The sequence below is a fragment of the Paroedura picta genome, chromosome 1 (genome assembly GCF_049243985.1).
Source record: "Paroedura picta isolate Pp20150507F chromosome 1, Ppicta_v3.0, whole genome shotgun sequence".
Classification (NCBI taxonomy): domain Eukaryota; kingdom Metazoa; phylum Chordata; class Lepidosauria; order Squamata; family Gekkonidae; genus Paroedura; species Paroedura picta.
The window spans coordinates 17,672,623-17,793,213 of record NC_135369.1 but is presented as its reverse complement, the minus strand read 5'-3'; the positions used below and the strand labels follow the sequence as shown (position 1 = coordinate 17,793,213).

The 120,591-nt window shown below is 50.3% G+C and overlaps 2 protein-coding genes across 5 annotated transcripts; one reads left to right on the top strand and one right to left on the bottom strand.

Annotated features, from left to right (window-relative positions):
• Positions 1 to 12,630: 12,630 nt before the first annotated feature.
• Positions 12,631 to 88,437, bottom strand: PLCB3 (phospholipase C beta 3). 4 transcript variants are annotated; one of them, XM_077324202.1, is made up of 35 exons: positions 88,225 to 88,437; positions 74,650 to 74,727; positions 67,194 to 67,208; positions 63,683 to 63,751; positions 61,018 to 61,161; positions 57,970 to 58,049; positions 57,280 to 57,333; positions 56,725 to 56,800; positions 55,166 to 55,266; positions 54,074 to 54,240; positions 52,994 to 53,140; positions 50,868 to 51,025; positions 45,566 to 45,648; positions 44,771 to 44,855; positions 39,546 to 39,729; positions 38,085 to 38,192; positions 37,155 to 37,219; positions 35,309 to 35,350; positions 32,416 to 32,512; positions 31,491 to 31,575; positions 31,000 to 31,124; positions 29,336 to 29,490; positions 28,612 to 28,773; positions 27,432 to 27,531; positions 24,083 to 24,187; positions 23,553 to 23,644; positions 23,266 to 23,401; positions 22,431 to 22,466; positions 20,487 to 20,670; positions 19,071 to 19,239; positions 18,392 to 18,468; positions 18,178 to 18,267; positions 17,830 to 17,887; positions 16,986 to 17,072; positions 12,631 to 13,879 (listed from the first exon to the last, which is right to left on the bottom strand). In XM_077324202.1, the coding sequence occupies exons 1-35, from the start codon at positions 88,321 to 88,323 to the stop codon at positions 13,715 to 13,717; spliced, it is 3,678 nt and encodes a 1,225-aa protein (XP_077180317.1). In that variant the 5' UTR covers positions 88,324 to 88,437; the 3' UTR covers positions 12,631 to 13,714. The 4 variants fall into 4 exon arrangements, with proteins under 4 accessions (XP_077180317.1, XP_077180318.1, XP_077180319.1 ...); XM_077324203.1 differs by lacking the exon at positions 67,194 to 67,208; XM_077324204.1 differs by lacking the exon at positions 35,309 to 35,350 and having other exon boundaries at positions 88,225 to 88,436.
• A 22,813-nt stretch (positions 88,438 to 111,250) lies between these two features.
• On the top strand, positions 111,251 to 119,987 carry PPP1R14B (protein phosphatase 1 regulatory inhibitor subunit 14B). The gene is made up of 4 exons (XM_077323962.1): positions 111,251 to 112,196; positions 117,384 to 117,467; positions 117,639 to 117,671; positions 119,521 to 119,987. The coding sequence occupies exons 1-4, from the start codon at positions 111,969 to 111,971 to the stop codon at positions 119,587 to 119,589; spliced, it is 414 nt and encodes a 137-aa protein (XP_077180077.1). The 5' UTR covers positions 111,251 to 111,968; the 3' UTR covers positions 119,590 to 119,987.
• The last annotated feature ends 604 nt before the right edge of the window (positions 119,988 to 120,591 follow it).

The window sequence follows — 120,591 nt, the reverse complement described above, 5'->3', positions numbered from 1 at the left end:
TCTCAATAGAGTGGGTTTTCCAAATGGGTTTTCCAATTTATCCAGAAGATGAAGAAGAGTTGGTTTTTATACCCTGCTTTTCTCTCCCAGAAGGAGTCTCAAAGTGGCTTACAATCGCCTTCCCTTCCTCTCCCCACAACAGGCACCCTGTGAGGTAGGTGGGGATGAGAGAGTTCTGGAAGAACTGCTCCGTCACAACAGCACTACAGCATTATTATCTGTTGAGGTCTCTCTGTTCCCTAAACTCTGTGTCCCTAAAGGTCAACCTCCAAATCTCCCAGAATTTTCCAGTCCAGTGTGGTTAGCCCTCCCACGTTCTGCAGGGGGCTGGACTATACGGCCCTGGAGGTGTGAACTATGATTCATCTATGTTTCCACAACAGACCAAGCCGCAATGCCCTGGAGACATTGCAGGTCTGGAAAATGGCACGTAGGGGAGGCTTATGTACCCTCTCCCAAAGTGGGGCCCCCGTTCACCCACAAATTAAGTCCTGAGCACAGAATTCCCAGAGGTTCTCTGGTCAGCAGGGCCTAACAGAGGCAGGAGCGACACAAGGCCTCCATGAGGTACGAAGCCTTCTGCGGAAAGGCTGAGGGAATTGGGCATGTTCAGCCTGGAGAAGAGGAGGTTGAGAGGGGACAGGATGGCTTTTTTGTAATATCTGAAAGGCTGTCCCTTGGAGGAGGGCACGGAACAGTTCCTGTTGGCAGCAGAAGAGTGGACCAGCAATACCGGCTTTAAACTATGGGTAGAACAGTACCATCTAGGCATCAGGAAACTTTTTTCCCCACAGAATAGTTCAGCAGTGAAACCATCTAGGCATCAGGAAACTTTTTTCCCCACAGAATAGTTCAAGCAGTGAAACTGGATGCTTTAGGTCAGGGGTAGTCAAACTGCGGTCCTCCAGATGTCCATGGACTACAATTCCCATGAGCCCCTGCCAGCAACTGCTGGCAGGGGCTCATGGGAATTGTAGTCCATGGACATCTGGAGGGCCGCAGTTTGACTACCCCTGCTTTAGGTTGATCCGGCCTTGAGCAGGGGGTTGGCCTGGATGGCCTGCCTGGCCCCTCCGGATTCTATTCTGTTCTCTCAGCACAAGGGGGTAGGAGGGTCCCACTTGCAAGACACGAAGTAAAAGGCAACACTTGAAGGTTCACAAAACGGTGGGGCAGGCTGGGTAAATTTTCCAGGTTGTACTAGGGCAGGACCCTCATGCCTGTTTTAACCAATGAAACGCAGACTTTATCAAGGTGCCTGAAGTAGATTTGCAAGGAGCTCATCTTTCCAGCCTTCTTCTACCCCCCCCATGAATACCAACACATTCTTGCTATCCCTTTTTCCAGACACAAGAGATCTGTAAGCTTTGAGCCAGTCTTCGCCTCAAAGCCTTCTCAACTAAGAGCTCCAGTCCTCCTCTAGCCACCTCCTCTAGCCACTGGGTAACACTGGCTAGGTTGATTCATTGAGGTATTGGTGAGAAGCACCCATAAATCACTTTCAACTTATGGTTACCCAATAGGGTCACGAGAAGAATGGCATTGTCTGCTCTGCATTGCAACCCCAAATTTCTTTAGTGGTCCCCCATTTATGTACTGATGGAGCAGAGGTCTACGATGGTTATTAGCCCCAAGGTATAGAGGGAATGCTCTGTATTCCTGGTGCTTGGAGGGCAACCCTGGGAGTGGACCTGCTGGTGGACCTCCTGGTGGCCCCTGGGTTTGGACCACTGTGTTACAAAGGGTGTTGGATTGGATGGGCCGTTCTTACTAACCACGGCCAACCCATCCCGCTTACCTCCTGAGATCTGATGAGATCAGGCAGGTCCAGGACCCACCCTCGTTACACTACAGTTGTTGCTAGTTGTGAAATCATGTCCGACCCCTCGCAACCCCATGGACAATGATCCTCCAGGCCTTCCTATCCTCTACCATTCCCTGGAGTCCATTTAAGCTCACACCGACTGCTTCAGGGATTACAATTGAAATGATTTGAGCATATAGGGTAATTGTGAGTAATCACTGTGTTGTGAGTAATCACTGTGAAGCAGAAAGTCCCCCCCCAAAAAAGAAAAACCACAAAAGTACTAACGTTCAGCTTTGTGAAGATGCTGCCTCTTCTCCCATTTTCCAGCAATGTTCCTTGCTGATGTTACCAGACCTTTGTGGGTTGGGTTGGGTAACGTCAAAGCAATTCTATAAGCCATTCTACTCCTTAAGGAAGACAAGGGCTAGGCCAGGGGTAGTCAAACTGCATCCCTCCAGATGTCCATGGACTACAATTCCCAGAAGCCCCTGCCAGCATTCGCTGGCAGGGGCTCCTGGGAATTGTAGTCCATGGACATCTGGAGGGACGCAGTTTGACTACCCCTGGGCTAGGCCTTCTGCTCCCCCTGAAATCTTATGGCACTCTAAGCAACAATAAAAAAAGGAAACCTTCCCCTCTAGAACTGAAAGGAAGTTCTTTCTCCCTCTATCTTGAGGGTCCTTCCTCACTAGGTCTATCAATCAGCTGTTCTCCAAGCCAGACGGCTAAATGATAACAAAACGAAACCTGATTTAGGTCCACTTTGCTGATTTTCGGGGGCAAGTCTAACACAGCCAAGGGCAAATTTTTCTCCAACAAGACAGCTTTTAGGGGATAAGATCCTTTCACCTGCACAGGTCCTGCACAATTTCAGGACAACCCACAGCCGATAACACCAGACTCATCTATTTTGGCTGTGTGGCTGGAGAAGAAGAAAGGATTTTTAAGATTGTCCTCTGATTCTGAAAACAGGGCGGCAGGTTACAAGTGAAGAAATACAAAATGCATGAGGTTTTGTACAAGAAAAATCTGATGAAGTGGGAGAGGAATGAAGTCCCTGATTGTTCATGGGGGAGGGGGCAGTGGAAGCTCTTCCACAAGTAGCCACAAGAGGGCACCCTCAGCTACCCACACACACAATTGTAAAGAGCATTAACCTGTTTTCCTGTACCAAAGGGGTGGCCAAACTGGGACTCTCCAGATGTATATGGACTACAATTACCATGAGCCCCTGCTGGCACTGTAGTCCATAGACATCTGGAGAGCCACAGTTTGGCCACCCCTGCCCTGCTGCCTGCCTCCTAACTACTGAGAGCCAGCTTGGTGCAGTGGTTAAAAACGGCAGCCTCCACTCCGGAGAACTGGGTTTGATGAATCGCTTCTCTACCACGTGCAACCAGTTCTCTCAGAGCTCTCTCAGCTTCAACCTCACAGGGTGCCCTGTGGTGGGGAGAGGAAGGGAAGCCGAGTGTAAGGCGCTTTTGAGACTCCCTTCAGGTATTAAAAAGCAGGGAACGGAAAAACACAGCTCTTTTTCTCCTTCTCCATGGAGAACTGGTGGAGGCAAAGCTTACCTCCGCGACACGGCTTCCACGGTGGCGAAAAGGAAAGCACATGCTAAATGGCTGCCTGTTATTGCAAGGCAACGGAGCCAGCTTAGCACAGAGACCCAAGGGCACACTGCCGCTGCCAAGCTGCTATCGGTTTTAGACCAGCGTGACCATCCTCATCTCTCCCAAAAGGATGCTCTGCACTGCAGGCTGGAGATTGTTGTTAATTTGCAATCTCTAGCTTGCCCCCCGCCTCCCTATTTGAATTTGCTTGCAGGAAGCAAATTATTCCCTCGGTAAGGCAAATGACACCAGAGCGGCTAGCAGCCCCCAAGTCCCAAACGCATGGTGGGATCTTCTAAGGAGGTGCCTGCCAGCGTTGAAGGAGGCAAGAACTATTGACCCTCTTGTATTCGGAGTCTGCATGCCAGGGGGCCAGGAAGGCAGGGCACAGCGTTCAAGAGCAGGCTAGCTCAGTGACAGAGCCTCTGGGCTTTGCACGCAGAAGGTCCCAAGTCCCCATCACCTCCATCTTAGTGGGTCTGACTGAGGAGGCAGCTTCATGCTCCAAGAAAGAGGGCATAAGTCATTTTTATGCAGTTGTTCAAACACAAATGTGTGTAGATTCTCCATAAGAGAAACAAGCCAGAATATTCCCCATAAGAGAAACAAACTGATTCTGTAAAGGATCAAGGGGGTGGAAGGTGACAGTGGATGAGCAACAGGATTGCGGGTGTCCTGCATAGTGCAGGGGGTTGGACTAGATGACCCAGGAGGTCCCTTCCAAGTCTATGATTCTATAAGTCTATGATTCTATAACAGAACTGTGTTCTAGGAAAGCCTCATTCTACAGAAAAGACACGCCATTTGGGGAAAGGTTGGAGGCTTCGCACTCTAACAGGTTCAGGAGGAGGTGTGCCGGTTTTTACCCACTACCTTCTAACTCGGAAAAGTTGATATAGGACAGGTCAGAAGTGGTAGCCCAAATCAGTGGAAGCTGCCTAGGGGAAGAACCACGAGGTCTCTTCGGAGAGGAGCCTGTTGCTAGAGAGCCAGTGGGCCGTAGTGGTTAGGAGTGGCGGATTCCAATGTGGAGAACTGGGTCTGATTCCCCCAACCCCCTGCCCCATGAAGCTTGCTGGAACAGATGCTTCTGGCCTACAGAATATTTGGGGGTGCTCAAGCGGCATTTTAATTCTGTGCTTCCAAACTGTGCTTTCCCTCGGTCTTTGGAGACGAGCGGTCTAAATGTCTGAGCCTGAAGGGATATGAATAACCCAAAAAGCGCTGAAGTGGGACAGCGGCCAAGAGCCTCAGCCGTGAAGCGAGGCGGCACTCCTTGGTCTCTCCTCTCCAGGCCCCTTCAAGGAAGCTGTTCTTCTCGATCCGTGGCCTTCCTCAGCAATGTGGGCAAAATGCTTCCTGCTGAGCTCGGGCCCCTCCCCAAGACTGGGGGAAACACAGTTCCGAGGTTTGCTTGTAGAATGGCCCGGGCTCAGTCCTTTACTTCAGGGGTAGTCGACCTGTGGTCCTCCAGATGTTAATGAACTACAATTCCCATGAGCCCCTGCCAGCAAAACCTGGCAGGGGGTCATGGGAATTGTAGTCCATGGACATCTGGAGGACCACAGGTTGACTACCCCTGCTTTACTTAATGAGTGCTGACTTATGCTCAGTGTCTGTTCTACTAAGACCGCAAGATCTTTTACACCAGGGGTAGTACACCTGTGGTCCTCCAGATGTCCAGATGGACTACAATTCCCATGAGCCCCTGCCAGCGAACCCAAGCAGGGGCTCATAGGAATTGTAGTCCATGGACATCTGGAGGACCACAGGTTGACTACCCCTGCTTTACTTAATGAGTGCTGACTTATGCTCAGTGTCTGTTCTACTAAGACCGCAAGATCCTTTACACCAGGGCTAGTACACATGTGGTCCTCCAGATGGCCATGGACTACAATCCCCATGAGCCCCTGCCAGCGAATGCTGGCTGGGGCTCATGGGAATTGTAGTCCATGGACATCTGGAGGACCACAGGCTGACTACCCCTGGTGTATGGTATTGCAGAATACAGTGCTTTAGTGTGGATCAACAGCTCCCAAGTCCACAAACTTGACATCCAATTTAATGCAACGAGAACTATCAGCAGATCTATCAAACTCTGGCCCATTGGCTGCCTGGGTTGCATTACATTGCTCCCATGCATCTCTGAAGACAAGATGTTCTTCATCACAACAGATCATTGAAAGCAGAGAGCGGCCCATGCACAACGAAGGCCGACGTGAACCTGCCCAAACAAAAGTCCCAAGATCCAGCAAGAAGATCTTCACAAATCCTGCAATCGGAACATTTCAATCTGAGGAATAGATGGCAGCAAACATGGATGAACCCATTTTCACTCAATAGCCATAACTTAATAAACATAGTGCAGGGGGTTGGACTAGATCACCCATGAGTTCCCTTCCAACTCTATTATTCTATGATTCTACCAAGAGGCCTGCAGGATCTGACATGCCACGTAAAGCGTGGACAACGGCTAACAGAATACAAACAGGCTTTGGCAGATGTGCAGACCTGTTGTTTCAATGGGGCAAAACTATGAATGCAAGTGTGGTGCAGCCTGTCAGGATTGTAGAATCTCTGTCATAAATTAGCCTGAGTTCCTCCATGTCAGTTATATTGCTTGATGGGCCCTGGCGCCTGCTTGTCCTGGCCTTGTAGTTTTGTAAGCCATAAAGTAGAATAGCGATGTTATGTTAACCTTATCTTGTTGTGGGCTCACAGGGTTGTTGTCACCTCTCTCAAGGCTGAGAGATGGAATCCTGTTGTTTTAACACACATGTCTTTTCTCTCCTACCCCCCCCCCCTTGGGAACTGTCAAGTTTTGGGCGGGAGAAATGTATTGATAAGCTGAGGCAAATCTGGCCTCTGGTCAGATTTGACTTTCAGTCCAATGCGTATAGTGCTAATCAATAAAACTCTTTTCTTTTGGATAAGTTTTGTTGTGAGTTTCCTGTACGTCTGACATCAAGTCAAATCTCACAACTCCTTTCACCTGCAACAATGCAGGGCGAGGGACATACTTTTTCCGAGCAGGGAGAGGGCCTGGATTGGGACCTTTCCCAGGGCGACGGCGCCAGTGCGGGGCCGTACAGCTCGGGCATGCTGAGGGCAATCTCGGGAGCAACCCCGGGGCCCGAGGAATTTTTGGATCGACACGTCACCCAACGTAGGCGATTATCGAGGTACGACCACCCTACTGGGGACGAAGTGTGGCCGGAGCACCTGGCACTGCCTAGCTACGGACTGGAGCCTGTGGGTGAGACGCAGGACTTGCAGTTTAAGCTAGACAGAGTGACCAACTGGCTGCAGGACCTTTCGGGTCGATTGGATCCGGAGGAGAAACGCCGGACACAGCGCCTGTTGAAGGAAGTGCTCGGTGGTGGTGCACCCGATACCAGCGGGCGCAGAGTGAGCGGTGGGCTTGCCCTGCGGGAGCACGGCATGACGGACACACAAGCCGCAGCGGATGCTGAAGCGGTGGCCAGAGCCAGAGCGCAGCTGGAGATCGAGGCGGAGGCTGCGGCGCGAGCGAGAGCGCAGAGGGAGAGGGGAAACGAAGACGAGGAGCGAGAAGACGCGGGTGGCGCTGGCGGCGACGGAGCCGGAGGCGACGGAGCCGGTGGCGACGGCGCGGAGGGAGACGCCGAAGCAGCGGCGGCGGCAGCAGCAGCGGCGGCGGCGGCGGACGTTGCGGGAGCCGAGGCGGCGGCAGCTGCAGCGGCGCGAGAGGCAGCGGCGGCGGCCGCGCGGGCTGCCGAGGCGGCCAGGGTGGCTGAGCGAGCGAGAGTGGCGGCGGGACGAGGACGGGGCATTGGCCGTGGTGCAAGACCCCTGGTCCCAGCTCCGGCGCCGGCGGAATGGGGCCCAGGGCGCCTACCCCCCCACCTCCGTGGAGTAGAGATGCGGAGCACCTATAAATTCAAGGCTAAGTTTTCGGGGAACCCCGCAGAATTTCCTACGTTCCTAGTGCATCTCCAGGCCTATATGATGGACATGGGCTTTACGTTCCATGACGACGCCGAGCGGGTGCGCTTCGTGGGGCAAGCCCTGGAAGGCAAGGCGTCCAAATGGTTCCTGGACTTGTACCGTTACCATCCCCAAGCCGTCCGTAATTACAACCACTTCCTGCGGGCCATGCGCCAGATGTATGTGGAGCCGTTCGAACGGGAGACGGCAGAGAAGAAACTCAGGGCTCACCGCCAAGGAAAGTTGTCAGTGGTGGAGTATGCCAGGGAATTTAAAGAGCTGGCGTCCTCGGTGCCAGACTGGACCGAACCCCAACGCGTGCTGGCGTTTGTGGGGGGCCTCGATCCCACTCTGGCGGATAAATGCCTCCTGCTGGAAGACCCGCTTACCGTCGACGGGTGGGTCCAATTGGCGGGGGAGATGGAGAACCGCTTGGAGCGAGCCTCGATGATCCAAGTTCTGGCGGGGAAAACCGTGGCGAAGACATCCACCCCGGCGAAAGTCAAGCCCCGCGCAAAACTGGAACCGACGGAGCGCACCCGGCGCATGGAGAAAGGTCTGTGTTTGGGTTGCGGCCAAGCGGGGCATTTTCTCGCACAATGCCCGTCCAAGGGGGGATCGACATCGAGAGCAGTGAGCAGCCTCCCACCGAAAGCCCAGCCTTCCAAGAAAGCCGCTCCAAAGAAAAGTGCCAAGTCTCTGCTGGTGCCGGTGGCCGCTGCACCGGCAGTGGAAGACTCGGAGGAAGGTAGCGAACCGGAGGATGAGGACCAAGCCGAGGCGCAGTCGGGAAACGAGGACGGTCTGCTGTAAAGGCGCCCCGCCAGCAGGCCGCCGAAAGGGGCAAACGCGTGGTGAGTGATTCCCCCTTGCTGCTCCTACCTGCCAATCTCTCCAACCCCAAGTCGGGGAAGACGGTGGGTGTCCGGTGTATCGTGGACTCAGGGTGTACCCAGTCATTAGTGAGCCCAGCGCTGGCCGAGACTCTGGGGGTGGGAAGAGTGCCACTGAAAGAACCCTTGCCAATCACCCAATTAGATGGGAAATGTGCCCCGGGAGGGGAAGCCACGGCGAAAACGCGCCCAATGGACTTGGACGTAAAAAAACATTGGGAGCAGATCCAGCCTTTGGTGGCCCCCCACTCTGCCTTCCCTTGTGTGTTGGGGCTGGATTGGCTAAAGGAACACGATCCCCTAGTGAAATGGAAAGAAGGGACGGTAGAGTTCACCTCGCCCGCTTGCGAGCAGCACGCGCGGGCGCGGAGTCCCCCGAGGGCAGGGGTTGTGGCCGCGCTAGGATCCGGGGGGGCAGCACTTCCCGCCGAGTACCGGGACTTTGCTGATGTGTTCGCGGAAGTGGAGTGCAACCAACTTCCCCCCCACCGTAAGACTGACTGTGCAATTGAATTGAAAAAAGGGGAGCCCCTCCCGAAAGCCAAGCTCTACTCAATGAGCCCGCGGGAAATGGCGGAGCTTAGGGAATTTTTGGACAAAAACTTGGCGAGGGGCTTCATTAGGCCGGCCACCTCGTCCTTGGCGGCCCCGGTTCTCTTTGTAAAGAAAAAGGACGGTTCTCTGCGTTTGTGCACCGACTACCGGGGGTTGAACGCAGTCTCCACTTGCAACGCCTACCCACTTCCCCTGATAAAGGACTTATTAGGCCACTTGGGGAAGGCGCGAATCTTCACGAAACTGGATTTAAGGGAAGCCTATTACCGGGTTCGAATAAAGAAGGGACACGAATATTTAACAGCATTTAACACGCCCCTGGGGCAGTTTGAGTATACCGTAATGCCGTTCGGCCTCGCCGGCGCTCCGGGCGTGTTCATGAATATGATTAATGAAATTATGCATGATTTATTGTACCAAGGGGTGTTGGTTTATATTGATGATATTCTTGTGTATTCAGAAAATGTTGAGAGTCATGCTAACCTGGTCCGTGAGGTGCTCCGCCGCTTGAGGGAGCACCAGTTGTTTGCTAAACTGTCAAAATGCGAGTTCCACCAAAATGCGGTAGAATTTCTGGGCTTCCGTGTCTCCCAGGCTGGGATTGAAATGGACCCGGGCAAAGTGCGGGACTTACTGGCGTGGGAACCTCCCCGTACTAGGAGGCAATTGCAAAGTTTCTTAGGGTTCGCTAATTTCTACAGAACCTTTATCCCCAATTTTGCCAAAGTGGCGTTGCCTCTCACTGATTTGTTAAAGACCAAACAAGGGGGTAAGACAGCTACCCGTCCAGGAGCGCCTCTCCAGTGGACACCCCCATGCCAGGGCGCGTTTGACAGACTTAAAGTGTTGTTCACGTCTGAACCGGTGTTGGCCCATGCTGACCCAACTAAGCAATTCACGGTGCAAGTAGATTCCTCGGACGTGGCAATGGGGGCCGTGATTCTCCAAGAGGGGGAGGATGGGAAATTGCACCCGCTGGCCTATCTTTCTAAGAAATTTTCTGGGGCTGAACGAAACTGGGCCATTTGGGAGAAGGAAGCGGCGGCAGTCAAATTGGCCCTTTCCACTTGGCGGCATTGGTTAGAGGGCTCCGCGGTGCCGTTTGTGGTCTGGACGGATCATAAAAACCTCCAGGCGCTCAAGCAGCCCCGCTCGCTTTCGGCAAAACAGATGAGGTGGGCGGAGTTTTTTGCTCGCTTCAACTTCTCCCTTAAACATCTGCCCGGCAAAATGAACTTTCTGGCAGACGCCCTGTCGCGCCTGCCCCAGTACAACAGCAAACGAGACCCATTGGTGGATACAGTGTTTACCCCCGCCCAACTGGGGATGGCCGCGGTGACGCGTAGTCACACGAAACCGGTATCACCCATCCCAGGGGGTTGGGTCCAGAAGGAGTTATCACAGGACTTGGAATTTTGCTCCCTCCGCCCCGATCTGACTGAGAAAGGGGGGCTCTTTTTCAAAGGCGAGCGGCTTTTTGTCCCTGCTGCGGCCAGGGGTGAGGTTTTGAAACTTTGCCACGATGCAAAAACAGCTGGACATTTTGGGTTTGTGAAAACCCTACATCTGGTCAGGAGACAGTATTGGTGGCCCTCTCTGCGCAGGGATGTGGAGAAGTATGTACAGGGGTGCCCCACTTGTATCACCTCAAAACCTGCTGGGGGTAAAAGGAAGGGACTATTGCAACCCCAGCCCACTCCCTCTCGGCCCTGGTCCGATGTCACTATGGATTTTATTACGGACTTACCCCCCAGTCACGGAAAGACTGTCATTTGGGTGGTAGTGGACGCTTTTTCAAAACAGGCTCATTTTATCCCGTGCTCGGCTTTACCTACTGCAGCGAAATTGGCCTCAATGTTTATAAACCACGTGGTACGTCTGCACGGGATCCCGACACGTGTCCTGACGGATCGGGGCCCCCAGTTCGTTGCCAAGTTCTGGCGGGAGCTCCTGAGGCTGTTGGGCATAGAGCAAGCCCTCACCTCAGGCTATCACCCCGAGTCGAATGGCCAGACCGAGAGGGTCAACCAGATTTTGGAACAGTACTTGCGCTGCTTCATCAATCATCAGCAAGATGACTGGGTGTCCTTATTGCCACTCGCTGAGTTTGCCTACAACAATGGGGCCCACGCCTCAACGGGAGTATCCCCCTTCAAGGTGGTGTATGGGACCGATCTAGTGGCAGCGCCCACTTGGGACCTTTGCTCCACCGAAGCTCCTGACATTACTAAGTGGGCTGCCTCCATCAGTGCTGGATGGCCAGAAATAGTTGCCAGCCTCAAAGGGGCAAAGCTAGCCTATAAAACCCAGGCAGATAAAAAACGGGTGCCTGCACCAGACTGGAAAGTGGGAGACTTGGCCTATTTGTCTACTAAGAATTTGCGTTGTCAACAGAAATCCAAGAAGCTGGGCCCAAAATACGTGGGTCCATTTAAAGTGATTAAATTAATCAATGCTGTAACAGTGGAACTTGCTTTGCCCAAGACTTATAGGAATGTGCATCCGGTTTTTCATTCCAGCCTGCTGCGGAGAGCTCCTGTCCCGGACGAATGGCACCCTCCTCCAGCTACACCGGTACCGATATACATCGACAAAGACACCCACTACGAAGTGAACCAAATCTTAGACTCTCGTCTGCATAAGGGTCGCCTCCAGTATTTGGTTGATTGGAAAGATTTTCCCTCTGGAGACAAAGAGTGGGTTGAGGCCGGGAATGTGAAGGCGCCCCGCCTCCTCCGAGCTTTCCATCGAGCATTCCCTGATTGTCCTCGTCCGGTAGATGCCGGCTGAATGGGGGAGTGAGTTAGTTTTAATGCGGAGGGATGTCAGGATTGTAGAATCTCTGTCATAAATTAGCCTGAGTTCCTCCATGTCAGTTATATTGCTTGATGGGCCCTGGCGCCTGCTTGTCCTGGCCTTGTAGTTTTGTAAGCCATAAAGTAGAATAGCGATGTTATGTTAACCTTATCTTGTTGTGGGCTCACAGGGTTGTTGTCACCTCTCTCAAGGCTGAGAGATGGAATCCTGTTGTTTTAACACACATGTCTTTTCTCTCCTACCCCCCCCCCTTGGGAACTGTCAAGTTTTGGGCGGGAGAAATGTATTGATAAGCTGAGGCAAATCTGGCCTCTGGTCAGATTTGACTTTCAGTCCAATGCGTATAGTGCTAATCAATAAAACTCTTTTCTTTTGGATAAGTTTTGTTGTGAGTTTCCTGTACGTCTGACACAGCCCACCAAACTCTGTTTCTGCTGGCACAGGAATGTGAGCATTGTGCTTTCCAGGGAAATGTGATGGAGCGCTTTAGAGAATCCCACTTAATCGCAGCTGGGAAAAGTTCAATATGGCTGAATACCCATTGCTTCAACTTGGTTATGTATTTTATGTTCTTGTATGCTTCCGGAGTATAATTCTACCATATGATAAATAATAATCAGTATTGAAGAGTTGGTTCTTATATGCCGCTTTTCTCTACCCGAAGGAGGCTCAAAGCGGCTTACAGTCACCTTCCCTTTCCTCTCCCCACAACAGACAACCTGTGAGGGAGTGGAGGCTGAGAGAGCCCTGATATCTCTGCTTTGTCAGAGCAGTTTTATCAGTGCCGTGGCAAGCCCAAGGTCACCCAGCTGGCTGCATGTGGAGGAGTGCAGAATCGAACCTGACATACCAGATTAGAAGTCCACACTCCTAACCACTACACCAAATTGGCTTTAAAGGGGTGTGTGTGTGATTTCTTGAGCAGTAATTTGACACACTTCTCCTGAAGCACCATCAGCAAGGAAGGAAGCAAGCAGAAGACAACTGAATTACAAGTTTATTACTTATATTTTTAAAAAAAGTTAAGACAGGAAAAACAACAACAGAAAGAGGCCAGCAGTCCCCCTGCCACAAGCCATCACAGGCAGGGCATCCCCCTGCCCCTTTGCCCACCCTTTGGAACGATGAGGGACTCACCTCCCACAAGATGATAACAAGGCTGTTTCTTGCTGGGTTGGCCCCCAACCATGCCCTGTCCTGTCTCCCAAAGCAGTGAACCACCACAACACTCATGGGGAGTGATGGCGCTCCCCAAATTTCTCTGTATGGGATTTCCCAACTCATTGTCCTCACTTGTATGCTCCTACTGCCTCAGGGTTGGTTGGTTTTGTCCTGTCCCACAGGTGTTTGGCTCCCTCTAGGGGTGTCTTCGATATTACACTGCTTTATGTCCAGCATAAAAACCTGGGGTGTAATATCGGATCGGCCACTAGAGGAAGTAAAGCATACGCTGAACAGGAGGAAAACCCGGAAGCAACAGAAGACACAAGCTAGGAAAATGAGCATGAGGAAAAGCCCTATGACACGTAACGTAAAACAATTGTTTTTTTTTAAGTGGATATTCAAAATAGCCCTTTTTGTTCCCCTCCTCTTGGTGGGAGGAAGAGAGGGGGTGAGAGGAGACTTTCCACCCACCCCCAATAGTGCATTAAAAGGTTACCAAAGCTACAGGCAACAGGAATCGTGTCCCATCCCTGCAGCAAGTGGGTGGGTGTGCATGCATTGGGGTGGGGCAGGGCGGGACAGGCCGGCCGGGGTCTAATAGTCTATTCCCCCCTCCATGCACAACCACCTCCCTTCACTAGCCTCAACATAAACCAAGAAGTGAGAGGACATAATGACATATTAGTTGGCTTTAAAAAAAAATTAGCTTAAAAAAATAAAACATTTGCTCTTAAAAAAACAAAAACAAAAAAACAAAAAGAAGAGAAGTGCCTTTTAGTGTGTTTTGCCCCCTACTGGCTCTGCCCCCCTTCACACTTCTATCAAGCCCCCAGGCTAACGGTGGGTGGCCTGCGATGCTGCTGCACCCAGCCTCTCAGACTTCACCCCCGCCCCCGTTTTCACAGCACCGTCAGCTCTTCTTCGGCAGGGCTGGCGCAGACACTAGATCCGGGTGGGTGTCCGTTGCTGACGCTGCCGTCTAGCTCTTCCTGCAGGTAGCGGCGGATTTCCTGGGGGAGAGAGAGGCTCTCCAGTTCACACTCGCGTTCTAGCTGGGCTGCCAACTGCAAAAGAGGGCGAGGGGAAGAGAAGGCAGAAAGGAAATGAGCATCCCTCATTGCAGCCAGAGGTGCAAGAGGCAGACTGCTGGCCCATCTAACCCAGTTTGAGGAGGAGGGCTAGGGAAGGGGCTTGGAATTGGATCTACTTGGCATGCAGAGGGTTCCAGGTTCAATCTCTGCCATCCCCAGGCTAGGGGATAGGAAAGACTCCTGGAGAACTGCTGCCAGTCTGTGTGGACCATAGTGGCTTCGACGGGGACCAGTGGCTGGGCTCAGTAGAAGCGTCCTTTGCTTTATCACAGAGGTGCTAAAAGGCACCTGATTGGCATAAGCAGGCACAATCTGGCAAGAGTAGCCAAGTGAAATAACTGAAGCTGTCTTCACCCATTTAGGGCCAGTGTTTAGGGCTCTGGCTGATCAGAGGATGATCAGGATCTCACCCACAAGGCCTGGAGATGCCAAGGAGGGAGAACAGGGGCACTAACCGCTAAGCCACAAGCGGCTCCGAGAGATGACCTGAATTCACATCTCCTCAGCCAAAACCTTCAGGCACTTCCACAGGTGCCGAAAGATGCACTTCCGATGCACTTCAAGGGATTGTTTGCAAGCGGATGGTGTCGTTTCACACAGCGGAGTCCAGCGCCAAAGGGCATTATCGAGCACGACGGAAAGTGTTAACTCGGCTGCCGACAAACCTCGGAAACTGCCCTAAATGGAGTCAAACAGTTCTGTCCCTGAGCTCAGTTCCGCCTCCTCCGAGTGGCAGAGCTCCCCTGGGTCCCAACCAGAAGCTCTTTGCTCCAGAGGGGCTCCCCAAGTGGACCTAATTCCGCACTGTGCTTGGGGGTGCGTCAAGCTCTTTTTCAACACAAGCCAGGTGGCTTTGGCTCACGGTAGTGCAGATCCAAGAAGTAACTCATGTCGCCTTCTGTATTGCCAACAGCTGGATGCTTCTAACAGCTGGATGCCAGCAGAGTGGCAGTGGCCACCCCCACCCACCTACTGTGCTGTCCCCAGTTGAGTGGGCTGGGGGGAGCGCTGTCCCTGGGTAGTGTTTGCCCCTAAGTGCTTCTGTCCCACTAAGAAGAACAGAGACTTTCTGCTCTGTACATTTAAAAAGGTAGAGGTAAAGGTATCCCCTGTGCAAGCACCGACTCATGTCTGACCCTTGGGGTGACACCCTCTAGCGTTTTCATGGCAGACTCAATAAGGGGTGGTTTGCCAGTGCCTTCCCCAGTCATTACCGTTTACCCCCCAGCAAGCTGGGTACTCATTTTACCGACCTCGGAAGGATGGAAGGCTGAGTCGACCTTGAGCCGGCTGTTGGGATTGAATTCCCAGCCTCATGGACAGATAGCTTCAGACAGCATTTCTGCTGTCTAACCACCCTGCACCACAAGAGGCTCTTCCATACATTTAGGGGGCTATATTTTCAGTGGTACGATTTATTTATTTAGATTTCTATATGGCCTATTTCTTTGCAGCTCTGGGCGGTTTACACTGAACATAATATAACTTACATGGAACAATATATAGACTGTAACATCAACAAACTTTCAAACAAGGCATCAAAAGATTACTAAACCACATTTATAATATATAAATAACAATTAACAGTAACATTGGGAGGTTAATTCTTTCAGTCTGTGGGCCCAGCAGGTGTTCAATGTGGCTATTAGCAACTTTATAGATTTAGGCAGCCCCCCAAAATGGCAAGCTGTGACTCTTTTAAAGGCCAACAAAAATTTAAAGAATTCGGACGTCTCGCGCACCACGCGGAAGCTGCTAAGATGACGTTCGCCTCTCTAACAAGAAAGGGTGGGGATGAAAGTTTCTCAGCGCACGGAGGGCCACAAGGGCACGGGGAAACATGTGTTTGTTTGTTTTAAGAGAACTCAAGCACAGCAAGCCTACAGGACACAGGCAACGCCTACCTGCTCTTGAGGCAGTAATGCAAAAATCAACAATTGGCCAGCCGGCTGTGTACACAAGCTCAGTGGCAGAACCCCCTTAATGCGTCCCCAAATACATGTGCTTAACATGGAGCCCAAACCCATGGCTGGAGGGAATGGCAAGTTCTTGGCAGCCGCTGGTATAAAGCTGCAATCTGGGTTGTAAGCATGGTGGCGTTGGCGTGGAGAACAGCCCGCTTTCTGCCATCCTTCGCATGCAGGGTGGGGGCACGATGCTCAGGCCAAAGGAAGGAAAGCCTGAGGGCCCCACTGGGAACGCCCAAATCCCTCCAGGGTGAACAGCTGCCACTAGAGGGCAGCAAAGAGCCTCAGCCCCTTTGCAATCTGCGAGTTGAGCAGTATTTCCTTGGCTTTCCACAAGCTCCAGGCCTCAAAAGAGGGCTCAGTTCCTCCTAGGGTTGGCCAGCCTCTCCATGGGGCTTGGAGGGGAATCTCCTGGATTCATAACCGATTCCCAGGTTAGGGAGATCAGCTCCACTAAGGCCTGCCAACCTCCAGGGGGTGCAATCGTGACTCTGAAACCAACCTGTTGAACTGTTGCCTGGATCATTTTTCATATTGTTGTATTATTGCACACAAATTCACAGCATTGTTTGGTTATTACAAATGATTGTCTTGAGGATACTTCATGGCTATTTTTGCACTTTTGGAAACATGGTTTACTAGAGTTTTAGAGTCACGATTAGACAGCTGCCTCTTTTCTCCATTTATTGCCTCTACCCCAGTGTTTGTTTGCTGCCCTCTCCCATGGGGGGAGGGGGGGCTGCATATCTGAGATTTGAACTGGTCTCCAGGTGACAGACCAGTTTGAAAACGGCCACTGTGCAAGATGGACTCTGTAGCGTTCTACCCTATTGAAGTCTCTCCCCAAACCCCACCTGCCTCAGGCTCCTTCTCCCCCCAAATCTCTGGGAATTTCCCACCCCAAAGTTGATACTGTGACCTTGCTGGGCAGAGGGAGGTCCAGGGCTTTTCCTAACCTCCTGGGACTTGAGGGCCCAGGGCTTGCGGGGCTTGGGAGCTGCCCAGCCCGGAGTCGGCAGCCCTCATTCCTCCTGGGCAAGGCCACAAGTAGAATCTCAGGGGCAGGATGGGACCGGGATATTTCCCACCAGGCCGTGCGGTGCGGTGCTCACCCGCGGCTCTTCTTCCTCGATGAGCTGCAGCATCCCCTGGTGGCCCTCCAGTAGCTTCTCCTGGCGCCGCTTCTGGGCTTCCTCCAGCTTTGGGACAGAAAGATGGTGCTCAGCTTATGGGGCACAAGAATCATAGGATCACAGAGTTGGAAGGGACCTCCTAGGTCATCTAGTCCAACCCCCTGCACCATGCAGGACACTCACATCCCAATTGCTCATCTACTGTCACCTGCCACCCCCTTGAACCTTCACAGAATCAGCCTCAGGGGACCGCAAGGGTATAGTCTCCCAGCAGCTGAAGAGCCGAGGGAACCAGGACATTCTCCTGGACTCTGGACCGCTCACAGCCCCCTCCCTCAATGCTGTGCCAAGCCCCCTGTGCTCCGTTTCTCTTATATACCCTCCTGAAACGCCACTTTTGTTTGGACGAGAGGAGCCGGTCAGCAGGGGATGAACGTTACAGCTGATACGGCACCCACAAAGAGATTGGGGCATGGGGTAGAAAGTGCTGTCGAGTCACTGTTGACCTATGTCACAAGTCACTGTTGACCTCTGCCCAGCAACCCGGGACTTCTGTGGTGGTCTCCCACCCACCCACTTACCCGCCCACCAGGGTCAGCCCGGCTTAGCTTCTGAGATCTGCCAAATTCACACGCAGGTCCTTCCCTTACCCTGACAACAATCCTACCCTGAGTTCAATCCTGGGGATTTGAACTCAGGCCTCCCTAGCCTGACACTCTGACTATGACACTCACTCATTACCCACACCAATTTGAAACCCATGCAGCAGAACACCTGGGGGGAGACGGAGAGGGAAGGAGTACCTTGAACACAAGACACTCACCCGGCGAATGGAGTTCACGGATTCCGTGATGTGCCTTCTGTTGATCTCCGCCAGCTCCCTACGGGAAAAGAGGGGGGGATACAGCTCGTCAAAGACAGCCTCCCTCCTCCTGAGTAAACCCACACAGGCGTAGATCCTCCAAAAGGTTTACCTGAGAACCAAATGGGATCAGAATTGACACCACCAAGGCCCTTCAGCTCCCCCAGACGAGAGCATGTGGCATCTTGCAGCTCTAACAAAATGGCCACAAAACCTCGGCTTACCATTCCCGCCCAGGCCACCACCCTCCCTCATCAAAACCCCCCAAAATGTGAAGAGTTGTCCCCCCCCCCCTTCACTTTGACTCACGCGTCTTTTTTATTCTTCTCGCGGGATTTGGCCTCCGTGATGCTGTTGTGCCGCTTCCGGTCCAGGATTTTCTGAAGCTCTTTCTTTTCTCTAAAATGGGGGAGAGCGACATGCGGAGAGGCCCAACGCTTGCCCGTGTGTGTGTGTGTGTGTGTGTGTGTGTGTGTGTGCGTGCTGCACCCGCCTCTTCCCTCCCAGCCCAAGCAGCGCTCACTTCTCACTGGTCTCCTTCAGCTTCTTCAGCTGGGCAGCTTGACAGTCGCGGGCAATTTCTCTCAGGCGCTGCTGGGCCTGGAGAAAACCGAGAGCGCTGGGTTAGCTATATCTTCTCATTCATGTGCCACATCCCCAGCATCAGTCACATGTGGTAAGTCTGCACATGCGGGGCTCGCCTGATGTATGCTGAACACTGGCCGATAACCTTAGGCCCAGTGACACCCCATGGGCAATCAAGGTCAGAATTGGCTACTTTGACAGGCAGCAGCTCTCTGGATTCTCGGGGCAAAGGTGTTTTCCATCACCTGTTACCTGAGGAGGGGCTGAGGCTCAGAGGCAGAGCATCCGCTGATGTGCAGAAAGCCCCAGGCCAGATCCCTGGCATTTCCAGTTCTGTCCCAGAGTTTGGGAATTGCTAACCACACTCCCCCAGGAGAGAGGGACACTCTGGGCAGAACCCCTCACAGACAGCTCTATTCTGTAATTCCTTGAGGACTAGCAACCTGAATCTCCATTTTATTTACAACCCACAGTGCAGTGGATTTTAAAAGGAATCACTGGAGCTCCTCTCCTTGAATCTATGTTTATGGCTTTACTTTCCTACTGGCTCTAAGGAGGTGTGGTTTAGAGCCAAGCATTCTAAGGGTCCTCCCCAAACCCACCCCCTCTTGGGACACCTGGTGCAGATGTTCTCGCTTGCAGTCCCTCTCCAGCTGGTGCTGGGCCTCCCGCAGTTGGAGCAGCCCCTGCATCTGCCACTCCTGCAGCTCCAGCATCCGGCGAGTCATTTCCTGCCCCTGGCCTTGCCGCGTGGCATCCAGAGAGCCCAGAGAGCCCCGGGGGGACCTGGTGGAGGGGAAAGAAAAGTCACCCATCAACAAGAAGGAGGGTTGTTTTTTATACCCCACTTTTCACTGCCCAAAGGAGTCTCAAAGCAGCTGACAATCACCTTCCCTTCATCTCCCCACAACAATGAAATAGGTGAGGCCGAGAGAGAACTGCTTTGTGAGAACAGCACTATCAGGGCTGTGAGGAGCCCAAGGCCACCCAGCTGGCTGCCTCTGGTGGAGAAGCAACGAATCAAACCCGTCTCTTCAAATTAGAAGCCGCTGCTCTTAGCCACCACACCATGCTGACAAACGTAAGCAGAGGGAATGACTTTAGAGCCAGCACAGGAGGGGTGGGAGGGGGATGCCAGCTGCAAACCAGGTCAAAGGGAAAGGTTGGTAGGAGCTGTGGAGCTAGGCTCCCGGGACTCTTAATCAGCGCCTCCAGCTACGTTTGCCTCGGGGGTCAAGCTCTGGCCTTCCAACTACATGACCATTTTCTCTGTTTTAATCTTGCTGCATCCCAACCCACACTGGCTTGGGACTCAGTGGGCCACAGGGCAGACCGGCAGCAGGGCCACAGGGCAGACCGGCAGCAGGGCAGATCAAGTTTCTTATCTATTCCCTCCTAGCTTCCCTCCACCAATAACATTCCCTTTGCCCTCCCCGTGGGATTCTACAGGCCACACCCCCAACCTGGCACATTCTACAAGATCACAGAAAACCCCTGCCTTCCCTGTGAGGGAACAGCATGTGGAAGCATGCACTTTGACGCAGTGCTCTCATAGAATCATAGAGTTGGAAGGGGCCACACAGGCCATCTAGTCCAACCCCCTGCTCAATGCAGGATCAGCCCTAAGCATCCTAAAGCATCCAAGAAAAGTGTGTATCCAACCTTTGCTTGAAGACTGCCACTGAGGGGGAGCTCACCACCTCCTTAGGCAGCCTATTCCACTGCTGAACTACTCTGACTGTGAACATTTTTTTCCTGATATCTAGCCTATAGTGTTGTACTTGAAGTTTAAACCCATTACTGCGTGTCCTCTCCTCTGCAGCCAACAGAAACAGCATCCTGCCCTCCTCCAAGTGACAACCTTTCAAATCCTTAAAGAGGGCTATCATGTCCCCTCTCAACCTCCTTTTCTCCAGGCTGAACATTCCCAAGTCCCTCAACCTATCTTCATAGGGCTTGGTCCCTCCCTCTCAATGGAGGCTGGGAGGCACCGCACGCTTCTGCTGTGCCTACACCGCAAGAGAGCCCCTCACCCTTCCCGGCTACGCTGCCGGCTCCTTTCCACCTGGGACAGCTGGGTATTCTGCTTCTTATTCAGGCTGCAGATCTTCTTCATGTGCTTCCGCCGCAGCTCCTTCAGCTCCCGGTACTGCTTCTTCAGCAGTTTGACGAAAGCTTTGTGCTGCCTCAGCTCTTCCACAGACTGTGGGGAGACCTCTGGGAAAGGAGAGTCTTTATTGAGCCCTCTCTGTGTTGGGTACGGAAAGCGCATCAAGTCTCAGCTGACACACAGAGAAAGATCAGGGCGTTTCCGAGGCAAGAGATGAACGGAGGTGCCCGCTTCTGCTCAGCAACCTTGGATTTCCTTGCAGGTCCCCCATCCAAGCACTAATCAGGGCTGACCCTGCTGAATTTCTGAGATATGACAAGCGTGAGCTAGCCTTGGCCATTCAGGTCAGTGTAGTTCACCTCTATCGGTGTGCAGATGGCGCTTTGAGGAGTAACCCACATGCATCTATACAAGCACACATATTTTCTATTAAAATCTGATGCTGATCTGTTTTGCATCAAATTTGTGAGTTTTGCCATTGACCCATCAGATTATTTAACCACTCTGTAATATCTGGTAAGGATTCTGTTTTCCACCTTGATGCATATAAGATCCTGGTGGCTGTTACAATATATTTAACAAGTTCACTCTACGTTTTACTAATGCTTGGGTTTCTATTTAATAACATACATTTTGGATCCAGTGCAAATCTAATTCTCAATATCTTCTGTATTTTGTCAGGCATCCAATATTCCCTTGCCTTCTGACAAGTCCACCACGTATGATAGAATGAGTCATTTAGCTCATAGCATTTCCCACTGTAGCTCTTATTGGCCTTTTCTATATCAGATTTTAACAGAAAATGGAGTCCAATATTAGATTGTAATTGAGTGACAAAATGAGATGGAAAGAAACAACTGATCATAGAATCATAGAATGATAGAGTTGGAAGGGGCCATACAGGCCATCTAGTCCAACCCCCTGCTCAACGCAGGATTAGTATGAGCTGTATGTAAACAATGGAAATAGGAACTTGGAAGGAAAAAATAACAGGTATTCTGGAAATATCTAGGCGATAAGACAACTTAATATTCATAGTTCTATAAACAAAACTTGTAGTGTCTTTCTTTTCTATGTTCTGTTACATGTAATCTTTCTTCCTTTTCTGAATATTCATATTCAAAAATACACAGAAGAATGAGACAAACTGACTAAGAACTTGCCATGCCCTGAATGAATACCTTTGAGTTTCTCTCCTCAGCCATTAATTATCACAGACTTGATTTATTACTTATGTATTCGATGTATTCCCCCCCAGAAAAGTATAAAAACGTCCCACAATAGTTTAAAAAATTCTTACCCTAAAAGCCCTCAAGTGCCCTGGCTCTGACCTCTTAAAGGTAAAGGTAAAGGTATCCCCTGTGCAAGCACTGAGTCATGTCTGACCCTTGGGGTGACGCCCTCTAGCGTTTTCATGGCAGACTCAATACGGGGTGGTTTGCCAGTGCCTTCCCCAGTCATGACCGTTTACCCCCCAGCAGCAAGCTGGGTACTCATTTTACCGACCTCGGAAGGATGGAAGGCTGAGTCAACCCTGAGCCGGCTGCTGGGATCGAACTCCCAACCTCATGGGCAAAGCTTTCAGGCGGCTGCCTTACCACTCTGCGCCACAAGAGGCTCTTCTCTGACCTCTTAGGTCACAGTAATTCTGATGCTGATTTTGTAGCCTACTTCAGGATGGGCGGGGAAGTGGAGGAAAGCTGGACTCTGCAGCGGGCATTGCACTGCTATGCTGCCACATGGAACAGTCTTGGCTGTGACCCCACAGAGGGGGCTCATCTAGAGGACCTTCAGGGCACCCTTTTGGTCCTACGATTCTAAGGTGCATGCACCATGCTCTCAGGACAGGCACAAGCCTTCTCCTTACCTGCCAGGACTTTGGCGATGAGATCGTCTCTCTGCACTGCAGGATTGGAAGAGAAGGGTAAAGAGAAAGAGAAACAAACAAACAGAAGTAGTTCAATTGGGGAGCGGGATATGAAAGTCCTTAAGAGACAGGGTCCGGGGACAGAGGGGAGAAGCACCTGCTCAAACGATCTGCCTGCTTGGGGATGAATTTGCGGCAGACGTGCCACCCGCAAGCACAGGACAGTGGCGGACAACGGATTGCTACAGCCAGGAAAAGGGATAGGGAGGGGCTGCAGCGCTGTGTGGCAGGGATCCTGCTCACCACCACCCCAGCTAAACGGATCGGGTAGTGTGAAAAGACCCCTGGCTGAGACCCTGGAGAGCTGCTGCCAGTCAGAGCAGACAATACTGACTTTGACAGACTCGGTGTTAAGCAGCTCTGAGTGATCCTTACAGCACAAGCCCAGCTCCATGTGTTCGGAAGGTTCCAAAATTAGACACGGAAGAGAAGGGAAGAATCAAGGGCTGAGATTGAGTGTGGAGCTGTGATTAGCATATCAGACGAAGGCCCAGGAGACCTGGGTCCAAGTCTTTACCCTGCCAAGAAACTCAGCTTAATCTTGGCCTACTCGTGCTCTCTCCCAGCCTAGCCTTCTTTGTAGGGTTGTTGTGACAATAGAACAGGGCAGCGGAGATTCACATACGCTGGCCTGATATCCTTCAGAAGAAAAGTGCACCGAAAGAGGGAACAGGATGGGCAATAAACCCTCGTTTTGCCTGGGAACCCAGCAACGGGATCTAGCTCCCTACCACCCTTTACAAGAACTAGGTTCATGCAGGTTTTTGGCTCTTACCTTGGCTGGGGACCACACTGGGGCTCCGCGAGGGGGTCAACAGAGCTGGCGGGGGCTTGCTCACTTCTTCCGGGGCACAGGAGCTTGCATTGGAGCAGCTTCTGCCCAAGGACTCCTGGACCTTCTCCGCGCACTCCTGAGAGGAAGGCCGAGGAAAGGGTTTGGTTGGAACAGGACCGAGATCCCCAGACGCCACCGCCCTCCGGATTGTCTCGCGTTGCAGACCAGTGGCATCTCAGGAAATTTCATTCCATTATCCTCTGGCCTTGTGCCATGGCCGCCCTCACCTCACTCTCCCCCATCAGGGCAGCCAGCTGCTTTGCCCGCTGGTCCATTAAGCTGACGTGCTTGATGGGGTTAATCAGAGCCTCCGCGTAATCTGAGGAAGAAAGGTAATTAAAATGTGGCGTTTGCTGCCAAAGGATGCTGCGATGGCCACAGGCACAGACAGCTTTAAAAGGGGACTGGGTGGATTTCAAGGAGGACGGATTGATCGGAAACCTCCACATCCAGAGGCAGTCAACCTCTGAATCCCAGAGCCAGGAGGGCCCACGAGGGGAAGGCCTCAGCCTCTATGCCTTGTTGTTGGCTGTCCAGAGGAACTGGGAAAGGTTGAATGCTGGGCAAGATGGATCCCTGGTGGATCTTGGGGCCAACTCTGCAGAGATGGGATGCAATTATGGATTTCCAGTCTGCGCCAGCAGGGTTCCTGCTATGTTCTTATTTATATACGGATCTCTGGGAGGGGACCAATCGGAAAGAAGCTTGACTCTACACTGAAGCCCAAAGCTCCGCCCCCAGCCCTGCATTCCATTACTTTGGTGATCGTCTGGAATGTAGTCGTAGGCCTCTGTGTAGACCAGCAAGGCTGGGAGACAGAGCGGTTGGTTGCTTTCGCTGCGCAGGCAAATGTAGTGATATCCTGCAAGGAAGAGAGAGGATGAAACTCAGAGGAGGCAGATTGGGTGGACTGGGAATTCAGGAGAGGGTGGCACGTATCTCAGCCTTGGGCAGGGAATTCAAGGGTGACGGCAACACAAATGGGGATTCAAAGGTATCAGTCGGCCTTCCAAGTCACTTTCTTTTTAAAATAAAGAAGTTGAATATGTGAGAATACTCTAGAAAAGGGGTAGTCAAACTGCGGCCCTCCAGATGTCCATGGACTACAATTCCCAGGAGCCCTTGCCAGCATTCGCTGGCGAATGCTGGCAAGGGCTCCTGGGAATTGTAGTCCATGGACATCTGGAGGGCCGCAGTTTGACTACCCCTGCTCTAGAACAGGGGTAGTCAACCTGTGGTCCTCCAGATGTTCATGGACTACAATTCCCATGAGCCCCTGCCAGCAAACGCTGGCAGGGGCTCATGGGAATTGTAGTCCATGAACATCTGGAGGACCACAGGTTGACTACCCCTGTTCTCGAAGGAATATGCTCGTTGCAGAAAGCAAAGTGGGATATTTTTTTAAGCACTTGAGTATGACAAGCATACAACGACTGAGAGGGGATCGGATAACCATCTCCAAGTATTTAAAAGGCTGCCATATGGAGCAGAGTTGTTCTCTCTTGGCCCGGAGGGACGGACCAGAACGAATGGGATGAAATTAATTCAGAAGAAACTGAAGAACAAGAAGTTCCTGACAGAGCGGTTTCTCAGGCTTCCTCGGGAGGAGGTGGGTTCTCCATCTTTGGGGAGTCTTAAACAGAGGCTGGATAGCCATCTGAGGGAGAGGCTGATTCTGTGAAGGTTCAAGGGGGTGGCAGGTTACAGTGGGTGAGCGATTGGGATGTGAGTGTCCTGCATAGTGCAAGGGGGTTGGACTAGATGACCCAGGAGGTCCCTTCCAACTCTATGATTCTGTGATTCTAACCTGGCTCAGGAAGAAGCTTAAGACAGACAATGAGCACAGTGAAGACAAAGGGCTGGATCTGAAGTCATCACATACACAGCAGTTCCTGGGGCAGAATTCCCCTGTTGCCGCCACGGCTGGCTACGCTCCCTTGAATACAGCTCTGGGCATCCTGGACCCTTGGCCTCTCTTGGCCTAAGGCCCGCCTTGCAGGAGCTGCGTTGAGGATAAGAACGGGGTTAACTCCCCCATCCCCGACTGCCACCCTGACCTTCTTTGCGCAGGAAGCTCGGGAGATGAACATGCAGAATGGGCGAGCGAACGAAAAACCGCCTGAGAGATTCCATTTGAACCTTCCGCATGAACGCGCACACAGAGGGATGCGGGCCGCTGCCACAGTCCACGGCCGGCAGTGCTGCCCAACTTTCATTAGCATTCAAGAGGTTTCCCTCCAGGCAGACAGAAGGGCGAGTCCTTAGAAAGAGTCTTATGACACACTGCTCCCTGTGCGTGCATGTGACGAACACTGATCACGACCCAAGCCTTTGGGGACTGAAGCCCAATTCAGAACCGAGGAGCGTGCCCGTAGCTGGCGAATTAACGACAATCACACTTGTGGGGAAACGGACGGAGGGCAGAAAAAATGTGCCAAGAACGGGGCCAGCAAGCCATGAAATGCAAAGAGCATGAAGCAGGTCGGGGCTATTTCTACGCAGAGGCCAAGTGTATACAAGATAAGAAACTGCTGCCTTGAGAATAAATTAGCGTCACGCCGCGAGGAAAAACAATATTATCGCAATATTATCGCTCTAATCTGGGACACGTTTGGGCTCTGCACAGCCGTGGTCCAGCCTGGCCACTTATTCTTTGCATTTCATGCCCTTTTGGCTCTGCCTGTTGACATTCATGCCTGATTGATTCCTCTCTAAGAGCCCTCATGGTATAGCGGCAAAGAGCGGTGTGCCGGGAGCGAGGGGAGCACGTGATCTGATCCAGTCTTCATGGGTGACCTTGGGCCAATCAGGCGCTCTTCGGCCACCTGAGCCTGCCTCGGAGGGCTGTTGTTGTGAGGATCAGGTGGAGGAAGAGAGCATGCTGTGAGCTGCCTCGAGTCTCCAGGAAGGAAAGCAAAGGGCAAGGAGATAAATAGGTGAGCGCAAACCGTTTGGAGAAAGGTTTCAGTTCAGGATGATAGGCTAGTCATGCTGACCATGAAGGTCAGGGGTGGCCGAATGGTGGCTCTCCATGGACTACATTTCCCATGAGCCCCTAGGGAATGGACATCTGGAGAGCTACCATTCAGCCAGCTTCGCATAGGTTTTTCAAGGCAAGAGATGTTCAGAGGTGGTTTGCCATTACCTGCCTCTGCATCATGACCCTGGTCTTCCTTGGTCTCCCATCCATGTACTAACCAGGGCTCACCCTGCTTGGCTTCAGAGATCTGATGAAATTGGGTTGATCTGGGCTTTCCAGGCCAGGTTCGTGCATCTGACAAATTGGGCCCTTGTCCATGAGAACTTGTGCTGTGACAAGCTCGTATGACAGCCAGTGTGGTGCAGTGGTTAGAGGGTTGGACTGGAAGCTGGGAGACCTGGGTTCAAACCCCGACTCTATGACCACGGCATTTCCTTGGTGCTCTCACTGGGATTTTCCTGCTCAAGAGAAGCAGTTTTTAATACGATGATTCCACAGAGTATGTCTGGTGTGGTAGGGTTAGAGTGCTGGGCTGGCGGCGGGGAGAGCCAGGTTCGGATCCCCTGCTCTGCCAAGGAGGCTTGCTGGGTAGCACTGGGCCAGTCACATGCTCCCAGCCTCGCAGGGTTGTTGTGGGTATCAAATGGAGGGAAGAAGAACAAGGCGAGCAGCTTTCAATTTCCATTTGGGAGAAAGGTAGAGTACAAAAAAAGGAATAGAACAGCACCACCTGTGAGCTTTACTGAAAATAAGCCGACATGTTCCCGACTCCAGAGTTTTGGAATCAAAAATTTAATGTAAGGGAGACCGAGGGAGCAGTGAACCAGGGGAAGGATTGGCATTCATTCCAATCACTTGGACTTTAATTTCAGATTGGGACTGTGAGTCTTTCAAGTGCCTCGAGGATTCTTGGACAGAAGACTTCCAAAGCTTGAGAGTGATTTTGTGATGTGGCACAAATATTCTGGGGTCAGCTGTGCTGACCAATGCCCGGGGCTGGCCAGGCCTCAGCACACCCGACGGTGCAAATAACAGACCTGTTGCGATGTATTGTGGGACACAGCAAAAGATGAGAGATGACAAGTGTGTGTGTGTGTGTGTGGAGGGGAGAAGTAGAATGCCTCACCTGAGCGGATGGCTGAGACTGGTAGTATCCTGTGCCCCACAAACTTGCCCCCTTCTTCAAAGACTGCTATGCGGAGTGAGGCCAAAGTAGGAAGCACCACCTGAGGGTAAAGAGAAGGAATGTGTTGCTCTTTTGGGGTTTTTTTTGGGGGGGGGAATGATCTGGCAATGCTACAGCTTTTCTACGCAGGTCGCCTCATGAAGTTTGCCACGTCAAAAAGAATTGGAACAGGGCGTAAACAGCACTTTCCAGATAAGGAAGAGTTCTTGGGATGGGAGTGTTTGACCTAGATAACAGTAAATTTTAAGAATGTATATATACTACTGTTTGTGGCCACAAAGAATCCTGAAAATTGCAGTCTGGTGAGGTGATGACAACCCAATTAGAAACCCTAACTCTCCTCACAGGACTAAGGTCCCCAGAGTGTCTTGGAGAAAGAGGACAACTATTAACACACATCGTGGTGTAAATATGCCTCATTCTGAAGGAAATTTACCTCAGCATCTGCTCAGACGGAACCCTTGGTGTACTGGTTAAGAGCAGTAGCCTCTAATCTGGAGAGCCGGGTTTGATTCCTTGCTCCTCCACAGGCAGCCAGCTGGGTGACCTTGGGCTTGTTGCAGTTCTGTCAGAGCTGTTCACACAGAGCAATTCTGTCAGAGCTGTTCACACAGAGCAGTTCTGTCAGAACTCTCTCAGTCCCACCTACCTCACAAGGTGTCTGTTGTGGGGAGGAGAAGGGAAGGTGGTTGTAAGCCACTTTGAGACTCCTTCGGGTAGTGAAAAGTCAGGTATAAGAAGCCAACTCTTCTTCCTCTTCTTCTATTAAGTCAGCTCATGTTTGGGAGCCAAGCTCTGTAAACCAAGTGTTTCCCTGCTGCAGTCTCAGAAGAAGAAGAAGAGTTGGTTCTTATATGCCGCTTTTCTCTACCCGAAGGAGGCTCAAAGCGGCTTACAGTCGCCTTCCCATTCCTCTCCCCACAACAGACACCCTGTGGGGTGGGTGAGGCTGAGAGAGCCCTGATATCACTGCCTGGTCAGAACAGTTTTATCAGTGCTGTGGTGAGCCCAAGGTCACCCAGCTGGTTGCATGTGGGGGAGCGCAGAATCGAACCTGGCACACCAGATTAGAAGTCCGCACTCCTAACCACTACACCAAACTGGCCCCTGACTTGCTCACCTTGTGGAAAACAAACGGTTCTTCATCCCACACCGGATTGAAGGAATTCCCCTGCGACGTCCGTGTGCGGAATTTGCGCTTGGTGTCCACTGGCAGCCCAAACATGTCCACTTCAACGTAGATTCCCACTCGCTTGTCAGACAAGAATTGCCCCGAGATTATCTAAGGATACAAAATGCCAGGAGGAAAGTGTGTGTGTGTGTGGGTGAGCGGGGGGGGGGGGGGAGGCCAATGTTAAAATTTGTATCAAGTGCTATTTGGTAACCTTTATCAATATGAATTTGGGTTGCATTATTTAAAATTATTGCTGTAACCCATTTTATTGAGAATGGAAAAAGTGGTGTATAAATTGTTTAAAAGAACATGGTACATGACTTGCCCCCCCCCCCCAGTTCAGCTTTAGGCCCCACACTCCAAACTGATAAAAGGACGATGAAAGATTGTGTGGATCCATGGCATTCTGCACATGTTCAGATACAGTCTCCCCCCAACCAGCCTGCCACCAAACAACAAAACCAATCCAGGCAGATAGTAATTCATTTGTCTCAACCCAATCTTCAGTTTCCCAGGTGTCTAAATTTAACCTGCAGACCACCTGGATACAGAAATGGTCTTGTTTATATCATTTCTAAAGAGCCTTGTACAGTGATGAAATATGTGGGATTACCCACAGTCCCCTGCACCCGAGCAGCCTCCACCTGCAGCATCCCCTCCCCTCCCAAACCTTCACTTTGACGGTGTTGGCGACGATGCCATCGACGATGTCTTCCGTGAAGGGGTCGAAGAGCTTGTCCTGGCGCCGCATGAACTCTGGCTTCAGCAAGTACCCGCTTCGTCGATTGTATTCGAAGATGCCCAGATTCAGCTGCATTGGCAAGTCTGGGCAAGCAGAGACAGCAGCACAGAGCATGAGAGAACGCAAGCCGGGGGGGGGGGGGGGGGAGATGCACAAGCAGCTGGGAAGACTGGACTGATAGGAGAAGGCTGTTTTCAAACACCAGGCTACCACCTTCTGCCCCCCGCCTACCCCAGTGTGTGCATGTGTAAAAAGCTGACAGGTTGCTTCCACCTTATGGCGACCCTCTGAATCATTCTATCATTGCTTGGGTCTTGAAAACTTCCTCCACTGAGTCCATGCACTTCACATTAGGTCTTCCTCTTTTCCTTTTGCCTTCAACTTTTCGGAGCATTTCCAACAACCCCGCTTTTTGCATTCGTTCAGAAATCATATCCTGCACCATTAGCCTGAAATGATGGCAGAGCCCTCCCCATTCCGCACCATGTGTAATAACAAGCGCGTTCCGTCAAGTCACAGCCAACTTGTGGTGGTTCTAGGACTCTGGGGTTTCAAGGCAGGGGATGAGCAGAGGTGGTTTGCTTTTCTCTGCACAGCAACCCTTGGTGATCTCACATCCGGGAACTAACTGTGGCTGACTCTGCTCCTCCGCCAAGCTCTGGCATGGTCAGGCTGCATGGGCAGATTGCGCCAAACGTGCTCCACTCCCAACCCAGGACCGCAGCCGCCATTCCTGCAGGGTAGAGAGACCTTCACCAACATTAGTTAGAGAAACCCAAAAGCCTCAAGCAGGAATTCACACTATTGGAATCAGAATCACAGAGAGCTGGAGGAGACCACAAAGGGCCATCCAGTCCAACCCCCTCCCACCTTCTCGGAGACACACTCCTCACAGGTGGATGAGCGATACGGTTGTGAGTGTCCTGCATATTGCAGGGGGTTGGACTAGATGACCCAGGAGGTCCCTTCCAACTCTGTTATTCTATGATTCTAGGGACTTGTTCAAGAACCTCCAATGAAGGAGACACCACCACATTCCATCTACAAACAGCCCTCGCCATCAGAAAATGCTTCCTAATATTTAAGTAGAACCTTTTTTCCTGCAATTTGAACCCATTGCTCCAAGTTCTCTTCTAAAGCTGCAGGAAACAAGCTGGCCCCCTCTTCAACCTTTTACATAGTTCAACACAACTGTCCTACCACCCCGTTGCCCTCCTCTTCTCCAAGCGACACACCCAACTCTCTCAGTCTCTCCTCGTAAGGCCTGGATTCCAATCCCTCAACCATCCTAAGTCACCCTTTTCTGACCACACTCCAACTTGTCAATATCCTTCTTGAACTGCGGTGCCCAGAACTAGACACAAGATTCCAAATGAGGTCTATCCAATGTGGAATGATGTGGTATTTCTTGGGTTCCCCACAGCAAACACAATTCAGAAGCCAGGTATGGTGCCTTGCCAGCAACTCAGTACATCTGTTTTTGTTTCCTACCTAGAACCACATAAAAATAATCAGGGGGTGGAGAACAAGCCACTTCTCTATCATAAGAAGCAAAAAGGGGCTAGAACTCATGAACAAAGAGTGACACTCACCTAGAGACTGGAAATTGAGCGCCACCAACTGGCAGCCGGCGTTCCAGAAGACCTGAGGCATGTAGTTGGACGAATCCACCCGGGTCCCTTTAGGGTATATCCGGCTGAGTTGCTTCTTGTTGTATCTGGGATAGGGGGGTTAGGTTGTCAAGGCAACAACCACAATGAGAGACTTTTGCAGATGCATACGGAGGGGTGGGCAATACGGTGGGGACTAAGCAGACCCTGGTAGCATATTGGATTACATGGGCCTACCCTTGACTCATATTCCAGAAATCTTGATCTCTGAAGGGGCAGTGCATGCCTGAGAGCCAGCCACCCAGAACGCTTGGCTGACACCTGGGTCAATCAGGCCTCCAACACACACCAAGTGCCACTCTTTGGTTGTTGATCCACTCGCTGACCGGAAGGAAAGTAAAGGGGCCCAGAGGACTGGAAGTCCACCACATGAAACGGTTCCCCTTCCCATGACCCCACACCAGGCAGGATACTCAACGAACTCCATGGGGCTGTTGGTTAGCTGCTCCAGGCCTTTGGTCTCCACAAACGAAGACATCTCGAAGGATTTGTTGCGTTCTTGGTGGAGAGGGAAGGAAAATTGCAGGATGTGAGCATTCTATTAGATGCGTTCCTCTGTCCTTTGCCTATTATCCCTCCCTCCCTCTTTCTTCCTTTGGCTCTTCAAGACATATCTACTTGTAGTACCACAGGGGAGGGGCTCATGGGAATTGTAGTCCATGGACATCTGGAGAGCCACAGCTTGGCCTCCCCTCCAGTAGTATTAAAACCGATAAAGGTTTGAAGCGGCAAAGCTTTCCTCCCAGAGAATCATGGGAATTGTAGTTCAGTGAGTGCACAGAGAATGCACCTTTTGACCCTGCAAAAACGTCCTCCCTAGAACCGCAGCCTCTAGGGCACAGGAAGTGACTTTAAATCTGTTTTGAGGCTGGATCAGCTTAAACCACCAACCCCTACCATAGTGGTCCCCAACCTTTTCGAGGCTGGGGACCGGCAGGGCAACTGCCCGCCTGCGCATGATGTGCATGCACGGCCATGCCCATGCATGCCGTGCATGCCCGCACATGAGCACATGTGCCATGTGTGGCCGAAATCGCGAGTGCGCGGCACTTTTGGCCGCGCATGGCACATGTGCGCATGCGCGGCCCTGATTCCCTCTTCCTCCTCTCCCGCAGTAAGAAGCTTCCCGGGCCGCAAGCTTGCCGCCTGGGAAGTTTCTTACTGCGGGGGGGGGGGGCGGGGAGAGGGAGCCGCGGCCCGGTGCCATGGCCTTCGCGGCCCGGCACAGGGCCACGGACCGCGGGTTGGGGACCACTGCCCTACCAGACATCCGGCTCTGTCTACATTCACTCAAGACATCCCCCTTCCCAGCCACCCCTGCTTTCTTCCCCCACTCACTGCTGGCCACCTCAAAGGATTTGAACTTGACGGGTTCGATGTAGTTCACCAACGTGGACATCTCTTCCGTGGCAACAGCCTCACTACTGGCAGTGCCCTGCCACGCATCGGGGGGTGGGGAGGAAAAGAGAGGGAGAGATCAGGGAGGCTGACAAGGCAAAAGAACATCTGAAGAACCAATGAGCAGCCACAGAGAGGGCAATTTGAAAAATCATCACAAATATCAGTAGCAGAAACATGAACAAAGTATTAAGAAGGCTTTGACCAGCCACCACCCCAACAATACATTTCAAAAGGCTAGGCCCCTCCCTGACCTGTATGGGTAGACGAGGAAAGGTGAATGGAGTCACGTTGAAATAATCTCCTGTGTATTTCCTGAGGCAGTAGAGCCAGGGCCATCAAGGGAGGGGGGAAATGCCAGCCCCCCCCTCCCAGACACCCTGGGTAAGACCCATTTACAAGCAGTAGATCACCCTCTGCTTGTTGATTCTGGCTCAGATACACAGACACTATTGCAGCCCAGAAGGCTAACATTTCAGACAACCATAAAGTCCATTGGGGTGTCTAAAGACACAGGAGATGTCAAAGAATGTCAGATGCAAGGCTGATAATCTTCTGAGGAGATTAGAGCAGAGCATAAATAATACGGAAACCTAAAAGATGTCCATAAAATTGGAAATTGGGTAGCTGTTAAGACATAGCTCAAAAGTATGAAAGAAATCAATAAGAGGAAATGGAGAAATGGAATTCAAATAAGAGGACTCCCTGACAAAGTTGAAAGAAATAATTTTAAATAGTTAGTTTAGCATCCCCTAGACTAGTACTGAGGCCCAGGTCTGGTGATTTATTTGGTCATATAGTGTACTGTGTCAATTCTGCAGTCACAAAACTGAGACCCTTAGATGACTTAACGTGTTTCAAAAAGAGATTATTATCCATGTTAGACAGCTTTCAATCGATGAATGAGAAGGACCACCTGAATTCTTGTCTTAGGAGACCTGCCACTAGGGATGGGCATGAACCAGCTCATGAGCCAAAATTTGGGCCAAACTTGGGTTCAGTGTTTGACGACTGATGGTTGGGAGAGATGCATTAGCCACTTGGCTGTTAGGTTTAAATGTCAGAATTAATACAACGGGATAACCCAGACAGAGTACACTACAAGACATAAAGGTTCTTTAGAAGTCCAAGGTTATCTGAAGAAGACTCATGGTCAGTCAGTTTTCACAAACTAGTTTTCACAGAACAGGTATCCGACATTTGTCAGTTTCATTAAAAAAAACTTCATCAGCTGTCATTACAATACAAATATTCATCCCCAGCTCTCACACCCAAAACAAGCTCTCAAATTGGTTATTCTGCGACTTAACTGGGATAGGAAAAGCAAAACATCATCAATCATCCCAAGTCCAAGCTGACCTTGGACTTCTAAAGAACCTTTATTTCTCGTAATGCACACGGATTAGGTTATGCCCATGGATTAATTCTGTTTTGTTTAACCTGTGTTGAACTCGTTGTGCAAAGTTTAAATGGTAGCCAGCCATGTAATCCTTGGGTCTTGCTCCTTGCCACTTCGAAGGAGGAGCAAACCTGAAGGGTTAAATAAGGCCCCTTCCCCTTTTCTTTTAGGAAGGGGGAACGGAACTTGCCAGACCAGTTCAGTTCCTGTGGTGCCCCCATTTAGCCCAGTCTGGGGTTCAGTTCATGGGCCACCCTCAAACTGCCTTTTTTTAGGTTCATGCCCATTCCTACTTACGACTCACAGCATTAAAGAAAGTATTTTGCTGAGTTGAAGTAGAAAAGTCTTATATAAAAGTGTCCTCTTCAGACTGACATTTTAAGATAACTGGAAAGAGAGTGGGCATTCAAACCAAGCCAGCTTTCAAACAAACAGGCCTCTTGAGGGAGCACTGGTATTCACCGTGTTTCAAATAAATTACTAGCTGTACAGAGACGGAAGTGGAGAGAAGTAACAGCACAGATAACACCGAAGACAGTACTGCAAAGAACTCCAGCATTCATTATAAAAGAAGTTTCAAGTGTGCTAATCTTATTTCTACTAGAATTGAGTACAAGTTACGAATCGGCCAGTATGGATAATTATGAAGTTAAACAGTTTAAAATTTAACATCTCAATGGACTGAATCATTCCATTTTTTAAAAGCTCTTCAAATGTCTCAGCTTCTTGCAGGAAACTCATATTAAAGATTAGCAGAACTATTTCAATTATAAGATCTAATCCATTATTGACACTTTGGAGGGATGGGTAAATGTAAGAGACCATTAAGTCCCTTGGAGTCTTCTCAAACCTTTTTTTTGGATAGAATGATGGGTTTCCTTTAGAAGAAGAGAAAAAGTTTCTCGTATGTCGGTAAATAGAGAAGTTTGCATTGTATAAATTAAGAAGTAAATTAAAGTGGTAACATACTGCGTGGGTTTCAACATCTGCAGCTTAGACACTATGTATTTTTGTAAGCGATATAAAATTGCACATAAAGCCAATTAATTTTCACATTGTTATTGGAAACAAGATAGAACTCAAGGAATTATTGTCACGAATTTATGAACGGCTTTTATTCAGGGGAGTCCATTTAGGAAAGAATTTCCAGAATTAGGTAAGAAAAGATGTTGCATTGATGACTATAAGAGGATATCGGTCCAACATGGTCAATTTGCAAAAATTTAAAAAGTTAATCACTGTAAATTAAGTACTCATGGCATCCCTCTCCAAATACAGGATTAATAAGATATATCTGGGTTAACTAAAACAGGAATTACATTCCCAGACTCAAAGTCATTTTTTCCCCACTGTTGGATGAAGTTGTCCTAGTACACAACTTTTTGGAGAAAGCAATTGTATATTTGATTAGGGATAGGATACGTTATAGTTTACCAAGTCATCCCTTATACAGTTGGCTTGGCTATTTAGACAGCTCTGTGGAGGGGAAAAAGCATTAGGAAGAATTTGTTAACAACATCATTCTAATAGCTGAGAACTAGTCAACAAAGCCATCTTTGTTAATAAGTTAGTTTTTAAGCATCGAAAAGAACAGAACGGGGCTCAAAAGTACAGGACCTTTTACCAGCTTGGCCACCAGTTTCACGGAATGATAATATAATTTAAATAGGATTTTCTAAGGAGCTTGTTTACTTCTCTGAATTAGTGTTTAATGATGGCTGTCTAAAATCTTTTGTCCTGACGGAGATAGCCCAATCTCGGAAGACAAGTAGGGTCACGCCTTGGTTTCTGTTGGGATGGGAGACCACCAGAAAGGTCAAGGGTTGCTACACAGGGGCAGGCCATGGCAAACCTTGCTTTCAAGCTGCATCATGAGTCAGCTGTCACTTGATGACTCAAAAAAAACAACAACAACCTGATGTCTTTAGGGAAAATACTGACTGTAACTTATGTATTTATTATGCTTGTAAATTAATGGACTTCAAATGTAACAGATGCACAAATGTAGCAAAAATGTTGGGAATTTTCTACCTTCCCCCCCTCCCAATTTCCTTGCCTCCTTTCTTAGCTCCAGTTCCCATTGCTTACGGAGACACATGACAGGTTGAAGCCCAAATCCCAGCTGCTGTTTCTCTGCTCCAGTTTAGCTTAGAAAGGAGCTGAAGTTTGGGTGATTTCTTTAAAGCCATCACAAACAAGCTATTTGCAGACACTGAGCAGCTTTCGGTTCCTGGCAAGATCATTCCAAGAAAGAGAAACAGGCAAAATACCTTCAGGTATTCCTTAGGGGGGGGGGGATTATCAAAAGCAGGAGAGCTACCACCTCTGAACATATATAATTCCAGTTAATAAGTAGGTGTAACTCACCTACGATGATAACTCAACCTCCGATGACCAAGAGGCTTTGTTCCAGGTAATCAAGCAAATAAGGTTTTCTAAATACCTGCTTCCCCCCACCCCCACCCTCAAGCTGCCAAGGACAGAATGGATCAACAGGAATCCTATCACAGTTTTATTTAGGACTGCATTTGTTTAAGCCCTCCTGAATAGTGATTCTAATTCTGGCTTCATGTTTTTAAATTAATTTTATCTGCAGTGTTCTACGTGTGTTTGCACACCACCTTGAGCTCCACCAAGAAGGCAGCTAATAAATGTTTTTAAATAAACAAAATAAATAGTTGATAACCTCTCTCTGCCTAACCATAAGGCTATAACGGTTGCATAGATTGTCATGAAATGCAGAAAGCCAGCACACGCTAAATATATCTCAGCATTCAACTCAGAAACTGCTACTGTACACATCCTTGAAAACTCCCCAGAATGTCAGCTTTCGAAATTTAACTTCTTGTCTTCTGGCAGGAACTTCAGAGTTGCTTGTATGGGGGGGGGGAGGGGGGAGGCTCACACACTGTGAAGACGCCAGTAACAAAACTATATGCAATAATGCAGCACAGAAATGCCGCTGAAAATGGCAGCCCTGTGTGGCTTTTTCCTTCTTCTCTTGTAACAGAAATGCATGCTGAGATGACATCGCATCACATTCCCTTCCACAAAGACATAGGCAACCAGCCAGGGGAAAGGGGTGAGAACGCATGGCCAGATAAACATGCCACTGTTTCAGGGGAAGTGCCGGGAAAACTCAACACGGAGCTGCCATTTTCTGTGGCAGCTCTACATTTGTCCTGATATCTGGGCCTGGCCCCAAGGGCTGATCAAAGTAACACTGTGTGTTCCGTGAGGCTTTTGATACAAGTCAAAATGAGTCACCTTACATAGATACCTCATCTGTGGTGGGCTTCTTCAGTTCTTGCTGTTCCTCCTCTTCTTCACTCTCAGCTTCACGGTCTGGAGACAATGAGGAGGGGAGACATCAGAAACTCAGGGAAGGTTGCAATTTGAAAGAGAAGCATCATTCCTAAAGGGCAACCATTGAGGGCTTAAAGGCTTCCTCCCTCCCTGGTCCTTTTAACAGGATAGAAGAGAGAATTCCAGGGGCTAGGCTGCAGCTTGGCACCCTGGGAGGATTTTGGGGGTAGGGACATGAAACGAGCATGCAGAATCACTTCCAGAGATTTCCAGTGAGTGAACTATAGTTTTTAGCGTACCACTGTCATTTTTATGGTTCAGCTCCACCTTTCGAGTCTCTGCAAGTTACATCTCCCAGAAGGAAGTTGACACATCTTGTCTCCGGAGCACATCCATGTTAACGCACGTGCATGAACCCTGAGGCGCATGGCCTAACGCTTCCCATGCACTGCAGCTACTTGGGCATTTCGTAATATGCGAGTAAAGGGCTGTAAAGATACTGTCTTTTAGCCACTCTTGAGGCTCAGTGGAGGTTAGGGCTATTGCTGGCTACCACAACTCTGCAGAGGGCATACAACAGGTGTAGTCAAACTACAGCCTTCCAGGTGTCCATGGACGACAATTCCCATGAGCTCCTGCCAGCAAATGCTGGCAGGGGCTCATGGGAATTGTCGTCCATGGACATCCGGAGGGCCACAGTTTGACTACCCCTGGCAGTTGTAACCTTCAGTAACAGGCCATGGAGACAGACAAGCCTTTGACCTATGATCCTTGGTGTGAGCATAAGCATGTTTCTAAGTGCACCCTTGTTTTCATCTGCAACACCTTGGAGGGTATCAGAGAGTATTCATGGCCACGGCAACAGCTCCTTCACAGCTGTCTCTCTCCACCCAAGTAAACCCACCAATTGACTTGCGGGATTCCACCAGCTTGGGTATCCGCTCTGATGATTTCTCCTCGCCCTGGGTCGTAACTGGTGGAAGGGATTCTTGCTGTTCTGCAAGAGGAGAACCTGGAAATGGATGTCAAAAAAGACGAAACACAGTCCATGGTAAATGAGGTGCACATGTGGGGGGGGGGGAGAGCTAGATTAAAGTACAATAACACTTTAGAGATCAAGACAATCTTTGGGGAATAATCTTTCCAAGAGATCAAGGCTCTCTTCAATCTTTAAGAGTGTGAAAAAAACAGTTCCCTTCCACTTATGCAGGTGCTCTTCCTTGCGTACGTGTGTGTGAGACTCAGCCTCCTGATAATTATCAGTCTTTGCTTGTTTTCATAACCAAGTTTCCAGCCCTTGTGACTATCTAATGCTGCTAGCAAACAGCCGTACCAAAGGACATCTGTGGACACAGAGAAGCCTGGGATTTTCTTTCTGTGGTCTGTGGGGGAGGGCCTTCATTGAACCATGCAGTCCTTGTCCCTTTCTCAATGTTTCACAGAAACAGAGGCACACACCATACAAACCTGGGCCTGTTTCAGAGGGCACCTGAGCTAATCTACAGCAGAAGAACCACAGGCCAGGCCAGGCCAGCAGCATCTTGTAGGGCAGCAAGATATTTGGGGAATATAAGCTTTCACAAGCCAAAGCTCCCTTTGTCTGATATACTGGCATGATCTAGTCCAACCTCCTGCTCAACGCAAGATTAACCCAAAGCATCCAGGATATCTGTCCAGCCACTGCTTGAAATTCACCAGCGAGGGAGAGCTCACCACCGTCCTTAGGCAGCCAATTCCTCTCCGATTATGAATTCCCCTCCACCAATATATAGCTGATATTATCCTAGACGTAGTTTAACCCCATTACTTCGGGTCCTCTCCTCTGCTGCCAACAGGAACCTTTCCCTGCCCTTCTCTAACTCAGTGGTCCCCAACCTTTTTATCACCGGCGGCCGCCGGAGAACACCAAAGGTGAGCCATCAGCAGAGTGGCAGGGCAGCCCCTGAGGCAGCAGCTGGGGAGGAGGACGAGGAGGAGCCACGGACCAGTCCCGGAACCAGGGGTTGGGGACCAGAGCTCTAAGTGACAACCTTTCAAATAGAGAGAGAGCAATCATGTCCCCTCTATGGAGTAACATAGATAGAGATCTATTCAAATTGGGTAGCTGTGTTGATCTGAAGCAGCAATTCAAACTTTGAATCCAGTGGCACTTTAAGGCTGCCAAAGTTTTATTCAAGGTATAAGCTTCTGGGTGCATGCACACATCCACAGATGCAATGAAACGAGAATTACCAGTCCTGTATTACTAATCCCTACATGTATGGACTAGAATCTGAGGAAGTATGCATACACACAGAAGCTTCTACCTTGAACCAAACTCTGTCTTGCAGACGGAGAGGGATCAGAAAATAATCAGCACACGTACCCAGTGGGGGAGACCCCGGCTCAGCCACGCTTGAGGTGTCGCTGTAGGAGCTGGGTGTCTGCTCCAGCACCCGCTTCCGTATGCTGCCTTCAGAGACCTTGCTGTGTGGACGACGCTTCTTATTCTTCACCAAGATCCGTCCGAGCAACTCCTGGGGGCTTGGCAAGGCTACACCAGGCTGTAACTGCAGGTAGAGAAGAAAGGGAGAACTTCGTTAGATAAGCTAAGATCCATGTAATAGTGACTGCTTTAGGAGGCCAGCAGATGCCTAGGGCCCTCGGTGATATTCTGGGTCCTTCCCCTGAATGTTTAGCATTTTTACCATATCTGAGAGTTCACATAGTATAGTAAGAGAATGAGCCAGATGCCTTGCAGTGTGGTTGAGGGGAAGCCAGCTTGTCAGGTTCAGCTTGCCCTTCTGCAGCATAAGAATACTGAGAATACATGAGAATACTGAGCACCCGCCTTACAGGAGGATTAGACCAGGCAGGGAAGGCTGATTGGGAAGAAGGCCATGGCCACTTTTCCCCATCTCAGGCTCATGCCAAAGGAGAGGAAACAAAGGGCTCTTGGCTTGCACCCTGCAGAACAGGCAGCTGGCCTGCTAAATCCTGGACCACACCCGGGATATGGTTTACTCCTGTTGTCTCCTTTTTATGTATATAGTGCATTTCTTTTATTATTATTAGATTTTTATTAGTTAGAAGCTGCTGTGGGTCCTGGCAGGGAGAAAAGCTGCCAATGCACTTAACTGTTAAGCAGCACATCCAGAAAGTGTATTTTAAGTGATCTGAAAATGCTATGCATTTTCCGCACATCAGCAAAAATAGCGTTACGCTAGCTGAATGGCGTAGCGCTAAACATTATCGTGCTTCTCACCCGCAACAAGTGCTGCTGGAAATGGGGGAAGAGAGCAACGCACTTCGCATGCGACTCTCTTCCTCCTGTCAATCAATCCAGAAAGCCAATCCCCTTTCTCCATGTTTTAAAAGGCCTACGAAGCCCGCTAATGTTGCTTTTTTTTAAATCCATAGTTCTTCATTTAAACACCTATGCATCTTTTGGAATGCCACCCCTTATGGAATCACGAGTCTTGATACTTTTAAAAATTAATCTCGTTTCTGATTTGGGGGGGAGGGAACTTTGGAGAGGAACGCTTTGTGTTACAACTTTTTTTGGGGGGAAATTATTTCTGGCATCGCCTGCACGCTAGTCCGCCTATTTGCTGCTCCAGGAAGTTAGCCATTTTTAAAGAGAAATTCCCATCCCCCGGAAACAAGGGAGAGGGAGGCGGGTGCGAGGGCAGGACGAGGCAGTCGCCTTTAGTGCATTTGAGCCTCCATACCTTCCTTCTGCTGGTTGTTCTCCCTTAGCTCATGCTAAATATGTGGGTTGTAAATAGGTGCTAAATGCGATATCTCAACTAGCGCTTTAAAATGGAGGATGAAGCCAACTGGTTTACTGCCCAGACGCTGGATGTTGGCGACGTCATATGGAAGGGCTGGAACATAACGACTACATAAGGTAAGCATTTCACTACATCTAACAGGTGCGGAAATACCCTAAGTATTAGTATGTAGAGTCTAGATCATTTATCTGTGGAGAAAACACACACATCCAGGTGACATTCTGTCCAGCTGCAGGGTAAGGCTTCATTTATATATTTAAAACATTAGCGGCCTTGCGGCACTCAAGGCAGCTTACGATATGAATAAAACAACAGTTCTAAAACACGTTAAGAGATGACAGCTTAAAATCTCGGTGAGGACTGCCAATAAAAGCTAAATCAGGCGACGTGAAACCGTCTTCAGGAAAGCTGTTCCAACTTTCCAAAAATCCAACTAGGGAGAACAAAGGCATTTTTGGATCATTGACAAGCGCTCAAGAGCTGTTCTGTTTAAGTTCATCTCCCTCTCCCTAACGTAGACGGGTGAGATAAGCAGAGGGAGTGTGGGGCATGGCTAAGGAGGGTTCCCCTTTTGAAAACAGGGCTGCTTCTGTCAACATCGTCAAGCCTCTGCCACTGGAGATTGGCCTTGTTCTGCTTGCTGTCTTTTGGGGGGGGGGCAAAGATTTATACCAGGGGTAGTCAAACTGCGGCCCTCCAGATGTCCATGGACTACAATTCCCATGAGCCCCTGCCAGCAAATGCTGGCAGGGGCTCATGGGAATTGTAGTCCATGGACATCTGGAGGGCCGCAGTTGACAACCCGATTTATACTATCCAAAGAGAAACCAGAGCATAGCATGCTGGCCTCTTGGCAAAAGGTTCGTATCATTCTGGCTCATAGGATCTTGGGAGACTGATAATATAATTTCTCGCTGGCAGGCAGTTTTCAGCTGTTCTGCCCTTTTCCAATGGCTTCCATTTGAGGCCTTAGATTTTTTTTTTTTTTACAGGCAGCCCTGCAGGTGCACTTTGGAGAAAAGGCTGAGCTTATACATTCTTAATAAAATATCCTCAGGTGACCACATGTTGAGAAATTTTCTCTCGCAAGGAAGCTTTCGGTGCTTCGCCGTGGAAGCTTTTCGAAGGCTTCCGGCCTGGCGTAAGGTTCTGCCGAAAGAGATCAAGGCCTTGCAAAACCATAATCAGTTCCTCAGGGCCCCCAAGACGAAACTGTTCCACGAGGACTAGGGCCAGGGCCTGGATGGACCACCAAGAAGGGCTGGCTTTACTGCCGTGAACTAAGACTAGATCTGCACCCCCCTCCCCCAACCCAAGCTAGTTAGGAGCTATCTGCACTAGAATGTTTTATTGAATTATACGATTTTATATCATTGACTGTACATTATGTTGTTACCCGCCCTGAGCACTCTAGCGCAGTGGTCCCCAACCTGCGGGCCGCGGCCCGGCGCCGGGCCGCAAAGGCCATGGCGCCGGGCCGCAGCTCCCTCTCCCCGCCCCCCCACCTCCGCGCAGTAAAAAACTTCCCGGGCCGCAAGCTTGCGGCCCGGGAAGCTACTTACTGCGGGAGGGCGGGGAGAGGGAATCAGGGCCGGGCCGCGCCCGTGCAGGCCGCGCCCGCTCGGCCCGATCCGCGGGCGCGACCCGCGGGTGCGGCCCGATCCGCGGGCGCGGCCGGGCGTGGCTCGCGGGCGCGGCCCGCGGGCGCGGCCCGATCCGCGGGTGCGGCTCGCGGGCGCGGCCCGAAGCATGGGCGTGGCCCGCGCGGGCGCGGTCCCTGCAGGCGCGACCCAATGCCCTGCCGGTCCCCAGCCTAATAAAGGTTGGGGACCACTGCTCTAGCGGATCTAGATTTTCTCTTGTGATTGCTTCCTTCCTCACCCGTCCAACCCCACAGAGTCCTGCCTACAACATCCTTAAGGGGACATTCCATCCCACACAAAAACATCTAACGCAAACCATCTAGAGCAGTGGTCCCCAATCGTGGTCCCTCAGCGCCGGGCCATGGCTCCCTCTCCCCACCCAACCCCCCACAGCGAGAAGCTCTCTAGGCCGCGAGCAAATCAGCCGTTGAAGCGGTCAATTAGCTTGCAGCCCGGCAAGCTTCTTGCTTCGGGGGGGGGGGGAGGGAGCCGCGGACGCCAGCATGCCAGCGGTGCAAACGCGCATGCGCGCACTTGCCTCACATGCGCATTTGCATCTGGCGGGAGCGCAAACGCACACCAGTTTTGTGCGTGCGCAGCAGCACCAAGGTCACCCAGCTGGCTGCATGAAGACGAGTAGAGAATCGAACCCAGTTCTCCAGATTAGAGGCTGCCACTCTTAACCATAGCACCAAGTTGGCTGTGGCACTTGGCTCTTGTGCCCTTTCTGACATGCCCAGAGTAATGCCGATCACCACTTTGGGATCAGGAAGGAAACCCAAGGGATTGGGTTTTTGCCTTCCTCGGGAAATAGCAGTACGAAAAAAGAAAGGTTCACAATGAACAATCAACAGAAGAAAACAGGTTGGCACTGGAGTAGTGTGTAGGGAGGGTACATCTGAACTTCCTGCATTACTGCTGGAACCCCTTTCAGCTCTGTTTATCCTCCGTAGAGGTTTATGTACGCTATCCAGATACACTCTGCTTTTGTCAATACATCAAGTGTCCAGAGCAGACCTCATACCCAACTCCAAGAGGATCATTTACTCTTTTGACAGCATCTTGTTTCGGCTCTGTGGTTTGCAATGTTATGTAACACACCTTTGCCTCAGGAAGCTAGGCCTTCTAGATTCTTCGCAGTAGCAGGAGGAGAAGGAGGGGAACAGCTGTTTCTAGCTCGGGGTGCATTTATTTAATTCATTCGTCCTCTGCGTTTTTCACCAATGAGGACCCAAAGCAATTTAAGTAACTCTCCTCTCTGCACAATAGCCCTGTGAGGTAGGTTATGGCTAAGAATTTGCACATGATCCAAGGTCACCCTGTGACCATCCATGGGACAACTGGGGATTTCAACTTGTGTCCCCCCGATGCTAACATTCTTAATCATGACAAAAGCTTGGTGTCGTGGTTAAGAGTGCGGACTTCTAATCTGGCAAGCCAGGTTCACAATTCTGCACTCTCCCACATGCAGCCAGCTGGGTGACTTTGGGCTCGCTACTGCAGATAAAGCTGCTCTGACCGAGCAGGAATATCTGGGCTCTCTCAGCCTCACCTCCCTCACAGGGTGCCTGTTGTGGGGAGAGGAAAGGGAAGGCGACTGTAAGCCGCTTTGAGACTCCTGGGGGTAGAGAAAAGCGGCATATAAGAACCAAGTCTTCTTCTTCAGTAATATCAGGGCTCTCTCAGCCTCACCTCCCTCACAGGGTGTCTGTTGTGGGGAGAGGAAGGGGAAGGTGAATGTAAGCCGCTTTGAGCCTGCTTCGGGTAGAGAAAAGCGGCATATAAGAACCAACTCGTCTTCTTCTTCTTCTCTGCACCAACGGAATGGGCCACGATCTATCTGTGAAGGGTCCACTAGCTCACAAAAACTTATCAGATAACGGACTACTGAATCTTCAAGATGCCACAAGACTCTTGTTGCTTTGCCTTGTTATGGTCTCTCACCAGCACAATGAACCTCAAGTTGAATACGTCTTCCCTTACTAGATAATTCAGGTCTTGAAAGCAGGCCACTGTTGCAGAGGAGCCCACCCTTGACTCTTGGATATAAACCAAAAGCCCTAAGGGGAAGAGGCCTGCACACATCTGCGCAGTAATGTGCAGACTGCGTGAAAAAAATCAAATGATTTTTTAAAAGTACTTTGCAGGAAAATGCCTGGGTTGTGGGGACGCACCGGGTATTTTTCCAAGGGGTCAATGAGCAGAGCATCCGCAAAGGTGTTTCGGCAATACTCCGCCATCTTCGCCTGCTGCTTGGCCCTAGGAAAGAAAGAAGACACAGAGGGAAGATGATCACAGAATCATAGAGTTGGAAGGGGCCAGACAGGCCATCTTGTCCAAGCCTCTGCTCTATGCAGGATCAGTGTAAGGCATCCATGGTAAGCGCCTGTCCAGCCCAGGATTCCCAACCAGGATTCCAAAAACCCCTAGGGTTCTGCGAGAGCTCCCCCAGGGCTTATGCAGCCTTTCCCAGAAGTTTGAATGACCACTGGACAACCCTGGAGCCAACTTTCCCTGTTGCTCTACAGGCCTTCTCTTTCTCCAATGAACGATCAATCAATTGATGGCTCACTTCTCACTTCTGAAGGGGCATATCACCAATTCTGGGGCTCCTCGAAGCCTGGAAAATATTTTAGGGGTTCTTCAATGGTCAAAAAGTTGGAAAATGTTGGTCCAGCCACTTCTCGGAGAACGCCAGTGAGGGGGAGCCAGGCAGCGGATTCCACCATTGAACTACTCTGACAGTGAATTTTTTTCCGGCTGATATCTAACGGGTACCCTTCTACATCTAGTTTAAACCCATTACTCCGGGTCCTCTCCTCTGCTGCCAACAGGAACTGCTCCCTGCCCTGCCTCACCAGGGATGCAGACCTCCACCTTCTCCCAGTTACACAGGATGATGGGCGGGAGGAGAAGGGGAACGGGTCCATCTCTCTGCCTTCATGACAAGGGCCTCTTTGGCTACTCACGAGTCCACGTGATTCTCAAATGAAAGGATGACAGGAAAAGGCGATGTCTTGAAGGCACTTTCAGCAATGGCCTCTATGACCTCCTGTAATAACAACAAGGCAGGAAGGGAGGTTAAGAGGGCCAAGAAGTACTTCTCTGGGTAAAGTGCGGGAGGGGATGAAGAGAGAAGCAGGAGGTATATTTTGAAGAAGGTTCTGCCGCCGCCTCAGGACTAGGGCTGTGCCCCCCCACATCAGTATTTTTGGGGTTCAAATACACTGAACCCAAAAAATATTATTAGTTGCCAATATCTGCGAATCCCAATACTGTATGGTAATTGGCTAATTTTTTTTCCACTCCAACATACCCTCTTGTCTGGGGGTCGTCAACCCCAGGTCCGCGGCCCCGTACCGGGCCGCGAGGGCCTTGGTAATGGGCTGCCGCCGGCCACACCTGCCTCTCCCCCCCCCCCCCCGCAGCAAGAAGCTCACCAGGCCACGACATGCGGCCTGGCTAGCTTCTTGCTGCGAGAGGGGGGGAAGAGGCAGGCGCAGCCACCAGCACACACAAACCGCGCATGCACACTTTCACCATCAAGGGCTCTAATGCGCATGTGCGGCGCCTGAGCCGCCAGCTCTTCCTCACCCCCAGAGCCAGTCCTCAACCATAAAAAGGTTGAGGACCGCTCTAGTCAATAATCCCCATAGGGCATAATGAGGAATTGGATCTGGGAGTATCTGAGGCTTAGGGGGCAGTTTGGGGCAGAAGCACCAAATTTACAGGATAGCTGCTAGTGCCTCTCCTAAAAAAAAACAGCAACCCAAGTTTCAAAAATATCGGAACAAGGGATCTAATTGTATGGACCCCTCCCAATGGTTACAATGGAGGGTGTTAACAGAGTTTAAAGAGCTCGTGGTCCCTTTAGATGCCTTCTCCAAGCTGTAAGTGAACTCTGAAGGCATTTCAAGAAAATGCAATCCCTTTAAATTCAACTATTCTGCAGTCCCGAAAACCGCCTAATCCTTTGGGGTGCTCGGCCTTTTTGGATTGCCAGCCCCTGTCTATATCCAGCTGAAAGAACAGATAGAAAAAATTGGTAAGGTATTTTCCGAATATTTTTTCAGTTCAGATATAGCCAAATGCACACCTTAAATCAGGACTCAGACCCACAACTGATGACCAAAAGCAGGGGTCCCCAACGTTTTCTGACCCTGACATTTCATAGCAGGTGCAGCAACAAAATGGCTTAACTTTATTAACACCGTGCAGATCCTTGTGCCATGTTGACAGCGGCTGCCAAAGCAACATTTTTAGAAATCTGCACAGCCAATCAGATCTCCAGCTGTCAATCAGAAGCCTAGCTGTGCAAAAGCCTTAAATATTCTTAGGAATACTTGACAGGCACCAGAAAACATTCCAGTGGATGGCAAGGCACCCACTGGCACCAGGTTGGAGACCCATGATCTAAAGTGTACCAGCTGTGGGTTGCATCTGTGCATCTTCAGTCTGGAATAGCTAAATGGAGTCCTCACGTGGAGGCAGCTGCTCTCTGAATTCCAGGGGCTGAGGACACACTAGAACAGGGGTAGACAAACTGCGGCCCTCCAGATGTCCATGGACTACAATTCCCAGGAGCCCCTGCCAGCATTCGCTGGCAGGGGCTTCTGGGAATTGTAGTCCATGGACATCTGGAGGGCTGCAGTTTGACTACCCCTGCACTAGAAGGCTGTTTTGCCTCCATGTCCCCTTCTTTAGGGAGCTCCTGACTGTCCACAGTAGGAAAGAAAATGGTGAACGGGACGTCCCTTGCCCAAATCCTTTGGGATCCTTTTACATTCTCCAAGTTCTGGCACAAATATAAGGAGTGCACCAATATTAGGTTAAAAACAAAGTAAAAACGATATAAAAACTACTCAGATCTAACTGCACATGAACAGACCATACGGGTTTCAACCCTACTGGGTTGAATGGTCAATAATCTTATCCATTCGGTGCCTCTTAATAATTGTGAAACAACCATGGGGGACGAACGGTCCGGCTTCACCAGGGCTAATCAGGGTGCGGCCAGCTGCACCCTGATTGGCCCTGCCCCTACAGCTCCCGCCCTCTCTCACCAAGCCCTCACCCCTTGCTTCACAGACATGCCTGGCTGTTAGAGCCAGGCATGTCTGTGACTCCGCCCCTCCACGGCCAGGGCCTCAGGTAAGAGGCCTGGCCGCGGGGGGGGGGGGGAGCGCTTCCCAAAGGCCTGGAAAGCACACCCGGGTGTGCTTGCCAGGCCCCGGGAAGTGCTCCCTCTCCCCCACCCTCCCCTCGCCCTCAGTGCTTCCCGGTGGCCTCGGAAGCCGCCAGGAAGCTGATGAATAAGACCCTTTCAAAGCCCGTTCTTATGAACTTAAGAACAGGCTTTGAAACTAGTATTACATAATGCACTCTTATCTAAAACCAATTATGAAATATAGCTGGGCGGTCAAAGGAAATCTGTTAAGTGTAGCCCCAACAAATACTGGTATAGTGTGTTTCTTTTTGGAGCATCACCTTCTAAGATATGTAATATCTAGGAACACCACTCTCAGCTATTGTTTTACTCTGCATAGAGAATGCATTTTATTGTGTCAGAAAAAAGCGACACTGGGGTCTCGCAGGGTTTTTTGCTGGTCCCACCCATGAAGCAGGCCACAGCCTCCTTTGGGTAGAGAAAAGCGGCCTATAAGAACCAACTTTTCTTCTTCTTCAGTAATCTCAGGGCTCTCTCAGCCTCACACGGTGTCTGTTGTGGGGAGAGGAAAGGGAAGGCGACTATAAGCCGCTTTGAGACTCCTTAGGGTAGAGAAAAGCGGCATATAAGAACCAACTCTTCTTTTTCTCTCCGTTTTGTCCACATCCTTTTTGAAGTAGGACCACTCCAAAACTACCTACACAATCTTTCAGGACCTACTTGCAAACTTAATTCTATTCCACTATCCTTCTCTCCATCATAAACCACAAGGCTCCTACATCAGCTCACACTGAACATGTTTATATATATTTAAATATAAATAGAGTATACTTAAATATCATGGGTGTTTTTTAATCAAAACTTGCCTTTGGAGGGGAGATTTCAGCTGCTACTCATGAAAGAAAACAGATGGCTATGCGGAAAAGGAGGGAGAAACCTCATTAACTTGTTCAGACACATGCTGGAAAAATACATTTCAGCCGCCTTGCGCCCCCCTTTAAGTGCAATCTTGTCCACAAGAGAAGAATCAAGCCATGAACAAGTTGCACTAATAAGGAAACACACCACTGCAAAATTTTGGGCAGCCTTGGAAGAGAGCTAATGACTGCTAATTAGATATCTTCTTTCATCAACTGACTTTGGTACTTTACAGGAGTGGTCCGCAACCTTTCTAAGACTGCGGACCGGTGAGGGGGGAGGGCGATCCTGCGGCCGCGCATGCCACGCATGTGCAAACGCGCGGCAGGTCCATGCATGCACATTTGCGCCATGTGCAGACGCAAACGTGCATGTGTGGACCTGCCAAAAAAGAAGCTTGCCGGGCCGCAAACTAATCGGCCACTTTGGCGGCCGATTTGTTTCCAGCCCGGGAAGTTTCTCACTGCGGGGGGGGGGGCGGGGAGAGGGAGCCGCGGCCCGGTGGTTAGGGACCACTGCTTTACAGCTCTCACCTTGGAGCTTTTATTGGCTGCTGTACGTATTTTATATGTGTTAAGAACTGGTGTATGTTAAGCCCAGACCTTTGAAGAAGGCCCTATAAGGGCGGAAACGTGTCCATCTATTGGTTCACATAGTGCATAGCATACTGGTTTGCAAAAGCCTATGGGCTGGAAATATGTTTTTAATTCCCAAATTTGTTTCTTTTTAACTGCGCACAATAATAAAAGTAATATAATTTTAACAACGATACAGACAGTCCACCTTTGTAGGTCCTAACTGTTACCACTTGGGTTTTTACGGTTCCTGCTAGACTTCATTGTCAGTACCAAGACAGATGCAGAAGTAATTATATGCCTCTCTGGGCCACACATTCAAAGAAACACATTTCAGAACAAGATGGAATCTGCCGTGGTTATCACTGCCTGCACCACAAGCGGTTTCCCAACTATCGCAGCAGTTCTGATAGTATCACAGACAAGGCTCAGTCAAAATGCCATTGGAGACAGCAAAAATCTGGGAAGCAAGAGATGTAAGCTACGGGCACTGATTCCTATGCTTTGAGGCTTGGCTAAGCCAAAAAACATGGTTGGGACATTCACTGTAAGTACTGTCTGGCACAGACTTCCTCAACCAGGGTGTATTAAATATTTATCTGGTGATTTGACCATATATGATCATGTTGACCCCCCCCCCCACAATGGCCAATGATGGGCCAGGAAGAGGTGGGGCCCCAGGTGAGCATGTCTACAGCTCTGCTTCCCAACCATATTCTGCACCATTGTGCCACTTCTGGGGTTTCAGGGGTTTCTCAGTGGTAAGGCTGAGGAACGCTGATCTAGCAGAATAACACATGAGGGAATGAGCAGAGCAAAGGAGGGAGGGAAATGTGGCAGCTCTACCCGTTTCTACCTCTAGTACTAGAAGAGGGCAGGATCACAGCTTCCTTGCCAGCTCAGGCATTCAACCTTCAAGGCAGTGGCTTGCATGCTACCGGATTCCTCCTCCTCTTCACCTTGCGATGTCACACCTCACTCTGAACTAGACCAATGAGAAAGCCTCTTAACAGCAATAGGCCAGAGCAGGTCACGTGGTACTCCTAGTCCCGTATAAAAACGTCCTGGTCAGGCTTACTCTATGGGGTGAACAAGATGACTCTGTAAGACTCTCCAAGGCAGATTTTCTCAACTTTGAGAAACCCCTGAAACATTTTCGCAGGCTTTGAGAAACCCCAGAAATGGGACCATAACAGGATTGGGAAGCAGAGCTGTGGACACGCCCACCCAGGGGCCCTCCCCTTCAGGCTCATCATTGGCCACTGGAGGGGGGAGGGACAGGTCAACATGACCATATACGGTCATATCATCCAATTAATGTATAACAAAAATATATATTAAACATTAATTAACTCCCATCCACTCAGGAACCCCTTCTAGGGCTGTCAAGAAGCTCCAGGGTTTCATGACACTCTGCCTGAGAAAGCCAGCTCCAGGAAGTCACCCTTGTTTTCAGCGGCTAACTCCAGGCTCATCTCAAATTCGACTATCGATGGAGGAGGATTTAGAATATTTTCTCCAATACGCACCCACGCCCAGAAATAACTCATTAGGAGGACAGATACCAGCTTCGTTAATGTCAGAAGAGTGCGGGGGAATGCCCCTGCTTACCTTGAAGGGTATCTCTGTGGTCATCGTGAACCCGTGCGTGATGAAGGGCTCCTCGTCTTGGGGGCGTCCCTTCCAGCAATCAAGCTCGATGCAACGGCAGCCGCTCAGCAGCACCTGGCGATACATCTCTACCGAAGAATTGCCTGTCAGCTGCCCAGCTTTGGGGAGGAGGCAAGGAGGAAAGATGGAGAAACCGTTGCATGTATGTAGAAGGAAAGAGCTTCCTAGCCCCAGGGAAGCTCACCTGGCCTCAATCAGGGCCAGGGCCTTTTCGGTCCTGGCCCATACCTGGTGGAACGAGCTCCTGGAGGAGCTGCAGGCCCTGCGGGAATTGTCAGCTTTCCATGGGGCCCGTAAGACGGAGCTCTTCCGCCAGGTTAATGGTTAAGGCCAGTGCAGAAAGTTCTAATGGGATGTGTCATCGTTGACATAGCCCTCTGCTATCCCAGGAGCAGGCGTACCGGTATGGATAGGCAGAGATTTTTACTGCCATGTGTCTTTAATTAATGTTTTGGAATGTTTTATTGGTATTTTAATGTAATTTTATTGTTATGTTAACTGTCCCAAACCGGTTTACTGGGAATGGCAGGCTATAAATAAATAAATAAACAACATAAATAAAATAAATATAAGGGCCAAGGGCCTCAAAGCTTGCGTTGACTCCTGCACAAATCTTTGAAAAAAATATATGTTGAAAAGGCACATTCTATAGCATATTCAAAGTACTTCATGCATTATCTTGGAGGTCTTCACAAGAGCCATGCAATATCGGCCAGTGTTATCGCTAAGGCAAAGGTAGAGACTGTAACGAGGCCAAGGCATGATTTGAACCAAGGACCAGCTGGATCATACTTGTTCCTTGCAACCTCTATGCTAGAACAATTCTCACTTTAAAAAAAAAACACTCTCCATCTAATCTACCTCACAGGGTTATTGGGAGGATATGACAGGGGAGAGGAGAACGGTGTATGCTGCTTTGGAGAGAAAGGCGGGATACAAATCTTTAACCGCTCCGCAGGAGCGAAATAAATAAAAGAGTAAGGGCACTGTGGGAGGAGATAGGGCGGGCTCTGTCCGGGATAAAAACTTGGAGGGCCCAATCAGGAGCCGCGAAGCGGCTCCTGATTGGGCCCCCCCCCCCCCCGAGTGTCCATCCAGGGCCAAGCGGCCAATGGGGAGCCACGCAAATCCCAAGCCTCAGTTGCCCCGGCTGGGGAGTTGCCGCACAGACAGAGAATGCTGGCTGCACGGTGAGTCCTCCAGCTGCCTTCTCCTCCCACCAGGGAAAGGAGCAGGGACGTCACGTCAAAGACGTGGCATCCCTGCTCCTTTCTTGCCCCGGGTCCCTTCCTCACAAGCCTTCTGCTGGCCCCAGCTGCTCCCTCGCAACTGCGAGGGAGCACCTGGCGCCAGCAGAAGCCCCTGCTGCCCGCCGCTGTCACTCTCTGGGTTCTGGCGGCGCCCGGCCCACCCAATCACTGACCCGCTTGGACTCCGGCCCCCCTCGCCTCCAGGTAAGCCGCACCGAGGGGGGGGGGCAGAACGAACCGCTAGCGCCCGCTGTATTTAGAGTACAGTGGGCTTTTTTTCTAGTTCATTTTTAATTTATATGCCACCTCTTTCTGAATGGTCTCCCAAGTCAAACGCAGTTCATTCACAGCCTTTGACAACCCAGTCTTCAGATTTGGCTTCTGGGCCAGGATTTTAAAACCAGGTGGGAGTTGAGAAGCCATCTTGGATGTAGCGGTGTTTGGCCCTGCAAGGCACAATTTACACAGGCCTGGAGTGAAGCAAGGCCTAGTTTTCACTGAGGTGATAAAACCACAAACTGGCTCTACCACTGAATGCCTTGCCTATTACACATCAGCCTTTCCCCTGATGGGCTAGTTTTCTATGTGCCATGCACGTGATAGCCAGTTTTCCCTCATCCGAGAAGGTGGTGAGGGTCAGAGGACCGTTTTCTCCACTACCACCAATTTCAAGTTGTCGTTGCCACGGATGGCATTTGGGCTGGGGGGGGGGCACATATCATTTGCTTCTGGGCTGGCATCTGGGAAAGCAGAGTGGGGAGGCAGTCCCTCTCGATATTCCCGATTTCACTGCAGCCATCCGGATGCCTCGTGTACCTGTGAGGTAGGTATTATGTGAGGAATTAATGAAGTAGCTGCTCAGAGGCTGGGTCATGTCGTCACTTAAATCCAGCTTGTCGGGCGGCACAACGGTGTTCTCCTCTCCTCCCAGGTAACGCCCAAACCCTTCCATCGACATCTGGTCTGGGAGAAAGGGGGAATGAAAAACAGGTCAATAGAAACAACAGAAGGGAACTGGGGTGCCAAAAGGGTCCGTGATTACTCCCACACTACCAGCAAGCCAGGGTGCCCCAATATCGCAACACAGCACCAGCACCAGCCAGAAAGCTGGTAGAAGAAGAAGAAGAAGAAGAATTGGTTCTTATATGCCGCTTTTCCCTACCCTAAGGAGTCTCAAAGCGGCTTACAGTCGCCTTCCCTTTCCTCTCCCCACCACAGACACCCTGTGGGGTGGGTGAGGCTGAGAGAGTCCTGATATCACTGCCCGGTCAGAGCAGTTTTTTATCAGTGCCGTGGCGAGCCCAAGGTCACTCAGCTGGCTGCATGTGAGGGAGTGCAGAATCGAACCCGGCATGCCAGATTAGAAGTCCGCACTCCTAACCACTACACCAAACTGGCTACACCAAACTGGTAAGATAGGCATTGTTACTGGCTACCCTCATTCAAATGTTTGCCACTGAAAGATCAGGTCAACAGGTCTAGGGTTGAGTGCTTTGGCGCCCGAAGAGAGGGGGGGAGGTGAGCCTGTGTGTGTGCACCCGCCAGGGCGCTGACGCCCATGACTCCCCCCCCCCCAGAGTGTGGCGTTGACTGCGCTGGGAGAGACAGGAAGAGACAGGCCACTTCGAGTGCCGAAGCACCCAACCCTAGCACCTGGGCTTTCCTCAGTGTGTGGTTCCCATCCCCTCTTCGAATTTTCCTTCTTCCCAGGAGGTGCGAGGAAATATTCCATTTGGCTCCACCTCCTGCAGAACCTGTTTTTTGGGGTGACACGGCCCCTCCCCCTCAAACCTCCAAATGTGCCCACCAGCTTCTAAAAGATTGGGGACCCTTGTCTTAGACACTGGCCCTCTAGCCTTAGCCCGGGTCCGAGCGGGGGGTGGGGGGGGGGCTCACCACGTTGCTGGAACTGCTGATTGGGCTCGTACTTGTCGATTAGCTGCCGCACTTGGGCCCGGGTGAGTGGGGGGTACAGAACCTCGTTGAGACGGGGGTCTCGCTGCTTCTGGTTAATGAAGTCCATCAGCTGGTCCAAGCTCAGGTAAGGCTTTCCCTTGGCTCCGCTGTTAGTAAAGGGAAGGAAGGAGGGAAGACAGAGGTCTTCATCCAAATTTATCTTGGAAGAAACAGCGTGGGTGGCCTTCCCCATCAAAAACAGGCCCATTAATACAACAAAAGAGTGACTGCTTGTTTAACTAAACAAATGTTCACTTTTGGGGGGAAATCTGGGGAACCTCCCCACCAGTTCATTTAAAAAGTATTAAACCACAGGATAAACCTCAGTTGCCTAAGGGGGTGGTGAGCTCCCCCTCACTGGCAGCCTTTAAACAGCAGCTGGACAGATGCTTTTCAGGGATGCTTTAGGCCAGGGGCTCATGGGAATTGTAGTCCATGGACATCTGGAGGGCCACAGTTTGACTACCCCTGCTTTAGGCTAATCCTGCATTGAGCAGGGGATTGGACTAGGTGGCCTCTATAGTCCCTTCCAGCTCTTGATTATATGAATTCCATGAAAAAATATGCATGGATGGCAATTGAGACTTTGATAGAATTCAACTGCCTATAAACAAAATTCTTGACTTATTAGAAGTGGGCCAACATTTTGTGACAGCCAAAATAGCATTCCATTGTACAGGGCAAGCAAAATAAACATGTTAAATGCACGATATTTTTTCATAGGTTCAAGGTGGGTATCCATGTCAGATTGAAGCAGCAGAACATAGTTTGAGTCCAGGGGCACCTTTAAGACCAACTATGTTTTATTCAAGATGTAAGTTTTCGTGTGCATGCACATGCCTGCAGACAGGATCCTTTCATGTTATCTGAATTACTGCCACCAAAAGAAGAGGGAATTTGAAGAAAGCCTAATATGCATGACTCCTCCCTAGTTTACTAGTCCTCAAGAGGCAACATCCAGCCTCCCTGGGGATTCTGCCTCAAAACTCCGGGCTTCACGCTTCCCCACCCGCCCCACCTTGGCCAACTCACATCTCCAGCAAGATTTTGTCTATGTCGGGGCGAAGGCAAAGCTTGTTCAAGAAGCGTTCGAAGATCTCTAGGGTGAACTCGTCAGGTTTGATGGACTCGCTCTGAAGGAAGGGCAGGGGGGAAGAAAAGAAAGAAAAGTTGGATGGCTAAGGGGATAACTCCAGAGAGAAAAGACTGCCCAGACTGAGAGGAGGAAAATAATAAATACTAGGGTCCAAGCCTGTTGCATTCAGGAATACAACAGGCGCTAGACTGGGGGAGGGGGGGAGGAGAGAACTCTATAGATGGCCTCCCCCTTCCCTCAGGACCTGGAAAAGGCTGCAGGCAACTGTTAGGGAACTCACCGACAGGGGCAGTTCTCACACCGCAGGGATTTGCAGCCTCCGAGCCTCAGAGGGAAGTGGAAGGAGGAGGGGGTGGTCAGGGGTGGGGTATGGAAGGCGAATGGCTGGCTGCTGGACAGACAGGCAAGCCGGTTGGAGGAGGAGGAGGCACTCAGAGGCGGGACAGCTGCCCTGAGTGGGTGTTAAGCATTGAGTGACACTTAAGCAATAAGACCAGCTCCTTCTCCAAGCCCTTACCAGGAATATTAAGTGGAACAGATGGGCTTGGGGAGGGCTCTCTGGGCCTCATTCATTATGTTTGTCTAAAGCAGAGATTCCCAGCCAGGGGTCCGCAGGAACTCCAGAGGGGGTCCACGGCTTTCCCCCTCCTGCCTTAATGGATTCGGCCACAAGTTAGGGAACCGGCTGCCTCCACCTGGATGGATTGGTGAGTAGGCCATGGGTGTAAAAATCAAAGGGAGGGGACTGGTTGTGGCATGGTATGGGGGGTCCAGATTGTCTTTTCAGCTCCTGCCCTTCTTTCTGGCCTACATGCACTTTAGTAGTAGTAAAAAAGGGGAGGAACAAAACAAGGGTGAAGATTGCAGGGGGTGATGTCACTTCCAGGGATATGTCACTTTCGGAAGGATGCGACGTGGCCAGTAGACATCAATTCCCGCAATCCTCAAAGCCTGAAAATTCAATTCAGGGGCTCCTCCAAGGTCAAAAGGCTGGAAAAGGCTGATCTAGAGCTACTTCTTCAGCAAAGGAGGGGGCTGAGGTTCAGCAAGAGCACACGATTGGTCCGGCGTCCAATTCCCCAGCATCTCCAGTTAAAATCTCTCAAGAAACAAGCCTTGGGGACAGCGCTTTCGTCACCCATATCCCTGGAGAGCTGCTGCTAGTCAAGGTTGAAAGCACAAACCTTGACAGGTCAGTGGGTCTGATGATGAAGCTGCTTTACGCAAAGCCAGATTCAATTTACCCTGTTGGTTGCTGCGGCAGGATAGAGAAAAGCCTGGCCATATATTGCTCTGGCTCAGAGGAATGATCCAGGCTCCTGAAACGATGTGGGAAACTGAACTAAGGAAATGGATGGAAAATGTCCTGCTCAGACCTCTAAGTCCTTGGGGGTGTGGGAGGCCCTCGTTCATTGAAGGCCCGAGCAAGGAGGAGAGGGAAGGCGGGACAGGAAGAGAAGAGAAGGAGAACCCAGGGAGAAAGGGGGAAATATACCCTGTTAAAATTAAGGCCGCAGGACTCCAAGGCTGTCTCGACCCGCTTCTTGTCAGCGGAGAACATTTTGAGAATGCTGCAAAAAGAAAAAAAAGGAGGCAAGCTGGGGTCTCTGTGTCAAACAGGCAGAGCCGAGGAAACACTAATAAAAAGACAGATGATCCAGGAAGAGACCAAACACGGATGATAAAGGGTTTGGGGGAAAACAGGATGACACACTAGGATAAGCTTGCAGAAACTGGCTATATTTGGTCTAAATAAACTGTGATACTGCTTGGGGGTGGGGTGGGAGCAAAACATTTACAGGAGAGCAGCAGAGGCAGAACAGCTGTTTTCTCAGAGGGAAGACTGAAGAACTGGGTTCAAGGAACAGCGGCACATCTGGGGGGAGGGGGGAATCTCCCTGTACTGTAAACCTCGGTCCACGATAGCGTCTGAGTCACGCACCCCTCTTCCCAGCAGCAAAGCCCACGTTCAGTGCCCTCTCTAGGGATATCACTCAAACTCCAGAGCGCAAGGGTGGGGAAGGACGGGGGGGGGGGGGAAGGATCTTACTTCTTAACGGGGATCCTCCCGTCCTGATTGACTTGCAGTTTAAGCCGAGTATAACTGGGAGGACAAAACCAAGATTAGTTACCGCGCAGCCTTTTCCTTTCTCTGTTGACAGATAGGGCTACTTGGCTCAGGGCCTTCTACCCAACCCCTGTGCCGTAAGATTTCTTGCCGTACCCTTCAGCACCCGCCCCACAAAACCCCTGAAGATCTACCAACCCACAATGGAAGCAGAACAGGCCAGACTAACCAATCCCGTTCAGAAAACATGAAAACCGGAAGTCTTTAAGGTGGGTTGGAATAGGTCTATATCCTCACTTGGATGGCAAAGGCTAGCCTGATCTTGTCAGTTCTCAGTAGCTAAAATGGGTTGGCTCTGGCGAGTCCTTAGATGGGAGACCACCACCAAGGAATTCCAAGGTCCCTATGCAGAGGGCGGCAGTGGCAAACCCCCTCTGTATGTCGTTTGCCTTGAAAGCCCTACAGCAGAGGTGGCTAAACGGTGACTCTCCAGATGTCCGTGGACTACAGTTCCCATGAGCCCCTTGGCAGGGGCTCATGGGAACTGTAGTCCACGGACATCTGGAGAGCCACCGTTGGGCCACCCCTGCCCTACAGGGTTGCCATTCGTCGGCTGTGACCTGACAGCGCCGTACACACAGACAGAACAAACGTATACAAAAAGGCACTCACGCTTTCTGCAAGGAGGTATTCCGGGAGGCGTTCTGAGCTAAGATGTTTGTGGCCAGATTGAACAGTCCTTCTGTCCATATCTGAAAGGAGAGATGGAGGAGGAGGAGGAGAAGAAGAAGAAAAGTTGGTTCTTATATGCCGCTTTTCCCTACCTGAAGCAGGCTCAAAGCGGCTTACAGTCGCCTTCCCTTTCCTCTCCCCACAACAGACACCCTGTGAGGTGGGTGAGGCTGAGAGAGCCCTGAGATTCCTGCTTGGTCAGAAAAGCTTTATCAATGCCGTGGCGAGCCCAAGGTCACCCAGCTGGCTGCATGTGGGGGAGCGCAGAATCGAACCCGGCATGCCAGATTAGAAGTCCGCACTCCTAACCACTACACCAAACTGGTTCCCAGGAACAGGGTGACGCCAGCCACTTGCCTTTGCCTGTTTCCGTCCTGCATAGAAGGGCTAGCCTAGCACACGTCAGACACCAAGAACAAAAGAAGAGTCCTGTTGGATCAGACCGGTGGTCCATCGAGCCCAGCATCCAGCCAACCAGTTCCCATGGAGGGCTAACAACAAGGCATAGATGCTGAGGCCTTCCCCTGATGTTGCCTCCTAGCCCTGGGATTCAGAGACTGAATTTAGACGTTTCCTTATATTGCCTTAAACAGCATTACGATGTCTAAAGAATGAAGTTAAACATCCAGTGTTGTCCCAGTTCAACACAACAGGAGACTCACAGAGAGTGTGGCCGTTTTCAAGCTGCCTTTGTATTCCGTTTTAGCAACTGGTTGCTAATGGGCTTTGCTGTAATTTCAGACAGACCCGTTTTAGTAACTGGCTGCTGGTGGAATTTATCATACAAACCTGCTTGTGTCGGGTTAGCAAAGTGTGGCTGAGCCGTTTTGGAGGGAAGCTCTTTTCTCCGGTTTTCTGCCCGTTCCTTGCACTTCTGAATCACTGTAGTGTGCTCTTCAAGATGTCATTCCTATAATGCCATCCCTCCTGCCCTTTTTTGCCACACCATCTTCTGAAGACTTTGGGGTTTTTTTTAACATTCTAAGTTGAGTGCTATAGTGTTGAAGCAACGTAGCACTTCAGTGCTATAGTGGTTTAGCACTATAGCACTCAACCTCGAACATTCAAGGAAGCTCCAAGGGAGACTGCGCCCCAAAAAGGGGGGGGGGAGTGGCACTGTTTGAAGTTACCATAGTGCTTTAGAGACGACTCATTAATGAATGGAAATTCGCTGTATGAAGCCCCCATCTTTGTATCGCTTCACTCAAAATCAGGCCAACAACAAATAACATCTGGTTTAGAATGGAAGAGCCTCTTGTGGCGCAGAGTGGTAAGGCAGCCGTCTGAAAGCTTTGCCCATGAGGCTGGGAGTTCGATCCCAGCAGCCAGCTCAAGGTCGACTCAGCCTTCCATCCTTCCGAGGTCGGTCAAATGAGTACCCAGCTTGCTGGGGGGTAAACGGTAATGACTGGGGAAGGCACTGGCAAACCAACCCGTATTGAGTCTGCCATGAAAACGCTGGAGGGCGTCACCCCAAGGGTCAGACATGACTCGGTGCTTGCACAGGGGATACCTTTACCTTTACCTTTACTTTTAGAATGGAAATGTAAAAATCTTCCGAGAAAAGCTAAAACATGCAGTGTTTGTTTCGGTGAGACAAGAAAAAGGCTTATAAAATGAAGTATGCTCTTGACACACTGTCCTGATTGGAACAGTCTAGCCTAGCTTAATCTCACCTGATTTGAGAAGCTAAGCAGGGCCAGCCCTGGTTCGTATTAGGATGGGAGGCTCCAAGGAAATCCAAGGTTTCAGAGGCAGACGATGGCAATCCCCTCTGAACATTTCTTGCCTTGAAAACCCTGGGGGGTCACCACAAGTCATCTCTGACTTGACAGCCCTTTCCACTACACCAAGACAGCTACATTTTTTGTCACTTAGGAAAAGGCTTCTTGCAGTCGGCAGAGAGGCTAAAACAACCTGAGCCTGATCCCACAGAACTGTTCGCCTCCTCGCCCACCAAGAAATTCCCCTCCACTGCATGAGGTGCTTTCTGTATGAAGGAAGGAGCACCACAGCTAGGAAAGATCTTCAGGAACCATCTCCCCTGGGGTGTCACTTAATTAAACCAAATAGTGGGACAGAAGAACTTCACCAGAGCATCAACATGTGAAATTCACTAGCAAATTATAGTGAAGTCCAGGGGGCTTTATGAAAGGTTTCCAGGGGTAGTCAAACCGCGGCCCTCCAGATGCCCATGGACTACAATTCCCATGAGCCCCTGCCAGCGAACGCTGGCAGGGGCTCATGGGAATTGTAGTCCATGGACATCTGGAGGGCCGCAGTTTGACTACCCCTGGAATTCATGGAGAAAGTCGGCTACCAGCTGAGAAGACAAGGCATGGCTCAGCGGCAGAGCATCTGCTCAGACCTGCTGAAAAATCCTCATTCCAATCCCCAGCATTCAGCAACGCGAAAGGCAGTGAAAGTTGCCGCCCGTCAGAATAAGCAACACTGAGACCGAAAGATTACCTCAGTATAAGGGAACCTCATGTCTTCAATGGTTAAACGGACAAGGCGTCCTGTTTCAGCAAGGCCAGCTGGCGGCAGAGGCCCAGAGGGCTATTTGGTTTGGCCCTCAAGCTCAAATTTAGCAACGTGTAAATTATTTGGCGTTCGTAAGTTCACACTGTAATCTTAGAAGCGTGTCGTTTTTTATTATGACTGCAGGCCTCAAGAGCGGGAGTTGGTCTAGGCCTCCTCAGACCTCTGGGAGGGCCTGTGATTCACCATAAGGCAGGGGTAGTCAACCTGTGGTCCTCCAGGTGTTCATGGACTACAATCCCCATGAGCCCCTGCCAGCAAATGCTGGCAGGGGCTCATGGGAATTGCAGTCCATGAACATCTGGAGGACCACAGGTTGACTACCCCTGCCATAAGGTACATACAAACCGGGCTGTTTATTTGCATTTCTTACTCTACCTTATGTGCATTTCTTACTCTACGCAGGCATCCCCGCAGGCATCTTCCCAAACAATGCTCTTATCCTACCTTAGCCGTGTCATCCTGGACGACCGCCATGAAGTTGAGGAAGCTGACGTTGACCAGGTCCGGCCCATACACAACCGTCACCAACTTATCCTCGGGCCGTTGCTCCGAGCCCCCGAAGCCAAGCATCTCTCGGATTTTGGGGTCCTGAGGCACAGCAAGGGAGAAGCTGAATACGGCCAGCTCCATTCACCCAGGCGTCATGGCGCTAGAGAGAATCTGAGGGGGAAATGGCTTTTCCTTCCCAGCAAAGTCAATTCATGCAGGCATTGCATTGCCTCACAGTACATCTCTGATTCTTACTTTAAATACAGAGGAAACGTAACCGCTGTTTTCATGGCGAAAGAAGTCAAACATAGACACGTTTCTCTGCTGACGTGCAGAAAAACACAGTGTTGGGGGCGAGAAGCTGAAATATTCCACCTCCTCTGCCATTCCATGTTCCCAATTTGAATTGGGCCCTGCAGTAATCGGGGAAATACAGTCCCTACAGTTGTTGTCTGGTTATGGAGAGTGCAAGTCTGGAAAACCCGAACCTGGCTCGTGGGCAAAACCCGTGTGTGGCCCAGGACTAAGGCAGCAAAATTGGGAACGAGCCTCAAACTCACGGCCACCTTCCTCAGGAACTTCCTCCATACCAGGGGTCCCCAGCCCTTTTAAGACAGACAGCTACTTTGGAATTCCAATAGGGTATAGTATGAACAGTTACAAAATGGCTACCACAGGAGGTGGAGCCAGCCACAAAATGGCTACCACAGAAGGTGGAGCCAGCCACAAAATGGCTGCCGCAGCTCACTTTCAATCAGTACTTGAGCTGTACTGGCAGCTGTTGCCACAGTAACATTCTTTAAAAATCTGTACTGCCAATCCAATGGCCGATTAGATGACTTATCATAGAATCATAGAGCTGGGAAGTACCTCCAGGGTTATCTAAGCCAACTCCTTGCACAATGTAGAAACTTGCTGAGCTAAAGCCCCACACCGCTTCTAAAAAACTTGGTTAGCACCAGGAAAGGTGTCGGCGGGCGTCATGGCACCCATAATCACCACACTGGGGACCCCTGCTCTGCACTATGTATAGAATAGCAGCCTTCAAGCTTGTTAGATGACTGTAACAGTCACAGTAACTTTGTAAGGCCGGCCAGTAGTATCTCCATGTTACGAAAGTGGGGAAGGAGTGCTGAAACCCAGAAGATCTTTGGTCAAGACCACTTTGCAAGTTCAAAGTGGGGATTTCTTCACTTATGACTAAGCTCTTTGCCACCCAGTTGCTACGTGAGCTCTCAGTACCACAAACTCCCATAAGCACAGAAAGAAATCACAGGGCATACCCCTCATCCTTAAGGTTTCTTTCTTTTTAAGTTCCTCATCAGTATGTCTGCCTGTCTTCTATTTATTTCTTTTCCTTCTCAAAATCCAGAGCCAAGGACTTCCAGTACCCTGTATAACTTCTAGCTAGTTGCCACAAATAACAGAAGCCAATTTAATGATGTTAATTTCTTTTTTTTTTAAAGCAAACAGATTTTATGGCTTATACCTGCAGAATTCAGCTTTATTCATTGCAGAATCCAAAATTAAGTGCAAAGTATGCTTATCTGTAAAAGGAGCGGTGGGAGAGGCAGGCTACACAAAATCAAGGATATTTCCCATCTGAGCACAGAGAGGGTAGCCAGGAATGGGGGAGGTGTTAAATATCCCACTGCCATAGGTTTGCCAACCTCCAGGTTGCCCCTGGAGATCTCCAGGTTTCTAGAGGTCTACATTACCTGTAGGTTTCCAGGATACAGAGATCAATTCTCTAGGAGAAAATGACTTCTCTCCTCCCCAAGCTCCACCCTCATCCCCAAGCTCCACCCCCAAAATCTCCAGCCATTTCCCATCCCAGAGCTGGCAACCCTGGCCTGCTCTGAACTGCACAATGTTTTACTACAAAATCAGATTCATCAGGTCTATTTATTTTATTTCAAACACTTTATCCTGCCTTTCCACCCAAAAAGGCTCTTGCCAAGGCAGCAAACATAAAAACATAAAAACATCCAAACACTGAATCAGCATTTAAAGTGTAAAATAATTTCATAAGAACATATGAACCCATAAGCGTGATTCAAGTCACAGTTTATTTTTACTGTAGCCAACAAGTGAAATCATTTAACTTGTGCACAACTATTCAGACCCGCCTGAATCTATATTCAAATCCTTGTGCGCTTCAAAAGTGATGCATAATGGCTATTGTTCTTTCTCCTCACTGAGACTCAGCTAGTACCCCCTTCCTTCACTGTGGGAAGATAGCAGGGAACAAACCAGGATCTCCATACTTGTAAATCGTGTAGAATCATAGAATCATCGAGTTGGAAGGGACCTCCAGGGTCATCTAGTCCAACCCTCTGCAGAATGCAGGAAATTCACAACTACCTGCCCACCACAGTGACCCCAATTCTAAGCACCCAGATGATACCTCCCCCACCCCCAACCAGAATCACTGGCCAGTAGAACGGTATTCCAAGCTAAACATGGGAAATAAGTTACCTGCAAACCATGACTTTAGACGCTGGTCTGACCTACAATAAGCATACTTAGCCTGCATTCAGACAACCATATGAGCCGTATTTAGGTCCAAATAAACTACGGTTCTAAAATGAGTCCAACGGTTTCTCAGCATTGTGGTTACCTTTGGGAGTTTGGCGTACCGCCCGGTCCGCGTGTCCCGGATAGAGCTGATGTCCAGAATGTCAACTTCCTGGGAAGGGATGAGGTGGGCAGAGGAAGGGGAAAAAAAGACCCCCTTAGCACAATGTCCGTTAGGAGCCAATGTTACACTTTTCCAGCATCATATTGCATGAACAAGAGCTACGAAACATGTTAATTAGGCTGGGTAGCAAGGTCTTTCCCCAACACGACAAGCTGCACATTAATTTTAGCTTGCTAGCCGGCTGCCGGGTTCAGCTGCACAAACAGATGCTTATTTTTGCATAGCCGCTTCCAAGGAGGAAAGAAAAAGAGACACACACACAAAAAATCATTTGTATCCATTATCCTTCGCCCCAGGCTGGCCATTAACACAAATTTCCCCTTTCATATTCAAGAATGTTAATGTTCCGGCTCTCTCGTCCTTTCTCTAATGGAACTGCAACACAATCTTTTCATTTTTATCAAAGCACGTTTCCATTAATTATTACGGTCAGTTTGTTGCTTATGGTGAAGCACAGGAATTCTCTTCACTGTCAAATGCCAGGGCCTGGACTCGTCAGAACTCCGACGCTAAACAAGGTCAGGTCTGGTTAGAATTTAGATGTGAGACCATGCAGAGTCCAGGGTTGTCACACGGAGCAAACAAAGGTAAAATCATCTCTGAACATCTCTTTCCTTGAAAACTCTATGGCAAGGGTGGCTCTCCAGATGTTTGTGGACTACAATTCCCACGAGCCCCTGGGAATTGTAGCCCAAGGACATCTGGAGAGCCACAGTTTGGCCACCCTGCTCTACAGCGTCTCCATGAGTTAGCTGTGACTTGACTGTACTTTCTCTCAGTTATGCTGGGAGAATACCAAGATGGTTTATCATGTGTCTACATAACAGGCGCTTGATAGACCGAGAGAGTCCCTGTCCCAAGGAGCTAACTTTCTACAATCTAAGACGAGAGAAGGAAGTGGGCAGGGGCAAGGAAACACAGGCCATAGCCAGGAAAATGAATTTTAATAGGGAAAATTGTAAAGTATTACATTTGGGTAATAATGATGCATAAATATAAGATGGGGGAATGCCTGGCTTGATAGTAGTACATGGGAAAGGGACTGGGGAGTTTTGGTGGACAATAAGCTGAATATGAGCCAACAGTGTAATACGGCAGCTAAGCTGGCAAAGGCGATGTTAGGCTGCATTGTTAGGAGCACAGAATCTAGAGCAGCCTTCCTCAACCTTTTTGGGACTATGGCCCTTTAGGAGCTCTCCTCAGGTTCCAGGGCCCCCCTCTGTAGGCTGGCCCTTGCGCAATGAGCCAGGCTTAAAAAGGCCTAAGCTAAGAATGAGCTAACTATACTGAACTTACCTTGTCTTATATATACACGCGAGACATATTCCTGGGATATTCCACCAAGAGAAGCATGTACATTCTTTTTTTTCCCCCTTCAATGTATTAATTCAACCCTTTGGGCTCCTCTTCTCACATTTTTCCGTCTGTGATACATACCCCTCAAATGCGCCAGGGCCTCCCAGGTGGCCCAGTTGAGAATGGCTGATCTAGAGCCAGGGAAATTGGAATCCCACTCTATTCTGCATTGGTTAGACCTCCTTTGGAATACTGCGTCCAGTTCTGGGTGGTGCAATTCAAGAAGGATGTTGACAAGTTGGGAAGTGTTCAGATAAGGGTGACTAGGATAGCTGAGGGGTTGGGATCCAGGCCTTGCAAGGAGAGGCTGAGAGATTCGGGCATGTGTAGAATAATAGAGTTGGAAGGGGCCATACAGGCCCATCTAGTCCAACCCCCTGCTCAATGCAGGATCAGCCCAAAGCTGATTTGTGTGGTTTGGAGAAGGGCAAGAGGTGATATAGAATCATATAATCATAGAGTTGGAAGGGACCTCATGTGTCATCTAGTCCAACCCCCTGCACTATGCAGGACGCTCATATCCCAATCGCTCTACTGTAACCTGCCACCCCTTTGCTTTCAAAGAATCAGCCTCTCCATCAGATGGCTATGCAGCCTCTGTTTAAAAATCTCCAAAGATGGAGAACCTACCACCTCCCGAGGAAGCCTGTCCCACTGAGAAACCACTATAACTGCCAGGGACTTCTTCCGGATGACAGCTAGGTTAAACTAGGTAAAAGGTAGACATGTTGAAGAGGGCACCAACTTGGTTTCCTGCAGCTTTAGAGACAAGGACTAGCAGCCGTGGGTTCAAATGATGGGAAAGGAGGTTCCACTTAAATATTAGAAGGCATTTTCTGAGGGGGAGGGCTGTCTGTAGATGGAATGGGCTGCCTCCGTGGATGGTGGAGTCTCCGTTGCAAGTTTTTAAGAGATTGGATGAGCACCCAGGAGTGTATGATTTTTAAGATGTTAGTCGGTGCTTGGATGGGGGTATCAGCAGGGCTATTTTAATGCTTTGGCCCAATGGGCACTTGCCTGGGGGCCCCACGAGCATAGGGGCCCCACGCTAATCTGTGTATGTTAAGTGACTCCCCATAAATAAATACAACTGTACAGGAGAACGTTCTTTTCCAAGACTGAAACCTATAAGAAATCTGCTTTGTGGCATGATGGGGCTGCATCGTTTGAACTGGCTTGAGTGCATGGAAAATGGCATCCTGAAGACCACTGACTTACAGCTCATAATAAAGCAATTCTCCGAAAAGAAATGCCACGTGTCAATAAAATATTTTCATACTATCAACCATTTAGAAGAAGAAGAGTTGGTTCTTATATGCCGCTTTTCTCTACCTGAAGGAGGCTAAAGCGTCTTCCAGTCGCCTCCCCTTCCTCTCCCCACAACAGTCACCCTGTGAGGTGGGTGAGGCTGAGAGAGCCCTGATATCACTGCCCAGTCAGAACAGTTTTATCAGTGCTGTGTTGAGCCCAAGGTCACCCAGCTGGCTGCATGTGGGGGAGCGCAGAATCGAACCCTGCATGCCAGATTAAAAATCCTCACTCCTAACCTCTACACCAAGCTGGCTTTACTTTTTATTCCTGTGAGTGGTTGTCGTAGGGGCCCCAGAACACTGGTTTGCCCAGGAGCCCATAATGTCGTTAAGATGGCCCTGGGTATCAGAGTTGGGGGCTGGTTGGAAGTGGCATTTTAATTGCTGTTTTAATGGTTGTATTTTATGGAATGTTGCAAGCCTCCACAAGCCAGCTGGACTGGGAGTGGTGGCCTATAAGCCAGGGAGGGAGGGATGTCTCCAAGAAGGTACTCTGTGTGATTCTGATTCAGGGATGCATGGTCCAACAAAATGACTCAGCAGGCAAGATCTACTAAGAGGTTCATGGAAAGGCACACTTTGCGGAAGCTTTCGAAGGAACCCCAGAAGGCTACACCCAAGTATTCCAGGACGTGCTTCCAGTTAGGAGGGAGGGGAAGCCTTCCAACAGCCAAGCTTGGTGTGCACAGAAGGAGCAAAGCAGTGCCACACTGGGACAGAAGCATGGAGACATGCAACCACGGAGAGCTAAGGAGGTAACTTACAGGAAGTTTGTTCTGCTGTCCAGGCAGGAAATCAGTGCATGGATTTAAGGAGAGGGATCATATGATTAGACAGGCAAAAGAGGTGAATAATTTTGATGACAGTGAGATGCTGGCAACGCAAATTCAAGGCATTTTCATCCTCCCCAAAACCCATCAGACCAAAGACTGTTTTAAGATAAGCAGCATCCCTGCTTCCCACGACAGTCTACCTGAACGGCTCCTGCACTCACCATTTCCGCTCTGGGTCAGGGCTGCCGTGTAACACTCAGCCGACACATAAAATCAGAGTCCAGTAGCACCTTTAAGACCAACAAAGATTTATTCAGGGCGTGATGAAGAGTGCTTGCACTCGAAAGCTCACGCCCTGAATAAATCTTTGTTGGTCTTAAAGGTGCTCCTGGACTCTGATCTTATTGTGCTACTTCAGATCTACACGGCTACTCATTTGAATCAGCCAACACATGTACAGGTTCAGGAGGCAATATCTCTTAGACAGGAGCCAACTACACCCCTAGGCTGCTCCCAAGGAGCCACGGCTGCATCCTTAGGGTGGTCACTTTTCCCTGTTTAAAGCTGCAGCCAGCAAGGGTCAGCAGCTTTGGCCCATTTGACAGATGTCATAGAATCATGGAGTTGGAAGGGGCCATACAGGCCATCTAGTCCAACCCCCTGCTCAACGCAGGATCAGCCCAAAGCATCCTAAAGCATCCAAGAAAAGTGTGTACCCAACCTTTGCTTGAAGGCTGCCAGTGATGTCCTTTAGCACTGGGATGGGAAGGCCCCAAGTCAGTCCAGGGTTGCTACAGAAGCAGGCAACAAAAAAGAATCTGTCCAATGGCTTAATCAAAGTTAAGAGTCTCTGTTGTCTCTTTATTTCCACCTGGACTCAAGACAGTCTCTAGATTTTCTGTTTTCAGTGCTTTCATCAGTGGCAAAACGAGTCCTCCACAAAGTTGTTGTTAATAAATTCACTATGTTCACTGAAAGTGCTGTCGTTTTCGATAATCACTTGAAAATATCATTAGGCGAAAAAACGGTATCTCGGTGTGGAGAGTCAAGGCTGTAAAGCCAGGGGTAGTCAACCTGTGGTCCTCCAGATGTTCATGGACTACAATCCCCATGAGCCCCTGCCAGCATTTGCTGGCAGGGGCTCATGGGAATTGTAGCCCATGAACATCTGGAGGACCACAGGTTGACTGCCCCTGCTGTAAGCCACTGATGAAAGCACTGATAACGGCGAGTAATCAAGAGAGCGTTTTGGCAGAGTCCAGGTGGAAATAAAGAGATAACAGACTCAGTTGATTAAGCCATTGGACAGATTCTTTCTTCCTTTGTTGTGTTTTCGGGATCGTCCGCTTTCTTCTTGCAGCACAGAAGCGGACAATGGCAGGCCACCTCTGCGTGTCTCTTGCCTTGAAAGCCTTTGGGCTGTGACTTCCTGGCAGTCTTCTTGGCAGAGTACGAAATCCAGCCGCTCCCCGCCTTCCAGCATTCTACAGCCGGCCCGTGGAAAGCTGACAAGCACATTTTTAAAGTGGATTAAACACCCCATGGGGCCTTCTGCTTGTAATAAGGCTAAGCGCTATTAGGCTATTTCCACTTGGATTTCTCCCCCCACTAGATGCCATGGGCAGATTACCCATCCCCACCAGGGCCCCACCCCGACCACCATCCGCATGACATGAAGGCCAACCCGGATCAGATTAAAGGCTGGTTTAAGATAAGCATCTCTGCTTCCCTCCGCAGCCCAATAGATGCTCCTAGGAAGTTCAAAAGCAGGGCATAAAGGCAACCCCAATCCCCTGTCGTCTACCTGGTAGCATCTGAGACTCAGAGACTGCATCTCAAATGGGAGGTGCTGTCTAGCCATTAACCATCCATAGACAACTAGCCTCCACGAACAGCTCCACGAGTCCAGCAGCACCTTGCAGAGAAACAAGGTTTCGCTGTATCTGAAGAAGTGAGCAGCGACTCACGAAAGCTCGTAACCTTCCACAAACGTGGTTAAGTCTCTAAAAGTTTATATCTAGATCTAGATATAGATAAGTTTATATCTTGAACAGTTCCGCAGGGCCTGCAAAAGGGAGCTCCTCCACCAGGCATTTTGTTGAGGTTGGCCTGAAGCACTGCTTCCCAAAGGCCCCCCCCCCGAGCCCCCCTCTTATGGCACCCACCATAATTCCGCCCAACCCACTGGGCTACCAGTAGGAAATCTTGCTCTCTTACTGGACTCAAGCGTTGCTCCTCTGCTGTAGAACAGCACGGCTACCTTTGAAACTGGCCTCCATGAATCGGTTGAATTCCCTTTTAAAGTGAATGACCAAGACCAGATACCAGGGGAGCAGCCGTGGATCAGTGGTGGAGCGTTTGCTCTGCATGCAGAAAGTCCCAGATTCAATCCCCAGCATCTCCAGTTAAAAAGGACCGGGGAGTAGACAATGTTAAAAATTTTAAACAGTGGCTGGATAGCCATCTGATGGAGTGGCTGATTGTGTGAAGGTTCAAGGGGGTGGCAGGTTACAGTGGATGAGTGATAGTTGTGTGAGTGTCCTGCATAGTGCAAGGGGTTGGACTAGATTACCCAGGAGGTCCCTTCCAACTCTGATTCTGTGACCCTGGACAACATTGATTTTGATGGATCAAGAGTCTGATTCGGTATAAGGAAGCTTCATGATTGGCCTTGAGTTGCAATGGATTGCGTCATTTATATGCAACGTTTGGGCAATAGGGATGTTCCAGAGGGGCTGGGGCTGTGTTTGACTTCTGGAGAGAGCTTACACTAACGGAGTCCCTTTCCTCATGCTCTGGATCCCACTATCTGCCTGTTGCCCTCCCCTCCCCGGTTCTCTGTGCCTCTAGCCTGGCTGCTCCAGCGCCCGTCGGAAGAGAGGAGGAAGAGAGGCGGCGGAAGCTGTATATAGCCACTTAAGCTAACTATTCTGTCTTGGGTCTCGGCCAGATGTAAAAGAGCTCCTAACCACAGGGAAATTGTGCGGTGGCAAAGAATGGAAGGCCATTGAGGCTTCCCTCCGGTCAAAGGGAAATTGTTACTGAGGGTGGGGAGGACGGCCAGAAAAAGGGAGGGGAAAGAAAAGCCACGGCAAGGGGGGGGGGGGAGGAAAGTTGTTTTGGAGTTCAGGTGTCCAAAGCTAACAGCACACCCCTAGAAGGCGTGGTACATTTTTCTCTCGATGCGTAGACAGGAAATGAAATCTGGATTTATCTTTTGAAAACAAATCAAGACTTAGATCTCCCTTCTTCTCAGAACTACGGAAAGACAGAGCGGACGAAAACCGCTACACAAACCTACAGCCGCGCGCTCTCCTCCCTGAGTTCCCCTTTAGGTCCACCGCAAAGGGTCTACCCCTGCCGTCCCTGCAACAAGCAAGAACAAGGAGGAAAGAGGGAGCCAAGAGCCCAGACTGCTGCCCCGAGGAGCCTGGGTTCCACCTGCTCCTTTTAACCCACTTCTCTCCGTCAAATGGAGAACAATGTCCCCGGATGAACAACAAAACATTCCTCAAATATTTAAAACCCACGTTTCACATTGCAGAATCCGCCTGATGCCATACAAACTAACAGTGGGGTGGGGTGGGGTGGGGTGGGGTGGGGGGCCCTCCTGTGAAGAGCAGATAATTTCCAAGAGGGGGTCCCCCCCTCTATGGCAGGGGTGGCCAAACTGTGGCTCCCCAGACATGTATGGACTACAACTCCCACAAGCCCCTGTGCACTACGCACAGAGGCAAACAAATGCAAGATTAATTGGCGCTACCCGCAAATAAAAACCCGCAGCAAATGTTTTTAAAAGACAGGGGGCCAACCAAGGGGAGGAAATACACGTGGGGAAATTGCAAGGAGGGGGAAATTCCACAGAGCAAGAGTGGAGGAGGCGAGGAGAACGGGATTCCCCTAATTGCAAGTCCCCAGCTAGTTTTATCTTCTACGAGCACATTAAGGCACAATTCAGCATCACCCGAGCCAATACAGCTCTGTGAGCTACCCTTAACTGGGGAAGGTGTTTTTAAACTGTTTGGCTCTGCATAAGCTTTCAAACTTATTCAGAGCCAGTGGTTAAGAGCAGTGTCCCCTAATCTGGGGAGCTGGGTTTGATTCCCTGCTCCTCCACACAAAGAAGAAGAAGAGTTGGTTCTTTTATGCTGCTTTTCTCTACCTGAGGGAGTCTCAAAGCGGCTTACGTTCGCCTATCCGTTTCCTCTCCCCACCACAGACACCCTGTGAGGTGGGTGAGGCTGAGAGAGCCCTGATATCACTGCTCGGTCAGAACAGCTTTATCAGGGCTGTGGCGAGCCCAAGGTCACCCAGCTGGCTGCATGTGGGGGAGTGCGGAATCAAACCCTTAGAAGTCCACACTCCTAACCACTACACCTAGCTGGCCAGCTGGGTGACCTTGGGCTCGTCACAGTCCTGTTAGAGCTGTTCTCGCAGAGCAGTAATGTCAGAGCTCTCTCGACCTCACCTATCTCACAGGATGGTCTGTTGTGAGGAGAGGAAGGGAAGGAAATTGTAAGCCACTTTGAGACTCCTGGTAGAAAGAAAAAAAAAACAGCATGTAAGAACCGACTCTTCTTTTCACTTCAGGAAGTCCACAACACAGAATAAGGACAATTTCTGAAAAGGCCCAGGACTGGGCAGTAGCTGCTCTGGTAGATCTACAAAGGATATCCCACAGACTAAGATCCCAGGCCGATTGGGTCAGATCTCGTAAGCTATACAAGGTCGGCCCTGGTGAATACTTGGCTGGAAGATCTCCAAGGAATACCAGAGTAGCGATGCTGAAGCAAGGGCACTCTGTCTCTGAACATCTCTGGCTTTGCAAACCTTACAGGGTCGCCAGAGGTCAACCGAGACTCCACTGTCTGCCACCAAGATGAGGAAACTGCAATACCCACGTGGGAGAGGCCTGTCATTAACCGGGAAGGAGTGTGCATGAAGGGACAGCAATGCAGCAGATCTCTTGAGCAATTCAAGCCCAGAGCACCCTTGCTTAAGCACCTTTCAAGGGCTCTGGGGGAATTCCGTTTCTTCTAGCAGAAGGCCAGAGATACAGAAGAAACTCCACCCCAGCAAGGATACTCTATGGAAGTCTTCCCCAACCCCCGGACTGCGGACTGGTACTGGGCCGCGGAGCCCTCAGTACCGGGCCGCAGCAGGGGGGAGGGAGGCGTGTTTGCCCGCGCCCGCGCCTCCCTCTCCCCCACCGATCCCCAGGCCTCCCTTCCCCCTCGGTCCCCGGCCTGAAAAAGGTTGGGGACCCACTGCTCTATGGAGTCCTAGGTTTATAGCAATTAAGGAAGAGAGCATGTTAGTTTGCAGGAATGGAACAAAACTCAACTCGACTAGCACTTATCAGACTAAAAACATTTCTTCCCCAGGGTACAAGCTTTCAGCGAGCCAAAGCTCATTGGCAGAAACAAATCAGGACAACTTCTTATCAGGCCTTCGGTCTGAGGGAGGAGGTGGGAGGGAGGTTATGAAAAAGGACCAGTCGGAAACAGGGCAGCAGTGGCACAAGGCAAAATGTAACCCCCTTGACTAATCAGAATCCTGCATCCTTTATTCAGCCCTGAGGGGGCTCGCTGTCCTGAACTTGTTAATGAATTCTTGTTCATCAGTCTCGCTAAGCGGATGGCTTTAAAAACCTCCAGTTCCACTTGTATTTCTCATCGCAATCCCAACTCGGGGAGTTAAGCATCTGCTTTAGAGACAGAAGGTCCCAGGTTTGGTAACAAGAATTGGGAAAAACCTTCCTCTACCTCACAGCAGCAGAAAAGGCAAAGGTGATAACTATTTATTTATTCTTTTGTGTGTGTGTGTGTGTGTATTTTTATACCACCCACCCATACGGCTCAGGGCGGTTACAATCTAAGATTGTATCGTATTTCAGGCACATTAGGAATACTGGCACGCCATGGTGGGCGCAGTCTCAAAATGGCCACCAAGGAGGGTGGGGCCAGCCGCAAAATGGCTGCTGCAGTTTCCGTGCGCTGCAGTGCGCTGATCCGTGCGCTGCAGTGGCAGCTGCTTCCAATTGCAGCGTTTTGAAACAAATTTGCACAAGCCATCAGAGCTCCAGTAGCCAATCAAAAGCCTTGCTTCTGATTAGCCACTGGGGCTCTGATGGCTTGTGCAGATTACTAACCCAGTATAAAGGAGCTTCTGCCTCTGCGGTTGCCCAACCACCCCATCAGTTCAGTCCTCATTGACAGAAGGTGCCGAGTTTCAATTCCGGGCAGACAGAAGGTGCCGAGTTCAATTCCAAACATCTCCCCTTAAATCTTGATCACAGGCACTAGGAAAAGCTGTTTCCCTGCTGACACCCCAGGAAACCAACGGCCACTTGGAAGGAGAGCTTGAGGGACCATCGGTTTTGACTCAGAACAGGGCCCTTGAATTTCCCAAACCTCAGCGGTCAGGTTTCAGGTTGGTGGTGGCGGTGACTGCAGGGGGGGCTGTGGCCAAGCCAGAAAAGTGAAGAAAGCAAACCGGGTAGGGAAGAAACAAGAGGTTGCCTGTTTTTACGTTCCCTCCCTGCTCTTTTCTCTCTCCCTTTGACTCCGGCCTCCGCTGACTCGCCAAACCAGCTCAGCGACTGAAGGCATGACAAGAGAGTGGAATGAAAGGAGTCTGCTCCGTATCACTCCTTCCCCTGGGGCGGAGGGGGAGACAGGACGGCTGGCAGCTGAACTCTGGCTGGAGTGCTTGCCTGGCCCTTCCAGCAAGAAGTGTTGCAAAAAATATCATCCTTGGCACTCCTGGGGGGCGCCAGAAACCCTGGGAAAACTTTATGAGAAGGGCATGAGGGAGAGAAGGACCTCACCACCCCTACATGAGAAAAGGCCTCTCTAGGAACCCCTCACTGCTTGTTTTAACCCTTGGTTCCCCTTGGGAAAAAACCTACAAAGGGAATTCTTGCTAACAATTCCCAGCCGGACAAAGAGTTTAAATGAGCAGTTCCTAGATAGAAAGGCTTCTTGCTGTTGACAAAACCCCAAGAATGCATTACAGCAGGGGTAGTCAAACTGCGGCCCTCCAGATGCCCATGGACTACAATTCCCATGAGCTCATGTAGGGCCAAAGTTTGACTACCCCTGCATTACAGGGTTAGAACATGAGAGGAAAACAGGTGGATTTCATGGTGTCCCCCACCTATTCTTAACCACCCATGCTGAGCAACAGGGAATTTTGTCCCGCTGGCCCTGACTCTGGGCAACAAACCAGCAGACTGGGTAGAGCATAAAAGCTAGTTCAGACTCCTTCCTGCCCCTGGCTGGCAAGATAAGAGGGTGTTCATGAATGCCAAGGGTTTCCGGGCTTGGTCATACTGCCACGGCGATAAGAAGCCGGGCTTGTAACAGAAAAAGCCAAATACACCAACAATTCAGCAGGGGGTGAAGGAAGAGGAACAGAGGGTTTGCTTAAGCCAGTGAATACCTACCATGCTGGGGCCAGTCCAGTAGAGAAAAAACCCTTGCAGATCCACCCGCAGGGTCACGAGAGCCCGATTGGTTGGTTCCTGGGAAAGAGAAAGGAAATAATCAGCACCCTTTCGCCAAATTACAGGGAAATACTAATTCATTGTTTGTAGTGCACCTTCAGTGGAACAGATGCTTCAGAAGGTCACGGACGTAAAAGTAGGCCTCTGCCCCACCAATCTAAGGGATGTAAACATAGGCCTCTTTCCCAAGAACTACAAACACAGAAGTTAGCACAGATTTATGGAGGTTACTGATGACTTCCAGTCTCCAGATATGCTAAGGTAAAGGTAAAGGTATCCCCTGTGCAAGCATTGGGTCATGTCTGACCCTTGGGGTGACGCCCTCTAGCGTTTTCTTGGCAGACTCAATACGGGGTGGTTTGCCAGTGCCTTCCCCAGTCATTACCGTTTACCCCCCAGCAAGCTGGGTACTCATTTTACCGACCTCGGAAGGATGGAAGGCTGAGTCAACCTTGAGCCGGCTGCTGGGATCGAACTCCCAGCCTCATGGGCAAAGCTTTCAGACTGCTGCCTTACCACTCTGCGCCACAAGAGGCTCTTCCAGATATGCTAGGTTAATGGAATCTCCATAAACAGGGGACGTATACTTCTGATTTACCAAGCATCAGGGCAAAAAACCAGGAGAAAGTCGACCATTTCCATGTTTGGCTTGTGAGTTTGCAGAAAACGTTTGGCAGAAAGCAGAATGCTAGGTCCCCAACCCTTCTGGGTCACCGCTGGCATTCAGGACAAGGACAGCGGGCCCAATAACAAAAATGGCTGCAGCAAGAGTCAGCGTCGACCATACAATGGCAGGAATCCAGATTATACACAAATCTCATTGTAACTCGACAACGGTTAAAGCTGAAGCTCTGTTCAAGAAGATGCCTTTTAATCTGCATAGGAAAAGCTGAGCCTAGGCCCACCCACTTTCTAAAAGTACTTGGCAGGGCCAGGAAAAATGCTGGAGGTCACCATAGTGCCCCATGGGCAGCATCTTGGGGAACCCCTGAGCTAGAGCTCTGATGCAGCAAAGCAATGCCTATTTTATCAGTCTAGAAGTCTCTGCAGAGGACAGCAACTAGGAACACTAAACCCCTGGAGAAAGTGACCTGTGGTTGACCCAAGGCAGCTGAAGTCCAGAATTCCGGCCCCCACAATACTTTTTGCCTTCCATTCTCTCCATGAGCTGCCCACGCATGTCTGCCAGGATGCCGTCGCCCATAATTACAGTTAACCATTCACTCCTCAACACGCCAAGAGTTCTCCTAGCATTTATGACCCGCTTTCCCCCAAAGAACCACCTTGCTCACTGTCATACCCACTTTACAGGTTCAGTCAAGCTATCAGCTAAGCTAGTCCCTAAACATAAGTTTGGGGCCAAACGCTTAATGATTCTTGCCTGAGGCTCCTGCTATAGAAGCCTAACAGGCAGAAATTCAATGGGTGTAGCTTTTCTACGCATGGTAGTACAGATCTTAGCTTTTCTAGAGCTGGTAGTAAAGGTAAAGGTAAAGGTATCCCCTGTGCAAGCACCAGGTCATGTCTGACCCTTGGGGTGACGCCCTCTAGCATTTTCATGGCAGACTCAATACGGGGTGGTTTGCCAGTGCCTTCCCCAGTCATTACCGTTTACCCCCCAGCAAGGTGGGTACTCATTTTACCAACCTCGGAAGGATGGAAGGCCGAGTCAACCTTGAGCCAGCTGCTGGGATTGAACTCCCAGCCTCATGGGCAGAGCTTTCAGACTGCATGTCTGCTGCATTACCATTCTGCGCCACAAGAGGCTCCAGAGCTGGTAGTACAGATGTGCAACATCGGCCTGTCACTGTTACCCTCCTAAGAGTGTTTCCTAACAAAAAGATCTCTTTACTCTACCCCACTGATTCCAAGATCTCTGCTCACACAAGTGTAATTGGAAAAGTTGATTAGCCCTATTCTGATGCTACTTCCACTGGAATCCAAGGGCACATCAAGGACAAATGTTTGATTATTCCTTATTCTTAAATAAATGCATGCCACTTTAGCTATTACAGCTCCTCACTCCCCCATCTGTGTTCTGAGAATTATAGTCTGGGGAGAATTCTCAACTAGAGATACCTGTCTCTCCCCCCAAAATTGCAGTTTCCTGGGAGAGGAAATCAGAGTTCTGAATTGCTTTGAACAGCAACATACACAGCACCAAGCTGGGAAACATTTCCACACCACCTTCCTCTGCTCTTTTCTGATTTCTCCAAGGACCACCATTTCCCTCTCACCCTCTCTCTACCCTTAAAGAGGAAACTCCAATAGGGACGGAGGAGAAAGATGAGAAGTATCCACGGCATCTTTGCAATACTAATTGTTCCATTTCATGCCGCGTTTACTGTCTTGATTCCAACGGCACTTTAGAGACCAATAAATTTTTCAGGACAGAAACTTCTGGAAACTTAGTGTATTTATGCTGCTACCTGGAAAAATATGTAAAAATACGGGGTTTGAAAATCACGCATGGAGCTGTACATGTACTGAATGTAATATGAGAATTACTGAACACATGAATAAAGAAAAATCAAGCATACACTGTTCACAGAGTGTACAAGCATTCACCGTAACATGGACTGGACTGATGTAGTAGATAGAAAGCTTGATTCAGCATCCTGTTGCTGGCCCTCCAGAAGAACTGGCTGGCCCCTGTGTGAGGCAGGAGGCTGGACTGGAGGGAACCTCCCTGGTCTGACCCAGCAGGGCTCTCCTGATGTTCATATGAGGGGAAGGCCTCGGCCTCCCTGCCCTGTTGCTGGCCCTGCAGAGGGACTGGCTGGCCCCTGGGTGAGGCAGGAGGCTGGACTGGAGGGACCCTCCCTGGTCTGACCCAGCAGGGCTCTCCTGTGTCCTTATGAGGGGAAGGCCTCGGCCTCCCTGCCCTGTTGCTGGCCCTGCAGAGGGACTGGCTGGCCCCTGTGTGAGGCAGGAGGCTGGAATGGAGGGACCCTCCCTGGTCTGACCCAGCAGGGCTCTCTTGTGTCCTTATGAGGGGAAGGCCTCGGCCTCCCTGCCCTGTTGCTGGCCCTGCAGAGGGACTGGCTGGCCACTGTGTGAGGCTGGAGGCTGGACTGGAGGGACCCTCCCTGGTCTGACCCAGCAGGGGTCTCCCATGTCCTTATGAGGGGAAGGCCTCGGCCTCCCTGCCCTGTTGCTGGCCCTGCAGAGGGACTGGCTGGCCACTGTGTGAGGCTGGAGGCTGGACTGGAGGGACCCTCACTGGTCTGACCCAGCAAGGCTCTCCTAATGTTTATTTATTTGTTTGTTTGTTTGTTTTGTTATATTTATATACCACTCTCCCCAAGGGCTCAGGGAAGTTTACAGGAAAAGATACAAATAACATATTGTAACAGGTGATAACATTATAACAACAATAACTTAATATGATCATAACAATAACATTAGTAAATGGAATTGCAAGAGCCTCAGCTCAACTCTTACTGGGACCCAGTGGGTAAGGCTGATTAGTGTCAGTTGTAGTAGGAGGGGGAGGCTTGGGGGCCAATTGGAAGCGATGGTTTGGGTTGACCTCAACCAAATGCCTGGCGGAGGAGATCCCTTTTGCAGGCCCTGTGGGACTGTTTAGGTTCTGTCAGAGCTCTTCTGATGTTCTTATGCCTTTAAGTGGGAAGCACATATGAACTGATCCTTATCTAGTCCAGCATTCTATATCTACAGCAATTAAATAGATGACCCTGGAAGGGCCCAAGCAGGACAGGGAATACTAGCTCTCCTCCTCTGAATATTAATCCTCCACTGGGATTAATATTCAGAGGTATGCTGCCCATGAACCTGGAGGTTCTACGTAACTCTCACAGTGAATATCTATGGATACTTCTGGTCTCCATGCATTCGACTAAGCTGTACTGTCTTTGATCAGAATATCCGGGTTGTTTTATTCAGTGACACCCCCGCCTTCAACACACACATCTAGGGAACAGGGGAAAAAAGAGTTCCAAGAAACACAGACCGCCTTCCTGCCTATACCCCCAAAAGAGTCTTACGCTCTGCCACCTCCAACTGGCTGCGGATCCCTGGCCCCAGAGAAGCATGTCGGACCTCAACAAGGGCCAGAGCCTTCTCGGTTCTGGCCCCCACCTGGTGGAACGAGCTCCCTGAGGAGATCAGAGCCCTGCCCGAACTTCCACAGTTCTGCAGGGCCTGCAAGAGGGAGCTCCTCCACCAGGCATTTGCTTGAGGCCGACCGACTCAGAACACCTGCTGGTCCCCCCCAGACGCCTGCCCATGACTCTCCCAAAGTTACTGTTAATTGTTATTATATTATAATTGTGGTTTTGTAATCTTTTGATGTTTCTTAAAGTTGTTTTGATGTTATGTAACGTTCCATGTAAGTTATAATGTTCTGTGTAAACCGCCCAGAGCTGCAAAGAAATGGGTGGTATGCAGGGTCAGCCTAAGCATCCCTGACAAGGGTTCATCCAGCCACTGCTTGTCGTCTGCCATTGGGGAGGCAGCTCACCACCGCCCCACACAGCCAATTCCACTGCTGTACTACTTATACTGCAAATAAATTTTTTCTTTTGTAATATCTACTCCCTTCCTGCCCATAATTTAAATTCCAAGTCCTCTCCTCTGCTGCCAACAAGAACATCTCCCTGCCCTCCTCTGACAGTCATGCTTCCCCACACACGTGTCCTCTTCTCCACGCTGAAAATTCCGAAATTTCTCCAACTTTTCTTGTAGTGCTTAGTCTTCAGGCCCTTGGTCATCCTCATCGCTCTCCTCTGCACCCGCTCCGTTCTGTTCACACGGGATACCTCCCTTCAATCGATGGAATGCCATGGACGACTACGCTTAGGGTGCGGCTGTCCAACCAGTTCCCTGTCCACCTAACTGTCCTAGAGTTTAGTTCACCGTCCTCCAGTTTACTCATCAGGACATTGTGGGGAACTCTATGAAAAGCTTTGCCGAAAGCCAGGAAAACAACATCAACAGCGTTCTTGCGATCCACCCTCTCCACGCTAATACGCAGATTTCGTAAACCCCTCACGGGTTCCCCACTAGTTAGCTTTTAGCCAGTTCAGTGTGGAGAGCCAGTTCGGTGTAGTGGTTAGGAGTGCGGACTTCTAATCTGGCATGCCAGGTTCGATTCTGCGCTCCCCCACATGCAGCCAGCTGGGTGACCTTGGCCTCACCACAGCACTAATAAAGCTGTTCTGACCGAGCAGTGATATCAGGGCTCTCTCAGCCTCATCCACCTCACAGGGTGTCTGTTGTGGAGAGAGAAAAGGGAAGGCGACTGTAAGCCACTTTGAGCCTCCTTCAGGTAGAGAAAAGCGGCATATAAGAACCAACTCTTCTTCTTCTTCAATCATATCAGGGCTCTCTCAGCCTCACCCACCCCACAGGGTATTTATTGTAGGGAGAGGAAAAGGAAGGCAACTGTAAGCCGCTTTGAGACTCCTTCGAGTAGAGAAAAGCGGCATATAAGAACCAACTCTTCTTCTTCTTATAATTTTTTTTAATTCTTTTCACTTCTACCCCACTTTTCCCCCTAACGGGGATCCAGCATAGTTCACATCATTCTTCTTTCCTACATTTTATCCTTTTAACAACCTCGTGAAGTACGTTAGCCAGAGAACATGCGCCTGGCCCACGGTCACCCATAGCAAAGTGGAGATCTGAATCCGGTTCTTGCAAATCCTATCCGACCCTAACACTGTCACCGCACTAGCCCTCAACGAAAACAGGGAAAGCCCAAAATGTTAGTCTTTCATTGCAGGGAAGGTACTCCAGCCCTCGATCATTCTGGTTATAATTTTAAGCGTCTGTTCCAGTTTCACAACAGCCGATTTGAGATCGGTCAGCCAGAACCACACACGACAGAGATCATAACACTCCAGGCAGTTTCACTCTCAAACATTTGTCATAATCCTTAGAATGGAATTTGCCTTTTTCTCAGCCGCCCGTGCAGGGCTGACATTTGTCCCACTATCCATCATGACCCTCTTTCCTGATGTCACGGCCAGTTCAGGCCCTTTTTATGTACATCCGAAGCTATGGTTGTTGCCTCAGCATGTATCACTTTACATTTGCTGACAGGGGACCTCGTTTATCGATTTGTTGCCCATACGCCAAGGGTAAAGAGATTCCTTTTTGGAGTTCTTCGGCCGCTGCCTGGACTTCTCACCACCCAGAATAATTTGGTGTTGTCAGCAAACATGGCCGCTTCACTGCACAGACCAGGAATTTAGATCCTTCTAGGAACCAATTAAATAGCGCCAGTCTTAATACAGATCTTGGAAGGGCCCTCCTGCTTGCCTGCTTTCCCACGGAGAGTGTTTGTACTTTCTACTCCCCTTTAATGCGTAACAGGTCTTGTTCTCAGAAACAATATCCACTAAATCTGCTCATGAGCTCATGGGCAAGAGAAAAGCTCTTCTGAAACGGAGGTATAGAACACCTACTGAATCATTCTTATTTCGACGTTGGCTGACATTCGCAAAGAAATCCCAGAAGGCGGATGAAGCAGCCCTCCCCTCTGCGGAAGCCATGTCCATCCTTACACAGCGAGGCTTTTTCTTCTTAATGACTCCAGCTTTAATTATGCTTTCAACCAATTGACCTAAGACAAACATTAGACTAACAAGCCTGTAATTTCCTGACTTCTACTGGAGCCGCTTAAAAAAAAAAAAAAGAAAACTTGGCCAATTTCCAGTCCCTAGCATGGAACCAGACTTCTTTAGTGACAAATTTTGCAAGGAGGTCGAGTCTGCTTTTGAATTCCAAAGAACTCAAGGGTATTTCCTGTCCACACACAGTAAATTCTTAATTTTAAGCCTCAAGTTCAAGACCCTGCTTGTCCACAAAGTTTCTGAGAGACATTAGATCAGTCATCCTTTCTTTTTCTCCAGCCTACCCCACAGGGTTGTTGAGAGGAGTAAACGGGACAATAAAGCCACCCTTGCATGCCAGAGGGCATGTAACAGGTTCACTAGAAGCAAGCCCAAATGGGATGCAAATCTGGTGAGGCAAAACGGTTAACCGTAATCTCCATGACATACAACACTAAGCCACAATCAAATTTCGAACAGGTAACCCCTGCATAGGCAATTGCATTTCAGAGGGTTTTTTTTCCTTTTAAAAGAGTGCAACAACTCTTTTTTTTTGGGGGGGGGGTACAACTGCAGTAACACCCCACTGAGGAAAACTCTATTCTCCCTAGCCAAAAAGCCCCCTTTGTTTTCTGCCCACCAACTCCTTCAATACACACAACAGCCTCCCATTCCCTTTATTATCTGAACAGATACAGTTGTTCTCAAATTCACACCGGGAGCTATGTCTCCCCCCAATATCCCATGTTGCCGCCCCCCCCCCCCAATATGCCTGGGCTGAGAAAATCCCCTGGGGAGAGACTGCAAGTAAAAAATTTTAATGGAGGCCATATGTATTTGTGTGCCTCCCCCCCCTCCACCGCCAGCCTCTGCTAAATGCCCAGAGACCTTGGAAAACTGCATCTTGGATTGGAAGATGAAAAGGAAAGGGGGGGGGGGTTGACAGAACAGAGGCTCTGCAATTGCATTTGACCCCCAACCTTTTCTCCCCAGACCCAACATCTCACATATGCTGCCCTCTGGACCCCTATCTCTGTGGGAACATTGGACTGGAATGATTGTTCCTGCCTCTCCCACTTGTGATAAGGAAATGGCTCTTGAAGCAATTAAAGGGGAGGGCAACGCTGGGAGAAGGAGGGCTTGAGGATAGTATCTTACCCCCATACTTGGATATTTCCCCAACTCTGGTGAGGGGCATGAAGAGGCAGAATGCAGAGCTGCCACCCTAAAGTAAGAGAATTTGGCCCCAGAAACATGTACACAAACGTATGCTTTTAAAATTGCTTTCTTTTCTGAAGACAAACGGGAAGCTACAAGAGCAATTTAGCGGGACAAATGGGGGGGGGGGGGAGATCTCCAATTCCAGGATTAAAGGGGTGGGCAACAGAGGGGGGTTCCCTTTTGAAACTAGAGGTGCAAACCCACTAATTCAGGGGTAGTCAACCCATGTGAAATTCACTAGCACATTATAGTGAAGTCCAGTGGCTTTATGAAAGGTTTCCAGGGGTAGTCAAACTGCGGCCCTCCAGATGTCCATGGACTACAATTCCCATGAGCCCCTGCCAGAAAACGCTGGCAGGGGATCATGGGAATTGTAGTCCATGGACATCTGGAGGACCACAGGTTGACTACCCCTGCACTAATTGACAAAGCTAATGGTAAACCGCTGTTTTTTTCCCCCCAAACAGGAAAAAAATGTTTCAAGCGAGACATAAAAATCATAATTTCCTCCGGGAAACTCTTTCCGCTTCCCATGTCTCTCCTGATTTCACCCCAACAGATCTGCTTTGCCTCGAGGACACCGAAGCCGGAGACCGGATTCCTCGGGAACTCTCTGGCAGGCCGCGTCTTCACAGCTGGTTAAGAAACGTTTTTTGATGGAGGGGGGAGAGGGGAGGGAGTCCGTTGGCAGAAACCTCAGGAACATGATTCTGCGGGCTTTGCAAACACTCGCCAGATTTCACATCCTCAAGCGAGGGGGAGAAAAACAGAAAGGGGGAAGCCGACATGAGGCAGAGCAGAAATGGGCATCTGGTGGCAAAGATCCTGCTCGGTCTGCACCCCCAATTTCTCTTCCCCCACGGCCTTGTTCAGTCAGGTCCTGTTGCCCCCCCCCCAAAAAAAGGTCTCCAAAACAAATTGCTGTCCCAGACAAATCCCAATGGCAGATTCCCCATCCCACTGCAAAACCTGCCCACGGCCTCAACAAGAGGTCTGTTGGGGTGGGGGGGAGCCAAACCTGAGTCAAATATCTAATTCCATACGTAAGCATGCCTGTACACACCTATGTACCTCTAGCAGAGACCCTAGTTAGCTTTTTTAAAAGTTGTTTATTCTTTTCATTTCTCCCCCTCCTTTCTCCAATGCGGTTTACATCGTTCTTTCCTATATTTTGCCCTTTTAGCAACCTTGTGAAGTAAGTTAGCCACAGAAAATGCAACCGGCCTACAGCCACCCAGCAAGCTCCTGCAGCGGAGTGAAAATTTGAATATGTATCCAGCGGATTCTAGTCCGACGCTAATCATGTCAAGGGGTCACACACCCATAAAATTTGGATCCAAGTATATGGGGGGGTGGAGATAGCAAGGGCTATTCCTTTGCAGGAAATGGCCTCAACAAGGGGGGGGATTACGACTCCAACCTCCTTTTTCTTCTACTGGGGTCATGGTGGTGCCCGCCTCTTTGTGGCTGTCTTCCTTCTCCACCCCCCACCCCCCAAATTCTCCAGCTCCTTTGATCTATTGGGAGGAGAAAGGAAGGGCCCTCCCCCTTGATCTGTCTCCCTTTTTCTGTCTGTTTTTGCCTCAGGCTCCCGCTTCCTTTTTTGGGTCTGATGGAGCAAAAGGAAGTATGAGGCCAGTCTTGTCACGGGCTCTCCCTCGCGGGGGCCTAGATTGTGAAACCCAGGGCAAGTGATTACATAGGGGCGGAGAGGAGAGGCTGGCAGGCCCAGCTCCCTGCTCGAGGAAAGCCCCCCCTCCCACCAAGGTCTCACTATTACTGCAAAAAATCCCCCACCTGCATTCCCATGTAAGCCAGAAAGCCCCATCCTGCCAAATCCGTCTAAAATGCCCCTTGTGGGGGCTCCACTCAAAGCTACCCAGGGAACTGCTAACGGTGTGCTCAAGATCCCATGTGAGCCCCCCCCCCCCCCTTTGCCACACATCTTGGTGCAGCAAATCTGCTGTTGCTTAAGGATGTCACCTGCCAGGAGGGATCCCCTGGTTTTAGAGCTCATCTCCCGACTACAGACTACAGAGATCAGTTCGCCTAGAGAAAATGTCTGTCTTGAAGGCTGGACTCCATAGCATTGTACTCCCCCTGAGGTCCCTCCCCTCTCAAAATCTCAGCTCCACCTCCAAAGTCTCCACAGAATCATAGAACCACATAGTTGGAAGGGACCTCTGGGGTCACCTAGTCCAAACCTCGCAGAATGCAGGAAATTAATAACTACCTGTCCGGGAAGGGACAGAAATTCACAACTACAGTGACCCTAATTCCATGGCCAGATGATGCTACCCTCCCCAAACCAGAATCCCTGGCCAGTCTGGCCTGGAGGAAATTCACCTCCCCTGACCCCAAAGTGGCGATTGGCCTTTCCATCCCTGGCCACGCAAGAAAGGGCCACAAGAGCCAAGCGCCAGGTATTTCCCAACCCAGAGCTGTGTGCCACAATTGCTCAGAATAGGCCCTCTGAACCGCCTTCCACACGTTTCCCAAGAGTTCAAGAAGGGCTACAGGGCTAGGGGTGTGAGCCAACACTGGGCAGCAGACCAGCAAAAGGAGATCTGTTCTGACACTGCAGCCCTTCTTCAAATGCAGGGAGTGTCCAAGAAAAAGGCAGAGCCGGAGAGTTTGAGTGCCCCCACCTTTTGAGCAGGACGGTATTAGCCTGAACATGCACCACCACCCTGCCTCCGCCCTTTGAGCTGGAAGTCAGAACTCCTGTTCTATATGCAGGCAAAGATTCTCACTCGCTTCCTACACAAGTAGCCTTCAGGGTCAACCGAACCCTACATGTTTGCACAGGAAACAGAAGGTCTGTCTGTAACCCGTGACCCTAGCTGAGATGGCATCCCTTCATTTTAGGGCTCAGAAGCAGCCTCCCTACCCAAGCAAATGTGCACTGAGACGGGGACTAGGTTGCATTGACACTATTTGGCAAGACAGTATCCTAGTCCTCATTGAGGCTGCTCTCTCTTTGAACAGTCTCAGCAGAGCTGGTTTCCAGGTGTGCGTCCCCAGTACGAACCCCACGCTGAGATGACGGAACTGGGAACCCCCTCAGGAAGCACCAAACCAAGAGATCTGCTAGAAACCACTACTCCCAAAACCCGTCAGTTATACGGTGAGCACCCAGTGCTACACATAACATGGTCAACCATAGAGTTGGAAGGGACCATACAGGCTACCTCATCCAACCCCCTGCTTAATGCAGGATCAGCCTAAAGCATCTTTGATAAGTATCTGTCTACCAACTGCTTGAAGACCACCAATGAAGGGGAGCTCCCCATCTCCCTAGACAGCCAATTCCACTGCTCTGATCTACTTTGGCTGTGAAATTCTTTTCCCTGATATCTACCCGGTAACATGCTATATGTAGTATAAGCCCGTTACTGCAGGTCCGATCCTCTGCATCCAACAGGAACCGCTCCCTGCCCTTGGCAAGAAATTTCCTTCTTGCACACTATTTTGGCCTGAAAGATTTATAAATATTCACACAAGCTCCATGCTCCATGTATAAGACACACATGCGTTTAGGGGGAGTCAACATAGCCTCCCCTCTTTTGCATTTTTCTACATCCCGCCTTTCTCGCTCAAGGGGTCCCAAAGCGGCTTACAGTGTTCTCCTCTCTTCCCTTTTAGCCCCACAACAACCCTGTGGGGCGGGATAGGCCGAGAGTAAGCAATCAGCCCAAGGTCACACACACCTTGCACTTCCATGACGGACTCGGGATTCGAACCTGGGTTTGCCCACCTCCTAATCTGACACTTTACTCGCTACACCACACCAGCTCTCCTACACATTTAAAATGACAGAGCACAAGAGAGGTATTTGACAGTAATCCCCCCCAAAGCAACACTTCTTACCTACAAGCAGCATAGTTAACTCCCTGTCAACACTCTATAACAGGGGTAGTCAACCTGTGGTCCACCAGATGTCCATGGACTACAATTCCCATGAGCCGCTGCCAGCAAATGCTGGCAGGGGCTCATGGGAATTGTAGTCCATGGACATCTGGAGGACCACAGGTTGACTACCCCCGCTCTATAAGAAAGAACCGAAGAATTAACACACAAATCGTTAAAGGAGGGGAGCGATCCAGAGGCAATCAGGTTAGTCAGGCAAGGAAGGGAGGAAACAATGGTGTGTTTATGGGGGGGGGGGTACTGAATTGAACCCCACAGTGCCTTAGAATGGCCAGTTTTGGGGCAATGGAGTGAGAGACAAGCACAGAAGGAGGCCACGCAGGAATTAACAAGAATTAATAGCTCTGAGATGTTACGCTTGAGACAGATCATTGGGTACTTGACTGAGCCCATGGGGACAAATTTTCACCCCCAAAAAGGGTGAAATCCCAAGTGGAGAACGGGGCGGCAAACAACCCCCTTCAAAATTGTAGGGGGGAATCTAGAGGCACTGGGCACCCCAAAGGTGCCTCAAGAGCAAATCTGCCCAACCCACACCCCAGGAATCCATATCGACAGCATCCAAAGCATGCAAGGAATTCAGAGATACCCTTCCGTTTCCAAATCTTTCGCAAGCTGATCTGCTATGAATCAGGAAACAGGATTCTCTCCCTGACATCAGCATTAATGTGGAGTGCCCAAGGATGGTAGGGGAGGGTCCCAAACAGTATGTGTGTTGGGGGGGGGGGAATCCTTTTTTTCTTTTTAAGTTCACATTTATTCATTAGGCTTTTTGACCATCCCTCCCCACAAGTACGCAGTTTGAATAACAATCATAAAACAATATTAAAAGTGCAGTAAACACATTAGAACAGGGGTAGTCAAACTGTGGCCCTCCAGATGTCCATGGACTACAATTCCCATGAGCCCCTGCCAGCATTCGCTGGCAGGGGCTCCTGGGAATTGTAGTACATGGACATCTGGAGGGCCGCAGTTTGACTACCCCTGCATTAGAACATGGTAAAGCCATTGGGGTGCCTTTGCATGGTTATGCACACACACACACCCATTGGTGGATCCCCCTGGTAAAACAGTGGGGAAACAGAGGTGCAGCTTCATCCCCCCACCCCCGACCCAAGATAATTAGCATGAAAAAGCAGAAAAAGGTAAAGGAGGTGGGTGGCTTTCCCATCTCCAGTTTGTAAATATGAGAATTAGTTTCCAAAGGAACAGAATTTAGGAGTCCTACGAGACAGAAGAGGGGGGGGAGAAAGAAGGGGAAAAAGTTCAAGGAGATTCTCTCCAGGCTAAAATGCATAGCAGCACCTAAAGCCGTCCCATAGCCCCAAAGCAGAGGAAAACCCCATAAGAACTGCAGTGGGGTTTGTAGTGAGATGGAGGGGAGGGGGGGGAACGGTACGGTAATCCAGGAAGGGCTCTTGCAAAAAGAAAAGTTAGAGAAGAACCAGGAGGGCGCCACTACTTACTCCCATTAGAAAAGGGGGTTTGTTCGCTCTTTTAACAGAATTAAAATCCAGGGAAGGGACAGGGCATCCGTTTCCCAGGAAAAATTTGAAAGAATGCAAGGAGGAGGGGGGGGGAAGAGACGGCAGGAGGACCCACTGGGAACGCAGCTTCCCCCGCAAAGTGGGGCCAACCCAACCCCCTGAACCAAAGCAACTGGGGAGGGGGGGGGGTTGCATAGAGAGGAAAGCGGCTGTGTTTTCCAGGAAGAGTTTGCAAGGCAGAGGGGAAGGAGGCGGGAGGGGGGGAATCTTTCCCTGCCCCCCCCCGCGCCACTTCTCACCTCGTCCCACTTGATGAACTTGCTGCCCTTGAGCAGGGTCTCCGGGACCCGCGGGGGCTCCAGCTGGAGCGCGTGGACCCCCGGGCGCGCCCCGGCCATGGCTGCGCGCAGCTCGCCCGCGGGACCCCCGCGCAGCCCGTGCGGCACCTCCTCCGCTTCTGGGGCCGCGGCGGCTCCTGCTGCTGCCTCTCCCTGGCCCGGGAGGGGCGAGGCGGGGACTGGCGCGGGGGTGGGACGGGGTGGGACGGGCCCGGGCGGAGACGTTTAAAGGGACAGCCGGCCTCCTCCTCGGACGGCAGGCAGGGCGAGAGGAGGGCGCACGCGGAAGGCTGCCAGCCGGCGCCTGCTTTACTCGGGAGTAAGGCCCCGAGTAGGGCGCGGCCGCGCTCTTTCGAGCGAGGATCGGGCTGCTTAGGGAGATTTGCAAAGGGTGTTTCCGAAGTATGAATGGTATGGGGACGGGGGGGGGGGGGGGGAGAGAGGCCTTTCTCCCGCATTCTAGAACTCGGAGCCGTCCAATGAAAGTGGCGCACGATGGAGAAGAAGGAGAAGGAGGAGAAGAAGAAAGCGCCCCTTCTCCCAGCGTAGAATTCACTTACGGATCTCTCTACCGAAAGATCTGGCCAGGGCTGCCAGAGCTTTTTGTTGCAAAGTTAGAAGGCTTAAAAAAAAAAGAAGAAGAAGTTAGAACTGTTTGGAAAAAAAGTTAAGCAAATTGTCAGGTCAGCTATAGGTCAGGAAAAAACCTCCCCGTACAGAGGCAGTCTATCCCGTCCCCCAGTACCATCGCCTCCCTCCACTGCAGAGTTACAGAGGCTCAGTTGGGATATATCGTTGTTGTATGTTTTAATTTTAACATTGATAGTATGTATTGTTGCATTATTTTTATCTGTGATGCTACCTCCCCTGAGACTTTGGGGAAGGACAGGTTATAAATGTATTTATCATTATTATTATCCTGATAATTAATTACCCCACCTTTCTTCCAAGAGCATGAACTTCTTATTTCTGAACAATGACCATGCTGACAGGAGAACTAGAATTCTTACCCTCCCACAAACACACACACACACTGTTTTGGGAGATTTGAAATTGAGAAAGGAATAAGGTTTTGTATATTTGCGCCCTTAACAGCCATTCAAAGAGAAGAGACCCATCAGGGTCTCTCAGTCGCAAGGACTAAACAAAACCTCATGTTTAGAGGCAGTGCACCCATGAATACCAGTGCTAGGGGAACAACAATTAAGGTACTCTTAATGTCCTGCCTGCAGGCCTTCTGGGGCCTCTGTTTAGCTGCAGCATGAAAAAAGATGCTGGGACTATATTTTATTTATTTTTGTATTGATATGCCACCCTTCCTGCATGGGTCTGGGCTGCTATTGTATTAATCCCCCCCCCCCCCAAATAAGGTAAAGGTAAAGGTATCCCCTGTGCAAGCACCGGGTCATGTCTGACCCTTGGGGTGACGCCCTCTAGCGTTTTCATGGCAGACTCAATACGGGGTGGTTTGCCAGTGCCTTCCCCAGTCATGACCGTTTACCCCCCAGCAAGCTGGGTACTCATTTTACCGACCTCGGAAGGATGGAAGGCTGAGTCAACCTTGAGCCGGCTGCTGGGATTGAACTCCCAGCCTTATGGGCAAAGCTTTCAGACAGCTGCCTTACCACTCTGCGCCACAAGAGGCTCTCCCCCCCCAAATAGTGATACCTAATAAAACAGCAGCAGCAGGTTCAAGATGGGGGTTTCTTCATACAATGTGTAATTAACATACGAATCTGAAGAAGAGTTGGTTTTTATACCCTGGTTTTCACTACCTGACAGAGTTTCAAAGTGGCTTGCAATCGCCTTCCCTTCCTCTCCCCACAACCGAAACGCTGTGAGGTAGATGGGATATGGGAGAGACCAGAGAGAACTGTTAGAACAGTTCTAACAGGACTGTGACTAGCCTGAGCCCCCCACCCACCCAGCTGGCTGCATGTGGAGGAGTGAGGAATCAAACCTGGCTTGCCAGATTAGAAGCCATTGCTCTTATCCACTTGACTACACCAAGCGCCTCACTACCACAAGATTAATTGCTGCAGGCACTAATTTAAAAATAGGATTTGACAGATTCACAAGCGGGTCCACCGTGCTTTCCTAGGCAGATCCAGGCAAGTATCCATGTTTGAATCAGTAGAATAAAGTTGGAATCCACTGGCTCCTTCAGAACCAGCAGAGTTTCATTCTGCTTGTAATTTTCTTGGGCCTGCACAATTGTTCACAGACAGTGAAAGCAGAATTCCTCAAGCCTCACATATAGGGGGGAAGGTAGTTGCCCAGAAGCGGTACTTAAGACCGGAGACGGATAAGTAACTGAGTGGAAAGGAAAGCTATGATTGGATTAAAGCAGTTGGTTAGCCCTGTGAATAGCAGCAAATTTGCAGAGAAATAATAGTTAAACAGATGTGAGAACTCTGTTTAAATCCAATTTTATCTGTACTTATCACTCAGTTACATGCAACTTGACCGTAATGAGCCCATCCTGGCAACTAAGCACCCCTCCTCACTATCTGTAAGGCTTAAGGAAATCTGTTTTAATGTATCTGAAGAAGTGTGCATATACACAATAGCTTCTACCCAGAATTAAACTTTGTGGGTCTTCAAGGTGCTGCTGGGCTCAAATTATCTTAAGCAGGTACTGCAAATGATGCCTACATGGAACCTCCATGTACAGAGGAAGAATACCTCCAAGTAACTCCTTGCGGTTCAATATCTGCAGAAAACCAGGCCATGGTTGTCCATTTCCAGGAGGCAATTTGGGGCTGCTAAAATGTTTGGACTCAGAAGATGGACCTGCAGTCTAAATCAGCAAGCTTGTTATATTTTTAAGAAGGTGGACTATGTTCTGTTGCTGGAAGTTATTTCCAAATAACTGGAGGAAAGACTCTTTCCCTGCCCTCTTAGTTTGCTTGTTTTTTTGGTATACAGGAGATTAGGACTATTGGATTGAAGTTTTAAGGACCTAACAAAAGGGGAAAACCTCCGTTGGGAATAGCAGTGCTGGATCTTTAAACAGTGATCACATAGTTTTTTGGGGGGGAGGGGAGGGGTGCTAGTTCTTTAACATTTTAAATGTTTGAGAAGGACCAGATTAAATAAAATTTGATTACTTATTCATTTCAGATGCAAGGGTGTTGGTCCTTCAAAGGACAGAGACATGCAATCCACTACAGGCTGATTGGCATTTTTTGGGACTGAGCTGAGGCAACCAGGCAATTTGAATATAACGTCAGAAGAGGCCTGCTGGGTCAGACCAGGGAGGGTCCCTCCAGTCCAGCCTCCTGCCTCACCCAGGGGCCAGCCAGTCCCTCTGCAGGGCCAGCAACAGGGCAGGGAGGCCGAGGCCTTCCCCTCATAAGGACACAGGAGAGCCCTGCTGGGTCAGACCAGGGAGGGTCCCTCCAGTCCAGCCTCCTGCCTCACCCAGGGGCCAGCCAGTCCCTCTGCAGGGCCAGCAACAGGGCAGGGAGGCCGAGGCCTTCCCCTCATAAGGACACAGGAGAGCCCTGCTGGGTCAGACCAGGGAGGGTCCCTCCAGTCCAGCCTCCTGCCTCACCCAGGGGCCAGCCAGTCCCTCTGCAGGGCCAGCAACAGGGCAGGGAGGCCGAGGCCTTCCCCTCATAAGGACACAGGAGAGCCCTGCTGGGTCAGACCAGGGAGGGTCCCTCCAGTCCAGCCTCCTGCCTCACACAGGGGCCAGCCAGTCCCTCTGCAGGGCCAGCAACAGGGCAGGGAGGCCGAGGCCTTCCCCTCATAAGGACACAGGAGAGCCCTGCTGGGTCAGACCAGGAAGGGTCCCTCCAGTCCAGCCTCCTGCCTCACACAGGGGCCAGCCAGTCCCTCTGCAGGGCCAGCAACAGGGCAGGGAGGCCGAGGCCTTCCCCTCATAAGGACACAGGAGAGCCCTGCTGGGTCAGACCAGGGAGGGTCCCTCCAGTCCAGCCTCCTGCCTCACCCAGGGGCCAGCCAGTCCCTCTGCAGGGCCAGCAACAGGGCAGGGAGGCCGAGGCCTTCCCCTCATAAGGACACAGGAGAGCCCTGCTGGGTCAGACCAGGGAGGGTCCCTCCAGCCCAGCCTCCTGCCTCACACAGGCCAGCCAGTCCCTCTACAGGGCCAGCAACAGGGCAGGGAGGCCGAGGCCTTCCCCTCATAAGGACACGGGAGAGCCCTGCTGGGTCAGACCAGGGAGGGTCCCTCCAGTCCAGCCTCCTGCCTCACCCAGGGGCCAGCCAGTCCCTCTGCAGGACCAGCAACAGGGCAGGGAGGCCGAGGCCTTCCCCTCATAAGGACACAGGAGAGCCCTGCTGGGTCAGACCAGGGAGGGTCCCTCCAGTCCAGCCTCCTGCCTCACCCAGGGGCCAGCCAGTCCCTCTGCAGGGCCAGCCACAGGACAGGGAGGCTGAGGCCTTCCCCTCATAAGGACACAGGAGAGCCCTGCTGGGTCAGACCAGGGAGGGTCCCTCCAGTCCAGCCTCCTGCCTCACCCAGGGGCCAGCCAGTCCCTCTGCAGGGCCAGCAACAGGGCAGGGAGGCCGAGGCCTTCCCCTCATAAGGACACAGGAGAGCCCTGCTGGGTCAGACCAGGGAGGGTCCCTCCAGTCCAGCCTCCTGCCTCACACAGGGGCCAGCCAGTCCCTCTGCAGGGCCAGCCACAGGGCAGGGAGGCCGAGGCCTTCCCCTGAGGTTGCCTCCTGGCTGTGGGCTTCAGAGGTGGACTGCCTCTGAACTGTGGAGTTTCACCGCAGTCCCCTTGGATAGCCGCCACTATCTATCCTCCATGAATCTGTCTAATCCCCTTTTGAAGCTGTCTATGCCTGTGGCCATCATTACACCCTCTGGCAGCCAATTCTACCTTTTAAGCACTCCATGAGTAAAGAAGCATTTGCTTTCGTCTCTCCTGAATCGCCTGTCCATCAGCTTCATCGGATGCCCTTGAGTTCTACTTCTGTAATTGAGTTCTATAATTCAATTTATAAATCACCCCTCCCTAGAGACGGGCTCAGGGCAATTCACAACAGTAAACTATAAAAATACCATCAGAACATGCCTAAAACACTCCCTGTTGGTGGTGGAGACTGCTGGCAAGTTGGTAGGGTTTTCAAGGGAAGAGATATTCAGAGGTTTGCCATTTCCTTGGGGGTCTCTCACCCAAGGACTAACCAGGGCTGACCTCACTTAGCTTCTGAGATCCAATAAGATGAGGCTAGCAGGGCTATCTTAGCCAGGGTCCACTCTCTCTACCCTGTGGATAATTTTACAAACCTAACTCACGCAGAGAGCCAGATGGAGGACAGGGATGGCCAAACTGTGGCTCTCCAGATGTCCATGGACTACAATTCCCATGAGCCCCTGGTTCACAGCAATTGTAGTCCATGGACATCTGGAGAGCCAGGGTTTGGCCACCTCTGATGGAGAGGGCTAAGAGCAGTGGCTTCTAGTCTGGAGAACTGCTCTTCCACCTGCAGCCAGCTGGGTGGCCTTGGGCCAGTCACAGTTCTCTCAGAGCTCTCTCGGTCTCACAGGGTGTGAGGAGAGGAAAAGAAGGTGATTTGAGACTCCTTCCGGTACTGAAAAGGAGGATATGAAAAACAACAATTCTGCTCTTTTTCCCCAGCCCTCAAGTCCCATCAAGCGCTGAACCATGGCCTAGCTTACTCAGTACGCTGGACAAGGCACCAGAAATCAACCTGCTTTTATTCATAAGGGTGTTACGGAGCGATAATGAGTTTTGATGGCAGGAACCGGCAATCACAAAGTGCACTTTAAAAACCTAGATAAGTAATAATGCTTTGTTATGTTCCAGACTCAAGGATTTCCCCTTGGACAGAGAGACCTCCCGGTGGCATCGTGCTTCCTCATGCAACACACTGAATGGGATCACAGCTTTAAAGCCAGCTTGGCTGTAGTCCCACAAAGGACGCAACCTTCCTTTTCAGACTCCCAGAGAATGTAAACAGGAGGGAGGGAAGGAAAGCGATCCAGGCCTGACCCCACGAAGGCACTCTCTTCTGTGTACTTGAGGAAACCCTGGAATGCTGGCAGGAAAACCAAGAGGCTCTTCTTTAGAAAATCACAGTGCGGATTAGTTACCTTTGAATGAAGTCGCGAGTACCTGTGGCAAAAGAAGGGTTTTCCTTTTTTTAGAAGTATTGGTTATTCTTTATTATTGATAAGGCACCTCACATCCCCCCTTTTAGCTTTCCTGTCACTGGGACACATGGCCGAGACAATTGACACAAAAAGGACAAATGTTAAGAGGGTAACGCTGCAAGCTGAAGATTAATAGGGCCAGGTGAACCCCGTGGACCCCTATATCACCTGACAGCTGCTGAATTAGGCGGGCTCAGTACCTCCTTTCAGCCAGCATGGTGTAGCAGATAAGAGCAGCAGCTTCTAATCGGGCCAGCTCCCCCACATGCAGTCAGCTGGGTGACTTTGGACTGGTCACAGCCCTATTCTCACAGAGCAGTCCTGCCAGTCACAGTTCTCTCAGAGCTCTCTCAGCCTCACCTACCTCACAGAGTGTGAGGAGAGGTAGGAAGGCAATTGTAAGCCGCTTTGAGACTCCTTCAGGCAGTGAAAACTGGGGTATAAAAACCAAGTCTTCTCCTTCTATGTTCCACAACCCCGGTTGTCTTGTCCAACTGTTCTTCTAAGTCTTGATGGGTTTTACAAGCATAGGGGGGACATCAGCATGGGGGTGGAACAGAGAGGAACACATGAACTGGGTGAGGAAGGGGGGAAGCCCAGTTGAATCTCAGCTATCCTAGGCTCATCCATAGGTTTGGTGGAAGGGTGTTGTTTTGCAGGCCCTATGAAATTTTGTTATCTTCATCATGGCCCAGATCTCTATTGGCAACTCATTCCGCCTGGCAGGAGCCATGGCTGAAAAGGCCTTGGCTCTGGTCAAGGCTAGTCACATTTCCCTGGGGCCAGGGATTACCCCCACCCTGGCATTCACAGGGCACAAAGCTCTGGAGAGCTTTTGGCTCTCAAACTATGGGCAGGCCTCTGCTGTGGTACAAGACTGCTAGGAAAGTTTTGCCCCCAAACTGAACCCAAAACACATGATAACCTGATATGCTGAGCTTCTTCTTCCTGCATGGCCTCTGAATCTGCTAAAAGCCTTCATTATGCTGTTTATGTATTTACTGGTAATTTGTCCTCTTCCTATAAGTAAAAACTGGTATTTTCCATTTCATGATGTGGTGCCCTGGTTAAGAGTGGCCGCTTCTAATCTGGCAAGTTGGGTTAGATTCCCCACTCCACCACATACAGCCAGCTGGGTGACCTTGGGCTAGTCACAGTCCCGATAGAGCTGTTCTCACAAAGCAATCCTGCCAGAGCTCTCTCGGCCTCACCCCTCAACAGGCTGTCTGTTGTGGGGAGAGGAAGGCAATTGTATGCTGCTTTGAGACTCCTTTGGGCGAAGAAAACTGGGGTATAAAAACCAACTCTTCTGCTGTGTCTGAGGAAATGTGCATGCACATGAAAGCTTGCCACTTGAATAAAACTTTGCTGATAAAGATGCCACTGGCCTCAAACTTTGTTCTGCTGCTTCAGCCCAACATGGCTCCCCACTTGAATCTATTTGGGGCCAAGCCACTTTCTAATCAGCAAAATCCCTCCCTCCATTGTGTGGATAATATGGAGGCAGGGAACCCAACCTAAGGGGACTCCATATGAGAATAAGTGGGTTAAGTGTCACCTGCCTAGGGATATGTATTTGGCTCCTTTCCACTGCTCTAAGCTATAGGTACTAACCCAGACAGGTGGGGTCTTTTTTAATGCAACACACAATCAATGTAAGAAATTAGAAACCACAAAATCTTATGGTGCCTACTAGGTTTGACTGCTTGAAAAGGGGACGAATCCACGAAAGAGGATGAAATTTATCAATGGCTGCTAACAATGATGAACTGGAACCTCCATGTTCAGAGGCAAGATACCCTTGAATACAAGCTTCAGGAGGCAACTGAAGGTGCAAGCGGTTGTCTTTATCAGGACTCAGGCCTTAATGTGTGTGGGGGGGGGCAGTTCAAAGCAGCATGAGCCCCCCTCATATTGTCCCCCACATACAACCAATGTGGTGTACCGGTGAAGTGTCAGACTAGATTCTTGGAGACCCGAGTTCAAATCCCCACGTGTGCCATGGAAGTTCACTGGCAGACCTTGGGCCGCTGATGCTTTTGCAGCCTAACTTTATTTCACAGACTTGATGAGAGGCTAAAATGGAGGTGAGAAGAACAATATAAGCTGCTTTGGATTCCCCTTGGGGAGAAAGGCAAGGGAGAAATAATAAATAATACAATCTCATGAGTTATTTGCCAGTCCTCCCAATTTGGTGTCATCTGCAAACTTGATGAGTAGTCCCTCCACCCCCACATCTAGATCTAGATCATTAATAAATATGTTAAAAAGTACCGGGCCGAGCACCGAACCCTGAGGTACCCCGCTACTCACCTCTCTCCAGTCTGATGAAACACCATTGACAACAACTCTTTGAGTGCGGTTCTCTAACCAATTCCCTATCCACCTAACGATCTGAAAATCCAGATTGCAGTCCTTCAACTTATCCATCGGAACATCATGGGGAACCTTGTCAAAAGCTTTACTAAAATCCAAGTAAATGACATAACAAGTTATGTGAACAAGTTTGACAACTATGGCACCATGACCACGTTTTGGATCATGGGCACTGTCGTGCAGAGAACTAAGCAGCTCCAGGGTCTCAGAGATGAAGAGAGGCTTGGACCAGTTGAAGGACTGCAATCTGGATTTTCAGATAGTTAGTTGGATAGGGAATTGGTCAGAGAACCGCACTCAAAGAGTTGTTGTCAATAGTGTTTCATCAGAATGGAGAGAGGGGAGTAGCCTCCTTGGAGGTTTTTAAACAGAGGCTGGATAGCCATCTGACAGAGAGGCTGATTATGTGAAGGCTCAAGGGGGTGGCAGGTTACAGTGGATGAGCGATAGGGTAATAGAATCATAGAATCATAGGAAGGGGCCATACAGGCCATCTAGTCCAACCCCCTGCTCAACGCAGGATCAGCCCTAAGCATCCTAAAGCATCCAAGAAAAGTGTGTATCCAACCTTTGCTTGAAGACTGCCAGTGAGGGGGAGCTCACCACCTCCTTAGGCAGCCTATTCCACTGCTGAACTACTCTGACTGTGAAAATTTTTTTCCTGATATCTAGCCTATATCGTTGTACTTGTAGTTTAAACCCATTACTGCGTGTCCTTTCCTCTGCAGCCAAGGGGAACAGCATCCTTCCCTCCTCCAAATGACAACCTTTCAAATACTTAAAGAGGGCAATCCTGTCCCCTCTCAACCTCCTTTTCTCCAGCCGGAACATTCCCAAGTCCCTCAACCTATCTTCATAGGGCCTGGTCCCTTGTGAGTGTCCTGCATAGTGCAGGGGGTTGTACTAGATGACCCAGGAGGTCCCTTCCAACTCTATTATTCTAAGATTCTATGAATGTGAAGGCCAGGCCATATAACTTTTTTTGGCCAGTTCTGTGTCAGGTCCTGCACACCTCCATGGCCAAAAGTGAACCTTTGTTTTTTAAAATGTCCCTCTCCTGCTTTCTCTCTGACATCAACACCACTGGCGCGCTGGCAGCACCACTTTGGCTGCATTCTGTCCCCCAAGTGTTTACATTTTTCATGCGCCCATGCGGGGAGAAAAAGTGCCAGAGAGTATGTGTGAGAATCAGCTGAGAATAACATTTCATGCGTCTGATGAACTCGGCAACCATCCCCTGCGCTTCACCCAGACAAATCTGGCAGTCTTTATGATGCCCCAAGACTCCGGTTTGTGTCTGTGTCAGTTTGGCTGAAGGGCGCTGACCTGGCTGTCCCTCTGAACTGGCACAAATTGAGGGGCTTGTCCTTTCTGGACTCAAGAATCTAACCTGAACAGGCCCCCAGACAAGTCTCTCACACACATTTTAAAACAAAAATACACATCAGCTTCTTGAGTCTCACGCCTGTCCGACGGTCGATTATTTTGAAACCTGGCTCCTTTTATGGTTAGAAACTCTCTCCCAATTCCTGACCCCGGTATATTAACGGGGAGTTTATATTTGGCTGACAAGATGGCTGGGTCTGCTCCTGCGACTCTCGATTTCTCTTTTTTTTTCAGCTTGACATTTCTGTGCTGAAGCCTAAGGACTGAAAACTAAATTAGATTTCACTGGAAATGCAGGCTACGGCCCATGGGGAAGAGGCCTGCTTTTGCCTTGGGGGGACGGCTTGCTAAGATGTGCTTAGTTGCAAGTTGCTGGCATCATCATTTCTCAGGGTCTGACTCCCTCCGCCGGGTCTCTCTCGAAAGTAAGGCTCAGAGTGGGTGGGTGGGTGAATGCAGCTGTTCTCTGGTGCACCTGTGTGTCAGTGTATGCGCATGAGCCACTAAGGTACCACCCAGCGCACAGTGGCTGGTGAAGCGGAAAATCAGGATAACAGATTGTAGGGCAACCCCCCCCCCAAAAAAAAAAATGAAAGAAGGAAGATCCTCTTGGCTTTGAAAACAGAGCAGCCTGCAACAGAGAGAATGGAGAGCCAGCATGGTGTGATGGTTAGGAGCAGCAGTTTCTAATCTGGCGAGCCAGGTTTGATTCCCTGCTCCTCCACATGCAGCCAGCTGGATGACCTTGGACTCCTCACAGTCCTGAGAGTGCTGTTCTCACAGCAGTTGTGTCAGAGCTCTCTCAGCTTCACCTACCTCATAAGGTGTCTGTTGTGAGGAGAGGATGGGAAGGCAATTGTAAGTCACTTCTGAGATACGGTGGAGCAGTGAAAAGCGGGGTATAAAACCCAACTCTTCTTCCTCTCTAACATGTTACTGGCCCCAGAGAAGCATGCCTGGCCTTGACCCAAGCCAGGGCGTTTTCGGGCCTGGATCCAACCTGGTGGAATGAGCTCCCTGAGGAGCTGAGGGCCCTGACGGAGCTGTCTCAGTTCCGCAGGGCCTGCAAAACGGAGTTCTTCCGCCAGGCCTTTGGTTGAGGCCAGGTTTCAGGACAACTGGGGCCCCTCCTCTGGCCAATGCTATACCACTCTGCGAACCTTTCCCTATGATGGTTGACTGTAGATCGGGGAGGACTGGGGATTATGCTGCTGTTTTATGGGGTTTTGTGGTACTGGGGCATTTATGATTGATTTTACTGGGGTTTTAATCTGCTTGTGTAACCTGCCATGAGTCCAGGAAAGTGTCAGGATATAAATCAAAGTAATGAATGAATGAATGAATGAATGAATGAATGAATGAATGAATGAATGAATGAATGAATGAATGAATGAATGAATGAATAACATGCCAGAATGTGCTATGAGAACAGGAAGGCACGGGCTGTGGCTCAAGGGAGGGGCATCTCTTTGGACTGCAGAAGGGTCAGGCCCCAGCATCTCAGATTATTATTATCATCATTTTATCAAAGAGCCCAGCAGTAGGTGATGGAATAGACCTTTTCAAAAGACCCTGAAGAGCTGCTGCTTGTCTTACTCCTGGGCTAAGAGTCTGACTCAGTATAAGAGAGCCAGGAGGGGAGTCAACCTGTGGTCCTCCAGATGTCCATGGACTACAATTCCACAGGTTGGCTACCCCTGAGCGTGGACTTCTAATCTGATGAGCCGGGTTTGATTCCTCACTCCTCCACATGCAGCCAGCTGGGCGACCTTGGTCTAGTCACAGCACTGATAAAGCTGTTCTGACCGAGCAGTGATATCAGGACTCTCTCAGCCTCACCCACCTCACAGGGTGTCTGTTGTGGGGAGAGGAAAGGGAAGGCGATTGTAAGCTGCTTTCTCCTTTGGGTAGAGAAAAGCGGCATATAAGAACCAACTCTTCTTCATAAGGCAGCTTCAGGTGTCTCCAGTTCCATCTCTAAAATGTTGGGGGAATCCGAACTTCGCAAGTTCTGTGGTGGGTGCGCACTCCTCTGCCCAAAATCTGAACAATGACAAAAATCAACCTTAGCTCCAACAAATTCAAGCGCTACCAATTGGTTCCCTTAAAAAAGCTTCCTAAACGATACCTCTTGGCAGCTCCATTTGCAAATCTAAAGCAGGCTCTCATCTCTATGTAGTGAAGATTTAGAAATCGAGGCACATGACAAGAAATCATTGGGGGAATCAAGTGATTCTGCAGATTCATGGGTATTCATAGGTATCCATACCTCTGGCCCTCTTCCCTGTATGGTGGTTCTTTTCCACCTGTGGTCCTGGGGAGAGCTTGCCATCTAGTGGCAGGTGTGGAGTGGTACAGACAAGGGAAGCCATTAAAAAAACAAAGCTAATTAAAATTTTAATTTCATACTAAGCAGGAGCCAGACGCTGGGTCGATCAAGGTCAGCGTTGTTTGTTCTAGACCGCCGGTAGCTCCTCAGGGACAGTCTTTCACCTCACAAGTGACCTGATCGATCCTTGACAGGAGATGCCAGGGCTTGAACCATGAAAACTTATTCCACAGCCAATTTGGTCTTTTAGGCACGACAGCACTCTTGAGATAATGTGAACAGTCACAGGCAGGGCGAAAGAAAACAAAGAGGTACTGCTGTTTGGGATTCTGTGTCATCCAAGGAAAGTGTATTTGCGGTCTAACACAAAAGGTAGCATCCTGAGAGCTTCCACATTTGCTTGTAAGAAGGAGTAAGTTCCTAGTCCTCATGATCACCTTATGATCGTGTCAGTGACATCAGGCATAATCTTGGAGAGTCGGTGAAAGAAGGAGTCTGTCTTGGCTATAAGATCACTTTTAGCAACCCACTGTCTCTCAGCCCCTTAATCTGAAATTGAATTGAATTTTAAAGTTGACTTTGTTTACATCCCACCTTCCTCTCCAGTGGGGACCCCATGCGCCTTATATCATTTTCCTCTTCCCTCTTCACAGCAACCCTGCAAGGTAGGCTAGGCTGAGAGTATGTGATTGGTCTAAGGTAACTCAGTGAGCTTCCGTGGCAGATTGGGCATCTGAACCTGGATTTCTCAGATCCTAGTCCAACACTGTAACCACTAGACCATGCTGGTGATATATAAGGATGACCAAATTGGCCTACCTTGCAAAGCTGCTGTAAGGAATGTTTGAAAATGAATGTGATGCTTTCCCTTCCCTTCAAGATCCAAAGTGGCTATTCGCATCTTCCTCCCCTCCTCAACTTTCTTTATCCTCACAACAACCTAGCAAGGTAGGTTAGGCTGCGATGTCCAGCCTCAATCAGTGTGCTTCAAGGCAGAATGGAGATTCAAACCAGGGTCTCACAGATCCTAGTCCAACACTTTAACCTCTGCCCCACACCAGTTATTGAGATCATGCCATAATTGCTCAGGCGTTGAGGGATTCTCTGCAGAATTTCCATGTGGGGGGGGGGGGCTGGCATACATTCTTCCTAAACAAGCACATGTGTATCTGTTTGCTTATTTGGGTCAGGTTTGTAGGGCTCAGAAATTTGGTTAACAGGGCAAGATTTTTTTTTTTAAAGCACTGTTTGCCCAGCCTTTAAGGCTATATGCAGCTTGGGTCCCACTTATCTGCAGGACCGCTTATCTGCTTGTACCCCCCGCAGGGCTCTTTGCTCTGCAGGTATGAATCTATTGGTTGACCTGGGGCCCTGTGTCATCCGCATGGCCTCAACCAGACCCAGGGGCAATGAGCTCCCGGAAGAGCTAAGGGCCCTGTTGGAGTTGTCAGCTTTCCACAGGTCCTGCAAGACGGAGCTCTTCCACCAGGCGTATGGTTGAAGCCCGGGCGGGGACTTGGTGTTACCATCAGAGGATCCCTCAATGTACACTTAGATCAGGACCCTCACTCCCAGTGAGAGAGAGCGTTTGACCCATGGGCTGAACAGGGTGGGTGGGAGATTGGAACTCTTATCAACCGCCATTTAGACGTTTCTCCAGGTCGGGCGTGGAGATTATGGAAGCTGTAAATCAGGGGTAGTCAACCTGTGGTCCTCCAGATGTCCATGGACTACAATTCCCATGAGCCCCTGCCAGCAAACGCTGCTGTAAGTGAAACCCTATGGACCCCTGTGTCACCTGACAGCCACTGAGTTAGGGCAGCTCAGAACCTCCTTCCCACCAGATGTCTTGGTGGTGCCCAAGAGCTGCCAAACGTAGGCAGTTCATAGAATCATAGAGTTGGAAGGAGCCCTACAGGCCATCTAGTCCAACCTCCTGCTCAGTGCAGGATCAGCCTCAAGCATCCAGGACAGGTATCTGTTCAGTAGCTGTCCGGTATCTTCCCCCTGCGGAAGGATCATGACGCCTTAGGGCAGGGGTGGCCAAACCATGGCTCTCCAGAGGTACATGGACTACAGTTACCATGAGCCCCTGCCACTGGCTCATGGTAACTGTAGTCCATGGCCCTCTGGAGAGCCATGGTTTGGACTCTCCTGCCTTAGGAAGTCAGGGACTTGGAATGGTTAATCATAGCCTCCAGTTCTAAACTTTAGCATTGTTTTTACGAAGATTTACAAGGAAACAGGACGGAAGGAAACAGGACGGAAACAGGACGGTGTTTTGCATGAGGACAGTTTGAGTCCAATGACGACAAAGTGTTATTCAACTGAAGATTTGCATCTGCCCATTTATCCCCAATTTTGCCAGATTTATTTCTTTCACTGTGGTTTTATTTATATTGATGATCTCTGTTTCCCCCCCTCCGCAAAGTTCCTCTGGAAAAAAACATGGCTGATTCTAGGGCAGGGGTGCCCAAAGTGTGGCTCTCCAGATGTCCACGGAAGCTTGTGGATCAGACCTCCTTCTTATGAAAAAATGCCAACGCTGGCTTCGAAATGGGTTAAGCTGGAGGTGCCCCCGTCTTTAATCCCTGGCAGCTCTTTGTTGCTGATTGCTGTCAAGGCAAAGCTGACCTACGACCTGTAGGGCAGGGGTAGTCAAGCTGTGGTCCTCCAGAGGTCCATGGACTACAATTCCCATGAGCCCCTGCCAGCTGGCAGGGGCTCATGGGAATTGTAGTCCATGGACCTCTGGAGGACCACAGCTTGACTACTCCTGCTGTAGGGTTTACCAGGCAAGAGATGTTCAGAGGCAGTCTGCAATTCCCTGGTTTTGCGTCACAACCTGGATCTTCCTTGGAGTTCTCCCATCCGAGGGCTAGCCAGGGCTGGCCCTGCTCAGCTGCTGAGATGTGATGAGGTCAGCCTAGCCAGGGCTATCCAGGTTGGGGCCTTGAACAGAAGAAGAGTTTGTTTTGATACCCTGCCTGAAAGAGTCTCAAAGCGGCTCACAATCGCCTTCCCTTCCTCTCCCCACCACAGACACCCTGTGAGGGAGGTGGGGCGGAGAGGGTTTCTGACAGGACTGCTCTCTGAAAACAGCACTATCAGGGCCGTGAGGAGCCCAAGGGGACCCAGCTGGCTGCATGTGGAGGAGCGGGCAGTCAAACCCGGCTCTCCAGTTTAGAAGCTGCCCCTCTTAACCACTGCACCATGCTGGCTCTGTAACAGGAGTAAGTCAGTTGTTTACCCCTTTTCTTTACTTCTTGACATTCCTCGAGTCTCCTTCGGCTGCTTCCCACAGAGCAGGGACCTAGCCAGGGCCAATTTTCCAGCCAGTGCCAGATCTTCAACGAAGACAGGCAGCCAGCAGAGAATAGGGTTGCTACCTCTCCTCCCATGGCTAATGGTGGAGATGGGGGGGCGGGGTTGCCAAATCCAGGTTGGGACACACCTGGAGATTTGGGGGGGAGGGGGGAGCCTGGGGAGCACAAGGCCCTCAGGTGAGTACAATGCCAGAGTCCACCCTCCAGAGCTGCCGTCTTCTCCACCTCCGTGGTCTGGAGATTCCCAAGGAAGGGACACCCACCTCTACCTGCTCCGCTCCTGACGTGGTGCTGGTTCCCTCCCCTGTAGCCGGCAGCTCAGTGCAAGCTGAACCCCAGTGGAGGTGAGCAGGACCCCCTACCCTGCCCGCAGCAGCTGCAACCTCTGGCCAAAAGACGCCAGGAGCGATGGGGGTTCTAGGTGGGTGGGGATCCTTTTGTCCTCCTCTTTCTCTCCACGGCCACTTCTTCCCAGCGCCTGAAGGGGGAGATGGCAGATCCCTTGCACACAATACAGCACGGAGTCTTTTGTTGCGCCAAGCTGACTTTTCCTGTCTGACAAAACCTCCCGCCTTCCCCCTGTGGCTTATCTCCAGAAGCCGGGCCTGGCTAAGACCGGCTCCTCCCGTTTCTCCACAGCTGGCTGCCAGCATAGCTAGCACATCTGTCATGTGCTCAGAAAACGGCACCATTTCATTCCTGATCTCCCCCCCCCCCCGTTCCAAGAGGAAAATTCTTATTCGGCTGTCTGTCGTGGGAAACCAGGAGCTCTGCCTGTTCGTCCACACCACCTTCTAACCACTAGGGATCACTCCCTTTTCGATTTATTTCCAGTTTTAGCTTCTTAGCCATTTGGCAGTCTGCTCTTTTTCCCTCGCATATCAGCAATACTTTGACAAAACGCAGCAGAACAAGAAGAGACGGCTGGCAATAAGAGATGGCTGGTGGCCAGGGAGGACTTAGTTGCCAACTGCCTGGAGGAAAAAAAAACAATGTCCATTCCTTTAACAAGGAGGCTCCATGCTGTTTTTGGCAGGTGATGTCACTGACCTCCATGCCACGTAAAGCTTCAGCCATCAATTCCCACACATTAAGCCTCCACTGAAGGAATAGGTCATGTTTCTCCATACCTTTCGGCAACCCATTTCGTAATATAGTTCAGGTAAAACAGAGGGGACGCAAAACCAGGGTCTTTCCTAAAGGTTGCTGGTATGTACAAGGTAGCCTATCAGCCACGCCATTAAACATATGATTAAAGTAAACATCAAATATATGATTACGTCTAATCTCTAAAATGCTGTGCCATTCTGGAATCACAGTAAAATCAGAGTCCAGTGGCACTTTTAAGACCAACAAAAATTTATTCAGGGCGTGAGCTTTCGAGTGCAAGCACTCTCCATCAGACTTGCTTGCACTCGAAAGCTCAGGCCCTGAATAAATCTTTGTTGGTCTTAAAGGTGCTACTGGACTCTGATTTTATTGTGCTGCTTCGTTCAGACCGACACGGCTACCCATTTGAATCATTCTGGAATCAAACATCCTTTGATGGACATGCAGTTTCCAATAAATATACAACTATACAAAGGGACTAGGGAGGGATGCAATAAAACGGAATGGTTCAGACAGGTCCTTGTTTAAATAAAAGAAATGGGGATGTAGTTCTTTTTTAATTTCCTGGGAGGATTCTCCCTGCCCCCCCAGGGTTGGGTTCCTTTTTCTTCCCTCTCAGATGGCATTATTAATTAGCTGCATTGTACCGTCTTTATTGCAATGTCCAACTGTGTAACGGAGTTTTATCGGATTGTTTATTGCATGCTACGCTGGCCTTTATTGAATCAGGTTAGACTTCTGTACTCCTCCTTGAGTCTGCGTGAGAAAGGTCAGAGAAGCAAGCCAATAAAAACCAACAGGAGGGTGTGCTGCTGGAGAGAAGGAAGCCGGGATACCTGGGGTCTGGAAGGAATATATCTGTAGCCAAGAGTCAGCTTGTTTTTTAGGAGACGCAACCCTAAACAGACAGAGGAGGAAGGAAACTGCAAATGAGATGCAAATGGTAGACGTCTTTTGTGCCCCGAGCATGGGAGAAAAGGGTGCCTGCTCAGCGCTTTGCGTGTGCCAGGCCCGAGCTGGATCCCTGGCATCTGCAGCGAAAAGATTTCAGGCTGGCCAAATGTCTGCTTTATGCCCCAGAGAGCCGCTGCCAGTCAGAGGTGCCAGACTGGAATGACCAATAGGCCGAGACTGACTCAGCTTCCTCCGTTCCAAAGACTTTCTTCTCGCAGCTGCTGCTGTTGCTCTCTTCTCTCCGGCAGGAAGTGGCTGAATTGAGCTTCTGTTGGGGCCCAAGCCATGTGGTGTCCTCCCCTCCCCCTCCCCCTCCCAAAGCATCCTGCATCTTAAAGCTGCAGCAGTCTTATTATGCTCCATTGGCCAATCTTCCACCCACCTCAGAGATTATGCAGGACTACCAAATTAGGGGAGCCAAAAAGGATATTCTAGGCTTGGAGAGAGCCTGCCTTCCTTTTGTGCATTTCACTATTCAGAGAGAAGCCCCTGCAAAATGTGGGCAGCAGATTGTAGCCTCTGGTTTTAGCTTCTTGCACTTTGTCCTTATAATAAGGCTGCCTTCTCAGTACCTCTAAGTTATGCAGCAGTCAGAAACCCAACAGGTAAAGTGTTACCGTCCACCATATCTCCATTCTGGGGGAGGAGGAAGCTTCACCTGTTGGGATCTATGCCTAGCATCTCCCTAGGCCTACCAATGTCTGTTTTAGAAAACTTATGGCTGAGCACCTTTGATGGTAAAGATGACTAATGAGTCTGCTTTGATCAATCCCCAAGTGGCTTTGACATCCTGATAGCTAGATCATAGAAGGTGATGGTACCACTTTACTCGGTTCTGGTTCGGCCTCACTTGGGGTCTTGTGTTCAGTTTTGGGCACCCCAGTTGAAGAGGGATGTAGATAAACTGGAGCGTGTCCAGAGGAGGGCAACAAAGATGGTGAGGGGTTTGGAGACCAAGACGTATGAAGAAAGGTTGGGGGAGCTTGGTCTGTTTAGCCTGGAGAGGAGACGACTAAGAGGAGATCTGATAACCATCTTCAAGTATTTAAAAGGGCGGCATATAGAAGATGGAGCGGAGTTGTTCTCTCTTGCCCCAGAGGGGAGGACCAGAAACCATGGGATGAAATCAATTCAAAAGAAATTCCGTCTAAACATCAGGAGGAAGTTCGTGACAGAGCAGTTTCTCAGTGGAACAGGCTTCCTCGGGAGGTGGTGGGTTCTCCATCTTTGGAAATTTTTAAACAGAGCCTGGATAGCCATCTGACAGAGAAGCTGATTCTGTGAAGGTTCAAGCGGGTTGCAGGTTACACTGTCAGCGATAGGGTTGTGAGTATCCTGAATAGTGCAGGGGGTTGGACTAGATGACCCAGGAGGTCCCTTCCAACTCTATGATTCTATCATTCTACTATACGAATCCCCAAACATGGGCCCACCATCATCTTCCCTGGTGTCCTCCAAGTGCTTTTAGAAAGCAGGCAGGACTACAAAGGACTTCTGCCTGGCAGGGCTTCTTATTTGCTGTGCAGATTAAAAGGTATCCTGTTAAACAGGGTTCTGCCTGAAATGTAACTGTTAATACACTAGGGTGGCCTAACTGCGGCTCTCCAGATGCCCATGGACTACAATTCCCATCAGCCCCTGCCAGTGGATGCTAACAGGGGCTCATGGGAATTGCAGTCCTTGGACATCTGGAGAGCCACAATTTGGCCGCTTTGGTAAGTTGGTTTGTGGTTGGCTCCATTGTGGCAGCCATTTTGTTTCTGCACTCACCACCCACTGTCAGAATTCCCAAGGATTGCGCAAAACGGTTGGGGACTCCTTATCTACTTATGCTGCAGGTCTGCCAGCTCTTGGCTGGGAAATTTCTGGGCATTTGGGAGTAGAGCCTGGGGAGGGATGCAGCTTCAATAGTAGTTAAGAGCAGCGGTTGCTGGGTTTGATTCCGCATCCCTTTTCCACATGCAGCAAGCTGGGTGAAGTTGGGCCAGTCACAGTCTTGTTCGAGCTGTTCTCACAGAGCAATATCTCTCAGAGTTCTCTCAGCCTCACTTACCTCACAAGGTGTCTGTTGTGGGGAGAGGGGAAAAAGGTGATTGTAAGCCACTCTGAGACTTCTTGTGGTAGAGAAAAGCAGTCTAAAAACCAACTCTCCTTCATGCTATACAGTCCACCCTTCAAAACAGCCATTTTCTTCAGGGGAACAGATCTGTTGTCTGGAGATCAAGTGGAATTCCAGGAGATCTCCAGGCACTACCTGGAGGATGTCAATCCTTTCAGACGGGAAACCTCTCACCAAGATCTCAGGTAGATTGATCCTCTACATCACCTACTGCCTGGTCCTTTTTACTGGAGATGTCAAGGCCTGAAGATGGGAAATCCTCATCGCTACAGCCCCTTCCCAAGAACTCAGGAGTACTGGGTTCGAATCCCCACTTCTGCCATGGAACTTTGCCAGGGGACTTGTTGTTGTTAGGTGCGAAGTCGTGTCCGACCCATCGCGACCCCATGGACAATGATCCTCCAGGCCTTCCTGTCCTCTACCATTCCCCGGAGTCCATTTAAGTTTGCACCTACTGCTTCAGTGACTCCATCCAGCCACCTCATTCTCTGTCGTCCCCTTCTTCTTTTGCCCTCGATCGCTCCCAGCATTAGGCTCTTCTCCAGGGAGTCCTTCCTTCTCATGAGGTGGCCAAATGATTTGAGCTTCATCTTCAGGATCTGGCCTTCTAAGGAGCAGTCAGGGCTGAGCTCCTCTAGGACTGACCGGTTTGTTCGCCTTGCAGTCCAAGGGCCTCGCAAGGGACTTGCCCGGGGACTTAGGGCCTGTCATACCTGGTCAGCCTAACTTACTGTATAGGGTTCTTATGAGGATAAAAGAGGCGAATGATGTAAACCAGGGGTAGTCAAACTGCGGCCCTCCAGATGTCCATGGACTACAATTCCCAGGAGCCCCTGCCAGCGAATGCAGGCAGGGGCTCCTGGGAATTGTAGTCCATGGACATCTGGAGGGCCGCAGTTTGACTACCCCTGATGTAAACCATTTTGGGCCCCCATTGGTAAATAAACATAGTATAAATGAAGTAAACAAATGGAGTCTTGTAAGGCCATCTCCATGCTTGAGAGGAGACAGATGAGCACAATGGCAGGGTCCCCGTTAATCACTAAATTTAATGCTCACCCCCTACCTATATGGGGAGTTCCATTTCATCATATCTGAAGAAGCGCTTGTACACCTGAAAGCTCAATCCCTTGAATAAAACTTTGTTGGTCTTAAATGGGCCCCCGGACTCGAACTTTTTTCTGTTGCTTCAGACCACCACGTCTGCCCAGCTGAATCCCTTGTCTAAGTAACCAGGTGTGAGATTTATTTGCAGAAATTTATCTGGAAAAATATGTCACAATTATAAAGAAATTCTTAGGGGCATTTCCCACGGCTTAAAAATAGCACAATGGTTGCCGATTGAAAACGCTACTAATTTGCCATAACGCACGACGTCGTCAACAATCTGCAACAATCCTGAAACCGATCAGCAATAAGCGCTTCGTTGTGGCGCTTTCAGGGGAATCCAGAAAAGTGGATTCACCCTCCGGATAGCGATACACTCCTGCAACCAATCTGCAACACTAGCGCTAAAGACCTGTGCGTTACCATTGTAGCTGGTTCTTCAAAGTCCCTCCCCCTGGATCTCTCCTCCAAACTTCCGGCGAAGCGATCGCCATTTTTTTTTCTCGGAGCGAGCGGGGATAAACACACCGGCAAGCCTCTTTCTGTTTAGAGGCTTCCCTGGCTTCAGTCCTTCACCTTTAGTCACTAAGCACAAACCACTTAAAAGCCCGTTTGCTGAAATAAAGTCCCTTTATTTTTTACACATAAATTCAGCCGAAAATCGAGCCCGTGAGAAGGGGGGGGGGATTTTTTTTTATCACTCGAGGCAGCGTGCAAACGATCATACAATCAAACGATAGCTCACAATAGGCAGCTGGATGGGTCTCTCCGTAGCAACGAATCTACACAGATTCGTTGCTATGGGTCTGTTTTTTTTTTTAAAAAACCTTCCTTAAAGGGAAAGCGGCTGTTTGGGAGCATGCTAACGGCTGCCAATTGGCTGCTTGACGGCCAGGGGCGGGACGAGCTTGGCAATAGCGCTTCCTTTCTAGCGATTTCTGCCGAGACCGGAAGCCTGTGGGAAACGCTAAAAAACGCAACTGATTCCACTACAAAGCCAGGTGTGCAAAACGACGAATTCCACTATTTTAAATGGCGATTTTTCATTCCGCAAACAATTTGCAACAAAGATCCCCGTGCGAAATGGCCCTTATTCTCCATGGTGAGAGCAGGATGAGGACATTCTAAGCACACACCCTGCCCTGGAGCCAAGCACATTACAACATAACAGGCCTTGAGGGATATGCGGCCTACTGCCCTAGTTCTTGGGTGTGTGTTTGAAACACAACTTTTCCCCCACCCCAGCCTCGGGCCTAGACCTTTGTCCTCTCCAGATTTTGAAATCTTTCTTGAATTGGCCTTTCTCCATGTCCCAGAGCCAGGCTATACAATTGGGGGTGGGGGGATGCTGAGGAAGGCACAGGAACTTGCAAACTTAACATAAACACACCCCTTCCTTCTCTTAAATAGAGCAATTTTTAAACAAAAAACGCTTGGGTGCATTTCTGAATTGCTCCAGGATGCAGTCATTCATGCATGTCTGTATTTTACACGAGGAAGCAAATAACATCTCTTCGCCAAATCCGGCTCTTTCCGATCCTAGGCGAAATCGCTCCAGGCAGAACCAAACAGATTTCTACGCGGCTTCGATCCTCCGAGTCCCAACTTGCGAGTAAACTGCACTGGGCATGATGGTACTACTGACTCCTGAGTAGACGGACCCAGCGCAGTTTGCAAATAACAAAAAATCATCATGAGTATAAATGTACAGGCACAGAGATGATGTTCGCCGCTGTTCTCAGCCTGCAGACTTAAAAACCTAAACGTGATACTGCATGCGGGAAACGTGTTATAAATAGTGCATGGGAGCAAAATACGAATTAGACAGATATGGAATCCCCTCGCTCCCCCGCCCCTCCGCATAAGAAAGCCAGGCAGCTGCGGGCTGGGGGAGACTCATAGAGACACACCCTTGCGAGAAGGGATGGGGGGGGGGAGAGGAAGAAAGAAATTCCCCTGGCAGGGGAGGGGACAGATGGGAAAGCCCTTTTTTCGCGGAGGGGGGAGAGATAGAGCAGAATAATGGACTGCTAGCCCTGGCGGGGGGCGGCCGGGCGCTGGCTGGGGGAAGGGAGGGGGAGACAGGCAGACAGCCGCGCGGCCCCTTTAAGGGGGCGGGTGGGGGGGCGGGAGACGGAGCCAGCGGCACCGGCGGCCGCAGCAGCGAGAGCGCAGGCAGCGGGCAAAGGGGCCGTCCTGGGCAGCCAAATCGGATCGGAACCGGGATCCGCCTCGCCTTGGAGCGCTGGAAGCGGAGTGAAGCAACTGCACCGGGAGGGGAAGGGCTGGGCGGACAGCAAAACCGGTTTCCAGCGTTGGAAGAGGAAGGGGGGGGGGGATAAAAGGAGGAGTTTGAGTCCGGTTCTGATTCGGTGCCAACTCTCTCTCCCCTTTGCAAGAGGAGGCACAAGCTCGATCCGGTTTGCACGTGGTTTCGGGCACGGAAAGGAAAGGACGGAGGGAAGCCAGGAGCGGGGTGGGAATCCTGCCTGCGCTCCTTTGCCGGTTCGGAGACTCCCGAGATTCGGTCCCGGTTTCGGTTCGGGACGGGCAAGAAGCGGACGCACTTTCTCTCCAGTTTCCCATTGGGGGAGCCGGGGGGGGGGGAGAAAGCGAGCGAGGAAAGTGAGAAAAGCAAGCGGATCCGATTCTGGTGCCGGTTCGGATCCTCAGCAGGAAGCGCGGGAGGTCCGGTTGTTGGCGGCTCGCACGTGGCGCCGGTTCGAGAAGAGCCAAGCAAAGCGCAGGAACAAAACCCAAAAGCGGAGCCACTCCTTTCTCTCCCCTCGCCCTCCCCTCCTTTCTCTCCCCTTCTTTTTGTGCTCCGGCGGGGCCGATCGGGTTCGGATGGCGGCGCCTTGCAGCCCGGAGAGCGGCCCGGCGGCCACGGGGGGGACGGGGCCGCGGGTGTATTTCCAAAGCCCCCCAGCGGGAGAAGGGGGCGCGGAGGAAGAGGAGGGCCCGGTGCGGCGCCAGGGCAGAGTGACTGTGAAATATGATCGCAAAGAGCTCCGCAAGAGGCTCCACTTGGAGGAATGGATCCTGGAACAGCTGACGGTGCTCTACGACTGCCAGGTAAAGCCCCCCCTAGAGAAAGCCCTTCTCTCTACAGGCCTGATCCACCCCCCATGTCTCCCCCCCCAGCCCCCACTGTGTCTCCAAACTGCACCCACCCTAGAGAGCCCCTCCCCATCAGTCCATAATCTGTATGGTGTCTCGCTTGGGGATCTTAAATGCCCCCTCCATCCTCACATGAGTAAGAGGAGGACGAGTCTCTGCCCCGAGCTGCTTACAAAGGGGAAGGGCCCCTTTGCCTTGGTGGATTGAGGGGCGTGCCTGGCTGTTTCTGGGGTGGCGCCCTGCCTCCTCTGAGAGGGAAGGGCGGAAGGGAGAGGGAAGGGGTCCAGGGGGCAGACTCCCGGCATCCTCTGTCACCCCACAAGGCAGAAACACCCCCCCTGCTTGCCAGCTGTTGGTACTGCTCACTTCTGACTTGTTGGGGTGGGGCTTCTTTATTTCATTATCTCACCCCTTGCCACAGTACAAAGAAACTAATTTAGGATAAGGGAAGGGCTAGGTAGGCAGGCTTGGGTTTTATTGACAGCTTCCTCCCCCCCTAAAAAAAACCCAGTACCCAGTTTGCAGCTGTTATGCCCCCATAAAGCATCTCTTTGATAAGCTACCTAGAAAAACCCTTTTGCACCCCTGACCGTTTTACATACATACCCAATATATTCGGCCCCACATCTTCTGTCTCCCTATAGCCCAGGCCAGAACCTAGAGCAACTCATGCAGGGGAGCCCCTTTCCCCCCCAGCCTCACCTATCCCCCCCACCCATTATCATCCTCCATCTTATAGCCCCCTTGTCAGGTGTACAGGTGCCCCCACCTTCTTGCCTGGAATTCTTTTGTCGTTCCGTACCTGATAGCCCTAACTAGGGACCCCAGATCTCAGTGAGGTTTAGCCACCTGCTGCAGGGACACCCGATAGTTAAGTCCCCCCATCCTGCTTAATCAGATCGGGGATTCACAATCAGCAACATGATTAATCTCATCTCTCAAACGTGGTTTCCCCTCCCAGCCATGGTGTCTCCCTTTCAGCTAATAATACGCCCATGTTGCCAGCTGTGGGTTTCTTGCTTTAAGGTTCCTTTGTGTGCTTTCTTTCTGTATTTCTGTATCCCTTATCGTGATTGGCCTCCACCATTACTTTGAGAACATCCTCCATCTCCTTCCACATTTGAATTTTTGGGTTTGGGCTCCTGCTTACCTGTTACCATGGTGTTTTTAGCTTTGATTCCACCCTCCACCCTTTTAAAGAGGGACTGTTACCCAGACCAGAATCAAACTTTATTCTGTGCACCCCAAAATTGGCTGGCATAGTGTCTAAAGCAGGGGTAGTCAACCTGTGATCCTCCAGATGTTCATGGACTACAATTCCCATGAGCCCATGGGAATTGTAGTCCATGGGCATCTGGAGGACCACAGGTCGACTACCCCTGGTCTAAAGAACTCATTCATGATCCTTCTCATGAAGTTGGCGATAATGGGGCATCTGTGCCCGCCCTCCCTGCCACATCCCTCTTCTTGATTTATTCCAATATACGTTCTCTTTTCCGTTTCCTGTGTTCTGTTAAACCAGGGGTAGTCAAACTGCGGCCCTCCAGATGTCCCTCTAGATGCAAATACTGGCAGGGGCTCCTGGGATTTGTAGTCCACGGACATCTGGAGAGCCGCAGTTTGACTACCCCTGTGTTAAACAGTCAGCCCTACAAATGCCCCATTCATTCTGCCCTCTGTGTAATCTTCCCTCTTTCCCTCCACATCCCCAAAGTGGATAAGATCCTAGGGGATCCGCCCAATTCCTTCTTCCCAATCGAGAAGGAGACTGCATGTATGGGTGTGAGACAAAGGACACTCTCTTTACTTGCACATTTTGTGGTGAAGGTCATTTAAGGTCATTGGGATATAATCCTTTTGGCTGAGCCCCTGCCTGTGGCTGCCCATGTTTTGGGAAACTTATTCAAAACCCCTCCCTAACCCCCCTTCCTCCCCCCCTTCCTGGAGGAAGTGGGACATTTTAGCAAGTTTTTGTGGAAATGGGACTGGGATTACACAGGGGTCTTTGGCTTCCCCCGCACTCTTTGGCATGCAATAACGCTTGATCTCACATTTGGGAGAGTGCAGCGGCCTCTTTGCGTTTATGTAGAATCTGTGAACCCTGGATTTGTGTTTCAACCATAAAGTGCAGAGAGGTGGTTAAGAAGGTGGGGAACATGTTACAATCTCCCCCTTTCCTCTTGTTCATACTTTCCAACCTGTGGTTATCTCACGAGAGGGGAAACTGAGGGCCTGGGATGCTGGATCTCTTTTCCCAACATCCCCCACACACACTGGATTAACAACCGAGGATTTGAACTCGAGCCTCTAAACTAAGTTTGTATCTGCAGGTCTGCCATGGCCAGATCAACTTTCTGTCTGCCTCCCCCCCCCCCCAAGAGCCATCTGGCAGCCAGCCAGTCTCCAATAGAGGCCGGACGGAGGATTTAGCAGCCATATGGCCCTTGTGTCTGAGCAGGCTAATGGGGTAGGGAGAAGACTGCAAGTGGCTGATTAGAGGTGCCAAGAGCTGAAGCTCTGGGTTCGAAATCTGCCCTGACTCTCTCCCCACGTGTACAACTAGTTGATCATTAGACTTTCCTGGTGGCTGACCTGCTTACCTTTGTCCCCAATGCATGCCTCCCTCTTAGCACTTCCTACTAATTCTCCTTAATATCCCTCAATGGCTTCCTTGTTACCAGGCTGAGGGGTGCCAGCTAGGGCAGTTCCCAGCATGCACTGCAGGCGCTCATGCTAAATTGGGTTTAGGAGGGAGTAGGCTGGCTTCCCGTTATCTTGGTTAATTAATAGTGGGGATATTAATGAATTAGAGGAGGATATGCGATGTTTGCACACAAATAGGTGGTCCTTTGAAAGAAATCACATTTCCATTGCTCGCTTACACGGGACACATCCAATTCCGGCTAAGGGGAGAGGCATTCCCTCCAGCGTGTCAGAGCACGAGGAATGCCTCTTCTAAAAAGTACTGCTTCTCCAGCCATCAATAGGGCTACGATTAAAGCATAACTTTAAGAAAATTGCTGTCCGATTTATTGCATCCTCTGTGTTTATCAATGAAAAGCTTTTAAAACGCTATTAATGTGACGGACCAATTTGATTCAAGGGCAGCAGCTGGGTGTGGGGAGAGGGGAGGGAAAGGATCTTCTTCCTTGCCATAGGGCCTGGGGAAGGAAGGGATCGGGTCCCACCCCCGCTTCCCACGCATCGTGTCTCAGCATCTCAAATGTCTGGTGTGGCACATGGTTGGGAGCCCAGATCGACCCAGAAAATTGAACATGATGGATTTTGAAATGGTAGAAAGGCCTGGATTCCATCCAGCCGTACATGAGTTGGGGGAGGGGGGGAGGCCCCTTTTGAACACGTGCTAACGTATTGGAAAAATACCCTGCAAGCTGCAAAGCTAGCATCTCAAGGAGCAACGTGGGATAGAAACCTTGTCTCCGTGTATTGTCCTTTAATCACAGGAAGATTTAAAAATGGCACCTCTCACTCTCCGTAGTACATTCCACACTATACCATTTCCCCGCGACAACAAGAATAGAATAAGGTGCAAAAGTGGCCTAGTTCTGGCCCAGGTGGCTTGTGACATAAAAGTCCCCCTAACCCCAGCTAGGAGATGCAGAACAGAACTAACAGCCAGTCCTTGGAAAGGAATGGAGAATGGGCACAGACCACTTATTTAGATATTTATATTGCTCTTTTCCTCTTGGTGGAAATCAAAAGTGGTTTACAACCACTAGTCCCTGTGCCCAGTTTTTTCACAACAACCCTGTGAGGTTGGTTAGGCAGAGACCGAGTGACTGGCTCAAGATTGCTCAGTAGGCTTTCCCTGCAGTTTGAACCAGGTTCTCCCAGAATCTAGTCCAGGGATTCCCAAAAGGGGTCCGTGAACCCCTGATGGTCTCCGGGAGACTTGGAGGGGGGTCCATAGCAATTTCCTTCCTGCCTTAATGGACTCACCCCCAAGCCAGAGAATTGGCCACTTCCATGCTCCCCCTCCCCTCTCCCCTCTCCCACCATGAGTTCTCTTGTGGTTTCCATGCCTGCAGTCCTCCTCAAGCCTGCCTGTTAATGTGGGTGGTTATGTCACTTCCTGGGAGGTGTGACAGGGAGGCGTGGCCAGGTGACATCACTTCCGGGATGCCTCAAAGCCTGTAAAATTATTTCAGGGGCTCCTCCATGGTCAAAGGTTGGTCTAGCCAAATACTCTAATCTCAGGAGTTGGTGGGTTTTCCATCTTTGGAGATTTTTAAACAGAGGCTGGATAGCCATCTGACAGAGAGGCTGATTCTCTGAAGGCAAAGGGGTGGCAGGTTACAGTAGATGAGCGATTGGGATGTGAGTGTCCTGCATAGTGCAGGGGGTTGGACTAGATGACCCAGGAGGTCCCTTTCAACTCTATTATTCTACTACACTAAAGTCCCCTACTGCACACAACAGGGCAAGCAGGTTCCTGGAGGTCTGTGTGTATATCTGGAGAAGCTAATAAGGTCAGATCCTTTTCCTTGGGAGGGCAAAATAAGGGAGCGGTTTCCTCCACTGGAGACAATAGAGCACAGCTGTTAGAGTGCTGGACTATGACTTGGGAGTCCCGGGTTCAAATCCCCATTCTGACACAAAGCCTCATTTGGGTGATGTTGAGTTTATCCTTCTCCCTCTGCCTAACCTACTTCACAGGGTTGTTGTGAGGATAAAGTGGAGGGAGAACAGGGTATGCAGCCCTCATCTCCTTGAAGAATAGGTCCCTAATCGGATGAAATAGGAAGTTTAAAATAAATAAGAAATGTACTAAACAAAAACAAACGTCCTTTGTCCATCGAGGGGGGGGGGATAAGGCAGCACCCCCATAGTATACACTTTCCCTTTGTTAGACAATTTGGCCTGTGCCTTCCATTGTGTGTGGGGGGAGGCATAATCCCCTCCAGCCCCATAATGCATTAGCCCTCCAAGAGCGGCCATTAGGGCAGAGTCTTCCTCCCTTTCTCTACAACTTTTGATTGGTGCTTCCTTGGGGCAGGGACCTGACTGCAAAGTGAGCCACCTCGATGGCCCCAAGGAGAACTCTCCTTCCCCCTCTAGCCGAACATGACCCCCTTTCTGTGTGCAAAATCCATGCGCATCTTTGTTTCTGGTTCCCCGAAGGAAGAGGAGATCCCCGAGTTAGAAATCGATGTTGATGAACTTCTGGACATGGAGAGTGACGAGGCCCGCAGCACCAGGGTGAAGGTAGGTAGTGCCAAGGAGGTTTGGCAGCATCCCCCCCGGCCGCTTCCAGCAGGGCAGCCTGGCTTTCGGAGGCCCCAAACGCTCCTGGTTTCGGGAGGCCGAGGAGTTGGAACAGGCTGGGTAAAGATCGAGAAAACTCTCTGAATATTGGCCTCTCTGTCTCTTTAACAGGAACTCCTGGTGGACTGCTACAAGCCCACAGAGGTGAGTGTTGCCCCCATCAGCCCCTCCACCTCTTTCCCAGGACGGAACGATCAGGCTCCCATGTCCTTTCACTCCCCCACCCCCCCAGCCTAAGAGGTTTTTCTCTCAAGTCTCCCCTTAGCAGCTGTAGCAGCCTGGAGAAGTCGAAAAACAGCAGCTGTCTCCCTCCCCCTCCTCCCTTCCTCAGTAGGGAGTGAAGTCCTCTTCCCCCGGGCAGCACCTGTCACAGGGAGGGGCTGCTCTCTCCGCTTTCTCTCCACCGTCCCTGAATTGCGCAAAGCAAGGATGCTTTAGGATGCTTAGGGCTGATCCTGCGTTGAGCAGGGGGTTGGACTAGATGGCCTGTGTGGCCCCTCCCAACTCTATGATTCTATGATGATGCTTTCTGGAGGGGAGGGAGGAGAGCGAGAGATGAAAGTCTGGAGTTTGGTCCAGGTAATGAGTTATCTTATCTTTTATACCACTTGCTCCTTGGAGGGGGAAATGAGTTGGCAATCCTTGCTTAGACCAAAGGTCCTTCTATCTAGTCAGCAATCCTCTCCCCTCTATTAACCAACTAGATGTTGCACGGAAAGTCACAGGGCTGTTGAAGGCAAGCCTGAAGGCCCTTTCTTGTTGCTCGTGCCCAGCCTACAGTATTTTAAAGTAGACTGCCTCGGAAGGCCAGGACTCCATTATGCTACCTCATTATGCTAGAGAGCCAGATTGGTGTAGTGGTTAGGAGTGTAGACTTCTAATCTGGCGAGCCGAGTTTGAATCTTTGCTCCCCCACATGCAGCCAGCTGGGCGACCTTGGGCTCATCACAGCACTGAGAAAGCTGTTCTGATCAAGCAGTAATCTCAGGGCTCTCTCAGCCTCACTCACCTCATAGGGAGTCTGTTGTGGGGAGAGGAAAGGGAAGGCAATTATAAGCCGCTTTGAGACTCCTTTGGGTAGAGAAAAGCGCCATATAACGACCAACTCTTCTTCTTATCAGCAGACCGGTGGGCTCAGATTGAAGGTTGAGCTTGCCCGCAAATTGGTTTGTAACTGCCTTGCAGTTATCTGGGAAGGGCCAAGGCGAGGGATTGATGCAAGAGCCTTCATGCTGGTGTTTAGTATCTGAAATACTGCCTCTGTAGATGGAGGTTCCAATTCATTATCCTAATAGGTTGCTACCTTGCATGTGAAATGACAGAGCAAGCTTCTTGGAGTAGTGAATTCCGCAGGTTTGGAATCAGATTGCCAACCAATTTGGGTTAGACGTTAGACCAGCCTTTCTCAACCTTTTAATTGTTGGGAAACCCCAGAAGTGGCGCGATCCTGAAAATATGGCTGGGAAGCACAGCTTGTACATGCCCATGCAGGCCCAGCATTGGCCATATTAGGAGAGGGGGCGGGTCAACATGACTATATGGTCATATCATTGATGAATGTTTAAAAAATACCTAAACATTTAATTAACTCCCACTGACTTGGGAAACCCTTCCAGGGTTGTCAAGAAACCCCAGGGTTTCACGGAACCCTGGTTGAGGACACCTGCATTAGACAATCAGGCCTGCATCGTCCCTAGAAATTAGAATGATGAGAAGAACAAGAGTCACGGGTAAAGACAATCATGCCAGGGAATGCGGAAGACAGCAGGAAAACGGGAAGACCCACGTGAGTTGGATGGGCCCATGAAGGAAGCCACAACTTTCCGTTTGCAAGACCGGAGCACGATCATTAAGGCTAGGATATTTAAAGGCAGTTGATTCATACGGTTGACTTGATGGCAACGCGGAGACTGCTTGATGTGATTATAAACTTGGGAGTGTTGCTGTACTTTGATGATCTCCAAAACCTTTACGGTATTCTTTTTCTCTCTAGGCATTCGTAGCAGACTTGCTAGACAAGATCCGTGGCATGCAGAAATTAAGCACTCCGCAGAAGAAGTGAATTGTGACGGGGATCTTCCACCACTGTACACCCCTCCAGGTGGAAGTCGTTATTAAAACTCTGCTGTTTGAGGGAGGGGGTGTGTGATTTCACAAAGGATTGGGAGGCTGGTGGAGAATTAGTTATTGCTCCCCCCCCTTTGGAGATCCTCTTTGTGGGGGGAATGCTTCGATAATCAAAACCATCTTGGACACTTTTTTCAGCAATATCTACCTGTTCCTCCCGGGCGTTTTCCCCTCTGCTTGTGTGCTGGGGGTGGGGAAAGATACACCCCTGCGGAGGGGTGTGTGTGGAAGGAGCGAGGGGAAAGGGTAGGATCTTGAAATTTTTTTAGAATTTTTTTGAGGTTTTTTTAAATTGTGTTTTTATATAAATTTAATAAAGATGCTTTGAGAAGAGTTCAATTTCTGCCTCTGAAAGGGGGTGGGTGGAGGGGGACGGAGGCGCAGATTCATTTAAGACAGATCGAAATCCTTCTATAGGTGTATTTAAGCGGCCAACCAGGCTGCTATAGAGATAGACTTCACCCACCCATATCAGATATGCATCACCCTCGTTTTCACATTATCTACAGAACAAAGGGATACTTGGGGTTGGTTAATCTGGCCTGGGCATGTGAGGATATCGACCTCCTCCCTTTCGACGGCTCACGGTCTGCAGGGACCTCTGAGGTGGGAATACACACAAGAGAAGCCAGAGGCCCTCCGTAACATGCGCCGTGCCACAGGTCCCACAGTTAGCAACACAGCCCCAGTGGGGCTGAGCCAGCTTCGCCCCTCCCTGGCTCGACGGCTGGCTGAAACACAGCGCGGAAAGAATGTCTTGCGGGGCCTGGAACGAATCGTCCTTCGTGTTTGTAGCCTGAAGTCACCCTGCCGAGGCAAAGTGCCCGCCCTGGCCCAGAGAGGCTGCTTCAGCCCTGCCTGGCTCTTTCCATGTGGCTTCAGGGCCTTTCCTTCTCCGCACTGCCACATTTGAAACAGAAGCGCCTATTAATTTAGA

Excerpts from the sequence above, each read along its gene's own strand:
- PPP1R14B (XM_077323962.1), top strand. The coding sequence starts at position 111,969 with ATGGCGGCGCCTTGCAGCCCGGAGAGCGGCCCGGCGGCCACGGGGGGG. Across the intron at positions 112,197-117,383 it reads CGGTGCTCTACGACTGCCAG|GAAGAGGAGATCCCCGAGTT; the intron begins GTAAAGCCCCCC and ends GGTTCCCCGAAG. Across the intron at positions 117,672-119,520 it reads ACTGCTACAAGCCCACAGAG|GCATTCGTAGCAGACTTGCT; the intron begins GTGAGTGTTGCC and ends TTTTCTCTCTAG.
- PLCB3 (XM_077324202.1), bottom strand. The coding sequence starts at position 88,323 with ATGGCCGGGGCGCGCCCGGGGGTCCACGCGCTCCAGCTGGAGCCCCCG. Across the intron at positions 58,050-61,017 it reads TCCAGGATGACACGGCTAAG|ATATGGACAGAAGGACTGTT; the intron begins GTAGGATAAGAG and ends CTCTCCTTTCAG. Across the intron at positions 55,267-56,724 it reads GCGGCCTTAATTTTAACAGG|AGCGAGTCCATCAAACCTGA; the intron begins GTATATTTCCCC and ends CCCTTCCTTCAG.